This window comes from Alexandromys fortis, unplaced genomic scaffold, assembly GCF_014885135.2.
Source record: "Alexandromys fortis isolate MF-2015 unplaced genomic scaffold, M_Fortis_MF-2015_v1.1 scaffold_23, whole genome shotgun sequence".
Lineage (NCBI taxonomy): Eukaryota > Metazoa > Chordata > Mammalia > Rodentia > Cricetidae > Alexandromys > Alexandromys fortis.
This window is the reverse complement of record NW_026067907.1, coordinates 3,896,218-4,040,396: the sequence shown is the minus strand read 5'-3', so window position 1 is coordinate 4,040,396 and position 144,179 is coordinate 3,896,218. Positions and strand designations below refer to the sequence as shown.

Below are 144,179 nucleotides of genomic sequence, written 5' to 3'. Positions count from 1 at the left end.
TGATATGGCTCTATTTTTTTCAGTAGAATCCTTAAGATGAGAAACATCCCTTTAATGATGAGAAGAAACACAAGATAAAAAAAACAAAGATTGAATTACTTACAGGTTCTGGGTTACACAGCATGCCTGAGAATCAAACACAGTAGTCAGGGACAAATGGGTAGAGAGGAAGAGGGACCCTTAGGCCAATGGTGTCATTGCATCTAGCAAGTTTGAGAGCATTTTAGTGACTTAAACTGAGCAGTCACAAGTTCCAGGAGGTCACTGAGTTACTATGTGTCTATGAAAGACACATAGAATCACAAACATCTGCTCCAGAATCACACATCAAATCTACACATGTGGGCCTCCCAGTTCTCTAGGCTCTATCAATAGCTGCTCCGTGAAAGCTAAGAATCCCCACTGCGTATGCCCAGCTCCAACCTAGCCATGCCTTTTCCCTCCAGGTGGATCCTGTTGTGAGCAACACCAAGCTTCATGCTCTCCTCCTCCATCTTCAAGTCGTCTGTGGGCAAGGACGTAGTTGTGCAATTCAGGAAGGACCCTGGCATCTACAGAGCCTCCCATCTGATAGACTAATAGCTCAGTGTCAAAGTCTCTGATGACACCAATATCACAGACCCTGAGAAGCACATTCATGTGTTGTCAGTGAAGAACTGCCAAGCCTGGAGCTCAGGGGTTGCTATGTGTAACTGTCCACAATCAAGGTGGACATAGTTGCCACAGTAAAGACACCATATGTATGAACCCTGTACCTTTTTCTCTCCCTGTTGACAGGTTTCTGTCCCACCCAGTCCCGCAGCTATTCAGTCCCAAAGAAACGCACAGAGGCCTGCATTAATTATAAATGTTTTATGATTATGGTTGGCCTGTTAGCTCAGGATTCTTATTAACTAACTCCTACATCTTAAATTAATCCTTAATTCTTGTCTGTGTTAGCCGCATGACTTGGTACATTTTATCAGTGAGACATTCTCATCTTGCTTCCTCTGTATCTGGGTGACGACTGCAGACTGAGGTTTTCCTCTTCCCAGAATTCTCCTAGTCTAAACCCTGCCTAAACTTCCTGCCTGGCTACTGGCCAATCAACGTTTTATTAAACCAATAGAAGTGACAAATCTTTACAGGGTACAAGACCATTGTCCCAGATTACCTCCCTTTTCCATTGATGACCCATAGCTGTACATCCATTCTGCCCCACACTCTAAGTAAGTGTTTTTTTTTGTTTGCTTGCTGTATTATTAAAATAGGGGTTGAGTGAATGAGAAGAAGCTACCATTTGTTAAGAATAGGAGATAAGAAAACCAAGAAGTTCCAAGCCTTCGCATCCACTCCACCTGATGTTCCTCTCCATTGGAAACTGTGGGCATGTTCTAGGTTGCTCCAGAAAAGCTTATGACACTTTTAGGGGATGGGAGGAATAATTCAATCCTCTCATATGGATTAAAACATATTGTACAAATATCAAGAAAGGCAAAATAAGCTTGTTTATAATACACAGTTAAATGACTTTGATCCATTCATGAGTTGTACAGCAATGGTCCCCAATCTGGTTGGTATGATCATCAGCACACATTGGTCAATTATCAGTCACTTCTCCATCCTCCCCAGCTTCAGATCCTGGGGATGCATAATTCTCTTTCTCTATCAGTTAATTCTTAGTTATGTGTGAATATATATATACTATCTTTTGTTATTGAATTATTTTCTCAGCAACATGTTCTTGAGACCCACTCATGCTGCAGTATGCACCAGAATTTCATTCTTTTCACAGTCTATGGGCACACCACGTTTTATTTGTCCATTCATCAACTTACAGGCATTTGGGTTGTTTATACTTTCTGTTTTTTACTAATAATATTTTTGCAATCATTTATGTATAGATGCAGGATTTTATTTCTCTTGAATATATATCATACTTGCCGGTGTAATGATAAACTGTACAGTTTTTTTTAATGTTTTGAGGGGCTCCCAAATATGTTCTAAAGTGGTTGTACAAGTATACACTCTCACTAGCAGTATCCTAGAATACATATTTGTACCAACACTTAAATATTATTTTTCTTTCTTTATTTCTTTTGGGGTTCAGTCCTGGAGATGGATCCTAAGGCCTTGTGAATGCTTGGCAGCATTCTGCCACTGAGCTACACTCCCAGGTCTTCATTCATTTTATTTTGAGATGTGTCTTACTAAATTGCCCAGGATGGCCATGAACTCACTCTGTAGCTCAGGTAAGCCTTGAACTGGACTTGTAATTCTCCTGCCTCAGCTTCCCAAATATCTTGGGATTATAGGAGGCCTATCCCCTAGGTCTGGATTGTCTGCCTTTTCTGTCTCTTCTTCTACCCCCCTTTCTCTCCATAGGCATCCTAGTTGGATCAATATCTCATTGAATTATAAATTCAGTTTTCTCAGTGGCCAGTCATGTTTATCACTGAATGTGTGCTTTGTAGTCATCTATTTATCTTTGTTAGAGAAGTTTCAGTTTACATTTGAATGTTTTGTCCATTTTTAATCAGTTTACTTTTTAAGTTGCCACGGTTCTATGTGCTAGATACAAATACCATATCATATACATAATTATAAAATATTTCCCCATTCCATGTATTATATTTTTATTTTCTTAATAATATTATTTATAGTAATATAAGTTTCTTATAGTAATATAAGTAATATAAGTTTGGTGAAGTGTAGTTTATCTTTATTTTTTCTATTTAAGTTTTTGATGTATTTACTAAGAAACAGCCTAACCCAGGTCATACATATTCAATCCTAAGTCTTTTCTAAGAGCTTTGCTATTTATATTTAAATCCCAAATGTATTTTGAGTGTACATTTGTGTATAAGAAAATAATCTATCTTACTTCATTTCAATATGGATTTCTACTTTTCTCAGCACAATTTATTGAAGACTATTCTTTTCATATTGAATGATGTCTGCAACTTCCTACAAAATCAGTTAAATGTATAAGCTGATATCTGAGATTCTGTTGCTATGGCCATACATTCGCCTTTCCACCAGTGCCATGCTGCTGTGACTATTTCAACCTTGCAGCACATTTTGAGATTATGACCACAAACACTTTGAAAGTGTGTGTCCTCAAACACTGCTTTTTGTTATGAAGAAAGTTTTGACACTTTCCAATTCCTTAATATTTGATATAAATCTTAAGATTACCTTGTAAGTTTCTATCAAAAATAAATACATAAACAATTATCACTTCATTTAATAATCACCTAAAAAAGTGGCCAGTACCAAGTTCCCTACTTGACCAACGATTGTGAATTTGTAGCTAGGAAAACTATTTAAAGACAAACATCTTGATTTTTTTTTTTTATGAACCTTGTTCCCCAACTATGTATAGATAAATTGTAAGGTACTTGGTAGAAAATAATCTGATTAATTTTGAATGACTGGGTTTTTTTGCTGATAGCTTGTTTATTGCCGTGGTATTAGATGGTTAATGTGGACATTAAGACAACATGCTAAGAGACCATGGTGTTAACCATTCCAGGGTTACTTGGTGAAGACAAAATACATAGTCTATGACTTACAAATAGCCTTTGGCTAGATAGCTGATTTTATACTTTATGAATTTTTTTATCCCTTTCTGAAAACATTCAGCCATGATGGTCAAAAACTTAGGCCAAAGAATCCATTTTACTTGAAATAGGGACAAGTAAGCTTATCCTGTGAATAAGAGCTGGCATACTGTATCATACTCTTTACCATTCATCTGGCTTCTGTTACATCCACTCAACTCTTCCACTGTAGCATGGAAGCAACCATTGCCTAACATCAATCTGTAATGACTGTGTTCTAGTCTTTAAAGTCTCTAAAGACATAACCTCTTGGGTTTCTTCTATCTCTTAAACCTGTAAATTCCGTGCTCTTTGGGATAGAGGTCACTAGGAAAAGACAAGATGTTTATGTCTTTAAAGACTTTTCTTGTGAATCAGGTAAGCATATAGATTTGACCACTACAGAGTAGTTAATAACTTCTGTTCTTCTATACTGTATCTAGAGCACAGAGCTGCCCTCATTGACATGTATATGTAATGTAAACACTGTGGGCAGGATGTTTCCAAGACTAATCTCCCTCCTACTATAATCTAGAGTCTCGGGTACATCTCTAGACATTAAGCCAATCTGAAAGATGATGGGGCCTTCCAAATACTTGACAGCAACCGTTTTGAAGTTGGAGAATCACAGGAGAAGAGTGGAATTTTGCAGTCAGAGCTAGCAGCCATAACAATGCAAGATTTTGTGCTAGTATTCTCCAGTTGCTGTAACAAATCATCTTTGACCAAGTGGCTTAAACAACAAAAATTTATTTTCTTGTAGTTATGTGGTCTACAGGGATAATATAACTGTTACCGAGACATCTCTTCTTGGCTTGTGAGTGATCTCTTCTCCTGCATCTTCAAAGGGGATTTCCTCTGTACTTCTCTGAGCCTGTTTTCAGTTCTTCTAAGTAAGGAGTCACAGGTCACCTGACTTTAACTATACCTTTAAAGTTGGTTTACAAATGAAATCTCACATGCTAGGACCTCAATGTACGCATTTGGGAGAACAGACACACTATAGCTCCCAATAGCTTCTCTCGGAGGAAACCCAGCAAAACCAACCACTCGAAAACCGACCCCTAAAACCTCCCTTCCTTTATATCATCAGTCCCCCTAAGCTTTATTCTCCTCTTCCTTCCCCATCGAAGTTCACCCAAAACTGGTAAATCTCCCATCTTTTCCCTTATTCTTCTGTCACAGAAAGCAGTGGATTTACAGATTTAAAAGGTAAAAGAAAATACTCCTTCCCTCTTTTAGAACCTAGACCTTATCCAGAAAGACATAGTTACTCTCAGAGAAGCCATAGATGATTGACCAAAGACAGATTTGTCTATTTTCTTAACAACGGGTGCAAACATTTGCATGGAACTTTACTACCAAGAAACACATATACAGACATACATACGCCTATAATATACCATTGCTTTGCCACTATGATTTACGTGAGGTAAACAGGAATTCTTTAAATTGAACACAGAATCTGAGCTTTAGAAAGTTTCATGGATCTACCTTCAGCTGGGCTTCTCAACTCAAATAGCCAGCATTCTCATTAACTAAGGCATTATTGATCCCAGGTATTACACAGAAAATTCTAGCTGCTGCCTTTTTGTTTTGAATAAAAGATGCTATACAATATCATCTTGGCTCATGGTTTCAAACATCTCAGGAGGAGGGCATTGTCTCCCATGACCTTGAGCCTGGTGCAAAGCTGAATATCATAGGACTGTAGGAAGAAGAATATGGCTGCCTCCTGAGAAGCAGGGGGTGAGGGAGAGACTAAGGCCCAGAACCACCTTCAGAGACCACCAAACTGATTCTCCTTCATTCAGGAACTACCTCCAAAGGTTTCCCCAACCTCTCAAAATAATCTACTATCTAGAAACCAAGAACCTGGAGCAAGACCATTTTATATCGAAAATTTAACTTCCCCAAGGTATGAAAAGCAGATCTGAGCCAAGGATAAGGGAAAGAAGATAAGCCCAATGGGATAAATACATAGGAAGAGTTAAACTCCAATCAAGTTGAGAAAGGCCTGTTTTTCCTGAGTGGTAGTGTGAACGTAATTGGCCCCCATAAAGCTTGAAGTGAGTGGTACTAGGTGTGGCTCTGTTGGAGTAGGCATAGCCTTGTTGGAGCAAATGTGTCAGTGTGTAGGCAGACTTTGAGGTCTTATACATGCTCACGCCATTCCTAGTATCTCAGAATACTTCCTATTGCCCATCAATCAAGATGTAGGATTCTCAGCTCTAGTACCACGTCTGCCTGCACACCGCCATGTACCACCATGATGATAGTGGATTAAACCTCTGAAACTGTAAATGAGTCACTCCATTAAATGTTTTGCTTTATAAGAGTTACTGAGGTCATAGTGTCTCTTCATAGCAATAGGCAGGGTGTAACTAAGGCATCTTGCCTATTCTTGCTTCTGCTGGTTTGATGAACAGCAGACAAAAGTTCAAAGTACCTACTTATAGGAATAGGTGATGAAAATAATATAGAGGTACCCACACTTTCCCAAAAGCAGTTTCCAAAAGGAAGACAGACTGGATATGATACCAAGACATGGCTGGAGTCATTCCCACAGGAAACAGGCTTTGGGAGCCATTCTAGACCTACCCAGTAGACTTTACTTAATATACTGCCTATGTGTGACAGACACAGGTTAAGTTGGATCTGCCTGCAGCCTGTTTGTAAACACAGTGGTCTGCAGGGGATAAAGCTTAGGAAAAATCCTCCCATCAAAATATTTTGTGTTGAAAAAAATTGTCTAATCCTTCTTCTGCTGTCCTCTAGAAAGGCCTTTAATATACTATAGGGCATGTTGCTTAAATCATTTCAACCAGGGCTGTGCAAAGCTCTTCAAAGGCCTCCTCCAGCTGCCCTTGGGAGAGAATGCCAAAACACATTAGGTTCTGAAGCCCCGAACTGAAAAAATGTTTCTAATTCAGATCCCACCGTTTCCTTGACTAAATTCTATGGCATTACTTCTCATTCTATTTCCTCTTGGCAAAATCTATACATCCCTACCCTTCTTCTTACCCTTTCGGAAAGCAGTCAAGAGTTATTGTAGCTCTCCAATTCATCACTTAGCTAAGACATATACAGCATATTAGATTATTTCAGCCTCTTTCTTCGGGCTCAAGTCCTTAATGTGATCTCTTTATCGTTGCCAGCATTCTTCTGGGTAAAGATCTCAAAGTTAGGAGGCGTTTTTAAAAAGTCACTTTAATCCAGCCACACAAGTAGCATCCAAATTGTGTCTACCCAGGAGACCCACAGACAGAGCTCCAAATGGTCCCTCGGCCTTCAAGAGATTCAACACCTTGTATGTTAGCTCTTTTAATTTGATGAGCAAAACTATTTTCTTATTATTTGAGGAGTTTTGTCTGTTTGTTTGTGCTTCTGTAGTGAAAAAAATGTGACTTGCAACTCTTTTCCTACACTTTGAAGGTCAAATGGAAACTCTGCCTATTGCATATACTTCCAATCAAATATTGAGAACGACTTATAAAGTCACTGAGGATCTCTAGGACCCAACTGATGTCAGGACGTAAAAGCATTTATTAACAGAGTGAGAAACTAGCTTAAGTGTCTGGATCAGGTATTGGGGAGGGGAGACAGAGAAATGGGGGTGTTAAAAGATCCAGGAGTCTAGTGGGATAAGATGAACAACTTTCAGTATTTTATAGTACAGTAGGGTAATTATTGTTGACAACAATTAATTATACATTTCAAAATGGCTAGTGGAGAGGATTTTGAATGTTCCCAATATAAAGAACCAAAAAAATTCTTGAGGTGATGGATATATCAATTAACATGACCTAGTTGTTATACCTGTCCACCCATGTTGAAATGTCACATTGTGCTCCGTAAATACACATGATTATTACCAGTTGAAATGGTAAGTCTATAGTTAGAGCGCACACTGTGTCTAACATTGAGAATAGCAGCAATAAGTCTAAGATTCTAAAATAAGCCTACATTTCAAGAATTACTTCTACTGTTTGTTCTCGGAAGATGACTCAGCGTGTTTGGCTAGCTCTGCAATCAGCTCCACGAAACCGCATTGGTTTCTGGGAAGTAAAAGCCTGCCCCGTCCTTAAGTCCTCGCATGCTCAAGGACAAGAAACTTTTGGCTAATTCTTCATACTTGTTTATAGAAAACCTTTTATTGTGTGGATGGAGAAGGACCCTTCCTCCTTCTTAACTGGTGGAAAACTAAAGTTCTCCCAGAAAGGAAATAACATTGCCTCCTGTGTTTACCTCTGTCAGCACAACCTTTCAGACATAGCCAGTAGATTAGGGAGCTAGTTCCAGAACTTTTGCCTGGCAGGTGCAAAGCCATGGGTTGGATTCACTCCAAGCATTGAAAAAAAAAAAACTAAATTAATGTGTGTGTCCCCTGCCCATCTTGCACTGATTCCAATCACTCCAAATATCCCTACATTTTCCTATTCTCCCAATAATAATGTATGAGGTTACTTTTGTCACCATGACAATTTAAGAGAGGGAGGGAGGGGTCTATTTTGGCTAGTGAGTGCTTCCTGCACTAGAACCTACCATGACAGGGAAAGTGTGACAGAGGTCTCAGCCTGAGGTGACAGGAACATGTGTCAGTTACTGGTTACTGGATACCAACCAGGAAACAGAACAGCTGGGGCCACACCCTATTTCCTGTAGCCTTCACCCATCAACTGAAGTTTCTCTAACTTCTCAAACACAAGTCACCCTCTGGGTACCAAGGGTTCAAAGACATGAGGTTGTGGGGGACATTTCACACGTAAACCCTACCGAATGGCATATTTGTCCTCCTGCCAGGATGGATCCTTGGCATGCTCTGACCACACAAAGAAATTCCAACAGCTACATTCTCGTCCAGAATAAAAGTTAGACTCTCACCTGGTAAGTCAAATTATACATGAGCCAAAATTATTTATAAGCCATCTGAGCTGCCTTAAGCCCACCTCTTTCCATTGGCCTCCTGTAGTCTCCTAGTAGATCTCTAACCTAACATAAAGAGGACCAAGGCACCTGGTCCCACACGGGCAGACACTCACACAGTTGCTGATGTACTCGCTGCGGGGACTGCCCTTCATCACTCGCTCCCAAATGAGTTAGCTCTGCCTGTTCTCCAGAGTCTGAGCAGGCTCCTCTCAAGGCTGTCTGCTACTGCTCACAAAGACTCCAAAACTCTCATGGAACTGGCTTTTGTTTTCACCGCATTTCTTGAAGTATTTCCATGGCTCAGTTTGCACTGTCCTATAACCTTCGCTGTAATACTGATCTCCTACATGAGAGACTAGCTCTAGACCCTGAATCGTGCAATGCTCAATAAATGTTTATCAAGTAACATCAAACACAGCCAGTAATGGGAGGTTATGCAGGAATTTAAGTACCAAGAGAAAGGCAAATATATGTATATCTCTATATATGTATATAATATATATAGAGAGAAGTGAAATTTCATATTTATGTATTTGTTCATGCACACACATATAGTATATTCACATGCATAATATAAACATATATGCATACATATATATGCATGCATATAAACTACATATACATCTGTATATATTTTATATATATATAAGCGTTTTAGGATTTTGGTTCTAGGTGCTTGATCCAAAGATTTCTGTGGTGATGTGACTAAGTCTGCCATTACACAGACATTTTGCTATGGGGAGGAAAAGAAAAGAACTCATAACATGCTGCCATTGTGCTTTCCAGCTGAAAAGCCATGCCCGACATTGCTTTACATTGGTCACGGCCACCTCCCTTGGTGGCATTCCGTCCCTCTTATATTTCTATACTGTCCTCTTAACAGTTTGGGAATTGCTGCAAAAATATCATTATGCTTTACGGCTGGAGAGAAAAACGGAGCAATTCAATTTCCAACAAGGATAACACTGGGCAACTTTGCTTTCTAATTCTATAAAAGAGCCTGGAAAAAAAATGGCAAAGAACCACCAATGTGCTATTTCCTGAAACAATTCCACCCCTCCCCGGTGCCCTCACAACAGTGACGGTCACGGCAGAAGAGGGAAGTGAGCTTCCAGGGGCTAATGACAGAGCTGTGATCCAGGATAGCAATAATTGAGTTTTAATGTCCTGAGCTGTTGCTTGCCATAAATCCTCGCTATGTAAAACTTGAGCTTCCACTAGCCGAGATTAATGGTTAGCAGTGTATATAATATTTATTAAACTTCCTTTTATGTTGCTTGGCAATCTGTGCTACCATCAAACAAGTTGAAGTAATTGACATTTAGCACACCAAGCTGCTTTTGACTGAGAAGCATGACATTCATGTAGATAGTAAACATTTGGCAATTGCTGTAAATGTCTCCAAATTTAACGTCATGACCTTTTCCCAGGTAAATGTTTTTGGATAAAATGTAAATAATGATTCACCGGATGTCAAATACCACAGGATGTCAGATCCTGGGCAATGTCAAGTTTACTGTCTTGTTCCCCTCCAGAGGTTCACAGATTGCTCAGCCTGTTGCATCGCTCCATGAGTCTCAGATCAAAACTCACTCGCTACTACTCATTATAATTCCCTAAACCCCCACAACACAATATTTCTGATTAAGAAATGTGGCTTAGTTTCCTTGTGTAATTAGATGGAACTTGGCGTTTTAAAAATCCATACTCTGTGATAGAGGTCTCTGAGATCCAGGACAAAAAAATATCCCTCAGAACCTCTGGAAGTACAAGCCTCCAATTGGAAAGTAGGACAAGCAGATTCAAAGGGTCCATCCTTCTGTCTTCCAGCATCTCTAAGTCTTTTCCAACAGAGCATGCTAATGTTATCAAAAGCGTAAGCTAAGGGCATCTAACCACACCACTCTGCAGAAGTCTACCTCACCCATGAACAGGAAAAGGATCTCCCTGGTAACACACACTCAATCCCTTCACCTCACACTGTGTTTAACTACGTCAGCCTAAGAAGAGCTACCTGTCCACAAATATTCCCTCAGTACACACCGGGCACGGGGAGTTTTGCCATGTACCTTCCACTCATTTCGTTTTTACAACAATGCTGTAATTGTTGCTGTTTGGGCTCCAGGGAAAAAGGACTGATGGATGGGCAGTGGGTTTTGTTTTGTTTTGAATCAGGATTTCACAATATAACTCAGGTTAACTTTGAACCCCAAATCTGAACTCTGATTTCTGGGTGCTGACAGTGCAGGTGTGCATGCCTGGCTCGTCCTTTTAGGTTTGATTTGTTTTTGTTGTTGTTGTTGTTTTGGTTTGGTTTTGGTGGTTTTGGAGGTTTGGGGTATTTTTTGTTTTGTTTTGTTTTTTGTTTTTTTTTTTTGTTTGTTTGTTTGTTTTTTTGAGTAGCTTTGGTGTCTGTCCTGGAACTCGCTTTGTAGACCAGGCTGGCCTCAAACTCACAGACATCCACCTGCCTCTGCCTCCTGAGTGCTGGGATTAAAGGTGTGATCCACCACCACCTCGCCATCCTTTTAGTTTTAAAAACATCCTAAAACTGCTATCAGATTTAGTAAGAGTATTATCATATTGCAACAAAAATAGAAACATGCTGACATGCGAAACAGTAAGTTTAAAAAACTATCTAAAATGTTTTTGAGATTCAAAGGCAACCAGCATCTCGGTCAGATTCCTAAAGAGGCTTTCAGTACAGAAGCCAGATGATCAGCTACAGACCTGTGATGAGCCTGCTATCCAGTCTTCCCTTTGCGTCAGCCTGGGAGTGTGACTTAACTCTGAGGGAGGCATTGAGACCCTTCCCACACAGCACTTGCCCTCTGAGGAAACAGTATCCTGTGCACTTTCACTAGTGACCATGCTACCAGATCAGCGATGAGGCTATTGGAGGTGACATTTCCCAGCACCTTCCCTGTAGATGTGGAGAACCTTGTTTGCAGAATATGTCTATGACCTATTCAAAGTCACATTCCCCTGTGACCTTATATAGTCAGAGCTTCTCCACTTTCTAGGAGACTTTTCCACACTCAACCTCACCCAGTCCCCTGTCCACTTCAGTTGTAAAATGCTAAAGGTCTCAAAAATTATCTGATCCTCACCCAGTCATCAGGACCCGCAGATACCAGACAGTCTGAACGCATTCTTTATTATCCCTCAGAAGGGCCATTGGATTTTGTTCAAAATACTAAGAATGATAATCATTCAGCCTCCTTTATAAAGCCAGTTACCTTCCAGACACATTACTGAGCTCTTTGCATATATTAGCACACTTAATTCTCACAACAACCCAGAGTTATTATCCACACTTAGAAGATTAAAAAAAAAAAAGCAAGGCCTAGAGAAGAGGACGAAGATAAGTCTTAAATAAAATGTTCTTCGAGTTAACGAGTCAGGACAACCATCAGGGAAATCAGCTCATATGCTTTGATGCTTTGAAATTTCCATGGTGTAAAAATCATGCTTTCAGACATGTATAAAAATAAGAACACATATGTGTGCATATGCACCTGTTGTTTTTGTTTGCTTTCTTTTATAAAACACAATGTGCAGGGTCTTAGCCCTGACCTATCAAGTCAGACTACCCTTGATCAGCATCTGTCCCTCTTTATTCATGAATAGATCATTCTGATGGGTATGGTACTGTCAGCTAAGGTTGCCTGTTTTCTACTGATAAATTCTGGGATAGAGGGGAAAATCATTGCCTTTAGCTGTGTTCTCACTTCTGAGCCCACCGGGCTCCCACAGATAGCTCCAAACCCATCATCATCCAGATGGCCTTGGTTAATCTTGGTAGATCACAAACCACAACTAACAGAGATGAATGTAAACGTGAGAGATCTGTGGGGGAGGGGAAGTGGGACAGGAACAATAGGAAGGTGGTAGGTGACACTGTTCCACATGCAAGACATCCATATGTGAAATTGTAAAAATAATGCAATACTAACATTTAAAATAAAAAATTATTGACTCTCCTTATGTAACTAGATTTGGCAAGAAACATGTCCTCAATAGCTTACAAGATCGGAGCCTACAGTTATAAAGTGATAATTTTTAAATCCCCAAGGCATATTTAGATGATTTAAAAAGGAACAGAAACATTTTGTACCAAATGCAAGGAAAAAATACACCTGACTCTCAGAAACAGCAGGAGTTTGGAGACCTCGCCAACACTGGGCGTCCAGACACTCCCTCATTTCAACATCTACTAGGAGTAAAAACAGAGTTGAGAACTATAATTGTTAATCCCTGATTTAGACCATTGAACCCCAGTGCCCTTTCAGGCTAAAGTAGATTTTAAATTCAATTCACTTGAAGGAGTTCATTGGTGACCTTTGAGAAATCAATTGCATGGTATATCAGGGTAAAAGATTATCTAACTTCCCTATAAATTGACAATTTGAAAAAAAAAAATGTGCGTTACCCCTATAAAGCACACTGAAGAGCACTTCGCTGTTCAAAGTTCAATGGTGGCCTATGATATCCTAATGGGAAACTCGGAATCTCTTCTGTGAAATGCAGCTGAAGAGATGAACATTGAGAACCAGGTCTCTGCACAACATACAGTCGTCATTTTTATAAGCTTTCTTTGCAGCTTATTTTTTGTTTTGACTACTTGAATAAAAATTGCAGTAATTGTTAAATTGCAATACTCATATTTTTAAAGCAGCACACTTACTTTCCTATAAAGGCAAAAAGAGTTTATACATAAACAAATCTTTAAATTTTCTCATGCAGAATCCTACGGTATACATGGGGATTGTCACAACTGACCAATGAATCGGACTTTCGGAACTCAAAGGCTATCTCTACTAGCAACCCACAGACCCTAAACAGCAAGATTCAAGGGCCAATGGCTGAACTTGGCTTCCTTATTTCTTATCAATTCTAATAGACATATCCAGATAACCTTCAGCTCTTTGCTTTCAAGACTGCATCCCAAGCAGAACTCATCCTCAAAGGAAGTACATCACATACCTGTGAGTCCAGTACATCATGTACCTGTGCCTCCTCCAGTACACCATGCACCTGTAACTCCAGTACAACATGCACCCGTGACTCCAGGACATCACATACCTGTGTCTCTAGAACATCACGCACGTGTGACTCCAGTACATAATGCACCTGTGTCTCCAGGACATCACGCACCTGTGACTCCAGGACATCACGCACCTGTGACTCCAGGACATCATGCACCTGTGACTCCAGGACATCATGCACCTGTGACTCCAGGACATCATGCACCTGTGTCTCCAGGACATCATGCACCTGTGTCTCCAGGACATGTCAGTTAACAAAACAGCAGTAGCTCTCTTAAATCACTTGTTGGCCCTCACTAACAGTTTCCAGTTTTGGTGACATTTACTAATTGTCTTAGTTACTAAGGCAACTTATAAAAGAAAGCATTTAATTTGTGACTTGCTTTTCCAGAGGGTTGGCATTCATTACCATCAGGGCCAAGAGCAAGGCCACAAGCACACAGTCATGGCACTAGTGCAGTAGCTGGGAATTTACATCTTAAGACATCCCCACAAGGCAGAGAGTACTGAGAATAAGAGGGTTTGGGAAACCTCAAAGTCCACCAATGGAATAATCAATCAAATTCAGAGATTAGACCAAAAGATATCAACAGCCCTTGTTTGGTAAGATTAGCATAAACTTGGGGGGGAAACTGAGAAGTGAGGGGGGGACTGAGAGAGGGTCTGTCAGTTAATGACAGAGAGGTTAAAGTGTCCCTAGTTTCTTGTCTTTGGGGGAAGCACTTGCACTTGTCCGTGGATTACCCTCAGACTTGGTAAACAACCACTCAAGCCCCATCTCCTGTCTGCCGAGCCAGCAGTTAAACACTGCTTCTCAGGGCAGTTTATATAAATAAGTTATGGACAATATATTGCGAGCTTCCACCACCTAATAACATCATGTATTTTTTATGGATTGTTGGAATTTGCAGGTTGGAGGCATATCCATTGAGATGGATAATAGTTGTGTGCTTTTATTTTATGCACTTAGCCTTCTCATTGAGGACTGCATTAATCTTGTGTTTTACAATGGTGAATGCCAAAGAAGCATCTATTCCTCTCTGGAAAGAAAATCCTGTTTTGGCTTATAATGTACTAGCTCCTTCCGCTTATCTTCTGCTTAGACATTTTTATTAGGATAATTGTTTTTTGGACGCATAAACCAAGCTCTAGAATCTAAGAAACAGAAGTTCCTACAGAGAAGATTTATGACCCAATATGAAATTTTCTTGCACTTTGAAACTCAGCCTCCAAAGTCAAGAAGAATTTGATGTCAGAATGTTTTAAATCATTTTCTAGAAGAGGTCTCATGCAAGTGCCTAGAGACACTAAGCTTCCTATAAATGGAGTTAAATTTCAGATTAATATGCATGGGTATCAAGCAGTATTAGGTGATTTAACCATCATTAGCTTCCAATTGTTACGCAGATTAAATAGCTATTTTATTCTAAATACAAACACAAGAGCACAACACAGACCTATCATTTAATTGATTTAAATATACTATAGTTTTGAATATTTCTAGTGAGACGGTTTTTTTTCTAACCCCGCTGCAAACAAAACAAAATAAACAAAAAACCATGCTGCTGGTGTATGAATAAGAACTAGTCCATGACAGACACCATGACACGATAGACAAATGATCCAACACACAAGAGGTTTGGAGTTTTACATGTTTTAATCTCTGTGTTGACATTCTAGCAATTTCCCTGCTTATAGAATATGGGAGATAGAGGAGACCTGAGAAGTAATATAGTACAGCACGTGTATTTTACATGGGACAACCTAAATAGGTAAGAGACGAAATGACGAGGAGAGAAAGCAAAATGTTTGCTTTTGTTATGATGCTCTTTCCTCCCACAACCAAGGAAGCCAAGGAAGTAGTGCACACAGCAGGAACTTACTTCTGTAGCTATACTCCAAGAAGCTCTGTTGAGTTTGCAACCACAGACAGTACCAAATCCCATATATGCAATGTATTCATTTTCCTCTGTACTCTATAGCTTTGCTGTGTGGTAATAGACTTAATATCTTATGATCTGGTACCCACTTTGCATTAGTTTTTGTATATTGGGACCATGTGCAAAAAGCATGGGTTATTTGAACACAGGTAAAGTGATTGCTAGATACTCAAAATGGTAAGTGTTGGGCAGATGGATAGCATATATAGTATGGATATCTGGCCAAACGGCTTATTTACTCACCTGGTAGGACAAAGTAGGACAGTGTTTTAATTATGATATACAGAACAGCATATATAGTTGGATACTTATAAGCTATATATCTTTTAAATTTTCTATTTAGTATTTTTGAACTACCATTGACTTTAGGTAATTGAGACCTCAAAAAGCAAAGCCATGGGGAGTAGACAGTTTTACATAGAACTATTTTATATTCTTCAGTGATAACTTTAATGATTCCATGATCATCATAAGATAATAATACATCCTGAATATTTTTTTCAATGAAACCAACCGAGATTCAGACTACATTGGATAAAAACATTAGCCACTTTCTTTTCCTTGTTTATCTATTTTTTTTCTTTCTTTTTTTTATTTCTTTTGTTGTTGTTTTTCGAGACATGGTTTCTCTGTAGCTTTGGAGCCTCTCCTGGAACTAGCTCTTGTTGACCAGGCTGGCCTCAAACTCACAGAGATCCACCTGTCTCTATCCCCCAAGTGCTGGGATTAATGGTGTGCACCACCATCGCCTGGCTTATTTTTTCTTTTCTTTTGTATCGCTCATGAAACTTATTTCTATAGCTTCTCCTTTCTCAACATCATCTTTTTGAAAGTTCTGTTTTGGGGTGCTTATCTGTTGTTTTCACTGCAGGTAAAAATGTGAATGCTTCGCTGACGTTGCGTGAGAACTGCTCTGTCTTCAACTCTGCGTATGACAACTCTGAGACTCGAAGGCTATTGTTCGAATACCCTGAACCAACTGATTTCTATGTCTTATGTAAATGAATCTACCGTTATCTAAATGCCAACTCACCGCAGAGAGGGAAACCTGATAAATCCTTAATGAACGCAACCCTTATTAACAGTCTATGGTCCCAATGAGAACGCCTCTTGTAATTTAAAGCCGCGTTATAATTACCCAGCTCCCATAAGCAGCTACTGTAACGACACCAGGCTCGCAGTCCATCAGACGAGCAGCAGCACAAGTACATCTATAGCTGTTGGCTTTTAATAAGTCAAACACAGTAATGGGTGTTCTCTGGTAATAACAATACAGCCTGTATTTATGAATGCGCGGGAATGTTTACTTATAATGGCACACATTAAAACATTAAATAAGAAGTAAATATGGTAGACAATGAAGTACTGCGTCTAGTAAACAAAAAAATGCTCTTAGACAGTTTGTAGTTCTTTCCCTGCCACCCCAATCATCATGCACTGTGCCCTGGTTTTGTCGGGATGACAAATGATACCACCATCTGCACTGGGAGTAGACTCACTCCTATTCATATATAAGAAATCTCCTATTATAAAAGTAAGACTGGCAAATCCAAAATTGACCAGAATGTGTGCACCTAGAAATGCTGTAGACTTCTATCTAGGAACAGGACGACATGCCAAAAGTGGCTTAATTTTGCAATGCCATCACTTAGAGCTTCCAATGCTTGACGTCAGAGCCTGAAGTGTTGATAATGAGGTGATCTGTAGAGAGTGATGGCCATAACCTTTTACCTTTGCTTCAAAGGTCACTTGGCTTTATGGACTTTTATAGGCACTCATTTGAAGTAATTGTATAATATATTTCAGCAAAATCAGAAGTGTAAGGTCAGAAGAAGAAAAGATGCCCCAGCCAAACATCTTCTTGACGCTCTACATCTTCAAGACTGAAGGTCACCACCATGCACTGAGCAGTACACTCAAAGAATTACGTCTTGATACATGGTGAGTGGCAGAAAACTGTCATAACTCTGGCTAGTGGTCTTCGTGGTGGCCCTATATATAACACAATGCGTTTCTCATATCAAACAGCTCTGCAAATGCCTATTTCCTGGCCTGAGTCTCCTCTATAATGAGCGGCTTGAGACCGTGACGGTGACTTATGCCTTAAGATTCCTTCAACTCCCTATTTAGATTTCCAATCAGACATAGTACTGCAAAGCCAAAGCATGCATGTCTGGATAACACGATGAGAACAGGAGAGGAAGAGAGACACTCTGGAATGACGGTAATGCTACCCACCATCTGATCGGTGCTTCCTAGAGGTCAGACAAGGTATAAGCATTGTACTTGTGCTGTTATTTAATGTTCACCACTCTGTACTTACTGAGTTCCCCACATTACAGTTGGAAAAAAAAAGCTTACCTCAAAAGACTTCATTAGCAAACTGTCTCCATCCAATCACGCTGCTATAACAAAAGATGGTGGCTCAAGAGTTTATAGGCAATAGTAGAATATTTCTTTCTGTTCTGGAGGCCCAGGTCGTCAGTGAATGACTCTAGCCAATGTCCTTCATAGCCCTGAAGTCCATGCACATCAACCTATGTTCCAATGTTTCTGGTTACTTACCTGTGTTTTTAGAGATTTTAGACAGGACGTTCTTGAAAATAAGGGCTCCATATCTCCTAAACCTACAAGAGAAATTTCATGGACGAGAGAATGATCTAGACCTTAGAATGTTGACCTGATTTTCATGGTTTGAAAAGATGAATGCAGCAATATCAAAGTGGAACCAGAGACTTTTTAAAATAGCCATGAAACAGTCCACAAAATGACAAGTTCTGTCTGAGATCGGATAATTTAATAGAATGGTCAATAAATCTGAGAGGGCTAATGGATAGAAGCTGAATGGCAACCTGAAGCTCGTAACCTCCCATGCTAGCTCCTTCCTCTTCCACCTCCACTTATTTTATGATATTAAATTCCATTACTTTGGCATTTGAATTGGTTTTCACTCCCCCTACCAACACACCATACACACACACACACACACACACACACACACACACACGCCCCTCTACTATTCAAACCTCAAATTAAGGACTTACAATTTCTTCCTGGGATTTATACCTGAGGACCCACTTGCTATAACCTCACGGCAAATTCATCTCTCACTCTCTCCTCTCTGTCTTGACATCAGTTTTCCTAAACAACAAAGTAAGCGTTATAATAAGACAGTTCTTTTTTTTTTTTTAGATGGGAGAAAGGGTTTATTTTAGTTCATAATTCCAGGGTACAGTTCAGCTCTCCAGGAAAGGCTCAGCAGCAGGAACCTGAGACAGCTAGTCACACCACACCCACAGATAGGAGTCTGAGAAAGCTAATCACACCACATCCACAGTCAGAAGACTGATACAGCTAGTCATACCAGGTCAGGAGTCTGAGACAGCTAGTCACACCACATCAAAAGTCAGGCACCTGAGACAGCTGGTAACATTACATCCAATCAGGAGACTGAGGCAGCTAGTCACACCACATCCCCAGTCAGGATCCTGTGGCAACTAGTCACACCACATCCATAGTCAAGAGTCAAAAGAATGAGTGCATGCACAGTTACTGCTCAGCTTGCTTTCTCTGCTCAACTGCCCAGAGCCCCAAACCAGGCAATGGTGTCGCCCACTTTCAGGGCTAGGTCTGCCCATATCAAGTAAGACAATCAAAGCAACCCCATCACGTTCTCACAAGGCAGTCTGATCTAGACGATTCTTTGCTGCAGTTCTCCTCCTGGGTGATTCTAGCTTGAGTCAAGTTGACAGCTGGAACCAATCACCACAGACCCTGACCAAGAAATTAAGGGCCATGCCAGCTCTTGACTGTGGTTGCCTTTCTGTTTATTCTTCATGAAGTATCTTCATCTTCTTTCCTGCCCCTGCACCATAATAAGACAGTTCTAATAGGCTACTGTGTGCAAAATTGATGAAATACATGCAAAATGGCGGCCTCAGTGCCTGGGAAATAAAATGGACTTGCAGGAGAGGGGAATATTTCTCTTCTATCTTCTTAAGTGTCTGGGAATTAAACTGACATTTCATAGATTAACTGATAGAGAAAATAGACAATGTTTTATATATATATATATATATATACATATATATTTTTTTCAGAACTTTTCTCTGTCTACATTCTCCATTTCCTTCAGTTCAAAATAAGCTACATACCATAAGCAAATTTGAAACCGTATCTAGTCCCCTTCAAACTGAGTGCTTGCATCGCCTTGGTCTTAACCATCCCTTTATGATCTGTCTCTTCTATTATCCATATGCTGAGCTAAGATCAATGCCCATTTACAAAATATACCCTGACCATTTAGGTCTGCTGAGTCAAATTTTCACAATGGTCTCTTTGCCTACAGAACGGAAGCCAAACAACCTTGTCTGAATGCTTTTGTTTGCCATTAGTAGATTCATTCTATTTGCAAAATAGGTAAAGCCCCCTCTGTGTGTCAGGAATTAATTTACACATATAATGAGGGCAACATCAAAATGAATGTCTCAAAATCTAGAGCTCATGATGACATCATGGATCTCATAGAGAAAGCACTGGGGTCCCCAGCATGTTCAGGAACCCATAGATGTGACTGGGAACGCCAGCAGAGAGCATAAAGCCTGAGAAGAAAAAGGATCCCAGGTGCTCATGGCCCCAGCATTTGCAGAATAAACAAAAGAATACATGAAGGAACCTGGGGAGAACATTCAACAGAAATGAAATGTTTGGACTCCAAAGGAAGCTGTAACTTAGTCATGAGCCAAGAAGCACATGAGTGATTAACATGGGGCAGGAGTTGTGTGCCTCAGTGCCAACAGTGGGGTGAGCCATGGCGTGGGTGGAAACCCAATGGCTGTGGCTTTAAAGACCATGGCAGATGAAAACACAGGCTACAGGCTGCACTTGAGATATTTTCAGCAGTTGGAAGTTCCCGTCCACTCAAGAGATGAGATTTCTTCTATGTAAAGCTCTTCGTGAGAGATTTTCAACTATGACCACTTTTAGAGTTATTTTAACATGTTTGAAGAAGTAATAATGGCCAGAGAAAATGACAATTAGATCAGAAAGGAAAAAACTCTGATCTAAATGATTTTAAGATTCAGTTACCTTTTGCTGTTGCTGTTTTAATTTTGCACATGATTCAGGCTTGCAGTCATGCTTAAGGACCTGTCCACTGCTGCAGACAGGAGATTAAAGAGACCTTCTGGCTATCTTGTAGAAGAAACACGGGATCCCTCCCAAGCAACACCCACAGGAAGAAAACAAAAACAGCAATCTTTCCCTCTCAGTTCTCAGCTGTTGTCCTCTGACAAAGAGATTAACAAGAGAAAAACAAACAATTTTTAATAGCCTGTAAATTTCATATGTACCTGAGGGAAGCTCGGAGAATAAACAACTCAAAAGCACAGCTTTAAACTCTGGTTTATGGGGCACTTTGAACAAAGAACAATGCACGGGTGAGCAAGATGATGCAAGTAGGTAAACTGCTTGCCAAGAAAGTGGAAGGACCTGAGTTCAAATCCCCAGACCCCACTAAAACCCTAGCATAGTAGCTCATGTCTGTAATCCTAAGGCTTCCATGAGAAGCCAGGTGGTAGAGACAGGAGAGGCTCCAGAAGCTCATGAGCCAGTTAACATAAAACATGCGTCAGGAAAACAGCAGAGACCGTGCCCAAAACACGGTAGACGATATTGATGCCCAAGGTTGTCCTCTGACCTTCACATGTGTGCCTGTGTGTGCCCTTAGGCTCCTGAACTCACTCACACAAGTTTTTAAAAGGGAATACAATTGCAGAATAATGGTAGGACAGAGGAAGTGGTTTGAGATTCCAAGAATAGCAAATTGTGGGAAAGTGCATAAATAGGAAAAAAATCAGTTGATAAAGCAAGATACTGGAGTTTTTTATGCAGTTTCCTTGGGTGCCATCTTCAAGTTAGAAGTTAAAGTGGTTTTACTGTGGATCTCTGCATCTGTGCTTTGGGAAAGGAAGGATTGTAGGAACCACAAGAAAAGCCACAGAATCAACTAACCTGGGCTCATAGGGGCTCACCAAGCCCGAGTCAACAATCAGGGAACCTGCATGGGTCTGACCTAGGTTCTCTGTATATATGCCACAGTTGTGTTGCTTGGTGTTCTTGTGGGACTCCTAACAGTGGGAACAGGGGCTGTCTCTGACTCTTTTGCCTGCGTTTGGGACCCTTTTCCTCCTACTAGGTTGTCTTGTCCAGTTTAAAATGAAACAATGTGCCTAGTTTAATTGTAATTTGATATGCCATGTTGGGTTGATATCCCTGGGAGGCCTGCCCTGTTCTGAAGGGAATTGGAGGAGTGGATCTGTGGGGGAAGGGAGATGAAGGGAAGAGATTGGGAGGTGAGAAGGGAAGATGTAATATATGAAAGAAGAATATTTTCAAAGTTAAAGTTGTCTCCTTGACTAACTGTCGATACTCCTGGGAAAGACAAGGGGGAAGAGTAACAACACAGGAGTTTTTATAAATCATGATATATGCTTTTGGTACATGAGCTTCACTTTGCCCTCGATTGATGTAAATGATCTTAATAAATATAATCAGCCTAATAAGATAAGTATTGGACAACCTCCTATAGGTTACTGGCTACCTTTATAAGGTGAATGCTTTAGTTAAGGTAAAATTCAGGTTAGCCAGTATGAGCCAAGAGGTAAAGGTAGTGCCCACCTTCACAAGACATTATGTTATTGGCTCCATTGACTGTGTACCTAACTCTACTGCCATCCACTTGCAAATGATCAATTGTCTACCACCCACATACCCCATAGAAGTACCATGACTGGAAATGCTGAATAATCCCCACGGTTCTAAAACAAAAGGAAAAAAAAACATAAATAAAATTTAGGAGTAAATAATAAGTCTGCATGGACATGCAAGCCCAACACTAGAGAGGCCAAAGTTGTGTGAGATCATGTGTTCAAAGAAAGCCAGGGTTACATACTGAGACCCCAAGACTCTGTCACAAAACGTAAATAAGAAACTAGACTCTACTTCCATGGGTACAATAGAGACCATCCACGGGTACCATGCTGTGAACTTCCAAAATTGATGTACATCATTGATTTGGTTAACTGAACAGTGAAAAGCTTTAACTCCAAGATTCAGCATCGTCCAGGTAAAGCATTTGACAGATAATTCATTTTGCTTAAGCTAACCCTGAACCCGAGTGACACTTCTGCCCTACCTTCCAAAATGACCCCAAACCGAATAGATACAATGACATAAACCCAAATAATGATTTAGTAGGGCAATTACCAGAAGTTTACATTTTTCTCCTAAACTGGATACACAATAAAGAGTTTTAAATTGCTGATAAATGAAAGTTTACTAATTGTTCAAGATAGGTGAGTCATAGAACATCACCCAATGCAGTGAACTGTGACTCATTGTCAGTCAAATTCAGTTATGTAGGCGCTTGCACACACGACATACTTCCAAGCACACATGCACATATGTACACACACACACACACACACACACACACACACACTGATTGTCTTTAAGGAGTAGACACACATATGCCACCATGGTGTGCACATTTACAACAAATGCTTGCACATACCATAGCATTGAAGAGCTGAGATCCATCACAGCATCAGAGGGTGCACTGATGGTCACAGCGGGAGAGGATGAAAATAAACAAATGGGTACTTTTTTAATTTGTAAGTGACAAGATGAAGAATATTGTGGATTTTCCCCACCAGACTGTAACAATATTAAGGTAAATCAAATTTTGCACCTCATTTATTTAACAATGTCGTTTTTTAGTTGCTGAAGGGTTTTTTTTTTTGACTCTCAGAATATAAGGCTGCACAAATTTCCCAGAATTTATTTTTGTAAAGGAAAAAAATAACAGTTAGCTCTTGAACACTTAACTGTAATTGGCTACGCTTCTTTTCTTTCATTAAGTGATCATTTATGAAAGACTACTTCATGATCATCTAAAATGTCGCTTTGGAAAGACTGAAGCAAGCAAGGGAAGATGTAATCACAATGTAATGTAATCAGAATACTTAATTAACATGCAATCATAAAAGAAGAAAACAGTCTCATAGCATTTGCACCCAAAGCCAACAATGGGACTCTATCTAAAAAGAGATATAAGCTTTATAAATACTTCAATGGTTACAGCACTTTTAAAAATCATTTCCCTGATCATTCTTCTATTTTAAATAGAAAAACTAAAAACCTGGGAAAGAATTGGGCATTGTAAGACTATTGCCTATTGTTGCCACGCCAGTTCAGCCACACTGGAGTTGAGACGGAGAGGCAAAGACACTCCTCACACGTCTCCATGACAAAGGCTCCCTTCACATCCTTCACCTACTCACAGATCTCCCCTTTCTATGGAGCTTGGGATTAGTAGGGAAGTTATTGTCAAAACAAAAAGCTCTTTCCCTTGGATCTTTTGTTTTCTGCTATTCAAGCAATCATAAGAACACGTCTGTCACAGTTTAGATCACTAATCTACCAAAAAGGCTCGTGTTTTCAAAGATTGGTCCCTGGAACAGCAGTATTGAGTGTGGATTTCAAGAAATAACTTGGTCATGAGGGATCTGATATTATAATCTCATAAATCCACTTACAAATTCCTGGCTTAATGGGCTGTTGGGAGGTGCTGGACACTTCAGCAAGTAGGGCTAGTTCAAAGAAAGGAGGTCACAAGGGATATGATCCAATGATAGAGATAGAAATATATTTATTTATTTTATAGTTCTATCTCTCCCAATCTTATATCTCTCCAAATCTCTATCTTTATTCTCTCCCACCTTCCATGATGTGCTTTCCTTTCCACTGGCTCAGAAATAATGGAACAAAATATGATTGTGTCCCAAACCTCTGAAATCATGATTGAAAATAAATGTTGTCTCCTTCAAGTTGATTTTCTTAAATATTCAATCATTATAACAGAAGACTGACTAACACAAAATCAAAATACTGTTGCCACATCCACTGAACTTCTGAGAGAAAGCATCATTTGGTCCACTACATCCACCGCATCCCTTGGTCCACCACATCATTTGGTCCACCACATCATTTGGTCCACCACAACATTTGGTCCACTGCATCAATAGCAAGATCAAGGTCAAGAGAGGAATTTGGTAAGAAGTCAGAACATAACCACAAAGAATGGAAACAGTCATCAGAGCTCCAAGTGAAAGACTTTTAGGCATGATTCTAGTCATGGAATGTGAAGTGGTTTAAAATCTATTACTTTCTTATGAACTGCAATACCCTGATGCATAGCTCTTTGGATGTACTTATGGCAGTTTCTTTATGGTAGGTACCCATCAGAATTGCTAGTCTTTAGAGTGTACTTGTAATTTTAATAAACTATACAATACTGAGTGGACTTCCAAAGTGACAAATGACGTCCCCTAGAAAGTTATGAGTTCCTGCTCTAGTCACCATTGAGTCTGAAAATAAAATAAAGAGAGGGGCACGCTGTTCCCCCTTCAACTTGGATTTTTCTCCTCCTGGATTCCATTAATCTTTCATCCCTGGGCAATGTGGATGCTTTTTTTTTTTCCACAGTTGCCAGTTTTGTTGGTCTAGTTTTCTAAAGTACTTTTGTATCTGTCTTGTGGAGTTATAGAGCTTTTTGTTGTTCACCTGACAAAGAAGATGCTTAGCCTATAAACTTGCAGCTATAGAGGACAACAAAATTGCATGCTCACCAAGCTGAAGAGCTGCCCAGAAAGCAATTAGCAGTCACTAATGTTCCATCTGTTTAAATCTGATCAGGGACCACGAAAAGGAACTGGTGCTTCACTGAAGAAAAATACTTAATCATCAAAAAATTTAAATAATCTATATAAATCAGAAAATATAAGAAAGAAAACATTTTTTTATGTGTTCTACCTTTTCTTTTTTTTAAACAGGTAATCTAGAGCTAACAATATTTTTAGACATGGCATTTTCTCAGTAAATAGGGTTTAAAGCTTTCTTTCCCATATTCGGCTGTTCCAAAGGTGACCGTATAATTGATCATACAGTCACAGTCTCTTGTTGGAGCAGTGTGTCCAAGTTTGAGCTTCAAAGCAACAATGAGAGCTAAAATGTTTTCTCACATCTAAATGCAAGCGTAATACTGAACTGATAAAGACAGCTGAACAGAGGGAGCTGAAAGTCCAAATGCATGCTTTTTTCTCTTATTTATTCACTTGTAAAAGGATGAGTTAGTGCCACCACAGTTTTGAAATGTCCTCACCAAGTGTTCCTTTTTAGTATCTTCATAAGTCAGTAACTTCCCCATATCTGCTATGGTGGTAGTTAAGCCTCACATTGTCACCTCTGACAAGTGACAACCTTCCCATGTTGGTCCTAAGGGCCCTTCCCATGGGACTGGGAGTCAATAACAGCTATCTTAATTTCTGGTGTGACCAGAAAGTATTCATTACTTTAATCTTAAATTATAAACCTATTTATAACCATTTAGATTAGTTATAAATCACCTGCTCCAAAGCTAGACTCAGCCCCTCCTCCATGGACTCATGGTGTTTGTAGATAAATGACATTTAGAAACACAGACCGAGCCAAGGGAGGTTCATGACCCATATACACTTGGATGTCATATTTTTTAGAACTTTTCCATGAACATAACTAGAAAATAACCTTTTAGATAAAATATGCCAGCTTTTTACTGATAATTCTAATTAAATCCATAATTACAGAGTTTCTGCTAAGCCTCATTAATCTCACACTTTTATCCTTTCTCCCAACACTGAAAACCTTTGTGTTCAATGACAGTAATACAAATACTCATTTTCTTTATCCTTCAACATGCAACACTTAAAATACAATTACCATTAAAATTGTTTTACTTCGTTTTGCCCTATAAAAATATATCTAATGTAAATAAATTACTTTTAAAAAAAAACTTCATGGGATCAGTAAAATGGCACAGCAGGAAAGGGACTAACCACCAGGTCTAATGTGATTGACTCTGACCCCCAGAACCATGTGGTGAGAACTGACCCCAGCAAGCTGTCACCTGACCTCTGCATGCTATGATGCACATGTACATGCAAGTACACACACAAACACACACTAGTAAAAAGGTTAAAATAATTTGGAATTAGTAACTCCTATCTGTGTAGTTATTGCTCCACCATTTCTAAGCATTCTAAACATGACACTTCATTGTCTACAGACTATCTTGATTTATCCAAAGTCTAGTTATCAAAATAATATATTAAGCTCATCCTACAGTCTTCATGGAAAACCAAAAGTGGAGACTTTCCTAATTTGGGACATTTCCTAGTGCCTCCACCTAGAAAATTTCACAATTTCTAAGTCATTTTTGCACTAATTTGAAGCTCCATGTTTCATCACTTTCCAGTATAAGTTCATAGTCCCAATCCACAAATGGCTCTATTTCTCTTGTCAAGAAGCAGTGAGCCATTCTTCCCAGATTTACAAGCAGTTGGAAGCATGGTTTAGCTTAGAGTAAGCATTGGAGAAACCAGAATTGCCAATCATGCAGGCCTATTTTCTTCAACAGAAGAAAATGTATGATACATGGTCACCTGAATGGTGGCAAGAAAGTGGTCAGGCCACCTGGTGACCCTTTGATATTCTCTGAGGAGCCAGCCTCCACATGAATTTCCCCCAAATCCTGAGAATTGTTTAGCATCTAATCCTGGGATTTGTGTCTCAGTGAAGAGAACTCTTCCTTAGGAACCCCACATGCTTTGGATCCTCCATCAACAGAATCCATCCTTATGCTTATTACAAACTCTTCCTTGTGGTTCTAGCCCTGAGTAGTGTATCAGCCAATAAAACTCATTCTTATTGTAAAGGTCACAAGGGCTTGGGTATTTTGCATGGGAATCTCAATGTCACCATCCTTGAAATTTTGTTATGAGAATTGTCATGTGGAGACTCCCCTTCTCCCCAAAGTTTGGCTGTGTTTAAATGTGTAAGAGAATTGAACCATGGTATCAGAGTTCCTAGAAGTTTTGATACAGTCTGACTGACCAAGTCCAGTTGGAGTGAGTTTTCATTCTCACGTCTTCTCAGTCCATTTTCTTGTCAAGCAGTGATGCCTACAGGGACCCCACAACAACCAGTAGAGATTTTTCTATTCCTATTAAGAAACAGAGCCTGTGAGTGGGGAGGGAGAACTTGACAGATGGCTCAGGGGATAAAACCTTGCCATGTAAGCATAAGGATCAAAGTTTGTATCCCCGGGACGCACATAAATGATCCTGGTAGCCCACCTGATAGCTCAGTACTCATTCAGAACATAGTAACTAGGAGCCCCAGAGCAAGCTGATTAGCCGAATCAGCAAGCTCGTGGTTCAAGTGAGGACTCTGCCTCAGTATGTAAGTTGGAGAGAGATTTTGGCAGATACTCAAGGCCAACCACTAGCATCCAAATGTGGACACACACACATACACATTAAACTCCACACACATATGCCCACATACATGAGAATAGGCATACACTCCTGAACACACCACACAAAATAAGTATAAACAAAGAAAAAGAACATGGATTTCAGAGCTTCTTCCATTAGTCAGTGTCGTGTTTCAGATGTGGCTTCAGGTTATCCACCAAGGCCTGTGAAATATAGCCCCAATTGTGAGGTAGAAGAGAGCAGAGACATCATGCAGATTTTATCAACCTTCTTTCCTGATCATCCTGTTACCTCAACCACAGCTCCAGCAAGTGTTACCAAAGACAAAGAAAGAGAATTACAGACCAATTTCCTCATAAACAGAGTTGCAAAAGTGCTCAATAAAATTCTTGGAAAAAAATGAATCAAAGAATACAGCAAAAAGATCATCCACCATGATCAAGTAAGTGTCATCCCAGAGATGCAGGGATATTTCAACATACATAAATCAATAAACAAAGCCCACCATAAAAACAAATTGTAAGACACAGACTGCAAGATCATCTCATAGATACAGAAGCAGCCTTTGACAAAATCTAAAACCCTTCATCATAAATGTCCTGGAGAGATTAGAGATACAAGGGACATACCTCATAACAAAGGCAGTTTACAACAATCCTGTACCTTAGCTTAAATGGAGAGAAACTCAAAGCAATTCCACTGAAATCAGGAAGAACACAAAGTTGTCCACTCTCCATCTACCTATTCAGTATAGTACTTGAAGTCAACTGGAGCAATAAACAATTAAAGGAGATCAAGAGGATAAAATTGGAAAAGAAGATATCAAAATGTCTTTATTTACAGATAATATGATAGTATACATAAGTGACCCTAAATACTTTTCAGGGAAACTCCTACAGGTGATGAACATTTTCAGCAAAGATTCTGGGTACAAAATTAACTTACAAAAGTCAGTAGCCTTTCTATATACAATGACAAATGTGAACATCAACCCAGCCACAACCATTGTGATCTACATTGGTGTCTTGCCTGCAAGATTACCAAAGATAAAGAAATAAAATTACAGTAGAACGCTGGCACAAAGCTTTTGGGAGTGATCTATCAATATCTAATTTGACTGAAGTCCCACTCAAGATGGAGCCCAAACCCAACACTGCTTGTGTAACCAAGAACCTAAAACAAGAAAGCCCAGGGGCCTAGGGGAAAACCAAATACTACAATTGTTTTTTTTTTAAAGTAGCAATAAAATGATTCCTCATGGCATACTTACTCATAAATCAATGCCTTGCTCAGGCGTGATCAAGAGAAGCTTCCTCCTGTAGCAGGTGGGAACACAGACCCACAATCAGACATTATGCAGAGATGAGAGGCCTTGGAACACCAGGCCCTAAATTGGATGTCTCCATCAAATCTGTCCCCTCAGGGTTCAGGGAACCCTAGAGAAGAGGAGGCAGAATGAGTGTAAGAATCAGAGGAAAATGGGGTACATCCAGGAAACAAGGCCTTCTAAATCCACTGTGTCCTCACACGTATGACTCAGAGAGACCAAGGCAACATGCACGGGGCCTGCACACGTCTGCACCAGATGGACCCTAGATCTGCGAAGAGAAGTGGGCAGTCAACCATACCCAATCCCTAATCCAGAAGCAATCTCCAAGTGATAACCACTTTCAAATGAAAATTTACTTTCCTGCAAGGGAGTCTCCCTGGGAAACAAACTCCTCTTAAGGGCAAGCTGCATACCCAGCAGTGGATAATCAATAAAAAACAAAGGCTATATAGCATCTTTGGAAGATTCTTGTCTCACAGTGTCCTGTCAGGCCTTTTTTCCTTACTTTCTTTTTTCAAAATTTTATCTTCTTTTCTTAAATTTTATTTTACTTACATATTTTTCCTTGTTTTAGCCTAAAGGCTTTTTGCTTATATATTATGGCTTCCATAATATATGGAATTTTATGGGATTCTTGAGTGTGTAAATGAGTAGGTCTCTGTATCTAAATCTGTTTCTTGTTCCTTTCTTGGGTTCTTTCCCTTGTGTGTTTTTTTTTTGTATCTTATTATATCTTATTATTATTCTTTTTTTTTCCTAATGAGACACAAGGGGGGTGACTCTGGATGGGAGAGAATGTGGAAAGGAACTGGGATGGGAAATTAGAATACATTGTGAGAAAAAAATCTATTTTCAATAGAAGGGAAAAAAGAATGGAGACTTAACCTAAGTATACTGTGTAGAAGTTAAATCTTTGGAATATGAAATTACATAAAGTCACTGTGGTGAAGGCACTGGGACTGAATCTCTCAATCCTTGAAGCTCATATAGAACAACAGAGAGACCAGAAGAAACACACACACACATACATACATACACATGCACGCATGCATGCACACACTCCTTAGCTCTCAACAGGTGGTACCATAATACCACCTCAAGATTTCATATGCAACCCCCTTGACCTTGGTGAGTTAAAGAAAATTCACTTTCATCAAACTTTTCAGTCTGTGATGCCATGCTAGCAGCCGCAGGAAAGAGACAGCTGTAGCAGGAAATCTGCTGCTCTCTCTTGAGTGTGCCCGGGCAGATGGGCATTCCACACAGGCTATAGGTCCTACAGAGTTCTATTTTCAAAGCCACACCCACTACTGCTATTTTCTGTTCCCTCTCCCTTTGGGCAACAGGAGTTCTTTCTTGAATTTGGCTATATCTTCCTCAGTATTTGAATCTAAGTCTATTTTTGCATTGCTATACATTTTAAGTTGTAGTGAGGCTCCCTGAGTCTATTAAGGCCACCACTATGGCTACAAGCCTCAAAAGGTAAACTTCCACAGTTAAGTTCACACCATCCAGAACAAAACCAATCTGGAAGATCCCCTCAGAGAGAAACGACAGTGGTTACACACATCTGAGCAGCTGACCGCATTTGTTTCCTAGAAGCCTGAACTCACACAGCTTTCCTGAACCACCTGGGCTCACCCAATTCAATTGCCAGCAACAAATTCAAAGGATGCATAATTTCTGTTTCATCATGTTTTTACCTTGAGTGTAATATTTAAGCTTTCACCAGCCCAATGGCTATTGAAGGCCAGATAGGTGGTTTTGTGTGGTGTGGAATGCAACCTTCCAAGTATTTATCCCATAGGTTTGAAAAGGTTCGTCTGGGGTTCAGAACTCTAGATGTTTTATTTTAATTAGGGGAGTGTGTGGGTAGATGAGTATGAATGGGTGGTTGGGTGTATAAGTGGGTATGGAAGGGCAAGTAAGTGTGTAAGTGGATGTGTATGGGTGGGTGGATGGGTAAGTGGGTATGGAGGGTTGAGTAAGTGTGTAAGTGGATGTGTATGGGTGGGTGGGTGTGTAAGTGGGTATGGAGGGTTGAGTGAGTGTGTAAGCGGATGTGATGGGTGGGTGGGTGGGTATATAAGTGGGTATGGAGGGGTGAGTAAGTGTGTAAGTGGATGTGATGGGTGGGTGGGTGTGTAAGTGGGGTGAAAAAGGTCAGAGAACAGCTTCGGACCACGAACAGACTGTCTGGTTTGCCCAGCATTTAACAACTCTGAATCAGCTGTGACCCCATCAGTTTATGCTCTAATAGTTTGTTCTGAAGGTGACTTCAGAGCTTCTTACTTGCCTTTGTGTTTAAGCTGTGTGGTTCCACAAACTGAACTCTCAGCTTCTTTTAAAGATATAAATTTTTAAAGAAGAAAAAAATATATTTTTTTAAAACAATTTTTGTCTTATATATAAATCTTGCCACAATTTAAAGAAGATATTTGAAAATTAAGTTCATACCTGGGCAATGATATTCATAGGCTGAGTAGAGCAAAGTTTTATAAATGGAAGTTTTAAATAAATTATAATTAATTAACTATGCAAATATATCAAATAAATTTGGATACATAGTTAGATGACTAATTACAGTTCGGAAAGGTTAGAAATTTTAATACTATTTTTTAGCTTAGTTAATATAATATTATAATTGAGGTTGCTTTGATCACTGGGAATGTCAGAGACAATAATTTTTCAAGCTTGGCTGATTTTGAAATCATATAGTTATGAGTATTAACAGCTTAATATGAAATGTGGTTCTGTCTGCAAAGTTAAAAGAAATTATTTTTGTCATAATATGCTATATTAATTTAATTAGTTATGTATAGGGTTACATTTTTCATTTGAAAATGGATGTAGAATAGTAGCTGTTAGATCTGCTTCTTGAAAGAAAAAAATAAGTCTTTGATGTTTCAAATAATTCCATAAGAAAAAATCTTGCATGCGTAAACTTTATTATCTCATCCTATAGTATGTTACATGTCTCATAATTCATATTTTCATTAAGTAAGCATTCCCATGGGCCCAGCAATGTCCTAGAGACTGACACTCTTGGAGTTAACTTTCATAGATTCTTCCCTGGTCCCTTACAATAGCTTCCTACTCTGTCTCTAACTTCTGAGCTCATTCATTTCAACTCAACCTCCTCCCTGGGCCCCACAGTCTTTAACTATAGCGCTCTACAGCCAATGTTGCCTGTTCTTACAGGGTTTATTATGGTAGTTGTCCAAAACTGGAGGTCTATGGGTCATTTCTAGTTCTAAGAGATATGTTTCTTGGGGTCACATTGTGATATCAATCTTGTACATGTTTTCATTCAATCCCCCCCCCCCAAATAAACAGTAAGGTGATTAGGTATCAAATTCTAGATCTCTGACTTTCAAAGCTGGAGATTGAGCATAAAGTTGTTTCACATCCCTAGAGCTGGTTTGGGTTGCGAAAGTCCTGCAAAGGCCCAGATACTAAGAGCTTAGTCACAGGCCTGTGGCACAAGTGGAGATGGCAGAGGCTTTGGAAGGCGGAGCCTTAATAGAAGCAAGTTAGTTCAATGAGCATGTGCTCTTGGAAGGGAGAACAAAAGTCTGGTATTTCTTCTCCATGTATGCGTCTGTGTGTCTGTATGTGTCTGTGTGCCTGTCTGTGAGCCTTTCTCACTTTGTCTCTCTCAGCAGCAATGAAGCAAAAAGGCCTCTCCTCCCCACATCCTCACTGCCACGACCTCACTGCCACGACCATGTAAAATGCCACCACAAGCCCAGAGTGGCATGGCCAAATGACCATATGCTGAAATAAACTTTTGCCCCGTGTAAGTGGTTTGTCACAGCAACACAAAGTTAGCTAACACACAAGAAACACCAAAGACTGTCGGTAACCAATGAAAGCTCCCAGAGACACAGGGAAGAGATTCCCCATTAGAGCCCAGAGACAGAGACAGAACTAATCCTGCTGAAGCCTTCCTGTTGGACTTTAAATCTCCAAAACAGGTTTAAACAAACAAACACACACACACGGGGGGGGGGGGGGGGAGGGAGAGGGGGAAGGAGAGAAAGAGAGAAGAAACACCTTTAGTTTGGAGCTGTCACCTTTGTGGTAATTTGCTAGGCAATCCCAAGAAAACTCCTAAGCGCGTGCCCTCGAGAGCCGAGAGCCGGGCCCCAGCTCCCTCTCCAGGGCCGTCTCCTACACTCCCTGTCAGCACCTTGCCTGTGTTTGTGACAGTTACCCCGCTCCTGCTGCTCCCAGGCCTGGGAGACCCTTCCACAGTGCTTCTTTCTGACTTAATTTAAAGGAGTGCTTAATGGTGTTTAATGTGGGAGCCCTCTCACTGCTGCCCTCTGTGGCACCCGCCATCCCTTGAGCTACAGCGGGAGTTCCTTTAGCACCTTTCAGTGCGGGCTGAAAGGAGTTCAGGGCTGGAATCTCACAGAGGAGCTTATGTTCAGACAGATCCAGGGAGGGGATTAAGGTTCCGGGAGCATTAGTAACACCTGCCAGCTTGACTAAGCCGTGGTGCCCCGTTGTTTGGCCACCGGCATCATGTGTTGCCCTGACAGTAGTATTTTTTTATATATAAATAAGTATGTGCAGCTTTTATTTTCTATTTTATTTTCATTTATCCTAGAAATGTACCGATTTTCGTATTGACATTTTTATAAATACTTTTGAAAATACCACTGTAATTTTTTTATTTAAAAAATTTTAATTTCACACAAGTACCCCCTCCCTCCCTTTCTTTTACCCTCTTATTTCTCTCCACACACCCGCCCCCCGGCATCTACTCTTCAAAGGAGGTAAGGCCTCACTTAGGAAGTCTACAAAGTCTGATATACCAAGTTGAGGCAAGGACCAAGCCCCTTCCCCCATATCAAGGCTGAACAAGGTATCCCATCATAGGAATGGGCTCCAAAATGCCAGTTCATGCATTCAGGATAAGTCGTGGTCCCACTGCCAGATCCCCCCCAAACTCAAGCAACATAACTGTCACCCACATTCAGAGGGCTTAGTTTGGGCCCATGCAGGATCCACAGCCATCAGTCCAGAGTCTGTGAGCTCCCACTAGCTCGAGTCAGCTGTCTGTGGTTTCCCTGTCATGATCTTGACCCCCTTGCTCATATGATTGATCCCTGCTGCATCTCTTCAGCTCTCCAGGAGCTCAGCCCAGTGCTTGGCTGTAGTCACTGCATCTGCTTCCATCAGTTACTGGATGTAGGTTCTATGATGACAATTAGGGCAGTCACTAATCTGATTATAGGGGAAGGCCAGTTCAGGCAACCTCTCCACTATTACTAGGAGCCTTAGCTGGAGTCATCCTTGTGGATTCCTGGGAATTTCCCTAGCTCCTGTTGCTCCCTAACCCAAACAGTAGTATTTTAAGATGGCTGCCCTCTAAACCCATAAACTTTGGCAGAAGCAGATTGCTCTCTATAGTGTGGTTGGTCTTCCAGTTGAAAGCCTTATGAACAAAACTGAGGTCTTCCATGTAGAAGGAGACCTCCTGGATTCTGCAGCCTAGCAACCCTAACTGAGGTTCCAGTATGCTTCCCAGCAGAATTTGCAGGCTGTACTTTGCTGTTCTTGTTTTCATTCCCACTTTTTTCTGAGTTTATTTTTTAAATGTTTTTAATTGAAATAAATTTTATCAGTTTCTCTCCTCCCTTTCCTGCATCCTGTCCCTCCCCATTTGCTCTTTGTCAAATTCCTCCCATGATCCCTTGCTCTCAAGTTGATAGCCTCTTTTTCTTTGAATATTATTGTTACCTCTGTGTGTGTGCATATGTGTGTGTAAATGCAAATATATATAAATACAACCTATCAAAACTATTTTTGTTGGAAGTACATATATGGTTTCAGGACTGACCAGTCCACTCTGTATTGGACAAACAGTAAGGAGGCTCATCCCAGGGAGAAGCTAATTCTCGGACTTTCCAGACTGTCCAATGGCTTCTAAAGTTTGGGGGATTACAATAAGCATGAATGAATTACATCATGTGCATGAAGCTCTACCTATGTCTCATTGTCTGCGAGGGTCTCTGGAGTGAACAATGCATGGCCTGCAGCTAGGAGTTGTAGGTTTGGCAGCTGCTGTGATCCAGTGCTTAAACTGCCTGGGACAGCTGAGACACCTGGGAAAAGAGGCAGAGGGAGGACCAGATGTCAGAAGTGACTAACACACCCAGGTGTCAGCATACTTACGGGAGTCCATTGCCCTATTGAAGATTCATCCTAAAATATACTGCATTTTGGTCTTGCACAGTGTTGATAAACGAATTGTTAAAAATATAGACGTGTAAAAAATAAAATTTAGTTTTAAATTGTCTATCAGGGAGGCAACGTTTCTTTGGGTCAGTTGACCTACAGCATCATATTCCTCCCTTGGGAAAATTCACATTTTAGATAGAACCTTTCAAAATTTGACCTTAAACTTCCACTCTCTCTGAAGCGCTATGCTGTCATGGAAGGGGAGCAGAGCAGCCGACAACTGATCCTGTCTTTCCAGGAGACCGAAATGCAGCTAATAACCCTGTCATTCTGAATACAGCTGTTCTTTATTGGCTTATATTAATCAGCCCGGCCATCATAAAACCACGGAATGCCAGTCAAAGCAGAAAGGACGTGAGGTGTCATCAGGTGGTTGTCACCAGGTTCCTGTGCATCTGTTTTTAAAACAGCAGTGCCAGGCAGCACACCTGGGACTAGGGGTCAGGCACAATGGGCACACCACTCAGCTCTGACCTATTTTTACAGTTGCAGATCTGGAATACTCAACACCTAAAAGATCTTCCAAAATATCTCTTCTCCAGGATTTTGGAAAAAATAATATCATCTTTCCTATGATTACTAGTCGGGCTCCATTGCCTGGGACACGGATCACATTTTTTTGCCCATTGTCTCATCAATGTACACTCTAGATTGCAAAGACATGAATGTGAGTGTTGGGAATAATACAACAGAAAAAAAGAAAACAGAAAACGCAGAATGGAATACCGGGCTCTAGTCCTGCTTCTTCACCAATCAGCAAGACAACTTAACCTAGGGCTTCGACCTCCCTGGCACTATATAATCCAGGAGGCTTCCCTTAGTTCTTCTGAATGATGATTCTGAGCAGTTTTCATTCAAACTATGTGTTCTATTTAAAAAAAACCATAGTAATGTGTATTTCCTGTATGCATATCCTGTGTCATGGGATGACAGCTCTAAAGATAACTGTATGCTTTTCTCCTATTCTTAAAAAGTGAATGACTTTCACACAGCCTGCTAGGGGAGCTTTGTCAACAGGAGGAGCCTTTAAATTCTAATAGTGCAAATACAGAGAGTCAGGTGGAATAATAACAAAGTGTACGTGTGATGACAAAGGAGAAATGAACACATTCATCCTGGAAGACGGGTCCCAGCCAGCCTGGTGAGTGATACCGGTCGGCATCCTGCAGTACAAATGCACAATATTTGCTGCAGCTGGTATTTTCATACTTGATGATTTTTTTTTTTTAAAAAAATAGCCTTTGTTCGAATCCCATGTTCTTTTCTAAGCCCCTGATCAAACAGTTTGGCACACTCACTTACAAAGCACTAGGATTAGAAGTAAACTTTCTGGCTTGTCTAAATGAATGGTGAAAACAGAATATTTCAATAGATGTTCATTTGCTTTCTTTATTTGCCACCAGAAAATTCATGGCTGTTATAAGAAATATGTCTGGGGGCGGGGTACTGCTTTGTGTTACCTCTCTCTTCTCCATCTATTAAATCAACAGGATGTAATTCATTGTTGGACCCAAAGGAGTTTCCCTGATGGCAGCACACTGTGGAGGGAGGCTGGGGGATGAGTGAGCACGCGGCAGGAAAGAGCAGCAGGAAGGAATGGTTGGAAGTGCCTTCTTCATCACAAATATGTGTCTTCAATATTTAGTTGTTGTGGCAGAAAACGCCAACAAATACATGAACTGTAAACCATCTGGCTTGAAATATGTTCAAATATGAATGTTCATCTTGACAAATGAAATCTATGGAATTCTGGCATCCACTTTGACTTTTGAAAGATTAACAGCTTGGGTGTGCAAAGGAGGGATTTCTAGACTAGCCTTCTAACTTTGCATTTTCCCTGAGCTCAGAAGTCAAATAATTCGCTGCCTAGAGAGGGAGACTTCCCTTTCATTTTGGGGCTTTAATGAAAGCCACTGGCTGCCAGAAACTCCCTGTCACTGTGCCTGTGTGGGGATTTATGCAGAACCCTCTCGTGTGCTAAGAAGCAGAGAAACAAATATGGCTCTGTATGTATTATTTAGCATTAAGTGGTGTCTGATGTGTGCTGGGCGTGGTAAGACTAAAGAGGTGAGTCCTATCTTTAACCAGATTTCTAAGCCAAGCAGCTCAAATGGGGACACTTAGTTTAGAGCAAGAAATGATAAATTAGTCACTCTGCAGTCCTATGCACTGGGAGCTTCAGGAAACCCAACATTAAGGCTCTCCCAAGCAACTTCAGGAACGGCTTTGGAGATGAAACTGGTTACAAGTGTGGGCAGACAATGACGATGAGAGAGGGGGATTCCACTAAAGCGGAGATGCTCTGAGCCCAGAAACCCAGACAGGGAGGCCTAGAGAGTTCGCCTGTAGGCCCCGGGTGTGATCTTTGACTACCCAGGATGCTTCAACTTGAATCTTTAGTTCTTGCACAGGCGCCTGCCACCTCCCCATCTATATTGCAAGAAAACCAGACCACACACCCACGCTGTTTACATATGCACCTTTCCATTGGGAATTGTGACCATGAGAGAGGAAGGAAAGAATTTTGACACAGATGAGGGAAGAAACCTTGAACTTGGAATCATGAACTAAACTGGTGCTATATGCCACTTAAAAATTATAGCAAGAGAATTTTATGTTTCCTGAAGTTAAAACGCAATATGCTCAATTCAGCCGAAGTTGGGTTATTGTGAGTCAATTACCTTTCCTTTTTAAAAACAGTTTTATGTTAATACATTTTCTTTTTAAGCGTTTCTTTATATTCTACTTTTCCTTTAAAAGTAGAATTTATCCAAAACATGATTTATGCAAAAGAATTACATAATTATCACAATAAATTCTCCTTGAAATAATTGTGTAAGGACTGGGGAGTGGATGTGTTTGCTTTTGTTTGTTTTAGCTTCCCATCTCTTTCCACCTCAATATTTAGATGTTGACATGAGCATTTAGAAAAAGGCTAGAAGACGTTTAACTCTTAGAAGATAATCTGGCAATGTTATTTTTAGGCTGTATCTGCAGGGAACCTGGATTTTAGCAAGCAATCGAAAACTACTAGGTGATCAATCCTGCCCTTGAGGATCAAAGTGTTTCTTTGCTGTGTTAACTGACCAGCTAAATAACTGAAAAGAACTAAAATACAATGGATTAGATTAATCCTGAGAGCAGAGCACGGATAATACAGAGTTTGCATTCAGATATAAAAGCAGTTGGTCTACCTTTGTAAATAATGTTCTTTTACTGCTTTTTCCATTTTCAAAGAATTGTTGGAACTGAAGATACAGCTCAGGCAACAGAACACTTGCCTAGTATACACAAGGCCCTGGGTTCAAAGCCTAGCACAGCACAAAGTGTGCATAATGAATATCACATACTCCTCATCTCAGCTCATAGGAGTTGGAGGCAGGATGACTAGAAGTTCGAGGCCAGCTTGTGCAACATACGTATACGTCAAGGAAGAGCTGTTATTGGTGGGTTTTTCAAAAGAGCTATACTCCAACACTCCAAGTCATCTTTTGTGGTGGGCTAGAAGGGCCAGTCAGCCTGAGGGAAGACCTTAGAACTAACTAATCGAAATCGGAGTTTACCTGCTCTGCTTTGAGACACTTCTGAGAAACAAGCCGGTACTAACTATTGGCAATGGAAACAGTTCTCTAAGTAGATCCAGTTCTGAGCATATACACTGTATCTCTACATTCTGTGCAAGCTGCTTCCTCTTAATTTTCTTCCAAATTCTTTGAAAATGAGTCAGTCTTGAAAATCTGAATTGTACAGATGTCTTCTCTGAAGTAATATCTAAAGGCACATTTAGGGGTGCATATGCATCCTCATGTTTTCAGCAGGTTAACTGGGAAACAATGGTTTTACCCCCGAGTGTCAATCATAAAAACTGTTTCTGTGGAAGTCTTCACAGATCACACCAACTTGGACTTGAAGTGTGATATAAGGAATGATGTCTGATATTATATAAGGTTTAATTCTAAGTCATTGGTGTAATCAGCTTGTTCTTAAATATGAAAAAAATTGGAAAATGTGTTTCCATCAATTCCATAAAATTGTTGAGTTCTGAATAAATTTGAATATAATTTAGAATTAAATATAAATAGAATATAATTCAGTCTTTGAAATAAGTGAACTAAAATCATCATAAATTCTAACAAAAAAATGATTGTGAAGATAATCCTTAAGTTAAACCATGAATTAACGCCTTCATAATATGAACACTAACCATTTTTCTATGCCTTCGGGATAATAGCTGTATTTTAAGACAATGTCCATTCCATATAAGGAAATATTTGCATGCGATCACAGTTTCAGCTTATTCGGTCAGTGGCCATTTATGCCTCAAGCCTGAGCCAAGACAGATGATCATGGGGGGAGCACACGACAGAAGTGGTCAGTCTGCCTCACAGCCTTTGCCTTTAGGACAAATGCAAGTGGCTAGGGTCACCGTTCCCATTTCAAGGGATCCCTTCAGTGACTGAACTTCTAAGACCCAGATCCTGAAGATTGTCTCAGCCCCTAGTAGTGCAACAGGCACACAAACTTTTCATTTGAGATCCAAAACATATATAACAAATGATACACACACACTATATACACACACACACACATATATATATACAAACACACATATATACATACACACATATATACATACAAACATACACATACACACACATATATATATAATATATAATATATATAATATAATATATATATATAATTTTCAAAGGTAACTGTGTTCCTACCATCCGTGCTATTATGTATCTTAATTGTAACATTGTATAAAGAGCCCGGGAAGCTGAAAAGCTCCAACTCTTTTACTCACTGAATATGAACTGAAGATAATATAAAATCCTGTATGTGTTCCTTCTGAATTAGCATTCATAGTCTAACTGAATAAAATATGGAAATTTTAAACATTTCAAAAATAACAAATCATTTAATCATGGAAGATTATTGACTTAAAATGAATATGAAGATTGTATAGGTTTTTAAGTTTTTAAAAATGCTTTTTAAATGTTGTTGTTGCTGATGGTGTTGCTGTTGGTATGTGTGTTTTTCTGCGTGACATTTTATGCACCATGTCCAAGTAGGAACCGAAAGAGACCAGAAGATATTTCAGATATCCTGAAACTGGAGTTGCAGGTGGCTATGAATCGCTGTGTAGATGGTAGGACCTGAACCTGGGTCCTTTACAAGAACAGCAAAGTACCCTTAACCACTGAGCCATCCCTCCAAGCCCAAGATGGTACATCTTTATGTTGTTCATCACTGAAGAAGCAACTGAAGATCCTAACTTACATGCTGACCTCAAGCAATGTTGCCCCCAAACACCAGCGCCTCTATGTATCTCTACACAGAAAAATGCTTTTACAATTGTCTTTTTCTAAGAAGTAAAGTTGATAATTTTTTACTGCCACATCCAAAAAAGAAAGAGAAAGAGATAGATTTTTGTGTGCCGTCCCCCGATACAAGGAGGTACACCTTGTCACTTGGGGTTACTTGGAGAAACAAGTGACAAAGAGCATGCTCAGAAAGCAAAAGGAACAATGAATAAAATGTAGACCAGGGCCTTTATGGCAGATTTTACACAGGCAAGATCCCATGAGCAGCCAAGCCAGCCTAAGAGCTGATGGTTTAGAGAGCTTCATCAGGCCCTGGGCCATGGATAGTTCTGGCTGGATACCTGGCCCTGGGCTGACTTAGTACAGAGAAGTTGTTTTGGCATATGAAAGATTAATGGCAGAGATGGCTGGGTTTATGCATGAAGAAGTCCCAACGGGCGAGCTGTTAACGAAGCTGTTAGCTCTACCTGTTAGAAATTAGCTTACTACCCTATCCTGAGACGACTCTCTTCTCACCAAAGCCTGTAAGACCTCTGTTCATGCTGCGGAAATCGATTCCCTCACAATTTTAGAGGCTAGGATCTTGCCTCATCAGTCCATAGTAGCTAAGTCGAGAGAGTGAAAGAATGAAATGGGACTGGATTTGTCCCGTCAGGAGCATGACACTGGCTTACAGCGTTTATTCAGTCCTTGATTACTGACTTGGTCCTTACTGTCGTGTTTGCCTCGCCTTTCAACTCCGGGTCACTGAAAAAAATTTCCAAAGAGTATGGGGGACTCATTAAAATCACAGCACGCCTCAGTATATCAAGGCATCACAAAGTTTATAAAATAAAATGATAATGAATAGCACAGCAGAAGTATTTGCTCGGTTTTCAGTTACTCACTGGCATATGCCTAATAACATGTAACAGTGATGTGGGATTCCCCTCTGTATGCTGTGAATATTATTGGTTAATAAAGGAACAGTTTGGGGCCTATAGCAGAGCTATACGGAAACAGAGCTAGGTGGGAAAAACTAAACTGAATGCTGGAAGGAAGGAGGTGGAGTCAGAGAGAAGCCATATAGTCCCGCCAGAAACAGACACCAGAACTTTAGCCAGTAAGCCACAGTCACGTGGCCATACACAGATTAATAGAAATGGGTTAAATTAATATGTGAGAGTTAGCCAATAAGAAGCTAGAGCTAATGAGCCTGGCAGTGACTTAATACAGTTTCTGTGTGATATTTCAGAGCTAAGAAGCCAGGAATGAAACAAGCAGCCTTCTTGCAACATAACAGTTTATTTGTTTGTAACTGATAAGTTAAATAAGTGGATTCCTGCAACTTAAACAGGTCCATTTTATAGGAATGCTGTTTGTATCTCTATAGTAATGTTTTGATATACAAATCCATATATTAACATTTCATATGGTGATGGTTAAAAGTAAAAAATGCTAAAAATCAAATCTAGAGTTGAGTTTCAATCATTCCTTCACCAACTTCCTTCATTTGACCTTCATCCCACAGTTGTGTAACAATGCTTATGATATCCCCTTAGACTCAATGTATAAGTTAATTGAGCAATAGATATCAGTATGGCGATTTCTCAGAAAATTAGGAAACAACCTTCCTCAAGACCCAGCAATACCACGTTGGGGCATATACCCAAAGGATACTCAATCATACCACAAGGACATGTGCTCAACTATGTTTATAGCAGCATTGTCTATCATAGCCAGAATCTGGAAACAACCTAAACGCCCCTCGACCAAAGAATGGATAAAAAAAAAATGTGGTACATTTACACAATGGAGTACTACCTAGCAGAAAAAGATAGTGACATCTTAAAATTTGCAGGCAAATGAATGGAGCTAGAAAACATCATACTGAGTGAGGTAACCCAGACCCAGAAAGACAATTAACATATGTAACTCACTCATAAGTGTTTTTTAAACATAAAGAAAAAAAACAGCCTACAAATCACAATCCCAGAGAACCTAGACAACAATGAGGACCCTAAGAGAGACATACATGGATCTAATCTACATGGGAAGTAAAAAAAAGACAAGATCTCCTGAGTAAATTGGGAGCATGGGGACCATGGGAGAGGGTTGAAGTACAGAGGGGAGCAGAGGAAAATGTATAGCTCAATAAAACAAATTAAAAAAAATACTCAAAAGGTCTTAACTAAGGGCCCAGGTAAATGCAAGACAACAGAAGTCCCCAGCTATTACTCTTATTGGGTTTTTAATTTTTAAAAGTTCTTTTCAGCACAGCTAAACAAATCAACCCTATGAAAATACACACGGGCAATTCTCCAAAAGATTCGAAGCTCCCATATTTAATTATTTAAAAGGTTTTTTGATTTAATCTTAATTTATCTGTATGGGTTTTTAACCTGAGTATATGTCTGTGTACCAGTTGTGTGTCTGGTGCCCTCAGAAGCCAGAAGAGGGTATCTGACTCCCTGTAAATGGAGTTATAGACTCTTGTGAGCCACCATATTTGTTCTGAGAATTGAACCTGGGTCCTCTGGAAGAGCAGCAACTGCTCTTAATTGCTGGACCATCTCTCCAGCACCCTATCTAAAAAAAATTTTAATGAAAATGTCTGGGCCAAAACAAGCCAGAAAATTGTGTCACTTGAGAAAGCTTTGTCTTAGAATCACAGTCACTGTATTTAATAACTAAGACTAACATTAAAATCAGAGAATGAGCCAGGCGGTGGTGGCACACGCCTCTAAACCCAACACGCAGTAGGCTGAGGCAGGTGAATATCTGTGAGTTCAAGGCCAGCTTGATCTACAGAGCAAGTTCCAGAACAATCTCCAAAGCTACAGAGAAACCCTGTCTCAAAAAAACAAAAGTCAAAAAATCAGAGAATGACCAGCCCTTACTGGAAACACCAAAATGTGTGTGCTCCTGGTGGGAGTGGGGCCTTTAGCGCATCAGTGTAAAACACACATACACGTACGCACACTCATACACACTCACTCACACCCACACACACCACAAGTATTCACACACACAAAAAAAAAGAAGCGTACTTTATGTTTTATCAACAAACTTTTTGTTTTTGTTTTTGGGATAGAGTTTCTCTGTGTATCCCTGGCTGTCCTGGAACTCACTCTGTAGACCAGGCTGACCTCAAACTCACAAATCCACCTCACCTGCCTCTGCCTTCTGAGTGCTGGGATTAAAGGAGTTCACCATCATTCCCTAGCTATTTATTAAGTTTACAAGAGTTTTCCTATCTGGGAATTTTAGAATCTTTTGCACAATATTCTAGAAATTGGTTCAGTCCCTATTTTCTCAGCTCTCTCTCTCTCTCTCTCTCTCTCTCTCTCTCTCTCTCTCTCTCTCTCTCTCTCTCTCTCTCTCTCTGCCTTCTATTGAGACTTTTGGAGAGGAGAAAAGACTCAGTAATGTGGGGAACATTGGGTGGAAATTCTTGACTATTCCCAGCAGTCTTCATAAATAAGATTCTCTCTCAGATTTGCACACAGACGTATTAGCATCATGACTGTAATCATGGAGAAGATGAATGGCACATGGGCATGAAGACAATTTAACGAAATGAGTTTCTTCCCCTTTGAATTCTTTGAAGAGGACAATCACTGGAGGACAGAGACTTGTATTTAACCAGGTTATGAAGCGCTTCAGCTTGATGATATGCTCTTGGCACTAAGTCCTTAATTAGAAATTCCATGAGAGCTGCTCCCAACAGGTGCCCCAAGACAAAATGATGAAATGATCTAGAAGGGAACCCCTTGCTAAGCACACAGCACACAGGCTCAGACGAACGGGAGGGGATAACGTGTCGGTTGTACGAGAAGCGTCATGACGGTGTGCTGGATTTTGAACGAGAGTGTGTCCGTTGTGGTGGTGGTGAGTACCACTCCCCTTAGTTGTCTCTAAGAGTCACTCATTCTCAGGATGGCGACATTTCAAAAACAATTAAGTCTGGAAATACAAAGTTAAGTGTGAGACTGAAAACTTCTTAGCAAACGTTCATTGAATCTATTTAATTTACCCTTGTAGAATCGTGCTAAGTTGTTTTCCTATTCAGTTCATTCTTAAGTATTCAAGTCAAGTAGTTTGTTTTGCATGATGTAGAAGTACAGCTCTCTAACAAATGAAGCTTTTAGTTAGCCTGTGAATTTGTCATTTTTCTAGAGTTCTTTAAAGATGTCCCACCTCTTCTCACCACGGCCAATCCCTGTTGACTAAGGAGAGTCCAGGCTTGTCAGGAAATACTTTGAAGTTGACCCCACGCATTTAAAACAACATTAGCAAAATTAGGCATTTCTTCCTATTTGTAATCACTGCTAAAATCTAATCTGTAAGAAATAAATGGATGAACAATTCTGATGAATACTGACAAGCTCTCCATAGCATCTGAAAAGACGAAGAAGCCCAGGTGATTCTGAATGGGGGAATTAGGGGTGGACAATGGCATTGACCATGTCTCCTTTTGCTCTATCCTAGCTCTCATGGCTGGCAGTAAATTTCTATCTGTTTATTGACACGTTCTGTTGGTATGCCAAAGAGGAGGCTTTCTTTTACACGCGAGTTATTCTGGGTGTAAGTAGCTTTAATGACAATCTGTTATTGTTTCAGAAAAGCCTTCTATTTTTCCGAGCTTCCATGTTTTCATTCTCCCTTCTTTTCATGTCTCTAACTTGTGGACAGTCTACCCTAGCATGGGCCCGAGCATCTGCAGCGTGCCTCAATTTTAACTGCATGCTAATTCTGTTACCTGTCAGCCGGAACTTCATTGCGCTGGTGAGAGGAACGAGTGTAGTAAGTACAAAAATATTTTAAGTAAGCTCAGTTGTTTATTCCTAATATACTGCAACTGAAGGCTGGAGAGACAGCCCAGCAGGTACGAATGCTTTGTATGCAAACCTTAGGATATGAGTTCAAATCCCCAGAGTTCATGTAAAAAGCAAGGTGTATTTGTGTGTGTGTGTGTGTGTATGTGTAACACCAGCACTGCTGTAAGTCAGAGGCAGAAGGCTCACCAGAAACTAACTGGCCAGCAACTTGACTAACTCCAGGCTCAATAAGGGCCCTAATCTCAAGGGAATAAAGCAAAGTCTGAAAGAGTAGGCAGCTTGATATTCTCTGACTTTGGATTGTGTACATACACACACACACACACACACACACACACACACACACGTACCTACACTTGATATGCAAACCCCATCTCACAACTCTACACACACACACACACACACACACACACACACAAACTGTTTCTACAAGTGTGACTGAAAAACATGTAATTTCCTATAAAACTCCCAGTAATTTGTGTTTACACTAATTAAAACCGAAGGTCAGTACCTCTGATTTGACTTTGGTGTTTGTTATGGACATTGGACTTGTCACTCCACTGTTTCCCTTGTGGAGATGAAAGGATTATGGCGGTTTGAACTGCAGATATTTCTGACTGAAGAGAGAGAAATATGATGTTGAGACAGGCTCCACTTAGGGAGCATCCGAGTTCCTACCGTAACCACCATCCCGGGGCCTGGATGGAATCTGATGATTCTGACTTATCAGGGCGTGGTAGCCATATTTATTTTGCCAAGCTAACCACCTGCTTTCCTCTCTGCATGAAAACAACATGCAGAAAATAAGATTGCCAGGCACCTTTATCAGAAGAAATATTTCATTGTGGAATCAGCCCAGCTTAATGCATATTAGTCATAGATGCAGAGCAGCTTTCTTTACCTAATAAGAAATAGTGTCTGAGTCACTAAAAACACATGGGGGTGGCAGTTATGCTTCTGTGTCCTTTAAGCTGACAGAGGCATGGCTATAAGGTTTATTTAAGGGCTTTGAGTTATAGCCAGAGATCTAAGAATTCCCACACTTGGATTGAGCTGAAATTCCAAACGGGTAAAAAATTTTAGTTTTGCTATGATCAGTTGCCACTGGCTTGTACATCCTGTGTCCTGACCTGAAGCAACACAGAGGTCGGTGGAGCCCAAGTCTTGACCTCTGAGGTCTCAGGGGGATGTTAGCTCTGCGTCCACCCCTTACTCATCTGTTCTTTTGTTCTAACGCTTCAGTGCTGCAGGGGACCATGGGGAAGGCTACTGGACAAAAACCTCAAGTTCCACAAACTTGTTGCCTACGGGATAGCTGTTAATGCGGGTAAGAGCTTGCTAGTGGTCTAATGGGCTTGTTCGGTACTATCTAACTTCATAGTTTGTTCCCATCTCTCCAAGTCTCACCTCTAGAGAAAAGAAACTTTGACCTTTTATCTGACCACATGAAACCTTGCCTTTACATTATTTTTCAGTTTCTAATCTATACTCAAATGAGTTTTTCCATAATCATCCCTCAATTATCAAAGGAAAGTTATTGAAATTTCCTTTTGTTTGTGAATAAGAGGCTCATTTGTAATACAACAATAGATGCCTATTTAAATGAGCATTTTGCTATTCACAGAATCCAAAACTAAAATCAACTTATATCCAAAATCTCACTCATATAATCAAAAATGGCTACTGCCGTTTAGGGAATGTTAGACACAGATAGTATAATGTTTGTCTTAGTGTGGTAAGGATACCTTACCCTTAGCTCTGCAATTAGAGGCAGAATAAGGACAGAAGAGTGGTCATGTGAACTGGATTCTGAAGAGTATTGAGTTAGTGAACATAAAGGAAGCATAAAAATATACATTATATAGTCAGAGGAGCTGTTACTCTCCCTGTTACACTGTCATTTAAGAAGAAATTAGTATCTGTGTTCAAAGTTAGACACCTAGGAGGAAGAAAAGATGAAAGGGGAGGCTGACTTGTGGTTTTGCTGGGAAACAAAGACATTGAAGTAAAGGCCACCGGAACCATAAAGAGTTACGATTCGGGACTCTTCCTCTCAAACTAATTTAACTATAAAATGTTTTCCTCATTTGTTTTTATTCTCTCATGCATAAAAAATAGCAGAGTAAAAGGAACACTCAAAACAAATGTGAATTTAATTAAGCAACAAGACATGACAGACGGTGCCCGAGTGCCAATTAACACAAGTTTGGGTGTGCAGTGAGACGTGGGGAGAGGAGTCTCCCCACCGATTGTCTTAACCGCCAGATCAAACCAACTCAGGATCCGCTTTACAGAAGGGCTTGGTGGTTTGTGAGGAATTTGATGTAAACAAAGTCAAGCCCTAGAGGAAACAGTTGGCGGATAGAGGGTTAGAGACAAGAGTGGTCTAGCTGCACCTCTCAGGGCCAGGAAGGAATGCCGCAGAATACACCTGTGTGCTTAGAGCCCTTGGAAGTGAGTAGCAATGCCTGTATATACAGACATCAGCTTGGAAATGGAAGTCATTGCCACACTCTGAAACTATCAAAACTCAGAATTAATTTCCCCTGAGGGCACTGAGCTCCCTGCAGTGGGCTGGTTCCAGGCACAGACCAGGAAGCCAGAAGGAATTCTAGGAATCTCTGGCTTGCTTTAAAAATCTTCAAAATTCCTTATTTTTAGCTGGGCAGTGGTGGCACGTGCCTTTACTCCCAGTACTTGGGATGCAGAGGCAGGCAGATCTCTGTGAGTTTGAGGCCAGCCTGGTCTTCAAGAGCTAGTTCCAGCCGGGCGATGGTGGCGCACGCCTTTAATCCCAGCACTCAGGAGGCAGAGGCAGGCAGATCTCTGTGAGTTCGAGAACAGCCTGGTCTACAGAACAGAGCTAGTTCCAGGACAGGCTCCAAAGCCACGGAGAAACCCTGTCTCTAAAAACTAAAAAAAAAAAAAAAGAAAAGAAAAGAAAAAAAAAAGAGCTAGTTCCAGGACAGGCACCAAAGTTACAGAGAAACCTTGTTTTTTATTTTTTTATTTTTTTTAAAAAAAGCAAAAATAAAATCAAAATTCCTTATTTTTGCATTAGGAATTGAGATTGAACACAGTAAAGGGGCAAAAGGGATCTTATCACTATACATAGCTTAAAGGCAGAAAGTTATAAAGATATAAGGGGAGGGTCATTAAAATCTATCAGAAAGGGACATAAATGCTACATAAAAATGTGAGCTGTGGAAAGGCTTTCTTCTTAAACCTCTGGGTTTATATTCTTTGTATGTATTCGTAAATCAATAGTATAAAAGCATAGGTAATATACGTTGAATGTCTCTTATGAGCAGAGGGCCCTGATAAGACCGAGGCCCCTGTGATCTGCATTGTTTCCAGATGGTGTGAAATTTAGTGTGAGCAGTATTTGCCCAGGATCACGTGTCAAGATTCTTTTATTGTTCCTCTGGGGTTGGCTATGTGAGCTCAGAGTGGGTCTCTTCAGCATTCTGTGGAATTAAAAGAGCATCAATAGCAATATAATTGCTCTGCCTCAGTAAGATATATGGATTAAATCTACTTGGGGAATCTGAAGAATATGGGGTTGTTCGTTCACTGTGTAATTGCAAATAAGGTCAATCAAACCCCAGGGCATGGCAGATGGACTCCTCAGCTAACTTGCCACACCCTCATTGCCTTTTCCCCTTGGGTACTCTCCAGAGTCCTGGATGCCTTGGCTTAGATGTTCCCTCTGCCAAAATTCCCTCTCCTTCATGGTCCTCCTTGAGTAAGGCACTACCATATCAAGGACCCACTGTCTGACCACTTGTCCTAGATCCCTGCTTCCTCTACATGCCACACTCCTAAACAAGAGTGACAGTCCTGTCTCTGAGAGCCCCGGAGGCATGGGGTATCTCTCGAATCTTAGCAGCCCTGGTCACTAACATACGAAGACTGCAACAGATGTGATCAAAGCTGGGCGGGTGGCATCTACTCACATTGGAGAGAGGCTGGAGAGATTGATAGGAAAGGGTACAAGACACAAATGCCCGAGCTCTGGGTGGATGGAGCAGGGTTGGAGGATGAATGGATTCAAAACCATGCTAATCATTCAAGATCATAAATTCACATTCTGCTGCAAGGAGAAAAAGCAGGATGTTCTTTCTCCCTCTTCCCCTCAAAAATCTCCGAAGGGCATTAGTATTCTTTCCAGCCCCCTCCTCTTGAACTCCTGCTGCTCGACTCTGCTCCTGGACATCTCCTGGGGCTCACCCTGCCAGGGTCAGAGCTGTATCTCCCAGCAATGTACCCTCATCCGGTCTTCCATGGCAACCAGCCCCGCTGCTGTGGTTTCCAGCCCAACCACGGCAGGCGGGGTGGTGGAAGGGAAATGCTCTCCCTCGTCCAATCCTTGACAAAGCAATTACTGCATTTCACATTAACTAAGAAATGTGGCTAGCAACTGTGCTTTTTTGGGGGGGGGGGCAAAGCCCCAGTTTCATAGCTACACCTTGCTTTCCTCGTTCGTCCTTCTGCCGTATTCACTGGGGAGCAGCTGCAGTGTCCCTGAGCTTATTTTATTAGCCTCGCCCATTATGCTGCTTCTCAAACGGCCAACTGGCTTAATAGAGGTGTGTAACCTTGGAAGAAATGCATCCGCGGAGAAGTTTGCATGCCAACCTCTAATTTCTCATCCGTTCCCCTAGAAGTTGAACCGCAGGCTCTAATTGGTGGGATCACTAAAGGATGTAATTAGAGACTGGTGGATGTAGGCTCGGGAGGGGAGGGAAGAGGTAAAACAATGCTCTCTAATCAAGGGCATCACGGAAAAGGCAGTGACAGGAGCCATTTCTTCCTGCCTTCCTGCTTGCCTGCCTACGATCAGCACAAACCCCCTCCGACCGCGAATAAATCGTGTTCAGGGACCTGGAAGCCCACTAGTATAAAAATCGTAGTTTCACGGCCTTTACGTTCTTATTAACGTGGATCTTTCTGGATTCCCTGGTCCATGGCAGACCTTGAGGACCCCTCCAATTGAAAAGCAGTACTTGGAGCCTGGGTTTCCATCAACGCAAGTTGTAAATTGTGACCCACACAGCTCTTTCTGCAAATTCTGCAGCTTGAGTCTGCCAGGTTTCAGGGGTGTAAAATTACCCTGAGTGCAACTCCTGATGAGTTGCTAAAATTAGTTCGCAAACATCAATAAACAGAGCAGGGGCAGGTTGAGATGAGAGGCTACCGAATAAAGGGACTGAGAAAATAATGATTTGGACCTCCCTAGGTAGAGACTGCCCCAAAGGCACAAACTCCTCCAGATCTGACCTCTAACAAATTGCTACCAACCGGTTCACCACTTCCACTGGAGGTACGCAGAGAGTCAACAAGGCTCCACCCGGAGTCCTGCCTCTTAGGTTTTAATGTGACTTACAAACACATGGCTCACAGCGTGCGGGAATGCATCAGTTCTCTACCAGGTCCCGCATTGGAAAGGCAGCCAGATTCTGACTTCAGAAGCATGGGGGGAGATCCTCTCCTAGATCCTCGCTTCCATGCTACCTTAATTAAGGCGTGCCTAACTCCAGACCCTCTGCCGTATCTGACAGGCAGCCAGAAGGGTACCAGAATTGACCCCTTTCCAAGATCCTCTCAATTATTCCCCCTTTGATCTCCAGGGGGAAAACCAAGAAGGAAAAGAAAGACATAAATGGTACTTTCTTGGGGCAACTAGCTCTAATTGTAGCCTTTATGATTTTTTTTTGTCCGCCCTTCAATAAAACTTCCTTATTTGAATTCAGAGGTTCACAGACCAATTAAATGCGCATGCACAGCATTGCCAAGATAGCTGGTCTCTCGAAAAGTATTTGGGTGAGAAAATAAAATTGTAGGAAGACCCGCTGGCAGCGCGGTACGTCGGGATGGGTTACAGAAAGAGGTATCTTGAGCTTTTGCCAGGCACAACGGAGTATACCGTGGAAAGTCGGCAAGGGCACAGAAGAAACTCATTTTCAGTCGGGGCATTGAATTCAGTGCAAGAGGGAAGCTCTCCCATTTAAATCACTCACTGTGGAGTTCTGGAAACAAATTAACATATGAATTTCACATCTGTAGATTCTTTTTGAATGATAAGCATTTTCAGTGAGCTTCAGAGAAAGCATCAGGTGGCATCACGTGATAGGAGGGATCTAAGATGCCATGTGGGGGTGGCATGGGTATTTTTTTGCCCAATCTACCCATTTGACAGATAAGAAAATAGAGGCAGAAATAAGCTAGGTAACTGAAAAGCATCCACTTCGGTGTTATTTCTGCTAAACACTAACACCCAACCTAATCTAATCTCAATGATGATGAGGCTAGAAACTAATGCATCAGCATCTTACACCCACTTCAGAAATAACTACTGCCACACCACAATGTTTTGATTGTTCATATTAAAAAGAATAAGACATATGTTTTAGAAAAAGGGAGAAAATTCAGTGTCTGAAAGGGAAAAGAGCAATACCTATCCTGTGACCTCCAGGTCCCAGAAATCCTGAGTTTAACATCTCACAGATCTATTTTTAGTTTTCAACTTAGGTCAACTCTAAGAGGAAAATAAAGCATTTACACGATCAAAATGGGATTGGGTTTTTTTTTTATCCTGGGGGTCTCTGAGATAACTAAAAGAGTATGTATTTAATCTGCTCTGTTAAGCCAAACCAAGGTGGAGAAGGCAGAAGCAAAGAAACATTTAATATATAAGCTTTAAAGTACTTGAAAAATATGGGTACCATAGTTCTGGCAAAGTCCTTAGAGGTCACCTCTTGAGAGGTGTCTTGGGTTTCCTTCTCCACCTGGTTAGCGTCTTCAGCTCAAAGAGAAGAGACCTGGCAACAGAAGAGAATCAGGAGCTCCATGCCCTAAGTCATCCATCCCACACATTTTAATTTAATACTGTTAGATTCTCTTGTGGACATCAACTAATCGGAAGCAGATTGTGATCAACAGCTCATTACAAGGGAGAGGAGTGTCAGAAAAAAAAAATTTCTTCCTGACAGTTGGCGTTAGACGGTCCATCGGTAAACGAGTCCCTTAATATGATATGAACATCAGTTTCCATTCCCGGGAAATGGGAATGCCCCGGTACCTGTCTCCCTGGAGGGGGAATGAAAGAAAGCAATGAGAAAGAAGCGAGTGGGGGGAGGGGTCTAATGGAAACAAACACTTAGGATAACTGCGGTGATGACCTCAGACACCAGGGCAGAGCCTTAGCTATAGAGCCAGGGTGCTGCCACACCAAAGGACCCCAGGAAGACAATCCGAGTGTGAGCTAAGTTCCCAGCAGGAGCTATTTAGAATAAATAGCAAAGTTAGTCAAAATAAACAATATGGCCCGGGTGTACAAAGACTGTACACATGTGTCTTGTGTGTGCATTCAGAACTGCATACATGTGTCTTGTGTGCATGCATTCATGCCTGTGCACATGTATATATGGGGACCGGAAGTTGGCATTAAGTGTCTTCCTCTCTTGTTTTTGACCGTATTTTTTGAGACAGGGTCTCTCCATGAGGTGGGAACTCACCATATTTCTTGGATAGACTGGCTGTCCAGCGATTCCAGGCTTCAACCTCTCTCCCTATCTCTGCCCCACCCAGTATTGAGGTCATAAACCTGAACTGCTGTGCCCAGTTCTTATACAGGTGCTAGGGACAGACCAGAAGCTGCTTGGGTTTTTTTCCCTTCATTCTGCCCCACCTCCAATCACAGCGGACAACCATGGAAAATATTGTAACACACCCACAATGTGTACAGACTAGAACAGTAGCTGGCACAGCTACTTCCTGTTGAGGATGCAGAAGAAGCTATGAAAGTGGGAAAATAACTATGTCCTGAATAATGAATCCTGCATTCACACTGGAGTCTGATCACAATGGTGTGTGTCAACTGGCCACCCACCTAGGTCTCCATGGAGATAAGGTGACGGCTGACTTCCCAACAGAGTTCCCGAGCTAGGAGAAAGCAGCATGGATGCAGAATCTTCAGACCAAATCATACTGTATCCTTGAATTTATCCTCTTTGCCTCGCACTTAAACATCAACTCTCAGAATTAAATAGCACAATTCACTTAACAGTACAGAGAGAATATGTTTGGTTCCACAAATACTGGAACTGGCTCATTTCAATTCTGTAAGAATCATCTGTGTGTGTGAATGTGTGTGTGTGCTTAAGCATATATATATACATATATAAATATATATGTATGTACCTATACACACATACATGTATAATATATGAGAAGTACAGAAAATATGTCTGAAAACAATGTAAAGACACTCTCTCCCTAGCATTAACCTATATGCCAAATAAACATACACTGCAGTGAATGATGCATCATATCCTGGAATAATTCTTTCTTATTTCTTCAGGAAGCTTTGTATTTCCATCCCTATCACTCTATCATCTTTCCTTATGAATTATCTTGTCTACATAACTGCCTTGCTAGGTCTACTGTTGTGCTATGATGAAACACCAAGGACAAAAAAGCAAGTTGGGGAGAAAAGGATTGATTTGTCTCAACCACTGAAAGAAGTCGGGGCAGGAACTCATACAGGGTAGGAGTCTTGAGGCAGGGGCTGATGCAGAGACCATGGAGGGGGAGCTGCCTACTGCCCTGCTCCCCGTGGCTTGCTCAGCCTGCTTTCTTACAGATTCCAGGACCACCAACACAGAGGTGGCTCCACTCACATCAATCAATAATTAAGAAAATGCTCTACAGACTGGCTCACAGCCCAGTCTGATGGAGGCATTTTCTCACTTGAGACTCCACCTCTCAGATGACTGTGGTTTGTGTCAAGCTGACATAAAACTAGCCAGCACAATAACTATGTTCTGATATCAGGACTTACATCACTTCCAAAATGATTATATATTTAAAATTAAATCACAGTAAATTGAGATGGCTTTATTTTTTTAATATAATTAAAATGCATGTGATAAACTATTCACCATATGTCCCACTCCACTCGAGACACTGGGAAAGCTGCATAGATAAATCACTTATTCTTGTCGGTTGCCAAAACCAGAACAGAGAAACTTAAGGTAGCAGCATGGCGTTTCGAAAGAGCTAGAAGGGGCGAGTTTGATACAGCCTATGCTTGATGTCTCTTCACCCTCAGCGATCCACACTGTGGCACACTTGTTCAACATGGAGCGCTACCACCGGAGTCAGGCCAAGGATGCTGAGGGGCTGCTGGCTGCACTTTCCAGACTTGGCAATGCTCCAAATGAGAGCTACCTCAATCCTGTCCGCACCTTGAATACGGTGAGCTCTTGCCTGGTCTTGCTTCTGCAGAATCCTTCTCCTCCCATCCCGATACCGAGAACAATAGATTTCAAAAGCTTTACATAAAAGAGCTGGATAAAAGAGGTTTCTGCCAAATGCTAATATCAATTTCACCTTTCTTTTTTAAAAGCTAGTTTTGCAACCATTAGCATGGCTGGAATGATATGGGCAAGGAGAAAACACACTCTGCTTAATTAAATTATAGTGAAAGTACGTACGTGATATCTTAGGAATGCAGAAACCTGATAAAGCCCTAATACTATGAATTTTGAAAGTGGCTCCTGATTAGATTTCCTTCACTGATGTTAGATTCATAAAGCATTCACCCTCCAAATCCAGAAGTGATGGGTTGGATGCTCCATTTTCAACCTGCAGATTGTTTTCTGGGTCTGTTCTCTGCACCTCCTATTCTGGCACATGTGTGAACAGCTAGTTTGCAAAACCAAACATTGACCAAAGAAGGTCATTTCAGAATGATAACTGCATGGTTAGTGACTCCATTCATGGTAATATCTAAAGGTACAGAATAGCAGTGCCTCTGGGAAGAAAAAAAATAAAATCAGCCATAGAATCCTATGGTAATGATAAAGTCACAGCATCCTATGGTAAAGGTAATAAAAACAGCCACAGCATCCTATGGGTAAAGACTTTCCTCTCCCTTACCCCACCCTTACATCTTCTCTTAATGGTTCATCCAAACATTTTTCTAAGGGACTACCATATTGGAACAAAGACCAGGGTTTTTTTCTTTTTTCTTTTTGTCTAGAAAAAAATAATCTGTTTTCCAAGAAAAGTCTTAAGGCCATACACCCCATAGATAGGAATCTTTCTGTCTGGGCCCTCTCTATAAGCCGTGCTTTTGCTCAGGTTCTTTTATTTGAGAAAGAAAATTCAGATTCTAGTTAGGAGGAGATTCTTCCAAGTCAAATACTTGATTCTCTCATGAAGACTTCCAACATCAGGCCTTTAATAAACCAAATTCCCTTTTCTTAACTGACAGCAATTAGAAGCACAAATTTCCTAGCTACAAATCAGAGCCGCAGATGCCCTAAGCATGCAGAAATGTCTTTAATGCCATTTTGTTGGATCTCAGAATTTATCTGGCCACCTGTGTGGGTCTACATTTTCCCCCTACTAAGGCTTCACAAAATTCACTGCTCACAAGAGACTCAAGAATAAATCTCAACATCTTGAAGAGACTATGAAATAAATAGTGTTTATTATAAATAACCTTTAAAGCAATTTAACAAGCTAATTAAGCTACTTCAAACACAGTTGTTTCAAAATTTTAGAAGCAACATACTAGGTAAGTACTAATTAAGCTCAGAAGCCCCTTAATTTGGGTATTTGGAGAGATGATTATCAATAACTCAAAACATACATTGAAGCAACTCATAGGTGATGCAGCGGGATTATTTTAGACTATTCTTGGCAACTCAGACCAGTCCAGAAATGTATCACAGGGAAACAAGGAGAAATCTGTTTTAATAATAATAAATGAATGATTTGAAATTAGTTCATTAAATGTTGTACATTGACTTCTGAAGTTCTGAGTACACTTTAAAAAATATTTAAAATGTTTTACGTATACCCTCTTCCAGTTTATTCCACTCTCCTACTCTGCGACGAGAAGAAAGTAAACGATGGAGAAATCCCTGTCCAAATTACTTCCAGATCTCAAAGCAGCCTAAATTAATGAGGTTTTACTGACAAAAGATACAGTGTGAGTTTACTGAGCTGTATTTGGTTCAGTGATGGGAACACGGGGCGTGAATACTAATGACTAAGCAAGAATATGGGAACGCACGATAGAAACAGAACACCTTGCGATTAATATCCTCAACGGCTATTTCACTGTCCCTCACACTCACGAGTCAGAATCCTGCCCTTTGGGGAGTCCTCACCAGATAAGAATAGCTGTACCCTTATTGATCACAGAGGATTTACCCAGCCCCATTCCAAGGCCCCCTGAGGGAATATGAAGGAAATGCAAGTCATGGTCCTTCCAATTAAAAAGCTAGAGCAAGGCAGATCCACCAGGGGAGCAGAGCGTGCAACTGCTTTATTAGGAGCGTCCCTAAGGAGCCTCTCCCCAAAAAAAGTGTTTATTAATGTTAAGATGCAATTAAGCGTGGCGAGCCATATTTTTAATCTTAAAAATTGAAAACTTGAAATTCAAGCTCATTCTGCAGCATTGTTCTCCAAATGCTTTTTTAGTACCGATTCAAAATAGTAGTTTTGACAAGAAAATTAATTCGTGGAAATGGAAAATATGTACTTAATGGCGGAGTGTTTTTTAAAAAACTTGAGCAAAGTAAATATCCATGGTAAGACAGGGGAAGAGGGAAAAATTTGCCCAGCTGGTTTCTTCAAGTGAACCTGCGACTTGTTGAGGTCCAGTGCACTGGAGGCAACACTCTAAACTGCTCTTTGCTTGGTTCCTCTAGTACTGATCCTGATCCAAGTGCAAAAGTCCAAATATTAATTTGGTGGCCTTTGCATCTCCTAGAGCACAACCACTGAGCTCCTAATGACAGTCTCGGGGATCACTGGCCTGGTCATCTCTCTGGCTTTGATCTTGATCATGACCTCTTCAACCGAGTGCATCAGACAGTCCTCTTATGAGCTATTCTGGTATACACACCATGTTTTCATCATCTTCTTCATCAGTCTGGCCATCCATGGAGGAGGGTAAGTCCATGCTGTACTCCAGATGCTCAGATCTGAGTGTCTGTGTACACATATTCCCTGAGTATGGTGAAATTGTGACCAGAGCATCAGTGAACATGGTTGGGCAAGTATTTGCCAAGACCTTTGAGTACATGCCAAGGAGTGGTATAGCTGGGTGGGATGGCTGGTCTATTTTGAGGTTTTCAAGAATGTTCCACACTTGTTTCCATAATGGCTGCTCCAGTTTCCAGCCCCACCAACAGTGAATGAAGGTTCCCTGCAGCCTCACCTTGTTTCCATAATGGCTGCCCCAGTTTCCAGCCCCACCAACAGTGAATGAAGGTTCCCTGCAGCCTCACCAGCTTTTCTCCTCAGTTGTTTTCTCAGTCTCATCCATTCTGACAGGCTGAAGAGGAAATCAAATCGCGGAGTAGCTTTAATTTGCATCTCTATAATTGCTAAGGATGTTCAACGCTTTGAGATATTTCTTAACTGTTTTTATTTCTTCTTTTGAGGTCACTCTGTTCCGATCCATATCTCATTTTTTAAAAACTGGGTTGTTTGTTTTAACTCTGGTTTTTGACTTCTTTGTATGCTGTGGACATTAATCCCCTATCAGATGTGTAGATAACAGACATTTGCTCCTACTCGGTAGCTTCCTCCTGGCTTTACTGTTTCCTTTGCTGTACTTAGCTGTCTTAGTTGCTTGAAGTCACCTTTGTCAACTATTAGCCCTAATTCTTGAGTGAAAGGAGAGTTCAGAAAGTCCTGTCCTGCATCCAAATCCTGTAGGATTCTGCCTGGTTTTTCTAACAGTTTTGGTGTTTTCAGGTTTCACACTGAGGTCTTTGATCAATTTGAAGGTGATATTTGTGTAAGACATATGGGTCTAATTTCATTCTTCTACATATAGACACCCAGTTCTCCTAGCATCTGTGATTGAAGATGCTGTTTTTCCTCCCATGTTCATTTTTGTCAACTTTATCCAGTACAAGATGGCTGTACTTATATGTAGTTGTCTTGTGTCATGGATCTACATGTCTGTATTTGTGCCAGTACCATGCTGGTTTTGTTACTATGGCTCTCAATGTATCTTGATATATGGCATGGTAATCCCCCAACATTGTTCTTTTTGCTCAGGATTGCTTTGGCTAGCTGGGGTCTTTGGTGGTTCCATATTAATTTTAGGATTTTTTTCCTATTTATGTGAATGATGTCATGGGAATTCTGATTAGGGTTGTGCTGAGTCTGTAATGTAAAAATGGCTATTTTTCATAGCATCAGTTCTCTCAATCCATGAGCAGTCTTGCCATTTTCTAGTGTCTTCTTCCTTTTCTTTCTTTAGACATTTAAATTTTTCACAGTAGAGGTCTTTTATCTCTTGGAAAGTTTATTCCTAGGTATTTTTGATGCTACCATTAATAGGAATGGTTTTATAGTCTCCTTTTCAACGTGTTTGTTGTTAGTCCATAGAAAGGCTACTGATTTTTGTATTAATTTTAGGAAGAAAACTCTTAACATAGAAAATCTTCCTGCAACCTTTGAAACCTACATCCCCTGCAGGTTTCAATACAGGGGATGTATTGAAACACGAGTGGATCCCAATGGTCAGTCACTTGCTGAAGATGTTTTTGTACATAAAAAAATATTTCATAAGGAGAATGCTGGAGTTATTGCAATCTTGCTGAAAGGCTTATTTGGGGATAAGGATCATATTTAATCTCCTCTTGACACAGTCTGCAGCTACTGTTTACATCAAAAGTGATTTGCAAATTCTATACAAAATGCCAAGTAGAAGGAGGATTGCTGAAGGCGTTAAAGCTCCTTAGTCTGTCTACCTATTATGCAATGGTATAGATAGAGAAATCTTAAATTTTTTACATTTTTAATTAATATACAGATGGAATGATCTAGAACCTCTTATAGATACCATGGGGAAAATTGCCTAACATCTAAGAATGAATGTACCAAAATGCATAATGTCCACAATCTGGTTCCCACTCATTATACACCTACCTCAGGTGACCATTATCTGTGCCCTGGAGATTCACCTGACTCAAACAAGTGCTATCAAGCTTCAAGAAGCAGTAAACAAGAAGCAGAGTCAGAGGCTAACGTGTTGTTTTTAACTGACACCTGACTAGTTCCAGGAGCATTATGGTTACTTTCCCCCATACCCTACAATGCCAAAGAACACCACCACTCCACAGCCAAACCAGAACATGTATCTCTGGGATGCTGATGTTTCTTGGTCTATGAGAAACTAGTTTCTCAAAATAAACCAATGCATTTTCTTCATAAGCACCTAGGAATTGGGCAGCTCCCAATTCTAATACTTCAATGCCTGGCCCTTTACAAGTCAGGAAAGTCATCCTGAGAGTTGATGCCAAAGCAATTTGCAAAGGTCAGTTAGTCATGCATCTGTAACAAGTGCAATATAGTAGGATTACAGGACTATTTATCCAGCGCTCCATTCATTCAGGGTTCTCTCTCTACTTTTAAATTTATCAATACAGCCTCAAAGACACATTTCAAAGTGACCCGTTTTGACCTTGTCAAATGCTAAGCCCACTAGAGGTCACTGGGGGAAACAAATACCATTATTCCGGGCACTTCTTTGGACTTATTCTCTTGAAACTTCTAAGCACTCAGATACAAGCTAAGAAGGGTAGAAGTTAAATCAATCTGCAAAAGGAACCAGTCGTACGAAGTTAGCCAATTAGCCCAAATCAGCAATCAGAGCGAGATGAAACCTAATTAAATTCAACAGTCTACAAAAGGATGTGTTCAAACAATTTCCTTCATTATGAATTCTCTAATATAGACACTTTCAATGTGACACAGGGTACCACAGAGAGGGTACTTCTTTTCTGGGATCTTCAAAGTTACCCAAAGCTTTTTAAATGCCTATTTTTAAAGATGCCGAGGGAAGTGAATGACAGCCCAAGTTTCAAGAGCTGGGAGTGTTTTTCTGGAAGCCACTGCAGAGTATAAATCTGTATAAAGACACCGCACAAAATCAGCCTGACATTTTCATGCTTTTTTTTGTTTTGTTTTGGTGGTGGTGGTGGTGGTGGTGGTGGTGGTGGTGGTGGTGGTGGTGGTGGTGGTGGTGTGTGTGTGTGTGTGTGTCTAAGTCGGATTGTTCGAGGCCAAACTCCAGAGAGTCTCCGGCTGCACAATGTCACCTTCTGCAGAGACCGCTACGCTGAATGGCAGGCAGCTGCCTTTTGCCCTGTGCCTCAGTTTTCTGGCAAAGAACCTTCGGTAAGAGTGAACCCAGGAGCTGATTTTAAAAATAACTGTCCCCACAGTTAAAATAACGAGAGCTTTTATAGGCTTGGAAAAAAGAACCGCCCATGTCACCACTAGATGAAGCCAACTCTTTATTAAGAGGGCTAATGGAGAAATCGAGTTATGGATAATTTTAAAAGCGATTTACTGCCAAAGGCACTTTATTCAGCTTTGAAATGTGTTCTACTCCGGCTTAAATATGGATGTCTGATATTGCAGGACTTCATAACAGCGGAGTAATGGCTCTGAGGGAGTTAGCCTGGTGGCTCGCCCTCCATCCTCTGCACCCCCACTCTCCCTCTGCCTGCCTCCTGAGGATCTGAGAGGACCCAGCCTCTTCACGAGCCTACTCTTCTTCCTTTCTACAACTTTTTGCAGTCCAAAGAATTAGGGATGTCCAATTACTTTTGTTCTACTTAAACTCAATGCTAGCCAAGAATAGATTTAATTCATTTGAGTATTAATCTAATGATAGTGTCCACAGATTTTTGAGAGTGGTGTTTTCTGGGTATGTGGCAGCCACTGCAGTTGGAGACATCAGCAAACAGGAATAATCCTCCCGTTTGATCGCCAGTGTATTCGGAAAGCACACACTGTTGGTTTAACTGGGCAATTGACATGTGGCCGAAAATAAATGAAAAGACTACATTAAAAAGGGGAGGAGGCCAAGGCTGCAGCGAGTTGGTAGAGTACTTGCCTAGCACGCACAAAGCACTGAGTTTGAAGCTCATAACCACATAAACCCGGCATAGTAGCATAGTCTGTAATTGCAGCACGCAGACCATGGGAGCAAGAGAGTCATCATAGGCGGTGCCCAAAAAACTAACCATCCTGGAAGACATAAAACCTTGTCTCAAAACAAATGAAAACTAGGGGGCAATGAGTGCGCAAAATATGTATCATTTAAAATGGGATAATAGGATATAATAGCATATAACCTATTTAGGATTTAGGAAGTTAAACAATGACATCAGAAAAATACAAATAATTGCTTTTTAAAAAATTCTCAAATACACTAAATCCAGTGCCATATTTTTGGGATGAAACTGCTGGGAGAAATGTTTAAAACCCAGAGATGGGAGCTACGTGCCCATTGGACTGTGGTTCTTTTAATGGCCGCTATAGATTGTCTCTGTCTTAGACTCAACTCTCCGTGGATAGATTGTCTCTGTCTTAAACTCGGCTCTTGGCAGCCACTATCTGGCCTGCATATTAATGAAGAGCGTGAGTACCTCTCTAAAATCTTTAGCCCCAACATCTCCATTAAAAAATCAATACTCTCCCACACTTCATGAATACAGACCAGGGGCTGCTCCCAGCCGTGAATGCTGGCATTAGTTACGATGAAGAGGGGAAACTTCCCCATCTCCTGCTAGCTCCCCAGCTACACCTCTGTGCACTGAAACGCACAGCGTCACCCTTTCCCATTATTTTTAATGGGTCCTGATCCAAAGCGTCTGTAGGCTGTGCAATTACCGCTTGGCTGGGCTGGACAATATTCCCTCTGATGTCTTATAGACACTGAACCAGAAAGGCATTCCAAGGACACTGAGGGGTCCCCTGCTTCACTGCACCAGACCTAACACCGCTTAACAAGACTCAATTTAGTCCTCTTTGCCTCTCTTTCCTGGGGCATTTTTAACGAAGATTTTTGTCTGTAGAAATAGCCATCAGTGACACATGTGGAATCAGAGAACCTTTTCTCCATCACCTTGTAGAAACTGTCCAGAGAAATCCCCTGCCCTCTTTTCTCTCCCTATCTCACAGGCACCCAAGCCTGCAGATTTGAGAGTTGTTCATGCAATAAGTCTACCTTGGTCCTCCTTCACCAAGGAATTAGCTCATTTCCCCGTGCATCAGAATCATACGGCTCTGATTTTTCCCACTTTCTAGGAACAAGGTTAAAGGGTAAGAGGGAACGTTTGGGCCAGGGAAGAGCCAATCAGTAAACAACCATCAAGTGGTATGTCACCACGCTTGCACAGGACTTACTCAAGGGAAACTTACACAAAGAGAGATTATTGCCTATAAAAATAGCGTATTCATAGCCACACACATAAAATAAAATCAAAGCCAGTCTGCCCCTATTTTCTGGCAGGAATAAAAGTGGAGGTATCAAGTTTTGTTGTTGCTGCTGTCAAATCGACGTTCTCGCTTCTGTTGTAATGCATTCGTTATACTGTGATTTTCTGAACAATTTTGGAGTAGGAAACAGGAAAGCTAAGCGTCCATATTGGTTTTCAGTACTAGGTAAGCTAACATACTAAACAGTTCTGGCCTTTTAAGAAATTGAGAAAGTGAGGTTGAGAGTATTTCAAAGTGTCGCCTCAGCTACAAAGGGCTCACAATCCAAGCAAAGCCACGCCTTGAAAAAAAACCACAAATAACAACAACAACAAAAAAAAAAACTCTTGACCTTGCACCTGGCTCTGTCATTTCTTCCCCACAGCCTATGATATTCCTTCCAAATCTCTGACCTTCTTTCAAGACTTCCTTTATGTGTTCCCAGCATCATTTTTATCTCTGTGAATAAACCCAAAACATTCAAAAGCTTGGCAGGAACTTAAGAATTTTCTCCAATCATTTTGCAGTTTGAAAAATACAAAATTAAAATATACAAAAGCCAAAGATATGAGTTGAGGAGAGAACTCAGTCAGTCAAGAGCTTTGCATGAAGGCGTGAGAACTTAGGTTCAATCCCTGGCACCTACATAAAGCCTGGCACATTAGAGTGGGCTTCTAATCTGAACCCTGGCAGGTGGAGGCAGGCAGCTCTGTTGGGCTCACTGGCCAACCACCTCAGCCTAATCAGTGAGCTTCAGTTCTCGGTCAGGGATCCTATTTCAAAAACCAATGTGGAAGACTCCTGAGGAACAATACCCAAAGTTGACCTTGGAGGCAGGCAGGCAGACAGGCACGAAAGCATACATGCACATATGCGTGTACACACACGCACGCGCGCACGCACACACACACACACACACACACACACACACACACACACTTCATGGTGTATCTGAAAATACAGGCTAAGAGATGGGAGCGTGATCTCTCCATCTCTAGACTCCTGTCTATGCTGATGCCCACAGTTGGGCCACTTTCCTAACATCACTTACTAGCTGTATCTCACCCTCACTCCTGAACTCCCAAAGGAATTCTGGGAGTATCACAGTATAAATAAGCCTCCCTATCTCCTCCTGGAGCAATTTATATAGTAGAAAAGAGATAGAGCCAAGGATTAATGGCTTACATGCTCCTTCCCGACTAACCATGAAAAGAAAAATAACCCATTCCATTTCATCAATGTGGAAAAATCAGAGGCCATGGCTGATTGGACACCACTAAAATGAACTGTGTGATGTCTAAAACGTGGGTTTCGAATGGATATGGAAGATTATTTGTGAAAATACACAAAGACTACGTGAATGTCTTTGCAAATCTTTCTCTCCTGTAGAAATTGCTGCTGTCATTTCTCTAAATACCTAAACTACTTCTTAAAATACTTTCTGGTCTATTCGAGCATAAGGAAGCATGGCTTCGTTTTCTTGGTCCAGCTCCATCCTCCTGCCATTTCCCTTATTCTTCCTTCTCTAATCAACTTCACTGCCTCACCCTAGCACGAGTGGACAAAAGGTTTTATCCTCCCTGCTATTCTGAACACGTTGCTGAATCCCACTGAGGCAGAAAAGAGTAAATGGGTCAAATTGCTTTGTGTTGCCTGAATAAATTCTAGCATTTGTCAAGCAAGCAAGAGGCCCCCAGGAAAGAAGAAGAGAGGGCTGATAGATGAAGACAAGTACCATGCCAAAAAAAAAAAAAAGAATACAGGACTAACAAATAAGGAAGGAAGGAAGGAAGGAAGGGAGGGAGGGAGGGAGGGAGGGAGGGAGGAAGGGAGGAAAAGAAAGAAAGAAGGAAAGGAAGGAAGGAAGGAAGAAAGAGGGGAGGGAGAAATTAAAAATAAGAAAGATAATTTAAAAGAAATAAAAATCATATCAAAAAGCTTGTGGTCTTGGAGGTGGAGCCAGACAGCCAGTAAGGAAATGAGTAGTGAGTGTAAAAAGAACACACAGACTCAAAAGAAGGATGGTCCTTCCCTGCTCCCAAGGTTATTGGAGAGCTTAGGTCATTGTAGACTTAGAATAATGAGATTTAAGAACATTTTCCAACCTTGAGGTCCAATGAGGCTCTCTGAGATCCAGCCAAACATTCCTAGGCAACTCAGACACATTCCTAGAAAATCGGAGTTTGTTTATGTTTTCTTTTTCTCTATAAGATTAAGGCAAGATTTCAAAAACAAAAACCCTTGACATGCTAAAAATTCAATAAGCTCAGGAATCTCTTGCTGTTTTATAAAGCAAGCCTCGGGATCTATTCTGGTGTCAGACAGGAAGTAATGGAACTCTGTTCCTGCTGTCTAGTTAGTACTTGAGCGAGGCAGCTGAGATCCTACAAGAACAGACTGTATGCCAGCTCCAGCCAAGCCTGTATCTTCACCAGATATCTTATCATACTGAAGGAGTGGCTTGATCAGACTGAGCCTTGGTTTCTTCCATGAAATAAAGAGGTTATCATATATCGATACCTTAAATATACGATATCAGGAATGTTTGACATTGAACCACAAAAAAAATTATGTTTCCATTCCTTTCCATCCACTAGAGAAAGATCTCTTATGGTATACACAACACCTGAGACAATAGGCTGCCAAAAAATGGGTCATCTATAATGAAGATTATACTCAAAAAAGTATACATCATAAGCAAGTATTTAGTAACAGTAATTTTTTCAGTATGGAAATTTTCCTTCTCATAGGTCTCCAGACAATTGTGGATGCCTTTGTTCTGATCCTCTGAGACTCGAGGTGTTAAAGAATCTAGCTTGATTTTTTTTCATTCTAGATAACAAAATGTGTGTGTTCACACGCGCGTGTGTGTATACGTGGGGCTGTGGGTGTCTGTGTTCCAACAGATCCCCTAATTGTGAGGCTCTATTTGCTCCCAAAATTACTATTTGAAACTTCTTACATCAGCTGAAAAATGCTTTTTGTAGCCTTTGACTTTGAGTGGGTTTGGGAGCATTTACGACCCTATCATACATAATGTAAACACCAATCTGCCTTTCTTATTTCTTTGAAAATTCAATTATTTCTAATTACATAAAGGCACCATTGATCAAGCAAGCATAAAAACCCATAGAGGAGAATTTAATCTCTTAAATAAGATTGTAGACTTTAAGAAATAATTAAATGTTATCATATTTAGTACACAGAGACATCTTGTTGTTGATAGCTGGGCCAATATTAAGGGAAATATCTTAGTCTCGTTGTACTATAAATGGATATGGTTCAAATCAGAAATTTTTGGATTTTCATCTCTCTCTCTCTCTCTCTTTTCCTCCCTTCCTCTCTCCCCCCAGGCCTGGAAATGGGCTTTGGGCCCCGTGGTCTTGTATGCATGGGAAAGAATAATTAGGTTCTGGAGATTCCAACAAGAAGTTGTCATTACCAAGGTATGCGTGTAGCTTTATGTCTGAATAAAAGCCTGAGTGTAGATGAAAATTTTTTATTAGCCCAAGTTTTTAATTTGCCATTTTTATTGCAGAACTGCCTGTAATTTAGAGGCTCATCTTCTGTTCTAATAATTGCTTGTATCGGAGCATCTTTCAGTGTGACCAGTTTTACTGGAGCCAGGGATCAAGGCTCCATGCTGGCACATAGAATTCTGCTAAAGGCTTACGGCGCAGTGCTGGAGTTAGCTATATTTCTCTTTATTATTGCTTCTCTCTAGTGAGGAAGAGACAGGGAACCACAAAGAATGCTTTACACTGACCATAGTAACTTCAGGTACCGTATCAAGGTGGAATTTTGCAAACATTCCAGAATCATCCATACAGCTTCAGGCAGGCACATGCTTACCTGGGGGTACTGAGCACAGGCTTGGAATGAAGCCACGGGTTCAGGATATGAAAAGGTGCTGGAGGTTTATGATGGAGAGAGCAGACATAGCCTGTACTCTATTCTGTGTAGTGGTGTGCTCTCTGGTGGGGCTTCCCCATCTTGCTATTGGTCCTCATGGCTGATTAATTTCTACATTATGCTGGAGGAAGATAGGAACGGATAGGCAGAAAAAGAATTACCCGTGGGTTGACAGAAGTAAAAATTACTCTACTGTTCTAGTTGGGGTTTCTATTGCTGTGACGAAACACCATGACCAAAAAGCAAGTTGGGGGAGAAAAGGGTTCTTTTGGCTTACACTTCCAGGTCATAGTGCATCATTGCAGGAAATTAGCACAGGAACTCAAGCAGGGCTGGAAGGAACCTGGAGGCAGGAGTTGATGCAGAGGTCAAAGAGGGGTGCTATTTACTGGCTTGCTCTCTGTGGCTTGCTCAGCCTGCTTTTTTTTAGAAACCAGGGCCATCAGTCCAGGGGTGGAATCACCTGCCATGGGTTGGGCCCTTCCCCATTGGTCACTAATTGAGAAAATGCATTACAGCTGGATCTCATGGGGGCATTTCCTCAACTGAGGCTCTTTCCTCTCTGATGACGCTAGCTCGTGTCAAGTTGACACAAAACCAGCCAGTCCATCTACCCACTCTCCAGTATTAGTACAATTTGAAGAGAGCCCCACAATCCTTTGCTGTCTCACTGAAAGAAGATGAACAGGAGAATGCTTCATCTGAGGCAGTGTCAGAAGGGAGAGCAGAATCCTGGAACTAAAGATTGAAACGCTGTCAGGGGCTCCTCACATGGAAACGTGCCGTCCCAGTATTCCCATGCAGGCTTATGTTCTTGTGTCTGTTTGCTATACAGAACGTGGAGGTGTGCAGAGACTTTTTTCATGAAAGAATGGCTGTCTAGGGAGGGCAACTCCTTCTGTCCTCGGACAAACCATTAGTGTAAAGTCCTTGTACAAGTGTCACAGGGATTCCCGATATCAAAAACTCAGAAACAAGACAATGCAAAAAAAAAAAAAAAAAACCCTCAACAAATAAAACATTTTAGAAAGAAGTGGAAGATTGGTATTTTTCCCTTTAAGAAGAAAATTGCAGGGTTAATTCTCAAGAGATTGAGAAAACACTCAAGTAACTGCCAAAGGTAACACATCACTGCTAGGTTTTTTGTTGTTGTTTGTTTGTTTTGTTTTTGTTTTTGAGTTGAAGATGATGTGGTAACTATTTTTAATACACTCTAGTAAAATTATGGGCTATCCATTCATCTCCACTTATTCTCAGTTAGAAATGATTTACTGGGCTCAGGGAAGTTTGATCACGTGGGGGCGTGGAGTCACATGCCTGCTCTGTTGCCTCCTTGTGCAGTTACTAAGAGTCAAGCACAGTGCCCTGCACAATGAACTCTATTATCGCTTAAGTTGCAAGTCCAGGCATGAAAGCAGCGACAAATATAAATGTTCTAAGGAAATATAAACCAGTTAACGATTTTCAAGCCTTTGACAGAATGACGACTGTGCCCTTGTTTTACCTGAGTGAGAATCCCCACAGCTCTCTGCTCTGTCGTAGGTGGTGAGTCACCCGTCTGCAGTCCTGGAACTTCACATGAAGAAGCGTGATTTCAAGATGGCGCCTGGACAGTACATCTTCATCCAATGCCCATCCATTTCCCCGCTGGAATGGCACCCCTTCACTCTGACCTCCGCTCCCCAGGAGGACTTCTTCAGTGTGCACATCCGCGCGTCTGGAGACTGGACAGAGGCATTATTGAAAGCCTTTGGGGCAGAGGGGCAGGCCCCCAGTGAGCTCTGCAGCATGCCAAGGTGAGACCCCGGAGTCACTGTTTTATTCCAGTCTCAGTACTTCAGACAGGAAAATATCTAAATGTAGCAACAAATTGTCAGACTTGGAGGTGGCTTTAGAACAGGCTGCAAGCTTGAGTTTGTTAAAAAAAAAAAAAAAAGAAAAAAAAGAAAAGAAAAAACAGAAAGCCTCCATAAAATGTATAATTTAAAAGAAGCAAGTACATTTCTGTAAAAATAAATAAATGTTCAACAAAAGTAGGCGATGATCCAGGAAGAAAGAACGGTTTCCTTTCCAGACCCAAAAGTAGCTCTTGTCTAATTATGTACGGCTTGCCATGAGTCAGACAACCCTGTGAGCTCTCTCCCATCACAGACGGGGCTTTCAGGCTGTCTTTGCAAAGCTTGGTCTCCTGAAGAAGGATGCTCTATTCTGGTCAATGGGACTTAACCTGTACTGTTCCTATGCAACCACACGGTAACATATAGGAGATGTACATAGAGACTACTCATCTCTGCAGCCCTGTTTTCAAAAACACAGCACAAGGCACTGGAGCTGGGGCTTCTTCTCATGTCGGTCATGATTCTACCCCTAACACGCCCTATTCAGAAAAGCCCAAGTGTTTGACCCGAAACCCTGTCTGCATGATCTTACCTTGGCTCCTGTAAGTGAACAAGAAGGTCGATTCCCATCCCTATAGGATCATCCAACAAACAGTACATGAAGTCCATGGATAGGGCCCCAGAAAATCAAGAAAACAGAAAAATATGAGACAAAACTAAATATTTCAATAAAGCATTAAAAAAATAAGTCTACTGGTACCATTCTTGGGGGACAGCGGCCACTACATGTTGGCTTTAGTTTAAAAACACAGTGGCGCATACTTATGTTGAAGTCCCTGCAGGGGCAATGTTGTCACCCTTCTCCTGTATCTCCAGGACCAAGAACCATGTCAGACTCCTAAAGATAACATAACCTAACACCTTCAGTCCAGCATATATCCTTTAGCTCACTTAATTTGACAACTATTTATTGATGACTAGGTAGGCACCCTTACAAGGCTAAGGCACAAAATGAAATGAGCTTGTCACCCTCCTCCCCACTCTCCCCGTAAGATGGAACCATTAGCATGCCACACTGGTTGTGTCTAGTGGATGGAAGGGATGCAGGCCTTCCTGTTAAAGATGAGTCATATAGGATGAGAATGAAACTGAATTCTAATGTTAAAATGAACTGAAAATCAGGGGCAAGTGTAGAAGGAAGTGACACACAGACACACAACACACAGTGCAACACAGTTACAGTGTCCGCAAGTTTCCCTCATGCCTGCCCATCCTCTCCACTGCTAAGTTTCAAACCTTTACTTTTTTTTCCATCCTTGTTCCTGCTCTGTGTGGATCCAGCTACTCAGTCGGTCAAACATCCTTCCCTTCGCCAACCAACAAGCTTTCCATCAACCCACAGAAGCGCTGCGGGCAGCTTCTTGTCCACGGAGTGACACTGGGAGGTCTCATGTGATCTGATCTCTGGGGCCTCTCTGGGTACATCTGCTCCACCCCTTTGTCCTTCGTGGATAGAACCCTCCCAGCCTTCTTAGTCTTTGCTAACTGATAGATAAAATTACATGTGCTTACTGTGTAGAGCATGATTTTGGAAGTACATGTGCATTGCATTTAGGTATCTGCATTATGTTTACATATGCACACTGTGGTTATATGTGTACATTATGTTGTCTAGTGAACAGTTGCTAGTTAGCAGTTAGCATTTCCACAATGAGAACATTAACATGTACTCGCTTTGAAGTACATGTGCATTGCATTTGTATATCTGCCCTGTTTATACACATTATGTTTATATGTGTACATTATTTCATCTAGTGAACAGTTCCTAGTTAGCACTTCCACAATGAGAACATTAATGTGTGCTCCCTTTGCATTTTTGAAGATTATTAAATTGTCACTGAATACAATCACCTTGCTATACACTGTGGTCCCTGCAGTGTCCTTCCTGTACACTGTGCTTAGCTCTCCTTTCACTGACACCTCCCACCCCCCTGTCCCCACTCCCAGCACTACCCAGCTAACCATCACTCTACTGTCTAATTCTGTGAGAACTACGTTTTTAGATTACACTTAGTGTGAGATCACAGTAATGCTTAATATTTGATGTAGGGTTAGCTATCATATTCCATATATTTTGGTATAATGTATTAGTGCCCAGAAAGACTTACTACAATTGGCTGCAAAGTAAGAAAAGCCAAGTACCCTCGATATACCAATAGTAGTGTTAGCTCCTAATGGCTCTGAGCTCAGAAAAATGAGGCAGGAGGCTGATGGTGTGAGCATCAAGGAGCCAGGAAGACTCAGCTGCTGTGAGACAGTAACTTCCTGCTTTACATTAAACCTTGAATCCAGACCAAAGGGATGACAGGTGAATAAACACGAAAGCATGAATTCATCCAGCCCTCAGGAGATGGCTCTGCAGATGGGGAGTTCACTGTGATGTTCAAGTTCACTTCTCCAGGATCCACTGAAACCCTGGGTTAGCATGGCATCCTGCTTGTAATCCCAGTGCTTGAGGGGTAAAGACAGGTGATCCTGCAGTCAGCTTGCTAACCAGACTAGTCAAATCAGTAAGCTTCTGGTTCAAATAAAAGATCCTTCCTACATCAATATATAAAATGGAGTGATCAAGGAAGACACTTGATGTCAAGTGTATCCTTTACAAGCATATACAAACACATATGTGAGCAGACACGGGTACACATATCAACACATCAGCACATATTGAGACACATAGTTACAGAAGCACACACAGTCACAGCACACAGAAAAAAAGGAAGGAAGAAGGAAGGAAGGAAGGAAGGAAGGAAGGAAGGAAGGAAGGAAGGAAGGAAGGAAGGAAGGAAGGGGAGATATGTGTCCTGTGTCCAAAGGCTATCTATTCCAACTGTAAGGGATAGAGAAATGTAGCCCGCCCACCCACCTACCCCCCAAAAGGCAAATTTTAAAACATCAAGACTTGATATATAGGAAATGATATATAGGAAAAGACTATATATATATATATATATAGGAAATATATATACTAGCGTTCTCATTTTATATATATTTATATATATATATATATATTCTAAAAGAGGCAAAGGTGAGAGCCTTACAGATTTCAGTAAGACATGAAAAAGAACTGTCTCAAACTTAGACATCATAGTGCCTTTCAGGTGGATGGAAGAGAATGGTCAGTTCTCACACAGGGCAAGGAAGGGCTCTCAATTATAAACAATTAGAAAGTAATGTATATTTCTGTGGACTCTGGGACACAGGTGTCCTCTGAATTTAATTGATATCTTTTTTTAATTGGTGTCAAATAAATTACTGATTACTAATTATAAAAATAACTAACAATCTTAATTCATGGGTAAGGTCTCTATCTATCTACCTTTCTATCTATCATCTATCTAATTATTTAAAAATAATCTACGGCGGACTAAGATAACCAGCACCTGCTGGTTAATCCCTTTTAGTTTCATTCTTTTATTTCCATATATCAATATGTAATTAAGCCTTATTAATTAAGCTTAACTCAAGGAGAGTTCATTTGAATTATTAGGAAGTCTGGGATATAGAATATATTTAAATAAATCCATTTGAACTTTCATGAACACATATTTAAAGCCCAAATGGGCTAACCCCCACCCTCACCATTCAGGTGACAGGCTCTCCTGAGGGGTGGTGGTTAGGAATGACTTAGAAACCTTTTAATTAGCATATCTTTGTTCATATGTAAATGTGTACTTTTGGAATAGTTGGAGTTATTTAATATATTCTGCCTACTGAAATGCTCTAAATATTCCCTTTACAATTGATTCAACACATTGTTACTGAGCAGCTCCAGGCTGGGTAGCCAGTCGGGCACCAGATAAGCTATGAGTAAAGACAAACCAGCTCCCCACATCCAGAGACTTAGGAACTTAGAGGTCAAGATGGACATAACTAAATCATGAGCACACACACAGTATTTAACAAATGGCGCTGGCAGAACTATCACCATGCTCAAAACTCAAGTCCAAATGAATCAAAGACCTCAACATAGAGCCAGCCACACTGAACCTTATAGAAGAGAAAGTGGGAAGTACACTTGAATGCATTGGCGCAGGAGACCACTTCCTAAATACAATCCCAGCAGCACAGACACTAAGAGAAACAATTAATAAATGGGACCTTTTGAAACTAAAAAGCTTTTGTAAACAAAGGACACGGTCAACAAGACAAAACGGCAGCCTACAGAATGGAGAAGATCTTCACTAACCCCACATCAGACAGAGGTCTGATCTCCAAAATATACAAAGAGCTCAATAAATTGGTCATCAAAAGAACACATAATCCAATAAAAAAAAATGGAGCACAGATCTAAACAGAGAACTCTCAACAGAGGAATCTAAAATGGCTGAAAGACACTTAAGGGAATGTTCAGCATCCTTAGTCGTCAGAGAAATGCAAGTCAAAACAACTCTGAGATTCTATCTTACACCTGTAAAAATGGCCAAGATCAAAAACACTGATGACAACTTATGCTGGAGAGGTTGTGGGGAAAAGGGAACACTCCTGCATTGCTGGTGAGATTGCAAGCTGGTACAGCCCCCTTTGGAGTCAGTGTGGCGATTTCTCAGAAAATTAGGAAATAACCTTCCTCAAGACCCAGTAAAATCACTTTTGGGTATATATCCAAAGGATGCTCAATCATGTCATAAGGACATGTGCTCAACTTTGTTCATAGCAGCATTGTTTGTCATAGCCAGAACGTGGAAACAACCTAGATGCCCCTCTGCCGAAGAATGAATAAGGAAAATGTGGTCCATTTACACAAATGGAGTACTATACAGCAGGGAAAAATAACAGCATCTTGAATTTTCAGGAAAATGGACAGAGCTAGAAAACATCATTTTGAGTGAGGTAACCCAGACACAGAAAGACAATTATCACATGTACTCACTCTTAAGTGGTTTTTAAATATAAAGCAAAGAAAACCAGCCTACAAATCATAATCCAGAGAATTTAGACAACAATGAAGACACTAAGAGAGACATAGATCTAATCTGCATGGGAAGTAGAAAAAGACAAGATCTCCTGAGTAAATTGGGAGCATGGGGACCTTGGGGGGAGTGTTGAAGAGGAGGGGAAAGCTAGGGAGGGGAGCAGTGAAAACTGAAGAGTTCAATAAAAATCAATAAAAAAATTCACATAAATAAAAAATGCTAATATTACAGCAACAGTGAGGAAGGATGGGTGAGGGAATTTTACCTAGTCAAAGGGGTCCAGGAGGATTTCCCTGGAGAAATGGGGTTTGGGCAGACCCCAGAGGAAGGGTGTCATCTAAGCAAGTAAAGGGAGAGGATAAATTGCATCTATGTAGTCCATGTGAAAGGGTGCTGTATGGCATAAGACTGTGCATTTAGGAAACAAACGAAAAGCCAACTTGGAGAACTGGGGAGAAGAGATGGGGAAGAATTCAGTGGCCAGTTCATGTCAAAACGGCTTATTTATTCAAAGAATGTGCTTTACCATTACAAGGAAAAATTGCTAAGCAAAGGCAAACCATTTTTCCTGCCCCTGGACTGCTGATCATAAAGAACTTTTTTTAAACAAATATAATCTGAAACAGTGAGTTTTATAAGTTGTATAAAACTGACAGATTATTTCAAAATTATATTTATTCCAAATAAGTCGCTTCTATTAGACTAAAAATGAGGATATGTATGAAAACAAATATAAATGGGGGATTTCACCCTGAAAAGGAAATGCCAATCTTCTAAGTCACCGTGGAGTGTCTCCTTTGCTTTTGGCTGGCAGCAGAGGGAAGGAAGTCAGACAGGCAGCTAGCGAAGACCCCAGAGCTCTACAAAGAGCAAGCCGCGTTGATGAGATAAGCCGCAAGCAGGAAAAGGCAGGCTTTGCCTTCCATGACCAACACCTAGCCAGGGTGTCCAGGTAGTGTTTCTCCAGTGGGGCGGACCCCTGATTTCTAGTGCTTACTCCAAGCTCTACAGATAGAGCTTGTGTGTGTGTGCGTGCGTGTGTGTGTCTGTGTGTGTATACTCATGTGTGTGTACTCATGTGTGAGTATGTGTGTGAATATATGTGTACTTGTATGTATATGCTTGTGTGTGTACTCTTGTGAGTGGGATGAGTGTGTTACTCACATGTGAGCATGCATGTGTACATAAGCGCACATGCACATGCTCATGAGAAGACCAGGAGTTGATGTTATAGGCTGCTTCTCTGATTTTTGCTTCTCCACATTATTTTTTTTCTTTTAGAGATTGAGTCCTTCATTTGCCTGAAACTTGATGTTAGGATTGACTGGCTGGCCAGAGAGCCCCAATGACCTGTCTCTGCCTTCCCAGCACTGGGATTTCAAGCTTGTTACCACCCTCAGCTTTTTATGTACGTCCCAGGAATTGAATGAACTGAGGCTCTCACCCTCACGTAGTAAGCACTGATCCAACCAATTAGTTCATTTCCCCTCCCCAGACAGAGAATCTTTATATACCCAACCAACCTTTCTGCCGGTGGTTGCTGACCCATCCTATAAAAACCACAGGCTTCAGATGTCTTTGTGTTCAAGAGTAAGACATTCTAACGCGTGGCTTTCTCTGATTCCAGGCTGGCAGTGGACGGACCCTTCGGAGGCTCCCTGGCAGATGTGTTTCACTACCCTGTAAGTGTGTGCATTGCGACAGGAATTGGAGTTACACCCTTCGCCTCTCTTCTCAAGTCCATGTGGTATCAGTGTTGGGAGCCACAGAGCCTGCCTGAGCTGAGCAAGGTATGGGGAAATCATTAGTTCACCCTTCCATGGAGGGAAGGGGTCAACGCCCTTTTATCTATCTTCTGCCGATTCCTGGGGAGGATTTTAATTAACTATGAGGGATAAACTTAAGGATCCTTAACTATACTTATGTTCTTCAAAATCTCCATTCAGGATTACATTTATGAGCAGGGTTATGTCTAATCTTGTTAAAAAATGACAAGACATAAATTTTATTGCTTCATTGCCATTACAGGACATGTAATTGCTCATTTCAATAAAATGTGGACAGGCTGCAAATGGCTATGTGACTGGGTGGCCATTAGTCATATTAACAGGCAGCCTTCCCCATCATCTCTTTAGATCCATTCTGTGCTTGCAAACGCCCAGTTCCATCTTCCTTCCAGGGCCTGTACTAGTAGGACTTGCCATTCCTCTTGCAATGGTCTTGCCACCCAGCACCAAATCCCCCTTTGTGATTCCTTGTATATTCTTAGACTAGGTGTCTCCATTCCCTTGTACTATCTGGTATGAGACATTTTCTCAAGCTTTGGCCCAGTCAAGGCAAAAGGAGCCTTCCTTTATACCCCCTGAAGCTTTCATCATTAAGTCTATAAGCCAAACAACAGAAGACAGATTAACAAAAGAAGAGATGCTGAAATTTATTGATGATGGGAGTCACACAGAGAACAAAGCTCAGAGGCCAAATGTTGAAGCTTCCATTGCAAGACACAGGCAATTTTATAGTAAATTATTTTTAGGGGAGATGAATGAGCCTGAACAAGAAATACATGGAACAAAACTCACCCGTGTTCTGCCTACAGTGCCATGTTAGTGTTCTTCATGAGACTGTATTGTGGAGAACCCAGCCTCTAGGTCAACTGGGGAGTTACAGAAATAAACCTCTGAAGGAAAAAGTGGGGCAGTTGATGAAGGTCAGGGAGGACTTGGTTCCTCAGCTCAGAGAACTCATCATCCTAAGGTGTCATGCTCTAGACTTTCCTTCTCTAAGCCCAACCCCAGTTAGGATCAGCATCAGGTACCACAACAGCTGTGATAAAACACGGCACCTGACAACAACCTGGGGAAAAGATTTATTCATCTTACACTTCCACATCATAATCCATAAGGTGAGGAAGAAGTCAGGGCAGGAACTCAAGGGAACCCGGAGTCGGGAACCAAAGCAGAAGCCACCTAGTTCTGCTTACTGGCTTGCTCAGCCTGTTTTTTTTTTTTTTTTTTTTTTTTTGTACGCCCGGGAGCATCTGCACTGGACTCTCCCGGGTCTACCACTAATTAAGAAAATACACAACAATCTTGCCCATGGACCAGTCTAGTAGGAACACTTTCTCAATTGCGATGTCTTCTTCCAAATTAACCCTGGCTTTGAATCAAGTTGACATGAAACTAGTCAGCACACCGTGTTGACTATGGAGCATTGAAGGCCATGAAGGAGGAGGACACTTGGCAAGGCTAGCTCTGATCCTTTCCTGCACATGTCTGATCAGCATGGCCTTTGGTTACAGTTTCCTCCTGGACCAAAGGAAGACACTATAATCAGTAAATGGATCCCAGTGTAGAGCCATTACATTTTCTTATTGCTCTAACCAAATACCTGGCAAGAAACAAGGGAGAGGGGATTTATTTTGGATTATGATTTGAGGATTTAGCCCTCCCATGGTAAGAATGGCCCTGTGGCAGTAGGAGCATGCAAGAGCTGTTTTCCATATCTTAACAGGCCAAGAAGCAGAGGCTGTACAGGAAGCAGGACACAGCAATAAACCTTAAGCTCCTCCCCCAATCCAATGCTTGTAGGTAGGGCCAACCTCCCAAGGTTGCAACCTCCTCCAACAGCTAAGGTCCAAATGTTGAAGCACACGAGCCTGCGGGAACATTTTACAGCTACGCTGAAGCACAGTTTGTGTTCTGTGGACCGTTTGTTGTTCCTTCTTTCTTCTGCTCGGGAACTGTGTTCTATGACACAATGACAAAATGTGAGCCAGGGGCTCAAAACCTGCTATCTTTGCCACTAAGAAAGAAGAGTAGAATCAGCTGCTTGAGTGACAGGTGCTTGGCATACATTTTTCATTTTCTCTTGAAGCTAACTGATCTTACAGCTGGGGCTCAAGTGTTCGAACACATGAGCCTGTGAGTAACATGTCACACCCAAGACCACAACACAATATAACAATTTACATTCCTTTTCCTGGATACGGACACTGATGCTTAGAAAGAGTAAGGTGACCTGACTAAATGATGCACAGACCATCAAAGACAGACTCCAGATCCAGGTCACCCAGTTCTTTCTATGACACAGTCAAGACGTAGTAGACATGATACAGCATGCACCTGCAACCAAGTGCACAGGATCTCTCTCTCACTCCCTCTTTCTGTCTCTCTGTCTCTGTCTGTGTGTGTGTGTGTGCGTGCGTGCATGTGCACACTCATGTAAGTGCACCCACAGATTCAAGTTCTAAGCACAGATACCTGTGAACACATGTGTATCAGGATCAAAGTAAAAACCCAAATATCAGCCCTCGGGCACCTCTGCCTTTTCTTAGGGACAGGACTTCTCCTGAAAGGGTTATCTGTTCTGTGAGCTTCTAGGGGCCTGTTTGTCTTACTGGGATCACAGGTGAACACTATCATGACTGGCTTTTTATGTGGGTTCTGGGGATCTGACCACAGATCCTCAGACCTGAAAGGCGAGCGCTTGACTGATGAAGCCACCTCCTCATCTCCACCATTTCTGATCCAAACATCTCTGTATCCAAATCCTGTTCTCCAGGAGGCTCTGCCTGATTCAGCTATCATGAAGAAGCACAACCTTCTGAGCTTCCATACACCTCTCTGAACTGGGATTCCTAGTCCATCCAATGGAGAAATAAGAATCCATATCAAACAGGGAGTACTTTTTAAAGGCAAATAATGTGAAATACAGAACCACAGTGCACATGTTCATAAAACAATATAAATATGAATCAGATCCACAAAGATATAAACAGATTGCTAGTACTGCCAGAACCAACAAAGATTTATCAAGAATTTTCTATCCAGCCAGTATAGAACTGGGCATTTTACATATCTGATATCATACAATCTCTTGTAAATAATTGCTATTTATTTCTGTTCTACAAAAAAAGAAAACACATGCCAATCCCAAAGCTAAAAAGAATGATACAATTATCATATTAGATTGCCTTCATTAAAACGATTTAATACCCTCACTTTACCAATGAGGGACACAAAGCAGAGAGGCAAATGAACAAACGAACTAGAACTTGAATTTAGGTCCTTCTGGTACTCAATACGGACTCAAGCAACCTAGGGTGTGATATTCTCGTGTTCACCTCCATGCTCCCTGTTAGAAGAAGTGGCGTCCCCAGGATATTCCGAGTTTAGGCTGAAAACTGTGCCTAAGTCATGACGGTTTGTAATTTGCATGCCTATTCACAGGGTTAGGAAGTTTCTGTTCCATAAAGCAGGTAGGTGAGTGTGTGTGTGTGTGTGTGTGTGTGTGTGCATGTGTGTGTGCGCATGTGTACGGCTCTCACCAGTCTTATGTAACTAATATTCGTCAGTGCCGCCTACACGTTTGTGAGATATAAATACGACTTCCTCCACTAAACTGTCAGCGTCTCTATAATTTGGAAAGTGGAGCAGAGCAAAGTGGTGTGTGTCTAGCTAACAGCATCTTCACAATTCTAGGTCTAGGCTATAACTTCCAAATCGTTCTCTTTTGTAACAAGAGGAGAGGAACAGGAACATAGAAATGCAGAGCTGAAATTTTTGGTGTAAATTGTTAACTGCAATTGGATAGGATTTTTTTTTCTCGTCTCAATGCAAAATACCCCTTGGCATAAAAGTACGCATTTTAATGTTTAAGCCTAAGTTGTAACTCCACATAAAAAGAAATTGCTGAACCTTTCTCCATGTGACCATTGTATACAATCTCTCCTCCTGCTGCTCCTGTTCTTCCTCTTCTTCCTCATCCTCTTCCTCCACCTCCTTTTCTTCCTTCTTCTCTTGGCTTTTTGAGAAAGGACTTTCACTGTAGCCCAAGTTAGCCTGGAACCCTATGACCCATGCTGCCCTCAAATACTTAGAATCATCCTGCTTCTGCCTCTTACATGCTAAGATGACAGAGTTAGGTCGCTATGTCTAACTACATGGTACCTTCTTCCCCCTTCTCCTTTGCCATGTAATTCTAAAATCCTCTTAGGTAAAGGCAGCCCCATAACCAGTAAGGTACAGGTTTATTCTTGGGAGGATAAAGGAGCACTGTCTGTTTGAAGCAAACACTTTAGAGTGTCTTTGTTTCTGTCTCTATATTTAGTTATAAAGCAGGTTGGGGAGATGATTCTCTCGATAAAATACTTGCCACACAAACGTGAGGACTTGAATCTGAGTCCCCAGAAGCTCCAGAAATCCAAGCCTGAAAGTTGTGTCTGTAAACCCATTGTTCCTACTGTGAGATGGGAGGCAGAGACAGGACAATCCTTGGAACTTCAAGGGCCAGCTAGCCTGATATATGTAGCGACATACAAGAGACCCCCATGTCAAACAAAGTGGAAGATTAAGACACAGACTGAAGGTCGTTCTCTCAACTCCACACACACACCCATGCATCTGCGCTCCTATACACAAACACCCAAGCACATACATACACACGTGCACGTGCACATCATTCAAGTAATAATAATTTAATATAAAATAGATGGAGGGCAAAGAGGAAGGAACCAATTACCCAGGAAGGAAAATTAACCACAAACATAAGGATGGGTCGATTGAAGGAAGTGAAAATACAAGTCGCGTTGCATTAAAGAGGTATTTCCCGCACAGAAGTAAGCATAAGCGTTGCTAAGATAGAGACAAGAGTGGGGGTGGCCCTGTGGGTGAGGGAGGAGAGGAAGGTGGGTGAGAAGTCTCTGGTGCAACATGGAGGAAGCCGTGTGCTGAGTGTGTAAACGCCCTGTGGTGATAAAAGTCCTCCATGTCCCGCCTAAAGGCTATGATTCATTTGGCATCACACTCAATTTGTGGAAAGAACTCTTGAAAGAAGTTGGGACAGTTTGCTTGTGCAAACCGTCAGCATGATGAATGAAACAGGTGTGTGTGAGTGGGGGGAGGGGGAGGACTGCTGACATAAATGTATTGGCTTACACATTTTAGCTCTCCTTAATATCACAGCCGCGTAGACGACGCCGAGGGAAGTGCCAGCTGGGAGATTCGGTTCATTTTCTTAACTGCATAGGTAATCTTCAGAATACAATAAAACAGATTACAGAAAAGCTGAGATAATCTAATTCCTTCATAATTGTCTCTCTTCATCAATTCAATAATAGATAACGGTGATAATGGGTATTTATAGTGTGTCCCGGAAAAATGGCCTTTGGGTTCCTAACCTAATATAATAAACAGATAATTCAAATAAAAAGACAGTACAGGCCAGTGGGAACAAGGGGAAGAGGCCAAGAAAGGCAAAAAAAAATCCATACTCTACTTAAAGATATTAATAAAACAAAGAGGGGCCTGCTCCCTTTCCTAATGAATGAAAAATGCATTTAATTTAATCCGTTTAGTTTGAGAAATTATTTACTTGTGCTTTCCTTCACACTGGAGCTCTGGCCACTCCTGGAATTGATCATCTCTGCAAGTCACAGAAATCAGCAATCAGTTGATCAAGGTGGCTCAGACCACATTTGCCTCTCCCAAGCACGCGTAGGCTCCCCACTTTCATTAGGTGGCCTCAGAAAACTCTGGTACCCCATTAGGAATTATCCTTGTCCTATGGGAAGGGGACAGTCCTAGCATGTACAGCGCCTGGGTTTATTAACTCTACTAGCTTTGGCAATAATTCTGATACAAGAAAGGATTTAAATAAAACATATAATAAAAAACTTCCCGTTATTGATGCCATCAGCATTTGGTTTGCTTTGGGCCTCCGTTGTAACATGGCTTGAAGCTCTGTGTCACTATCTAATAATGCATTTCTTTTTATTTTTTGTTTCTATTTTTTCTTTGAGACAGGGTCTCACTATGTAGACCAGGCTGGCCTCACGCTCACAGAGACCAACCTGCCTCTGCCTGTCAAGTGCCAGCATAGCCAGCTTTATGGTTATTTTGGTACCTGAGAGTATTCCATAGAATATCATCTAGAGAATCGTTCTACCGCTGGGGAATGTTTCAATAAGGATTACTAACTATAATTAGAGCAATCACAAAGACATCTAGTCATGGGCCAGATGGCAAGATAGTAATAAAGTTCTGAGATGGTTAACGTGCAGAATAATGGCTTAAAGAAAAAGAATCGTATGGATGAAAAGCATTTTACAATAGCTGATCTAGTCTTAATGGTGTTCCAGAAAAATAATTGTATGATTGTATTGCTTTAAAGCTGCACATTTTACATACTGGAGAGTCTCATATGGAAGAACAAATTCATTCTTCTATTTTTTTGGTCTCTTTTACACTGTTATATTCATTCAGGATTATTTTGAAAATAACAACGGCAAAATAGAACCTGCAAAATAATAGCAGCTATTTATTGGGGAGATGGTACATTCTCTAAATGGCATTTGCAGTCTCTATCTTTCCAGGGATAAACGTTCTTATTTTCGCAATTGTCCACTATGCAGGGTCTCCTTCCCGAAGTGGCATGGCTGTTCTTTGTTCTGTCCTGTGCACAGTGTGGAGATGGAGGTGTGCTGCCTGGATGGAGGCAGCAGACTACCCACTTCCCTGCTCCTTGGGAAGAGACAGTGTCACGGTAGCAAGATCGAGCCACACACACACATGCACGCATGCGCGCGTGCATACACAGACATACACAAACACACACGTGTGCACAAACACACACACACACACACATCAAATGCTGCCACACGAATTTAGTACACATGGAGTCTAGGGTGTACTTTCCATAGTGAAGAAATCCACTTGAGAAACTAGGTCATTTGATTCGTACTGACGTTTCAATTCTAAGATTGGTCTTCAAAATTAAGGCTTCACCTCCTCTCAATGGCCATCTCTAAAATTCTTTAGTGGCCAATGAGAAAACGACCAAGGAAGGCCAGTGTTCCTGTTTGCTCTAAGGTAGAAATACATGGCACCCATTCTGTTCATGTCTCCAAATGACATGAAGCACCTACCCATAGCAGCAAACATCCTAACACTACAGTATCCTTCCGACGTGGGCCAGATGCTTCAAAAGGCCTTGTTCTTTATTCTCACAGAAAGCTCATGAGCGGTGCTGTGTGTATGGATGGTTTATCCATATAGTAAGAGAAGCTTGAACTAAACAACCTACCCAAGTTCCACAGTGCCTCCATAGTGAAGCCAGGATTCAGGACAGGTCACAGAACCCGGGTATTTAGTGGCTGTGTTCTCCTCATTTTTACATCTGTGCCTGCCTGGACACTTCCCTTCTTTGCCATGGATTATAAATACTTTTTTAAATCATTCTTGGGAAACCAGTCTGGGGCTTAAGGAACTGCGTGTTGTATAATGTAACTGAGCCATTGCATAGGCTTCTGAGATGGTCTAGCCTGAAAACAGGACACTCTCCTTGGAGAATCCACGAGACCAAGTAGAAAAATTAATTAGCAGCTCTACCTTTTATATTTTCTGGAATTGTTCACAAAAAAAATTTGCAAAGATCTATCTCCTGCTGATTCTAGATCATTCTGACCTGTTACACATGGGCTACTGATCTTTATGGAAGGGCTCGGGTCTTGGAACATGGAAATGAGCTGAGACAGGACACAGTGCACTGTTAGGAATGAGCTCAGATCAGACTTCCATGATGGGCACAGCCGAGCTGTGTCCGCCCAAAGGACACAGAGAATCTTATGATCCCAGAATGGATTCCTAAAGCCCCTGAGCCTACACTGTCTCCACAGTAATGTGGGGTAGCTTCTGTCACTGTGGAAGCCCAGAATGTTATTTTACTGACTTTCTGCTTGATACAATCTTTTAACCTTGGGTATTTTAGACTCCTGTATCCACTGCGGAATTCTCAAAGCCGCGCTTTGCACGGGGAGCTGATTTGGGGTTTGTTTTATTTTTGGAGACTGAGGTGGGGAAGGCCCAGATCAGAGAGCCGCAGCTGATTGTTTGGGGTACTTGTTCTCCTGTTGACCACATCCTTTCTCCTGGGCCAAACGCAGGGGTGGGACTCTGATGTCCCTTCACAGTAAGTGTCCCCGCCATTAGAGACATGAAAGAGAAGTCAAAGTAAATACGCTCTCTCCTGTTCAAAGTCTCCCCTTCCCTTTGTCCCTCTGAAGCACGTCTACAGGGGCCAGTGCACTTTCCCTCCATTGTCTCTCTCACCAAAGAGGCCGATGTCCCCATAAGTCGATTGTGGAGGGGGAAAAGCTCGCAAGGCAAAGACAGCGAAGCAAAAGCATGAAAGGCCTCGCAAACTCTAAGAACACTGACACACTGCTATGCCAGAAAGCAAGGCTGGGAACAATTGCTATTTGAAAAGACAAAGGTTGCAGTGGGGAGAATGCTAAGATGTGGGCATTTTTCAGGTAAGAAAGGTCAGAATGGGCTCAGAAACCAGTTTTTTATTGTTCGCTTTGTTTTTTTTTTAATTATTATTTTTGGAACACTGGGCTAGAAAAGCCATTGAGTGCTTGGAGCTTACTTAATGCACTCTTATGGGAACTTGGAAGATTACTCTGAGGGAGATGTGGACTGTAGAGGTGTTACTCATGAGGTCTCAGAAAGCAGCAAGGATATAATTAATAATTGGACTATGGACCATTTGTGTTCTATTTTTGGCTAAGAATTGTGGTCGTCGGTGATGTGGAATTGAAGAAGCAGCTGTGGTTGTCAAAAAGGTGTAATTCCTCTGAGGAGAACACTGGGCTTCACTAGTGGAGGCTGGTCATCGGGGGCTAAAGAATCAGTCACAATTAATAAGAGGTCAGCATCATTCCTGAAGTCTTCTGGGAAGTGTTTCCTCAGGGTCAGCCCACAGAGCTGTGATCCAGCGGGGCAGGGCTGCCTCTCAAGCTGGTAGCTGAACACGGCAGTATACAAAGGTCACTTATCCAGTACTGATTTGAAAGGCGTCAGAGTTGCATGATGGAGGGAGGGTGTGTGTGTGTGTGTGTGTGTGTGTGTGTGTGTGTGTGTGTGGTGTCTGGCTGTGAGTCTTTGTGTATATTTTAGGAAGTTTCTACTGTAATATGTGTTTCTATAATATCCCTCAAATGGCCCTTAATTTTAGCTGTCTCCTTGTATTCTCCTCAACAATCTCCTACCCCGTCTCCTTTTCCACTTGATCATCCAACTCCCGCCCACCCATCCATCCATAATTACCTGTTCTATCTCTCTTTTCTAATGAGATCTATCTGTACTCTCCAGTCCCTTACTCTATGCCTGCCTTTTTAGGTTCGGTGGATTGTAGCTTTGTTATCAATAACTTAAAGGCTAATATGCACATATAAGTTAATACATACCATATTTGTCTTTCTGGATCTGAGATATCTTACTCAGGGTGATTTTTTTTCTAGTTCCACCTATTTGCCTGAAAATTCCATGACTTTATTTCTTTAATGGCTAAGTAATACTCCACTGTATAAACACACCATATTTTCTTTAGCCATTCTTCTGTTGAGGGACATCTAGGTTGTTTACAATTTCTGGATATTATGAATAAAATAGCAATGAATACGTATGAGCAAGTGTCTTGTAGTAGGATGAAATGTCCTTTGGGTACATGCCCAAAAGTGGTATAAGTGAATTTTGAGGTAGATGGTTCCCGTCCTCCTTGGGAACCTCCACACTGACTGTACAAGTTTGCATTCCCACCAGCAGTGGGTAAGTATTCCCCTTATTCCATATCCTGGTCTGGTTATTTTTAGCCCAAGTCTTCCTTTTTGCAATTGCAGGATATATAACTTGTTTTTATTTTTATAAAAGGTTTTAGACTTTTAAAGAGACGTTAAACTTTTAAAGCATTGGAATTTTTAAATGCTATGGAACTTTTAACTGCAGGCTGTGTTTATAGTATGATATTAACATAAGGGATAAGAAAGAAAAGGTTATTGTTTAACAGTGATGTGTTGGTTTTGACAAGGGATGAAGTGTCTTGGTTTGGTTAGGCTTAATTGTCAACTTGACACAGCCTAAATCATATGAAAGGAGAAGCCTCAATTGCGGAACTGTCTAGATCAGGCTGTGACCATATCTGTGAGGAATTGTATTGTGTGATGTTTTACTCTTTTGACTTTTTGAGGGGTCCACAACCCAGCATCCAAATAAATGACACATAGAGGCCTATTATTAGTTATGAATGCCCAACCCTAGCTTGGCTTGTTTCTTCCCAGCTTTTCTTAGCTTAACCTGACCAGTTTTTGCCTCTGTGTAGTAGGAGGCTGCTTGCTTGTTCCTGGATGCCCATCTTTCTCTATTTCTGTATATCTTTCTTTCCTTCTTACTCTGTGACTTATTGGGTGGCTGGCTCGATATCCTCCCCTCCCTGTTCTCTTGCTGCTAGTTCTTTTCTCCCAGATTTCTCCTTCTATTTATTCTCTCTGCCTGCCAGCTCCACCTGCCCTTGCTCCTGCCTTGCTATTGGCCATTTATCTCTTTATTAGGACCATCAGGTGTTTTAGACAGGCAAAGTAACACAGCTTCACAGAGTTAAACAAAGGCAGCGTAAACAAAAGTCACACACCTAAAAATAATATTCCCCAGCAGAATTGTCTTGATTGTTTATTGATGCAAGATGGGCCAGCCCACCATGGGCAGATGGTCCTGGACTTTATTGAAAAAGAGAAAGAAAGAAAGAAAAATCTAGGTAAGCATGAGTCCATGAGAGAGTCAGAGAGCAAGCCAACAAGTAGTATTCCTCCATGGTTTCTTCTCCATGGTCCGGCTTGGGTTCTTGCCTTGACTTACATCAGTGATGGACTGGGACCATGTTTCTTTTGATTCGAGTGCTTTATCACAGCAACAGAATGAAACTAGAACACCACCTGATGCCTTCTTCCCTCCACGGCTGTGTTCAAGTATCTCCTCTGTAGGGTCTCCCTTTGCCATTGGAGTCAATATTGTGACCTTTCCCAGACTGCCTTGTTTCTGCACTGCCTAATTACCATCTGACATCTCTACTTCATGCATTTATACACCACCCTCGTTCTCCAAGATACAAATTCCATGAAGATGGGCATTTTCTTTGTATGTCTGTCTTCCTGGCTTCTTCACTATCATTGTTCCGGAGTGTAAACTGGTTTCTACCCGTAGTAATCATTGTGTAAGCATTTGTGAACCAGTGAATGAGTAGATGGGCACCGCCCTCTGCTCATGAGGACTCTTGGGATATTCAGCAGGAAGAGCTAGCTCTCAGTTCTGTTATGCTTTGAAGCTACCTGGTGGGTCTATGGATTACACACTCCAGGGAGGGATGACAGCCAGGTAAAACGAGAACAGTCTTTTAGAGGTAGTAATTGTGCCTAAGGTCTAAGACAGTGGTTCTCAACCTTCCTAATGCTGCAACCCTTTGACACAGTTCCTCACATAGCCGCTAAAATTATATCATTGCAGCTGGGTGATGTTGGCACACACTTTTAATCTCAGCACTCAGGAGGCAGAGGCAGATGAATCCCTGTCCAGGACAGGCTCCAAAGCTACACAGAGAATCCCTGTCTCAAAAAAAAAAAAATTCATTGGTACTTCTTAACTGTAATTGTGCTACTGTTATGAATCATAATGTAAATATTTCATATGCAAAATATCTGATATACAACCTACACACACAAAGGGATAGTGACCCACAGGTTGAAAACTACTGGTCTAAGGGATCATTTCACCTTGGATTAATATTATAAATTTTCATTTGAGCAGGAGCCATCCAGAAAATATGCAACCTCTGCTTCTGAGAGGAAGGTCTTTAGAGTCTCACCTCCTACTCTTCCTGACTGCTAACATCACAAATATCTGCAGAAATCTGAAGAGAATAGGCAAGATATTCAGCCATGAAATACATTCTGCCATTTTCTTTTCCTTGTGATACTAATTAAATCTCATTTATAAATCTAATGATATGATGGTGAGCTTGCAAGCTGACTGAGAGAGGAGGGAGGGAAACAAACCCTGGCCATTGGAGGGCATGTTTCAGGTGCTAACACATCAGACCATACCTGGAGTGGGGAGCAGGCCCTACAGACACTGCTGAGGCCCAGAGATGTCCCTTTGGGTGAACAGCAGGGGGTAGAAGTGTGGGAGTGGAACCCAGAGGACAAAGAGATTCGTCTCATGTGGTTTCTTCTAGATACATTTATCTGAGACTCAAAGCACAGAGCTAAGCCTTTCTTTTAGCAAACCCAAACTGCTTCTTGTCACCTGCCATTTGCTCAACACTGAGAGACTGTTTTAAAAATCAGTAAACAAAAACAAAACCTTCCCAGAAACAATTGTTACTGCATCAGTTGACACGTGGGCAGGCACAGCCTCTACCCACCAGCTTTCGAGGGCATTGATATGTCTCACTGAGAGGAAATTTCTGTCTTATGAGACTTCATTCTGCAATTACCATAATCTCCATTCTCCAGAGGCTGTGGCTGGTGAAGTGGATTAGTGCCCGAGCCTTTGCGGGGTCTCCAGAGAGGAGAGTTGAAATCTTGAGCTTAGGTCATAAGTAAAGATGAAGGGGGCCGGTCTAGCAGCTTATCCCCTTTGGGGAGCAATGAAAGACACCGTGAGTTATGATTATTAATCTTGTTCAGAAGAAGCCCAGTCAGAAGTGTGGAAAGTTGATCCTCATCCAAAGAGGCTGGCACAGCCCACGGAAACCCTGACTCCTTGAATTCAGTCTGGGCCTTTTCAGACACAATGGGAGTTTTCTTTTCTTTTTCTTTTGTTCTTTTCTTTCTTTCTTTCTTTTTTCCCAAAAAGAAATCATGGTATGATGGTTTGTTCACTGGTAAGAAAAATGTGTGATTTAGCAGAATGGCCCATTTGGGCTCAAGTCATTTAACAGCTACAAAGTAGCCTGTGACTCTCAGCACACCTGCCTTCTCTCCCGACAGGTGTACTTCTATTGGATCTGCCGGGATGCCGGAGCATTTGAGTGGTTTGCAGATCTGTTACTTTCACTGGAAACACGGATGAGTGAGCGAGGGAAAGCTCACTTGCTGAGTTACCATATATTCCTTACTAGCTGGGACGAAAACCAGGTATCAGTAAAATCCAGGCTCTCCAATACTGCCGCCCTTCTCAAAAAGAACCCATTTTGACAATGAATTGCTGGCTTATCAGGCAGAACCAAGAAAAAAAAAAAAAAAAAAAAAAAAAAAAAAAAAAACTCTTCGAAAGTTCCTCAAAACGGAGAGAAGAACAGAATCAAACTAGACTGGAAAAAACTAGTTAAGATGTAGCAATAAAAAGACCTCTAGCTATCTTACTGTGGAACAGAAAAGATAAACACCGTGGGCAATAAACAACAAACCCAGATATTAGGAATCTTAAAGTTCGAATTTATCATTTTAAGAGTGGCATTGGTGACTGTCACTAATTGGCTACATCATCTGTTGAATTCCTAATTGGTTCTGATTCTATGCTGCTCAGAGTAAAACAGAAAAGATTCCCGGTTGCTTCTATCTGGCCTTTCATACTGAAAAGCATGTGAGCCGGAAAATTACTATGGACTCATGATTTGCATAGAGAATTCTCTCTGTTAAGGGATTCTCAAGAAGCAGGTACCTGAAGTTGAGATGACCTTCTGCTTGGGCAGAGTTCTGAAAGTCGTTATAGTAATATAGTATAAAGATTGAGCTTGGCCAAGATGGTGTGTCAACCCCCTGACAATTCTAATAGTGATTTAAAAAAAAAAAAACTATCACAGTCAGTGTTTAAATGACGACTGCACCAGAATTCAGTTGGACTCCTGGTGTAGGAGCTCCTTCTGTCTGTGTGTTGCTTTCATCAGTTAATGAATAGAGAAATTGCCTTGGCCTAGTTGATAGGGCAAAACTTAGGTAGACAGGGAAGACAGAACTGAACTCTGGGAGGAAGAAAGGCAGAGTAGGAGAGAGATACCATGGAGCCACCAGAGACAGACGTGCCGCATCTTTCCCGGTAAGCCACTGTTACGTGGTAATATACAGATTAATAGAAATGGGTTAAATCAAGATGTGAGAGTTAGCCAATAAGAGGCTAGAGATAATGGGCCAAGCAGTGTTTTAGTTAATACAGTTCCTGTGTAGTTATTTCGGGGCTTAAGCTAGCTGGGCAGCCAGTACGAACAATAAGGCCCTCTCTCCAGCAACAGACTCCCCAAACATTGGGGCTAACAAAGCTGTTATTCTAGGTTATGAAATACGTAATTTAAATGGTGCTTTCTCTAGATGATATGTAGGTGGTATCATTGATATATATATCTTTAAGGAAAATATGTTTAAGCGAAGGAGCTATGTACCAGTCCCAAATTTACAAATGGTTGCTCTATGTGTTTTGTGAATGCTCGCTCGCTCTCTCTCTCTCTCTCTCTCTCTCTCCTTCTCTCTCTCTCTCAACTTCACTGTAACTTGGCTCTATGCTTCTATAAGTGAGCAAGACTCTGGTTTAAATTCAAAAAGTGTTATGAATTTTTATGGTCTTAATTCCAGTTTTCCTCAAATATTCAACCCTCTGAGATAATTTGAATTGTACGTTTCTTGGGAACCAGGCTTGACAGATCTTAATGGATTAAATAGTGTTAATTATGTCTTCCAAAGAAACGTTTTTGCTACTCAAGTGGGATTCTTGACTGATGACCCATTTGGTAAAGCACAGACATGGCTTTTGTCTCCAACTTCCCAGACCCTTGCTTGCTCTTCCACTTGTAAGGCAAATTGATCCAAAGTGTCCACTTAGCCAATCCCTGTCTCTTGGGATTTATGAGACTCGGGTTCTCTAAACAGAACTCCTAAGTGGATTTTGGGACAGCACAACCCTGCCCTGCCATATCTTTGCCCCTTTCAGGACTAAGATATAAAATACACCTTTTTTTTCCTAAAAGAAAGTAAAATTGACAGTTTCTTAAATTTTCCCATGGCATGTCAGAAATCCTTCACACTTCCAGATTTCGAGCAGGAAATCAGTGATCTCCACATAGGAAAAGAAACCGTTGGTGTATTCTGTCAGCGACTCAGGCACCCAGAGGCTGTCTTAGAAAGAGCCGAGATTCTTACACTGAATCCAACAACCTCAAAGTGGCAAATTGACAAGAACAGAAGGGACAGATGGGAGCGGTATTATGAAGGGCAACTCTAAAGAGTTTGAGATTAATTGAACAGTGGGTTGAGAAATATGGAACAGTTATAATTCCAAATGTTTGAACACCAGAGATTGGGCGTTCCCACAGAAGTAAGGAAGGAAGGCCTTTCTCTCCCCATGAGAGAAAGCTGTAATGTCTTAACAAGTACTTTAAGGACCTCCTTAGCCTGACCTGTTTCTAGGCAAGCCTCATTCTTTTCCTATTGCCCCAGAGCTGTTGACTGATGGATGCTCATGCATCCTGCTGTGTTCAAGGCCTTTGCTCCTGGTGGTTCCTCTCTCTGACACCTCAGTCCAAATCCCCTTCCATTTCCCCATCTTCATGCCGCATGAAGTCCTATTCCCAAACCCTTTTGCAACTTGAGCACTGTTCCCTAAGGTCAGACTTGCTGGCTGCAAATCCCTATAGTCTGGCATTCCGAAGGCCAGTCTGCCCCTGTCCACTGGTCTTGCAGGGCAGCCACTCTGGCATGAATGTGAACCTCTGGGGCGCACGCTGCCTTTTTAGACTAGGAAAAGAACCCTTCATGCAAGTCATCTTCAAAGCGGGAAGCCGCGGCATGAGGAGAGTGCAGCAGGGCTGTAATCCAAACTGCCGTGGCTCTCAAGAGTTAGAGGGTGAGAGAAACGTTAGTATGGGAGCTCCGGGGGTGGCAATGGTACCCAGGAATGGTGCAGAGCAAACATACCTGAATTGGGAAAAACAAGGTAACGTCTAGGATTCACAAGGGCTAAAGCCGATGATCGTACTTTTGTTCGGCTATAAGGATTAGTGTGCCCCAGGCTCTTAATTACAGGCCTCTAACTATACAAGGACTGGGTGAATTCACTGGATCTGAAGCCAGTCACTTACACAGTTCCATCCGGACCCCTTACTCTTCCGTCATAAGCATCCTATCATCAAGTATATCCCCTCAGCACTCGAGACCTACTAATATATATAGTTGGCTCTCCATATCTTTGAGCTCTACCTATGTATAGCCAACCAACTGAGGACTGATAATATTTGAAAATAAATATATCTGTACTGAATATATATATGTATATATATATATCCTTCTTATTTCTTTACATTATTCCCTAAACAATAATACAGGACAGAGAATATTTACCAAGTTGTTGTTATGGCTTTATAGGCCAAAAATATTATTTGAAATATATGACAGGATATGTGTAGGTTATACACAAGTATAACCTCTGCAGGTTTGAGCCTCTGCAGACTTTGGTATCTAGGGCATGGGGGAAGCAGCCCTAAAAAACTGGAATGGCTTTCAACCATATCACGACAGTAGGCATATCCTATTATAAGACCCAAACTCCTCCTGGGCATTTCATGGCACTTTTGCCTGGAAATGCCCTCTCAAGTCCCCTGGATTTAATATTAAATGAATGGGGACAGTGGGAGGAGATTGAGTTTTAGGACGTTTGGCAGAAATAAAGCTAACTTGTTCAGCGTTTGTTCCCTTAACCACATTGACCATATGACTCCCATCCTTCCCAGGCTGTCTTTGTACAGGGCAGCATCTTGTCCCAACAAGAATAAATACACAGACAGATGAGACATGACACTTGCCCTAAAGCACAACATTCGAGGCATCTGCTAATAAAGCATTCCAAGCCCTGTTTAAAATATTTTAAACATACAAATGATGATAGTGAGTTCATCATTTGTTTATAGATGGTTCTTATGGTTGTTTTTTAATGTCAACTGATACTATATATATATATATTTTTTTTTAATTTAGGCTTTTCACATAGCTTTACACTGGGATGAAAGCCTGGATGTGATTACAGGCTTAAGGCAGAAGACCTTCTATGGGAGACCCAACTGGAAGGATGAATTCAAGCAGATTGCTTACAATCACCCCAGGTGAGCAAAAAACCCTGCCTTTGCCTGCCAGGATCCCCCCAGAAAGTCCAGACAAGTTGTCCCTGGGAAGAAAAGTTAATTTGCAATCAAAGCTGATAATCTTGGTCCAAGTTAAAATATCTACCTTAGAAAATGTGGCCGTGACTGCCTCATATTTCTGTAACCACAAACCTCTGTTTAACTGCCTGAAAAGACTCAGACAATTATCGATTATGATGAAAGATCTTCACACTTAACCTCAATTTAAAGATGGTATTTCTTAAACAGCATATGCCTTCAAAAAAAAATCTCTTGAGCACAGTTAGTCTCTAATTACCCAACTAGAGAATTCAACTCTATCCAGCTCTACAGAGTGTCTAGCACGTCTAACAGAAAAGCAAAAGGTTTTCTCAGACAAAGCAGGGATTTGGCATGATGCTAAAGGACTCAGGTCTAGAGCGGCTGTCCTGGCTCTCCCATCCCTGCTGGTGTGCCTGGTTCATCTACAAACCCAGCACTGAGTCAGTCTCCTCTAAAATGTGTAAATGACAGTGCTTGCCCCCAAGGCTTCTGCAACAGAAAAACAAGCGGACCATCTGAAGCGCCTGAAACAGCAACCTTTCTTGACTGCCATTGCATGGTCTTCACCAATTTAATTGTTTTTACTATTATCATAGCTATATAGCAAACTTTAATGCATGGAGGGCCTTGCCTTGGGGCCCCAAGACTGGAGTACTATGACTCCTGATTACAGAAGCCTCTATCTTTGTGACCTTGGACAAGGTAGTTTATTTTAGCTTTGTTTTTAGAGCAAATGTTAAGCTCAAGGAACAAATTCATGCTCAGTATTGTATTCTTAAGTTCACACATGTAATGTTGGAGAGCTTGGTAAGGTATAATTCACTGAGACAGAGAATTATCCATCCTCGCCACTAGGCCATTCTCTGTCCTGACCTTTGTCACCTACTCCATGCATTCATACTGTCTTCCTATTTGAGGAAAGACTACAGGGGAGTAGTGAAGTGTGCCATATGTGCAACTAGAAACAAGAAAGGGCCAAGGCCTTGAGTCAAGGGACATTGTTCCTGTCATGATTCGGGGACCAGTGAGTGGGACAGAAGGATAAAAGAGGAAGAACACCAAAAGGTGGCATTTAGGTCAGGTGACAGGGGACAGCATAAGACTTTGAATATGATGCCCAGAGGAAAACCACTTAGAGGTATAAGCCCAAGACTGACATGGGATCACCCTTGTTGCTTAAGAAAACAGACTGTAGCGGGCCTAGGATGGAGGTAGAGAGTGCTGGAGGCGGTTGTGAAAAGCAGTTTGATTCTGAACATTTTCTGGAGGCGTGAATTGTTGATGGACTGAGCCATGACCCAAGGTAGAAGGAACCCCCGCTCATTAGCATGGAGATGACTGCGAAAATTACTGTGTAAAGACAAGGGCTATGGGAAGTTTCATTTTTGATGTCTTGCTTAAGATATTTCTTAAGCATTCAAATGACTAGAAGGTGCAGCATGAGGCAGGATTTCAGGTAAGAACTTTAGCTGAGGGTATCAGCGTGTAAACTGTGTGTGGAGGCACAATAGTAGAAGAGGTGACCAGAGGAGAATAGCAAGAGCCCCAAGATACATTATAGCCAGGGGGTGAGAAACCATAATCTCTATGTGTGCATTACAAAGTTTGATAAACATTGCTCTTATCTACCTTAGCAATCAAGCCACTTAGGGTTCCCTTTATCTGTAAATTAAACCCGTGTTTCTGACCACTTCTCCATCCTCCATGACTGCCTGTGCATTTTCTCACTGGTCTTCCTTCATAGGAGCCCTGCTTCATTAAGCTCTCTCTAGTTTCCTAGCGCCTTATTCTGCTCTGTGGAATTCTTTTATGGTAAATGCAAATGGTCTTTTGGTCAATTCATCTCCTTTTCATATTTTTTCTTATATTCTCTTTGTACCAGAACCTTGCCATTCTATCTTTATTGGCCACCTCTGTGTCTGCCTAACTTTGTTGAGCCTGTTTGTTGAGCCTGCCTCAACTTTGTTGAGCCTAACAATGTTGACAGGCATTGAGTGAGGAGAGGAAGTGAGGAAGGAGTGATCAGGTCGCATTCAAGGCTCATGAGCATCCAACCACAGTATCTTTGGTCCATGTGAAATCACTCTGGCTTCTGCTGCTCCATGTGCTGTGAGATGGAACCCTGCAAACTGAGAGTACAGCTTGTGCTCTGACATCTGCCAGGGAAGCTTTGGGAGACACAATTAATAAAAACTCAGGGTTAGAAATTGGGGTTCAAACTGAAGCCCTGAAAAGCAAAACAGCCAGCCACTGACTCTTACCTCAACCTCAATCCTAAAATGGCGATCCTGCCTCCAGGAATCTCAGAATGATACTGAGCCTGAGAGCTGTCTCCTCCTGTTTTATAATCTTCCCTAGAGCTGGGATTAAAGGCACGCACTGCCCAGTTTCTATGGCAACTAGTGTGGTACTGGCATTAAAGGTGTGTGTTACCACTGCCTAATCTGTAAGACTGACCAGTAGGATTGTTTTTCTCTTCAATATTCGGGCAAGCTTTATTTATTAAAATACAAACAAAATGCCGCTATAGGCACCCAATACAAGAACGTTCTGTGAGTGGCTCAAAACTGCTGAGCATGTGGCAGAGGGGAGAAATTAGTAGAAAAACTGCCTCGGTCTAAAAGGGGCAGATTTCTGACAAGGAAGTCAGGAGACAGCTTCACTTCTAACTGCAAAGTCAAGGGGAGGAGGACCCGTTGCTCAATGTGGCGACCTAGCTTGTCCTCCACGGGCTCAGCTTCAGGTGCCTCGTTTGAGCTGCCAACAAGTGGCGCTGGGAACCGTTCCGTGTCATCTCATCCTGGCACTCACTTGTTTACTGTGCTTCCTGTCTTGGCTCTTGTTGGTAGCCAGCTTTAAACCTGGTGCCTGAGCACCACCTTGTCTCCAAACATGGGCCTGCATCCCAGCAACCCTGGCTCAGGAGGCTCAGAACTCAGGTCCTCTCAGCCCCAACCCAACAATGGGCGCTGGGTCTCAAACTCTCAAACCTCTCTCAGCCCTGAGAGAAATGCACCTTACCTTATACCTACCTATCCAGTTCTTATCCAGAGAAAATAGAATAATTTCATTTGCAATTCTCTTAAAAAGCTTATGTGTAGAAACCATCTTGTTATATGCTCATAGGTAAAAGCCTAGATGGTCTTGTTTCTATTTCTTCATTTGGGAGGGGAAATAACATTTTGGACAAATCCATCCCTTTAGTTTTTATTGATCACAAAATGAATTTTCCACTCCCTGGCTCCAGGTTTGTGAGAGAAATGAGGGGAAATGCCCTGCACACAGATGTGTAGAGGCCAGAGGACAACCATGAGTGCCATGCCTTAGGCACACACCCCTAGGTTGTTTTGGGCAGGGTCTCTTCTTACTAGCCTAGAGCCCCGTTTTTTCATGTATATCAGGGTGGCTGGCTGACCAATGGGCCCCAAAGATTCATCTATCTTCACCTTCTCAGCAACTGGGATAAACAAGCACTGGTTCTTTCCATTTGGACTCTGGCAAGTATGAGATATCTCCATGGTCTATCCTCACATTGCAGGCTTTTGAAACATATCCCTTTAAATTCACGGAGATAGTAACCTCAGGCTTTAGTATGATTGGCGTGCATTGATATTACATTGTGTTTCTCATTGTTATGATATAAAGTTTTCAGCCCAATGGAGAAGGACTTTCGATTCAGTTCATTAAATTATCTCTCTTCACTTGGAGGTTGTGAGCCAGAAACACAGAATGTCAAGAAGTCAAAGGCAACACCAGCCTTATATAATCCCTGTTTAGAAAATGCTGTTCTGTAGAGCCAAGAAGTGACCTTGTCCGATGTTTGTAGTGATTGGGGAGTTGAGGACAGTTCTATATAAGCTGGGAAAACTGTGACCACTTTCGTTTTCCCTGTCACAGTTGTAAGGGACATGTTCCCCCTATGCCAAAAACCACCCACCCCACCATTAGAGCACACGGTTCCCCTTACTGGCTAGCAGCATTTCTCAGCATGGTAGCTGTGCAAACTCTCTTTCTCTGGTGCATGATGTTGTGTCTTCCAGGGCAGACAAGACCCCAGGAGTTAAGTCACTTCAGAACCAAGACATTACTGCCTATCTCCTACCTTAAAATAATAATAAAAAAAAGATTTAATATCAGATTTGTAAAGTTTGAGACTCTGGAACACATTGGCTTATTAAATAGCTTCAAGCATAAATATAATTAATATTAGATAAATCCATGCAAAATCAATCATTGTATCATCTCTGGAATACCAGGTCCCTGAGACATGGCAAATCTCCAGTGTGAAGCTTAACAGCACCCTTCTAGAAGACTTTTAAAATGACCTCCTGAAAATAATTTTTTTGTTTTTCTTCTTTGTAAAAGGAGATTTATGCTTAATGAAGCTTTTAATGAAGAAATCACAGAAGGAGAATGCCAATAAAATCTAATTTTTAAATAAGAAAATCTAATATTGAGAAGTATTGCAATGTGCTGGCCTTTGTCCAGATAGAAATGAATACACAATTCAATCACTGCTCTGCACAAAGGACAAAGTAGCATTAATTTTCTTCAAGACGGTTATTAGAGAGATAAACAGTATGTTCTCCCCTGATTATGTCATGGAGATGTTTGTTCCCAAGCCCACTTGGCTACCTTCACAAGACAGGCTTGTCCTGCCATTAGTTGGTATCTTTTGGCAAGATGGGTCAGGAAGAATTGCTGGATTTGTTAGTGGCCTCAGAAAAGATTCTTTGTTCTCAAGAGCCTTTGAAGTAGGCTTGCAGCCATTACTATTCACCAGCACAAAGGTAGGCATTCTTAGCGCAAACCCCTGTAATCACATTTACCTGTTCACGCAAAGCTAGAGTTTGCTCCTGTCCTAAGAAAGAGTTGAATCAAAAGAACTGAGGGGAGAGGAGGCAAAAAAAAATTTACAGAACATGAAAAACAGCACCAAAAATAAAGCTCGAAGGGAAGCAGATCAAAGCGGATCGAGCGAGTTCCAAAGGAGCCAGAAAATTGTGAAAATAACGGTAATAGAGAAACAAATTGATGGCATCAAAATGAATACAAATGAGGAACAGGAGAGGCCATTTTAAAATAGATCAAAGACTAGAAGCAGAAAGCAGCAAAGTATATTCTGCTGTTTTTATCTGTAATTAATTTTGGTAATTATATCAGTTGATTTACAAAAAAAAAACATGAGTATAGTTCTAAAAGACAATCACAAATAGCAAACGAGTATGTATTTAAAGAGGTCATTTCTTGCTATGCCCAAACTCTCCGGCATGTGATAATTGCCAATTACTTCAATTATACAAGTGTAGAAAAGTATTCCACGCACACAAAGCAAGTCGCCCTCCCGTTGAAGTACAGCGGGCTAATGATGCCTGCATTGACATCTAGGACTTGTTCACCTATAGAAATGTGTTTCGGACAAAAATGGAAGCTGTGTTTCATTTTCTGTAAGCAACCTCAATAAGCTGCCAACCTCTAGACACGTGTTCAGAAATCAGTAAATCATTTTCCAGAAGACAGGCAGAGTGAAAATAAATATAGCTTTGTCATATCTTGCTATTTTTTGACAAACACACATTGTACATCTCCTCGCCCTTGTGGGTCTGTGGCTCAGCTGTTGCTAGTTAATTGACTAAGAGGTTTTTCCACGGGGCTTCAGTCTTTGATCCTATGCTTCAGAAAATATTTATAGTTTGTTGCTCTTGACTTATCTGCTAATATCTTCGCCATACCTTATAGGTGTGAACTTTATGTAATTAATTACCATACAAACTTCCAAGATTTTCCCAGTTTTCAAAAGTTCAATAGGAATGATTCTTTAATAACAACGGGAGAAGAACAAAGAAGATTGTCATCTTGTGTTAGAACAGAGGCAACAACCCAGACATGGCAAAGGTATCAATGATGGGGAGTTCTAAGCCACATAACATGAATATATTTTAGACCCCCATTCGTTTCAGAAATGTAAAAAATACCTTTTTACTAAATTGAGTAAATGTGTCCATCTGGAATCACATTTGCTTGTGTGCACACCCTTCAATTCTCATTTGTACATGCATATGTGCAAAAATGTTGTTCCGTGGTATTTTTAGGAAATTAGCATTCTGATTATAGCATACAAGGTCCTTTATCTAACAGGGCATCCTAAACATTCATTATATGGCAAAAATGCTCGGAACACTCAAAGAAATAAATTCAAATATAAATCTAGCACACAATAAATTATGGCTTTATAAGAACAGTAAAGCCACCAATCATGGATGATAGAAAATCACCCCCATACCTAAATGTTTCCTTTTCCACCAGAGGGCATCTAGCTCGCTGGTTATAGCCTAGTAAAAATTCAATGAAAATTACTAGACTTGTTTGTTGTATGAGGACTAAGTATATAAGTAAATAGTCTAGGTTTATTACTCTGCAAACTTACTTTGATGACTTTATTCCAGCAAACTAACAGTTATGGGAACATTTTTGGTTATTTCTATCTTTACATGCCTTAGTGGAAGAGGTATAAAGAAAAAGACAGGATGAAGAAAAATTGTTCTCTGGAATCCAATACTATGAGTCAATTATCCTCCTCCTCTTCCTCCTCTCTTCCACCTCCTTTCTACCTCCTCCCCACTAAGCTTTAATCTCTCATATCTACTGGTAAGAATGAACAAGCAAAAGGATGATGAGGTAGAGGAAACAGAGATGAGACTCTCCTAGGCACACCGCCCTACGCGTCAAAAGAGACAGCTGCTGGAAAGTGGGACAGAGAACAGGCACAAGGTGTTTTGTTAGTGATTTCTACAGCTCCAGATGAACAATTCAGTAATGAGAACGCTGTGTTCATCGCTTTTCTTATCCCATGACCAAATACCTAACAAGAAGCAACTCAAAGAGGAAGGGCTTAATCAGGTTGCTAGTTTGCGGATGCGGTCCGTCATGGCGGCAGGAACAGGAGGTGCTTGCTCACATTGCACCCACGGTCAGGAAGCGGAAGATGATGAATGTCTCCGCTAGCTTTCTCCTTTGCATTCAGACTGAAACCCCAGCCCATTCAGGGAGTCATCCCTCCTGCTCAGTTAACTTTCTCTGAAAATTCTCTCAGACCTCCCCTGGAGGTGTATCTTCTAGGTGATTCTAAATCAAGTTGACAGTCAAGATTGACCACTGTACACTCTGAGAGAGTCAGTGCAGATGGCTGCTGGGCATTGCCTGGGTCGCAAAGGGAGAGAGCTGGCCGGCACAACTATCATCTGTAGTTATGAGAAAGATGGTGTTGTATAAAGTATAATTATGTGATAAATCATTTGGAGGCATTTCTAATGAAAAACATTCACTGGGAAAGATTACCCAGAACTTGTGTGTCCACCGTCTGAAGCAGTTTGTAGCTCTTGGTCCTAAGCCCTCATAAATCTGAAGGGAGCTTCTGTTTATCGATTTTATTTGCAGAACACACTCAGGGTATAAAGTAATTTGATTTTTTTTTAAACAGGGTTTAGGGTCTGCCCCAACAGGGTTATAACTTACTAAGCATAAAAGCCAACACATAAAAACAAACATACAATTTAAAGAGAAAGGGGCTCGTGCCAGCCGAATCTGCGAATCTGGAGAGGTAGTGGGAAAGCTCCCAGGCACACCCACACTCCGTCTCTCTGCTGGGCTGAAATCTCCTGGTGGGTGATATTTTGGATGCCTCTCATGCATGGCGTTGCTCAACTGTTTTGAGAGGGGGGAAAACACATATAAATCCCACAGAGAAGAACATGGTGGTTGTTTAACAAGTACAAGGGGTGGGCAGAGGGGAAAGAGCCTTCTATGCAGTTTGCCAGAGCTCAGAATAATTATGGGAATGCGAACCATTTTTCTCAGCCTCTGTGAAATCTGTGCTTTTCCCATCAAAAACAGCCACTCAGCCTGGTCGATGCTGCTAATGTTATCCTTGATCCAGCCCCACACGTGTGTACAAGCTTTGCAGCTTGCAGGCTGTAAACTGGAGGAGAAACGGTGTCTAGTGTTTTTATGTTTCTTTTGCACAGATTCTTCTTTTTTAACGCTAAGCAATTGTGGATAATTAAATTTTTATTGAAGAATTTTTTTCTTTAGCAATCCCATTAGGGCTTTGCTGAATTTGTCCATTGCCTCATAAAAGGGAAAAAAAAAAAAAAACCCTGCCACATCTGTGCCTTAACCATTCTGTGCATATTTTCTCAGCTCCATGGTTTATGGGATGCATTCATGACCAGGAAACCCCATACTTGGTGTCATAAATGCCAAGGTTGGTAAAATCAAGGTGAAGACTATGCCTTGCTTGGGGACAGCAATGAGAAAAAAGAAATGGTGAAGGACTGACCTCTAGGTCACAGCCACAGGGTAGATAATGAATGGCCTTTGTCAGACTTTCTGGTGTTTGCATAACCACCACAGCTAAGGACCCCGAGTATACAGGAACTTCTGGACTCTGCTGTGCAGTGCAATTGCCACCACTTCAAAGAGGCGCGAGGGCTGGGAGTCACTGGGAAGACCAGTGGTACACCTGGCAGGCCACAATCAGAACGCTTTGAAATGGGGTCCTAAAGCCAAAGCGTCAAAGAACACCACAGGCTTCTTGAATAGCAGCTGTGGCTACAAACGAAAGGGCAGTCACAACCTGTTGGGAATAAGCCAGTGGCAACCTCTGGTACATTCGTGTTAACGGGAGAAATATCACCACCCATGACAGCACCTTTGAAAAGGAATGCAAGGCTTCCTCTGGGCATCATGCCCAAAGCAGAGCTGGGACTCCTCATTGAGAAGGACCGTGCCTGACCTTTTTACTCAGCTGTTTCTGTCCACAGCTCTAAAGACCAACCCACTTCATTCTCTATGAGCCTCCATGTTCACACCCCACTTCCCATCTTCTGTTCATCTCTGTGGAATGGGGGAAACTCTGCAGACATGCATACTACTGATATCTGAGGACTAACAGCTACAGAGACCACCCTGGACCAAGCACAGGGCCAAGGCAGGGCCTGCCATGCGTCATTTCATCCTTAGAGAGAATCTGGGAGTGCAGAGGAGACCCTGAGAGGAAAAGGTCTCAAATGCTCCAGATTACATACATGATGCAATAGGGCTTTGGGGAGATAATGAAAATATCCAACACTTGCGACAGTCGAAGGATGAAAACATCAACCTCCTTAAATGATCCCCTTTCTAGTTCCATAAACACCTGAAAATCGTCTCAAGTCAAATTATTCAGTACAAAACATTTTTTGAAAAAAATATTTTCACAAATTAAGTCATGGGAAGGATACCTTTGAAAGTGGCACTTGGACATTTTAAATATATTTTCTTTTGTAAATGAAAGCATTTGGTAAATTTCTTTGAAGCTAGCTGGAAAGGTGATTAAACCGTCACCTTCTAACACGGGCAGCATGGTCCGGGAGCATGCTGTTCAAACAGGGCTCTGATATATGGCCGAGAATCGTGCTACTGTATAAGCGAGGAGGAGCAGAGCTACACAAACACCAACAAAAGCCAGGTGGAAGGAACAGAGGCAGAAGAAACGGGCTGGCCCTGAATCTGAAGAATTTCTCTGAGGCAGTATGGCTCATGGAACCATCTGCCTCAATATTACCTGGCTTCTTACCAAACATACTCTTCGTGGATCCCAGCCAAAGAATCTGCAATTTAACAATCTGCCTAATGATTTTATACACAGTAATATGGGTACTATCGATCTAAACTTGAGTAACTACTTCAGCGTACGCTGGAGACTAAGGAAAGAAGATGCCACAGAGCAGAAGAATCTGGAAGACAAGGGAGGAAAACTGTGTCCTTTGTACTTTCCAATAGGGGTTGGCATGTCCCGAATTCAAGAGACAATATGAACCCCTGAACCAGTGCCTGTTTATACAGGGGCAGGGTCACAAGGGACAGGGGCACTCTCGTGATACAAAGCACTGCTGTGTCTTCCGCACTAGTTTCTGAAAGGCAAGGGTCAGAGATGGCAATGTTTGGGAAACTTCATCTTCAACAGTGCTTTGTCCCTTCCCTGTCTTCATTTAAACCTTCTTTGCAAATTGAATTCTAGTAGGAGAAATAAATCAAGCTGTTATGACTTTAATATAAATTTTATTATCTATAAAAATGGCAAGGTTGGACAAGACATTAGTCATAAATGACCCTTTTGAAAGACTTTTTTGAATATACTGTCTTATTTTTCTTTCATTAAAACACACAATGTAATTGTTGCCTTTTTTTTTACATATGCCAGACCTCCAGCCCTGTCCAAGACCATGTAGGCAATAATCAACATGACCGTTTATTCATTCCTTCAGCAAAGGTATAGTCTTTTTCTACTTACACCCGGACCTAGGATGAGAAAACGGAGTCAACAGTCCTGATCCTTCTGTGAGGGAAATTTACACTCTATCCACAGATCCAAGAAGATGCTGATGAAGTTCATCTGACCAAAGCCCACTGTATCATAAACCCCTCTGCTAATTTGCACAGTTTCCTCCGGCCTCTCTCCTCTTGGGTCCCTGGCTCCTGTGATTCTGGGAATCACGGGGCTCTGGGAATCTTGGCGGGAGCAATGTGCCGGAAGCAGGAAGGATGCAGGAAGTGGACACAGACAAGAAGATAAACAAATAACCTTGCCACCATGTCTGCTTCCTAATTGCTAGGCCTGTCATGGCTTCCTGCTGGTCTTGCCTGGGTAACACTCTCCTTCTCTTACCGTACCTGCAGCAGCAGCATTGGCGTGTTCTTCTGTGGACCCAAGGCCATGTCGAAGACTCTTCAAAAGATGTGCCGCTTGTATTCCTCAGCGGACCCTCGGGGTGTTCACTTCTACTACAACAATGAAAGCTTCTAGATGCTGGAGGTAAACAGAAGACACTGTGCAAGCGGCTGCAATCAAAGAGGTCACGAGTCGGGAGATTTTATCCCCAAAGGGCCAAACAGCAATCATTTTAGCTTTATGAATAGTATGGGTTTAGCCTAATCTACTCAACACTGTGGTTCCAAGATGCTAAAGTAGCCACAAATGAGAACACATCACAACTCAGGCTAGCTGAGTTCTTTTATCATCAGAATTTACTTAAGGCCACTGAAGGTGAATGTCATATAATATTTTCTCCCATGGAATTTGTATTTTTGATCATTTAAAAATGTAAAAGTCGGGATGGGGCATATAGGTGAGTGGCCAAGCACTGAACTAAAATGTGGAAATCATGGGTGTTTAAATGTAAAACGTGGGCCAGATCGGGCCTGTGAAAGGTAGACATAATGTTAATCAAACCATGGTTATAACTGGGTAGAACCTCTGACGTTTTTCTACCTTGTATGACAGACACATTAAAACTAAATTTCGTGTTTGCTTTTCTCTTTTTCCTTCCTTCCTTCCTGATTTCCTTCTCCCTCTCTTTTAACAAACAGTTATAGCTCAACTAAACTTCTGTCCCATAAAACAGCTAAGACTGTTATTGAATTTTCACTGATTTAGCCTTTCCACGCCATGGTGCTGGTTGCAAAGCTCACATCTTAGAGTTTCTCCACACCAGTGTTAATGTTTTATAATCATCTCATCAAATATATCTACTGATTTGAAAATTACTGAGCCCCAGACAGCAACAAGTAAATGCATTAGTGGCATATTAAGCCTTTTATTCTGGCTTTATATAGAAATTATTGACTTCAGAGGATGCCTTTGACATCCCTACACCTGTTAATATCAGTGTCCAGCTAAAACTGCGTAACGGCCAGCATTGGGGACTGTACACCACACCCTTAGCTTCTAGGTAATACATCATAGGCAATGGAAGAAAAGCATTTGCTACAACTAAGACCAGATTATGCTTTTGAATGTTTCTTATCACCGTGGGGCGTCATAAAAGAAGTGAATTGGCCTGACATGCTTTGATTTTACAAAATCATTTAGCTACTTAAATTTTTTCATGTATTTCTAAAGTACAAATTGATTATTTACTTTCTATTATCAATTTTTTTAAAATTTTGACTATAAATTCAGTCATATTGGGTAGGGTGTACTTATACAGTTGGGTATATTCAGTAATATCTCACATATAATTTCTACTTCCTCTGGTAATTTCTCAGTATCTAGATAGATAGATAGATAGATAGATAGATAGATAGATAATTATTTAAACACTAGTTGAACACATTCAGGCATGCTATGCAATTGTTTTCCCATTTAATCTTGATTCAACCATTACTGTTAGAAATTTTTAGAGTCAAATCTAACCTTTTGCCAGAAAATCAAGTACATTATTATTTTTTCCTCTTAAACATAGTCAGTACTTTTCTTTCTTTGTCTATTAAAAAATAAATTGTACTATTTGGTCATCCAATTTTGTCTAATAAAATAAAACTTTCTGGCAGAATATATAAAATCCAATTGTTTGTTATTTCTGGAAATACTGTTCAACTTTTTAAATATATATGTGCATATATATATATAATGAGATTCTTGCCTATTCAAACATAGAAATATAAAAATCTGATTTCTGTAATGTTGCAATAACCAAATTAAAAGGAAAATAATTTATTCAAAATAAAAACATTCCACAAAAATTATTCAAGGTAATTAGATACATCAATAAACATAAATAGAAAGACGTGCAAATGGGCACAGGTAGTATTAACTAAATTTGAATATTAAACATTCTGAAAACATCAATTTATTCCAAATTAATTTCTATGCCAAATTAAAGGCCAATTAAATTAAAATTTTCTTGATTTTGATTTTAAATGATATATACGCTAAAGTTTATTTGAGACAGTATATAGGAAAAAAAGAAAAGCAAAAAGCTTACGTGGGGAAGAAAGCTAGAAACTGGGAAGGAAAAGGAAAACAAAACTGGACAAGATAAAGGAAGGAGAAGGAATGAGAGGAGAGGAGTGGGAGAGACAGGAGGGGAGAGAAAGAACAGACAAGGAAGGTGGGCAAGGAGGAAACTTCCTGTGTATGGAGCAAACCATCCCAAAGGGGGAGTCCCCTAAAGCCACCAAAGAGGAAAACTGTATTATTACCTGCCTGTGAACAACAATCAGTGTGGCCACAGCCTCCTCAACAGCTTCCCATGTTAAGAATATTCTGTCTTGCCGGGCAGTGGTGGCGCATGCCTTTAATCCCAGCACTCAGGAGGCAGAGGCAGGCGGATCTCTGTGAGTTCGAGGCCAGCCTGGTCTACAAGAGCTAGTTCCAGGCCAGCCTGGTCTACAAGAGCTAGTTCCAGGACAGGCACCAAAGCTACAGAGAAACCCTGTCTCTAAAAAACAAACAAACAAACAAAAAAGAATATTCTGTCTTAAAAGTACCTTCGGGCCCTGGGAAATTCACTTCCCAAAATGAAGGCAAAAGACAGACTTTCCGGACAGAACCCTCCCTCTCCAGAGCAACTGCCAAAGGAGATACTCACTTCAGGAGGGAGGAAGTTCAGTGTGCAAAGATAAGCCAAGGTAAAAAGCAAAAAATATGTTTCCTCAGAATCTCAAAATAGCGACTGCAAAGAACAATAAAAGATCAGTCATAAATAATTGTGTGGGGGTAGGGAAGGGGTAGAGGTATGTGGGGGCTCCCCGCCATGTCTTTTGAGACAGAAGTTAAAATCACACACCCCAGTACTTAGCTTTTTCCCATGGGTGCCAGAATCCAGAAAGAATACTTTTAAAATATAGAAGTGAAATACTGGATATCCTCGGCTTGTAAGGTAGGAGGACACTGGAATCCAGCATCCTGTGGTCCTTTCGTTGTTTGCGAAGGTAAAACTACTGTGTGTAGCCTCTGCTATATTCTGTAAGGAAATGATGAGGGGACCTGGAATGGCCCACTGCGCGCACTACAGCGACGCGATCCATGAGTTTTGGTTGAGACTAAGCTTTTCAATAATTTCTGGGGTGACCAAGGAAAGTGTGAAGACTGTCTCTACTTCAGCTTACGCTTGAGACTACTGGTAGTTTCCATTTCCACTCAACTGATCTTCGCCGCTCTGCTGTTCTTGGACCACGTTCAGTCCCCCTAAGGCTTCTGCATACACCGCTGGCGTTTTCTTTCATTTGTATGGCTGTGGTGAAGTATGGAGCTATCTCTTTCTCCCGCTGAGCCAATCTCTCCAGCCCCTCTTTCTCTCCACTTTATAACTTACATTTTTATTTTTGGCCTGGGTGGCTAAGTGATTCTTTTATCTTAAAAACTCAGAACATTTGACGAACATTTCATATAGCTATTTTGTTATACTATGTTGTGTGAGAGGTTTCCTTCACCTGAAGCAATTTTCTTATATTAGATCTGTGAATACGTTGGTATGTCCTTTGTTTCTTCCTTTTAGAACGGTCAATTATTTTAATAATGGATTCTTTTCCATTCTGTTCATTGTTCTAGTGATTACAATCTCTTTGTATCTTTTATTTACATAATTTCCCCCAAACTTTAACTGGCCCAAATTATTACTGTTGGATCTCAAACTGGTTCCTGTTTTAGAAAACAGCAAATAAATAGATGGTGTGCTATATGATATTGCCAGTAGAATCTGGGCACTATTCAAAGGTGGTTTTTTTCCCAATGAAAACTATAAATCTTAGTATTCAAGTTCAGTTGAATAAACAAAAATTATAAACAATCTCTTCTCTATTTAGGACACATTATGCCATGAAACGTAAATAGATGACAAACACAGTCTCTATTTTCATCGTTTTTTACATTTTGAGTGTTCAAATTTGGGCTTGTAATTAATCTTGCAATGTGCAATGCTGTCTATTGTCTCTGAAGTTTGCAAATGTTAAAATCAGCTACATAAAGACGTCACCTTCAGCCTTGATTTGCTACCTTGGGCCTCAGTGTCCCATTGGCTTTCAACCTGGTCTGTTCACTTTGCTTCTTTCAAAACTTGGTCCTTGGTGAAGACTGCTCGTTGGTTTCTCAGATGCCCAGATTCAGATAATAACTTAGAGACTATATTAATTACAACACTGTTTGCCGATAGCTTATGCATATTTCTAGCAAACTCTTACATCTTAAATTAACCCATTTCTATTAACTGTGAATCACCACGCGCAGTTGTGGCCTACCTGGTAAGGTTCTAGCTGACTGCTCACGTCTTTCTCCTTTGTCAGCTATGTGGCATCTCTTTGATTCCACCTACTCTCTATGTATCTCTGTTCGGATTTTCTGCCTGACTTTATTAATCCATTAGCCAAAACAGCTTCTTTAATAACCAATGGTAATAAACATATTTGTAGCATACAGAGGGGAATCCCACATACCTCTACCCCTGCCCTACCCCCACACAATTATTTATGACTAATCTTTTATTGTCCTTTGCCCTCTCCTCGGCCCTTGCCTTTCTTGTATTAGTAGTTTTTCTCAACTCTGCCCCAAATCCCTGACAGAACCAACCCAAGGGGTGAAGGCTTACTTTGGCACATGCATCCTGAGACTCCATCCATCAGAGTGGTGGCGACGTGGTGGTAGAGCCTGCTCCTCCATGGCAGAAGTAGCTTCTGGCAGCAAGTCTTCCCACGGAGCAGTGCAGAAGGCAGAGAGGGCATAATGACCCCAGAAGCCAACAGAACCTTCAAGCTCCCTTCCCCACCATGGGCTACTTTCACTAGCCAGGCCCTTCCTTCTGAATGCCCCACCACCCTCAAAATAGCCCCACAGGCTGGGAAACAAGGGTTCACAACATGAGCCTGTAGGTGAGGTTTCAGAGTCAAACTATCACGCTTCTTCCCGGCACGAGTTGTCGAGCTGTATTAGATTACATTGTCCTTCATCTTCTTTATGGGCCACCGCGTGCAGCTCTCAGAGGGGGAATGCCCACAGCCTTCTCTTTATCGCACACTAACTGGATTAGCATCTCCACAACTGTGGCTATTCTCAAGCCCCACGATGGCCTCCATCCAAGACGTAAAATGCAGCTGCTGGAATCAGCTCCATCCCAGAAGTAAAACCAGCTGCTGAAATCGTGGCCAGTTTACTTTCAGGCGTAATTCATGGACGTCTGTGACATAGGCCTCTCTCCGCTACCATCTCTCATACCTCTGCCCAGGTTCAAAGTATCACTGTGTCTCCAGACTTGGTCCTCTCCTCCTTCTCTGTCTATTCTCTTGACTTGAAGATCTCAGACACCATCTGTCTAGGGATGAAACCCAAAAATAAAGCTCCAACATAGACATCCCCCTCGATTCTCCATGACATCCCAGCTATGGTTTCAGCACTGAGGCGAATAAGTATCTCATGTTCTTACACGAAGAAGTAAACTCCTTTTCTTTTTCAACTTACAATTCTGTTCTTCCTCCAGTCTCTATTATTTCAATTACAGCCACCATCATCTGCCAGCAAGCATAAGCTAAACACATTAAGAACTGCTAAGTCCTCTTTGTCTCCCCTAGATCCCTCAGCGGTGACTCTGAGCCTTGTTCAAGGTCATCATCTTAACGTGTTATTTATTTCTGATTTCTGATAACTATTTCAGAAAAGCATAGGTTGTGTGTTCTTGGCTTGCAATAAGCAGGATCAATACTTCTACATTAATACTATTAATCTGTCTCATCCAAACGTAAGCAACGCCATTAACACATTGCTATTTTTTAATTCTTTTAAGATTATTTTTAATTCTTTTAAGATTCATTTATTTTAGCCACAGAGAAACCCTGTCTCGAAAAACCAAAAAAAAAAAAAAAAAAAAAGATTCATTTATTTTGTCTATGGTGCTCCAGTAGCATGTACACCTGCTCACCAGAAGAGGGCATCAAATCCCATTACAGATGCCTGTGAGCCACCCCACCAGTAGTTGCTGGGAATTGAACTCAGGAGCTCTGGAAGAGCAGGTTCTTAACTGCTGAACCCTCTCTTCAGTCCCTAACACATTACTATTGTATCTCCTTTTCTTCCCATTCTTTCCTGTCAATTCTGTTGTTTTCCTAGTGATTTTTATGAGAAAATCCACAGCCCTCCAAGTTTTTTCCTTCCCGTTTTCTTCCCAAACGAACAGAAAAGAGATTGCTATAAAAGGGGTTTTTTGTTGTTCTTTATTTGGTTTAGTTTTGTTGGTCTCTTTTTTTTTTCATTAAGTTTCAAACACTTTCAAAAAAGCTGTTAAACATCTCCCCATTGTTTTCCAAGGCAGCAGTGTATTAATGATACAGGATCAGTCTAGTTATTAAAATGCCTCAACCTCCAACTATGGAAATGTCGGTCATTGCATATTTTATAAGTATTTTCTGCCATCCTCTCCAAATCGCCAATCAAATTTCCTCAGAAGGCAAATTTACTTTTAAAGAAAATGCTTAGATGTGTAAGAACAATTCTTACAATCAATACACATAGCAGAATAAATTAAACTTTTACAACAAAAAGGATGAAACTGTTCCTCCACCCTGTCTGTGCATACTACTTTGAATGGAGGTGTTACTCAGTTACTGTCCCAAACTCTGCCTCTACCCTGCCAACAGCGTCTGTCCTACACTTAAAAGCTGTGTACAAAACGGGGTCAAAACCATGATGGGGAAACCCACAGAGACAACTGACCTGAGCTAGTGGGAGCTCACTGACTCTGAACTGACAGCTAGGGAACCTGCACAGGACCAAACTAGGCCTTCTGAATGTGGGGGACAGTTGTGTAGCTGGGGCAGTCTGTGAGTCCACTGGCATGAACTGGCTTTTTGGAGCTCATTTCCCTTGGAGGGATACCTTGCTCAGCCTAGATACAGGGGAAAGGGGCGTGGTCCTGCCTCAACTTGATATTCCAGACTTTGTTGGCTTACCCTTTCTGAGGAGTAGATGCAGGTTGGGGGAGTGGGGCATTGAGGGTGGGAGTGGGAGGAGAGGAGGGAGGGAGAACTGCGGTTGGTATGTAAAATGACAAAAAAACTTTTAAATTAAAAAAAAAAGGTTTGCAGAGGCTAGAGAGTGAAACTTTTGGGGTTGGGTTTGTGTAAAGAAAAAGGAAAATAGAGGAAAGGAATCTTGAGTCTATTTGTGAGGTCTGGGCGTGTTCCCAGGAGAGCAGTGTAATACATCAGTTCAAGACAGCACAACCAAAGATTTGAGAATTGAACGCTAGTTAGCATCACTGCTTGAATTTTAGATCAGCATATGGTTGACAAACAGTGGAGCATATCAAAATGACATTGTAATGCCCTTGAAAATTAAGTTGACATTTTGTCCTGAAAGCCTCCAAGTGAGCAGGGCTGTGTATTCTTAACCTACTGATAACGACCATCTCTAACAGAAGGTCTAAATCAGAGTGTCATAACACTGTTCTCAAACTGTCTGGAGAACAGTCCAACAGTTCTGTCATACAAAGACGTGGGGAGCTCAAGTCAGGAAAAAAATCAGATATCAACACCAAGGTAGCACAAATATGAGGAAAAGAATTACAGGACAGTTATCATTAAAACATTCTAACCAGCAATTAAAATCCCTGGGAAACAAGTGGAAAATAGTCTCAGCAAAGAAGGGACGGAAAGAACCTAATGTAGGTGTTAGAATTTATACCAATGGAAAGACTCACAGACAGGTGTAACAGTAAGAAGAATGTCTCCAAAAGATGTCCCCATCCCAATCCCTCAAACCAACGGTATGTGATATCCCACTGCAAAAGTGAATTAAGATTCTAGACACAATTATGACTGCTTTGAGATTGTTCCCCAGGGATGAATGATTAGCCTTGATTAACTAGACTAGCCAAATGTCACTGGACAGTTACAAACGACAGGGGGAGACAGAACTTTCAGAGCCCAAGAAGGAGACGCAAGAAGAAAGGTGGAGGTTGGCTATGGAAACAAAGGGCACTAAAGAATGCAGAGAGCCTCTGGAAGTCATAATGCATTGTAGGAGATCGCTTGTTTGTTCCCGGCTGCCCAGACCCTAAATAACCACACAGAAACTGTATTAATTAAATCACTGTTTGGTCAATCACTTAAGTGTATTGCTAGCTAGCTCTTACATCTAGAATTAACCCATTTCTATTGTTTTATATTTTACCTCGACGCTCGTGGCCTACCGGCAAGGTTCTTGGGCAACTGTCTCTGGCAGCAGTTCCGTGGCTTCTCCCCGACTCTGCCTTCTTTCTCCCAGAATTCAGTTTGGTTTTCCCTGCCTAGTTCTGTTCTGTTCTTCTTTATTCATTAACCAATAGTATACAGAGGGGAATCCCACATCAATAAAGGAATGCATTTTTTTTCCTCTAAAAGATATAGAAATGAACAAAGACTGTGATTTTGGTCCAGTTAGGTATTCTTGGTTGACCTAAAGAAAAAAGTAATATTAAAAAAAAAACGTATTATTACAAGCTACAAGAAAATATTTTTGTTATAATAAAATGGATAGCATATAGATCAAAAGTAAGATATCACAAATGCATTAATTCTCTTCCAAACAACCAATAAATTTCAGAGTCATAAAAAGGGTTTTCATGAAACTTGACAGGCTTTTTACACATATGTGGAACAAAGGGAGAAGAATGGCAAACAAACTCAAGAAAGGTTTCCTCCAGCTTTTCTAGGGAAGGTCACATATTCTAAGCTGTGTTGGCCACATATGGCCTTTGTCACATCTATTCCTTTGACTTTGTTTATTATTCAATTCTTTAAGAATGTAAATCATCCTCGGCTTCAAGGCTATATATAACTAGCAGATGAATTGAGCCCACAGGCCATACTTTTCCTATCCCAGAATTAGAACAACATGGATACATGTCACAATCCTGAAAAGGGGGGAAAGCATTGTAGAGGAATATATTTATAAAGGAAGAATTCTATTAGATTATGTAGCAAGTAAAACAATGTCATTTATAAACATGTGCACACACATAACCAAAAGCAGATAGTAAATATCAGGAGTGATGTATAAACTAAATCACAAACCCTAATTTCATAACGTTAATGATTTCCGGTGAGATGAGTGTATAGGAACAAATGAAATAACAGAGGAGGTTTCAATAGTGTAGGTAATATTTATTTCCTAGTTTTGCTTTACAATTTGTTACATTAGCTATAACTCTGTATGAACATGATATATTTCATAGTTTTTCAATAGTCTTAAATTCTTCAGAAACAAGAAAATTATTCCCAAAACAAGTCTAGCAAATTTAAGAAAACCGAGATGAGGCTAAACATCTTTTCTGACCACAGTGAAAGTGTAAGTTAGCAAAAGAACAATCCTAGGGGATTTAGAAACCGTGGAGAGTAAACAGCAGGGTTTGTGATGTTGCACGGGTCAGAAAGGACATTTGAATGTTTTGAGACCAACGGAAAAGCAAAAAGGAAAGACGGACACACATCACACTCCAGTTGTGAGCAACAGCAGAAGCAGCGGAGAGGACAGTCTAGTGAAGTGAACAGCTGCATCAAAAGGGAAGAGCGTTTCCAAATAAGCAAGTCTCGGAGTGGCGTGCCAATGAAGAACAAAGTGAGCCTAACATGAGAAGGAAGGAAATACAAACTATTAGAACAGATGGGGTAAGGAGGGGAGGAGAGAGGAGAAAGGAAGGAGCTAGAAAACACCAGTAGAGATCAAGGACACTAAAAGCTGTTCCGGGAGGAAAACAAAATAAACAGAATCATCAAACCTTTAGTCAGACTGAGGAAGAAATAAAAGCCTCAAACAAACAAAATCAGAGGGTTGGAGAGATGGCTTGGCGGTTAAAGGCCCTTGCTACTCTCGCAGACGACCTAGGTTCATTTCCCAACGCCTGCATTGCAGCTCACAGCTGCCTGTAACATCAGTTTCCAGGGGAAGGGATGCTGTCTTCTGGCCTCCGTGGGTGCCAGGCATGCGTGTGATACCCGTACACACATGCAGGCATCACACATACACACATACACACACACACAAATAAAAATAAAAATAAACAATTCTTTAAGCAGTTAGGACTGGGAAAATGGTCATTGCAACTGACACTGTAAAAATGCAAAGGGTCATAAGAAATTGCTGTGGACGCCTGCATGACTAAATTAGATAAACTGAAGAAACAGACAGATTCCTAGAACATGCTACCAAATCAGTAGGAAGTGGAAAATCCAAGCAGTGCAATAATGAATCTTCAATAACAAAGATGATCTCTTGCTAACGTAAAACTCAGGACCTGATGGCCTTACTGTCAAATTCTATCAAACATCTCTTCTCCAAACAATAAAGATGACTAGACACTCCCAAGCTCGTTAAAAGACCAGCATTACCTTGATGATAAAAAAAAAAAAACTAGGCAAGGATGTTACAAAAATACTACAGATCAGATAGATAGATAGATAGATAGATAGATAGATAGATAGATAGATAGATATTCATAGAGTGTGTTACATAAAATATATATGGTAGTCTACTATAGAAGTTTGTGTGTGTGTGTGTCATTTAAATGGAGTTACCATACAATTAGTGAGATATTATCCCAGCCAGACATCATATGCTACCAAATAAAACCCCAGTAACAGGCATGGGTTACATATTTTTGAGTTGTTGGCCTAAGCAATCCTATAGACACCTCCCTTCACAAAAAATTACAGGTTATTGCCACTGTTGCTGGTTACCCTCCATGATCCTATCTTACCACGTGACAAAAATAACCCTCAAAGTTGACAAAAGATTTACATGTAAAACCTGAACCTGAAAGATGCCCAGAATAAAATAATGTGGAAAGTTGTAGGTTGAGTCTAAGACATTGGCCTGATAAATTATTTCAGGCAGGACTCTGTTACACAGACAACAAAAATAGACAAATAGGATTACGACACATTCAAAATAAGATCTGAGCGGCAATCCAGAGATTGGGAGACATATTTGAAAACCCTATATCCAATAAGGCACTGACATCAAAATACAGAAGGAATTGCAACAACATACTAGAAAGAATACGAATAACTTGTCTTTAAAACGGGCAAAGAATCTGAATGTGCATTTCTCAAAAGAGAAAAATCTGGTTGACTAATAGAGATACCATTTGGCCAGAAAAAAGCTGCTAGAACTGCGGGCCAAGCAGAGCCCCTGAAGAGCTGCGCTCAGCACATAAGCATTAGTGTTTCTAGAGGACACGGCCACTCCCATGAGGTAAGCAGCCCAGCAAGCAATGCGCTGGGCTGGAGATTGCAAAGGTAAGACCAGGAAGGCCAGCACAGGCGTCAGGGCACTTCCACAAGGCTGGAAGGTTCTCTAACTCCTGTAAAACTGGTCAGGGAACAAAATCCCTCAAAAAAAACTCAGTTCTTAAAAGCAGAGCACACAGGAGCCCTGGGACACAGCTGGGCTCTCGGGTCTAAGAGACTGGCACCTTCAATCCATGGGATGAAATGGCAGGGTTGTTTAAACACAGTCTGTCTTCCACGGAAGCCACGCGAGCTGGGATAAAACTAAGGCATCCAGTGGCTGGCTTAGGCTTCCTAGGCTGACTGGGTCCCTCTCCGTGATCTCTGGAAGGTCACTGAATGCCAGGGATGGAGCACCAGTTGGCAACACTGGGTCTTTCCTCTTGCCTCCCCCCCACGAGCATCAGTTGACTTCACATTGGCCGCACATTCTCCGGATTCAGAGCTGGAACGCAGAAAGACTCACAAGCTAGAGCGCCGTCGCTGTGGTTTTTAAACGGTGCATCTTTGTTTTCCAATTGCTTAAGTTTTTGAAATGCCTCCCCATCCTCATGATTAATGCTCTCCACACAGCGCAACAGCAGAGTGAGGCGAGAATTACAGCCGGTGCCAGCTCACCCAGAGGCATTCATCTTTTTTTTTCCCCCTTGGTGCCTGCACGGAGCCTGAGGGCAAGCTGACACTTTATTTTTTTTTAATAAATTAAGCTTCATTTATTTTTTTTGCCTGTGTATTAAGAACCCTGAAAGGAATGAGCAATGTCTGCAGCCTCTGATACCAGCTGCCGTGGCAGGAAGGAAGGAGGTGACAATCTCCCACAGACTCAGAATGATTGTTTCAGTGGGGCTGTGGCTAAGGGAACAAGCACAAAGATATTGTGCTGCCAGGAAAAGCAGCCTCTCTCTTCCCCCAGCCTTGCGCGACATGCTGTAACATTCAGCTTCTGGCTTAACGTGGCATCTCTGCCCAGTTTTGATTTATTCCTGCTTTTGTAAGTCACAGAGGTATGTTGCAGGGCATGCGTTTAGAGCCATTGTTATAGTTCATTGAGGAGAGAGGCTGTTATCCTCACCAGAGGACAATCTCGTGTGTATCAGGGTGAGTGACCCAGAATAAAAGAAAGGAAATTTTTTTTTTAAATGAGAGCAGGAATATAGATGTTATGCCAGAATGAAATTGTATTTACCTTGATTGAAAACTCTTTTATTATGAACATAATTTAGATCAGAATGGAAACGAGAACCTCTGGGCTCCCTGTCTGGCTGGGGGTGTTGCTGAGCGCACGGTCGCTACAATAATGTAAGTGCATATGTAATGACTGTGTTATTGTGTTTATATTCGAAAGCATTATGTTCCATCAAAGGAAATGAAAAATATCTTCAAGGGTTTGCTCAGTCAGCTTCTTTAGCAGAAAATGCTTGGAGGTGTGGAATAGTACCGTGTGACCAAAATACAGAGCACAAAGGAACCCTGCTGGCTTTTCTGATGTGGGAACCGTGAAATGCTGACCAGACCCTGGCCCTAAGATCAGTCGATATCTGGGCCTCTACTGTGATGCTGACATGAGTGCCCCCTGAGAAAAACTTGTGACCTTGTCACTCTGTGGGGGGAAGTGCTGCAGAAAACAGGAGCGCTGCCTCCAAGGAGCTTACAACACAAAGTGGGCAGGCAAAGCAGATACAGACAGATGGTTAGAAACACAAAGGGTACTGAGGAGTCAGGTAAGAAAAGTTGCTGTGCAAGCAAGTATTAGGACCTAAGCAAGTATTAGGACCTGAGTTCAAATCCTCCTACATAAAAAGCTGGGTGTGGCTACCCAGACTTGGGACTTCAGCATCATGAAAGGTGGAGAGACGGCCAGATCCTGGGAGCTCGCTGGTCAGTCAGACTAGCCAAAATGGCAGACTTCAGGTTCAGTGAGACTGTCTCACAACACAAGGTGAGGACAATAGAGGAAAGACCCTCAGCATCTTCTTCTGTATGCAAGTAGGTACTTGCACATATATACTTATGTCACACATACAGCACACACACCAAACACCAGTAGATAGATAGATGATAGATAGAGAGATAGATATAGATAGATAGATAATAGATAGATGGATAGATAGATAGACAGGCAGATAGATGATAGATAGAAGATAGATAGATAGATAGATAGATAGATAGATAGATAGATAGATAGACAGACAGATAATGGATAGATAGATAGATAGATAGATAGATAATAAATAAATAATGGATGGATGGATAGATAGATAGATAGATAGATAGATAGATAGATAGATAGATAGATAATAAATAGATAATGGATGGATAGATAGATAGATAGATAATAGATAGATAGATGGATAGATAGATGGATAGATAGATAGATAGATAGATAGAATAGATAGATATTACACATAGCTTCTCTTAGACTGATAAAATAGCAACAAAATTTGCTTAAGCTTAAGCATATAAGATCTTAAGTATTACTCTGGTTCCAAGAGGTAATCCTGAAATTCTCTCAGATTCTCACAAGCAAAACTATACATTTTGGTTTACAGCAAAAACACATTGGCTTCTGTGCAGCATCTGTGACTGATGTGGGGTTTTGCCTTCTCAGCCTTCATCCTGTCTAGAGCCCTCAGTAGTCACCAGCATCTTAAGTTCTAGCAACACTTTCCAACATCACTTTAGGACCCACCAATTTGTACATATGGCCTCTGTGGCAACACTTAAGGGCAACTGTTTGAGATGTCTATATTCAAGCTCGTGAACATGTGTCCTCCTTTCCCTAAGCATCACTATTCTAACCATTTGCTTAAGCCTATGCTAATACTCTTAATTAATCCTATTTAAATCCATTTTTAAAAAAGGTCAATGTCATGAGTATTTTTTTAAAAAAAATACAAGTTTAACAAAAGAATATTTTTCTGTGTTAAAAGATATTTATGAAACTCTGTAATGAAATATTTAATTTGATTCTGGCTTAAGAAAAGGAGTTATAGCTGGGCGGTGGTGGCACACTCCTTTAATCCCAGCACTCGGGAGGCAGAGACAGGTGGATCTTTGTGAGTTCGAGGCCAGCCTGGTCTACAAGAGCTAGTTCCAGGACAGGCTCCATAGCTACAGAGAAACCCTGTCTCGAAAAAAAAAAAAAAAAGAAAAGAAAAGGAGTTATAAAAGATGTTTGGGGAGGGGGGATTGGAAGGTTTGAGTGTAGTTGAATCTTAGGTGATATTGAAAACTGTTGATTTTGTCCAGAAGGGCAATAGCAGTGTGGTTATGCAGTGAGTTTACTTGTTTCTCACAGAGAGGTGTGGGCTGAAATATGTAGGAGTAGAATATCATGGCTTACATACATAACAGGATTAACAATTCTTCTACCAAAAAGAAAAGGAGACACAGTCACAACAGAACATGAACAGCAGCAGGTACAGATTGGGAGACTTTCCAGTCTGAGAAAGACCTTAGAGGATGAGATATGCGTAGGAACTGTTTCTCAAAATTCCTGGCACTCCGTAAATTATTACTAATATTGACTTTTACATTTATTGTTGTTTTATTATTGCTAAGTCGTCATCACTGCTTCTCTTGCTGGTTGGCATTGCCGTGTAGGCTGCTACCAACCACAGAGTAAAGAGGTAGACATGGCATGTCCTCTCCGGTTCCTGCCTAAGCTGAAAAGACTATGTCTCGGTGACTGATGCTCTTGACGATATAGGGGTTTTGTTTTTTCTTATTGTTTGTTTATTTGTTGTTATGACTTGGCATTTTATTTGTTTGTTTGTTTGTCTGAACGCAGACTCTTCTACAGTAACCCAGGCCAGAGTGGCAAACGCTATGCTCATCCAGAGCCCAGGAGCCGACCCATGAGGTGTCTTCCTGGGAAGGAGGCCTGTCTGACCTAATCGGGTGACTTGGAAGTAAACATGAAGCCTAGCAGTACAGAGTTTACCTCTGGTTCCCATGAACTATGGTATAAGGAATTCTCTTTATCTGTGGCAAGAGCCTGTGATGTGCCTACAATTGGTGGGTCGATTTATTCAATTCCGAAATTCAAAGTAGAAATCCACATTGTCACCTCTAAGTCATATACTCTAGCATCATAATAAAAATAAAGATATTATTTTTTTCATCTACTTTATGCTACTTTATCATTTGGCTTAGAGAAGAAGACACAATGTATCCAGTTCCTCCCCAACGTCTAATTTTGCCTCTTTGGTGAGACTTTTCCCGGGTCCTTCCAGTGACAGGCACGTGCTCTGTCCTATGAACCATGAGAATAAGCTCCTGGACAGGGCTGCATTCTAAAGCAAAAATTGATCTGTGATTTCTACTCTATGTGTTTTTTTAAAAAGTTCAATAAATTGGATATCGCTAAAAGGCGAACTGGACTTTACAGGAGTCTTGCTGTTAAGGAATATTCAAGTTGGAGAACATTCTAAGTAAAACTGACAAGAAAGGTAAAATTGCCACCAGGTCTCCTGGGCATTCTCATTTCTCAACTCTTAGTACAAAAAAATAAGAATTAAATTAAAACTCACCTCTGTGTGCAATCAGCAGGTCCTGTTAGTGAGCTCTTTTTGTTTGTTGTTTTGTTTTGGGAAAATGCTAAAGTAGATTTTTTAAAATTGAAATATGACATAAATAAATACTGTTGAAAAAATCCGCCCAGCAGCCATGGCCAACTCTTCCTTGCCTGAGAATTCCAACTCTCACTATGTACCTTCAAGATACAGGCATTACTAAATACATAAGGCAAACGTGTGGTTTCTGTGGGGTTTTATGAGAACAGAAAATACCTACACATAAGCCAGTTAAAAATCACATGTTGTTAATGTGGTGACAAGCTTAATAAGAAAATGTATTGTTTTGACCATTCTTCTAATGGTTTATACCATTATACAAAATATATGCATTATATGAATGCATACAAACTACATGCAGTGTAATATTAACTATCCTGATCATTTTAAGGTTACATTTCAATGACACAAAAGTAGAAGCAACTAGTGCACAACCAGCAACACCTCCATCTCCTGGAGACTTCATCCTGCACAGCTAAAACCCTGAACCCAATACACAACCATTTCCAGTCTTTTCTCCTGCCTGCCCCTGCTGCCGTCACTCTATGCTTTGATTTATAAATTTGAATAACTCCCAGCACTTCCTACAAACGGGACCATGCCGTATTAGTCACTGGAGGATTAAAGACGAGCATTTTAAGTGGCTTCTTTGACATCTTCTACTCATCAGTTGCAATTGTCATACTTCCCTGATAATTCACCCAGGAACAGCACCAAACCCACAAGAGCCAGACTTTCACAATCAGAAAACCACACCTTTCAGCTTGATTTTTTTTTTAATCAAACTAACAGTTTCCATGCTAAGTTAGATCCCTCTGGCATGGTCATTTCCTACTGAAATTAAAATCACAATGTCAGAACATTTCCAGTCTTCCATGGAACGGGTATTGTGTGAACATTCCCCTCTGTAACATCCTACATTGGAGCATTGGCTTAATATAAGCAGACACCAAAAAGAGAGGGACCAAATTCTAGACCTAAAGAGTGAAAATAGCTGCCAGGAGTCTAGGGGCCAGGCCCCTGAAATGAATGGCGAGAACCAGCTTCAAAAACCCGTCAACAGTGGAGTCTTCGGAAAGGGTCAGCGGAGCACAGTAATCCACCACACGTGACAGAGGTGGGCCTCTACTTAGGGGCTGAAGAAACAACTCATTGGCTGAAAGTGCTTACTACTTGTTCAGAGGATATGAGTTTTATTCTTATCCTATATGGTAGCTCTCAACTGCCTGTGGGCTCCAGTTCCTGGAGATCTGACAGCATCTTCTGGCCTCCATAGATATCAGGCACACATGTGGAACATGTAAACTCATGCAGTCACACTTACCCATTAAACGTAATACATAATTTTATTTAAAAAAGTAAGTAACTCTTGTTTTAAAGTTTGCTAGCTCAGGAAACATAGAAAAATATTCTATGTACTCCACACTTACTATTCAATAGTAAAATAAGCATTTTAAATCATATATCTCAGTTCAACGATCTTTCTTTACCAGTAGAGATATCAATTCAAACTCTGAATGAAATCTCAAGCAATATGTTATTCTTGTATATAACCAATTCACTTTATTTTAGAAAGGAAGACAGAGAGACACGGAGATGGAGACAGAGACAGAGAAAATGAAGGTGAGTGTGTGAGCGAATGACATTGAAAGTCAAAGTGTGTGCTTGCTCATGAGAACCCAAAGAAAAGGGATCTTTATCAGGATCAGCTGTAGCTCTTATATGACACTGCTTTGAGAATCAGAAGCCAGCCCATTTCGAACTCTAGACCTGAAACAATCCATGGTGGATGTCATAAAACAGCAATAAAAAGTCATGTTCAGGAATTTGTGATGGGTTGCTCAAACCAATAATACCACATACATATCTGGTCACTGATTTTTGGACCAGGAACTTTATAGCCTCATTTTGAAAAGTTAGTCTTTTCAATGCCTCTGATTCTACAAATTTATAATCAAGGTAGGAGTTTTCTAAGTTTCTTGAGGCACTGACAGATATAATAGTTTTCATTATCACTTAAATAATTAATTTTTCTTAATTAAAGAAAGATGGCTCAGTTCATTAATTTCTTGCTACATGAGCAAGCATCTGAGTTTCCTAGGACCCTCACAAAATCTGGACATCATGGTAGTGCTGGCAAGCCCAATGTTGGAATGGGCAGAGAAAGGAGGATCCCTGGAACTCCGTGGTGAGGTAGAGCATCCTCATCAGTGAGTCCCAGGCCAAGGAAACCTGCCTTTAGAAGCAAAGTCGAAGACAACTATGCACTGACATCTCAGATTGCCCTCTGGCCTCTACAAAACACCTGCGCATACACACATATGAATGCACACACACAAAGAATTAAAATTTGAGTCTCATCATAATACACTCCATTCTGTGATTGTAAATATTACAGGCTCAGTAGCATATAATGAATAAAAATTCATTTTCTCCTGGTTCTAAAAGCTTGGAATTCCAAGATCAAGGGACTAACACCTCTCAAGAGCTTTCTTGCTGTGTCATCCCAGGACAGAAGACAAGAAAGTAAAAGGGCAATAAACTCCTTTTTTGTTGTCACCAATCTCATCCAAGAGGACAGAGCCTTTGTGACCTAATCAACTTCTTAAAGGTTCACCTCTTAGTACTCTTAAAATGCCAGCGAAATTTCAAAAGAATTTTTGAAGCGATAACATTCTAACGGCAGGGGACTTGACTTTACATGAAAGGGTCATGGTGTCCGAAATAGCTTTGCTTCAAATATATAGTCCCACTACTGACTCAAAATGTTAGCAACAGAGCCTTGAAGCACAGCTCCAGAAAATTCACACCCTTTGTAGTTAATTTCAATGTCATTTTTATCTCAGCAAGTTAAAAACACCCAAACAGTGAGAGCAGGAAGTAGTCTCTGTCTGGAATCCAACCCCTAAGAGGTTCTCAGAGCCATCTTGCCCCAACCAAATTTCTGCAAGGTGAGTTACGATAGTGTGCAGAGGAAAACCGGGTCTCTAGATTAGATAAACTTCCCCAGCATGGTGAGCACGCTCTATCTGTGTGCTGAACTGTCTGTCATAACACCTATGGTAACCTTCATCCAAGAGATAGCCAATTCCATGGGTGATATATCATTGACAACTATAGAGACTCATTTTAAATTAGGCTTGAAATTTGTGTGATAAGGCAAGTGACATCCATCTAAACTCTAAAATAAATTCTCTGGAGGATTTTTAAAGATAAGAGGATTCCCAGTATCTGACTATGTAGACAAGAGGATATAAGGAAGAGATTTGCAGGTTCACCAAGCGCCAGGATATGTTTGAGGGTAAACAGAATTCTGTAGGAAAAGTAGGCTGCCATCTGAGGTAAAACAGCAGCAAGCTGTTACAGATAGCTTTTGCTTTTCAGAAAGTGTAACATTAAGGAAAGGGGAGGAAACCTGGATGAACACAATATCCAAACAATTCAAGATTTAAATAAGGCAATCAGGAAAGACATTGAGGTCCTAATATGAAAACAGTAAGAATAATAAAGTGAGCATGCCTTAATGGAAGAACTAATGGATTCACAGAATGGTGAGAGAAAAAACTGATCCATTATGCAAAACTGCTTCCAGTACACACTGAAGACTCACCAGACCAAATGGCCATATGGGAACACTTGGCAACAGCTGAGGGCTATGACAGAATTAGCATGAATGGAACCAGCTAGTCTCTTGCTGCCAGACAAAAATTCTATATAGGAAGGACACGTTGCAGGCATGCAAGAGGGGCTGTGGCTTTGTACTGTAGAATTTCATAAGTAAAAACTTGTGGGGAAAGGGAATAGGACAGAGTCACTTGTGGTTGGAAATGTCATTCTTAAATTATCTAGGTCAGGGGTTAGCAAACTATATCTGGTTCTCTGTCTGGTTTTGTATAATCTCTAAGGGAAGAATAATATGTACACTTCTTAATAGTTAAAAAGTATATTATTTCATAATGTCTTAGTTACTTCTCACATGGCTATGATCAAGCAAATGACAAAACAAAATTGAAAGAAAGCAGAGTTTTGGCCACCAGTTTGAGCAAATGAGGAAGTGAGGAGTTGTTGTGAGGAATCTGTCATATTACGTTCACAATCAGGAAGCAGAGAGCAGACAGGAAGTGGAGTGGGGTCACAATATTCATGAGTGTCCACACTGGACAATGAATGCCCCACCTCCAGTGTCCACTTCCTCCATCAAGGCTCTACCTCCAGTCAGCTGGCAACTTTTTAAAATCTTCTAAGTCTATTCCACACTCCAACCACAGCAAATGATTCTTGAAAGTCACAGGAAACGAACTTTCGTGTTATTAACACAGCATGTTTTACATGGACACACATGGCTCACATGTTGACTGACCGCTTCCACACTTCAACAGAGCTGAGCTGTGGTAGAAACATAACAGTCTGCAAACTTTAAATTTTATGATCTGGTCTTTCATAAAAGACCTGTGCCAAGCAAGAGCTGGAGGAGTGGCTCATTGGTTAAGAGCATTGGCTGCTCTTGCAAGAGGACCAAGAGGACCCAGGATTGGTTCCCAGCACCCACCCTCATGGTGGCTCATAACTGTTGAAATAGGAGCGGGGGAGGGGCTGCGTCCCCAACACCCCGGCCGCTTGGCTAGCTTATGCCCGAAATAACAACACACAAACTGTATTCATTTAAGAACTGCTTGGCCCATGAACTCTAGCCCTTACAGGCTAATTCTCGCACCTGGACTAGCCCATTCCTAATAATGCGTGTAAGCACCCCAAGGTGCGCTTACCGGGAAGATTCTAGCCTTCGTCCATCCTGGGAGAGTGTAGCATGGCAAGCATGGCGTCTCTGCTCCAGAGCAGAGCTGTCGAGTCTCTCCGGGAGCAGAGCAGAGTCTGACCTCACTTCCTCTTCCGCCCAGAATTCCATTCTGCCTACGCCTCCCATCTATGTTCTAACCTATCAGGGCCAGCCAAGCAGTTTCTTTTATTGCTCAGCCAATGTAATCAACCGATTGATATGACACTCCCACATCACATAACCACGAACAACTCCAGTTCCAGAAGATCTCACTTCTCCCTGCTGCAGGCACCAGGCATGCACATGGTGTACACACATCCACTTATACAAGACAAGCAGATACTTAAGTGGACCTAATTTTTCAGAGAAATAAAGATTCAAAGGAAGAAATGATACACCCATCTCAACCTAGATAATATAACAAAACCTGATCTAGGGTGCTAACATTGCCTTAGGCTGTTTCTTGGGGTAGTTTTGATAAACTATTTCCAATGACAAGGCAGTTTAGAACTTAGGGCCCTCCTGAATCCAAACAAGGAGCTGCGCATGATGTGGCTGTGAAGGACCCCCCTGTAAACAGTGATTCAGACTGGATGCGGAAAAGATGGAATGACATGAATGATAGAGAGCTTTGCTTTGGAAAAGGAAGCAACAGGGAACATAACATCAATAAAAACAAAACCGAAGGGAAAGCTCTAAGAAAATGACAAAGCTGTGATATATGCTCAGAGTCCAGGGCCTTGGAGAGTGCAGGCCATGAAGAAAAAGACAAGGAATACCTTCAGCGAATACAAGAACACTCCACGTTGTTCATCGGTGAAGTTTAGGAAGAATGTGTCTAAGTGATGAAATAATAAGAGGAGAATGCTGTACGTTGCAGAACATTTGCAAATGGAGAACATTAATAAGCTGAAAAAGAATTGGCATGTGTTTCTGAAGATCCGAGCTCAGCAATAAATCTTCAGCAGAAATATGGGAGACAAAAGACGGTGAGGGAGGAGTCCGCGAAATCAATTGACCAATAGCCACAGTGTAAAAGGTTCCTGCAGGTCTGAAAAGGAGAGAGCAGAATGAGGCCATTTATAGAGCGGAGACTTCACGGTACTCTTCCCTTTGAATTCACTTCTGAAGCAGATCAGTCGCAGGTACAAGAGCATAACAATAAATATGCCCAGAAATAAACTAGATGTTCCGAGCTGAGTTGAGAATGTGCTCCATCACATACGTTTTTCCAAAAATAGAGAAATCGCTAGAAATAAATGAGCTCCACCCTGGAGTTTAGAAGAAACTCAGGAGTGCAATTTCAGATCCATTAAAACATCTGTGAACAGATCAGTTTAACAGAGAACCGGTAAGCTGTTTGCAGAACAGAAATTCATGAGTAGGAACCAAGAATATGATGCTCTCTGCATTTATAGAGAGGATAATGTGTATTAAGACAGAGAAACTTCAGAAAGGTAGAATAGACTCCATAATGCTTTTTTAAACTTTTCATTAATATATTTGTTGCTACCTAATATCCTAAAAAAAATACAAAGGGTAAAAGCAGAATTGAAAGACATCTTCTATTTAAATGCCTACTAACTGGGGCTGGAGATGGCTCAGTGGTTAAAAGTAGTTCATGTTCTTGAAGAGAATCCAGCTTCAGTTCCCAGCACAAACATGGTAGATTATAGCCCTCAGTAACTTGAGTTCCAGAGAATCTACAGCCCTCTTCTGGCCTCCATCATCATAATCATGCATATTATGTACAGATATAATTACAGGCAAAATGTTTATTCATGTAAAATAAAAGGTATTTTTAATTCTTAAACAAATAGATAAATAACCATGAAGACTTTTATTAGATTCCATTAAAAAACTATGAACTGATGTATTTGTTACCAAAGCAACAAATGTTCGCTTTGGAAAACAGAGAAGCAAAAAGAACCAAACCAAAGCCATTCCAAATCCATCTAACCAGGGGAGTTAGCCTTGTCCAACACATATCTTGGGACCAAACATGAAATTCAATTTATTATCTTATTTCAGAAGAGAACTGGCTTCGAAAGAGAAGAGAAGGGCAAGGAGGGGCAAAACTTTTTAAACCGTTCCAGCTCACACATGGATGCTAAGACATAACAAGAGACTGTTTATAATAACATCCCCAGGTTTGCACATGACACTAAGTTCTTTTTAATAATGAAATATTGTGCCATTTACACAGAGGAAACTGTGAACATTTCGCAAGGTGGCATATGGGAGCAGGAAACTGGCAGATGAAATTCCTTATAGGCAACCGTAGGAGAGTACATGGTAGAGGGAGTCGTGTATAATACCAATTACGCTGGAAGATGATGGATTCCCAGGCTTCAAGCATATCTAGAACACCCAGCAAGCTGTCATTACAGACTCCCAACTGAAGGCAGCACACCGATTTCACTGAAAGATAAAAACTGGTGAAGAAAGCAATAGATCTACAGCTAGAATATGCAACCCATCTAAAGCCCTATTTTGACAAAAAAAAAGCCATTAAAGTCACCAAAGAAAAGGAAGACATGTACCTACAAAAAAAATCAGTCCTAATAACTAGCATGCTTCAATATATAACTGAAATATAAATAAGAAAAGGTGTTTAGAATGATGAGAACTTGAATAACCCTTCAATGAGGGTCCATGGACTTTAGAAGATTTATGAATTCCTTCTAATGGTATGCATATTTCTCATACATGTGTGTTCATATATCCATGTATATAAATATAGAAGTACATTTCAACTATAGTAAAATGAAGATATGCATTATATGTATTGTTGTGTTGATTGGATGTATAATTCTCATCATACTATTAACTAGAACCATAACCCAGAAATCAAGAGCTAGTGGTCCAGATGGTATGAATATATCTTGTCACTAACTTTGGGGACAGACCTTGAGGTGTAAATGAAAAGGCTTTATCACAAATGCACGAAACAAAACAAGCTGTAGAATGTCTTTCCCTAAGGAACGCTACAGGACAAATAATGTGGGGTTTGCAGAGAGTGTTTGAGGTAGCACCCTGAGTTCCTGGTACTGGGTCTCCATGAGGAAAAAAAAAAGAGAGAGCTTTGTGTTATTCTCAAACTGTAACCTACTGCCGCATTGTGTGGGCTTATACATGGTAGGTATTCAATTAAGGCTTATTGAGAAGAGCATGTTGATGAACAGTCGTGTCGGAGAAAGAGAAAGGACTCAGAGTAAGAAAGGAACACACTAGAGTAGAAGGGGCAGGCATGGCTGTCCTTCTGCATACTGCTCCACCCATCCAACAAGCATTGGTTGACTGCCTACTGTGTCCCAGACTTAAGCTAAGGCAGTATTTGTAAACACTCAGTGTTGGTGCTGCTGTCAGAGGAAGTGGCTGCATGAACTTTGGATGTATCCCTGGGTGCATTCTCATGTCTGATATCCACAGAAGCCAGGGTGGGTCGGTCCTTGCTTGGCATTCTTCACTGTGAAGACTCCCAGATGTGGTGGCACTGCCCTGTGTCACCAAAGAACTTTGCTTAACTTGGCCATGGCAGAACATGGGGGGGGGGGAACCCTAGAAATTAAATATCAAAGTAATAAAAAGGGTATAAAGTTTATGGATGTAAATTGTGTACGACTGTTAATGGTACACTGTCAAGCAGATTAATTAGTTAACATTTAGAAAGAGCAATGAAGATGAAAATTGCCAAATAAGGGCTTCGTATACTGGACCAATACTTCATTTGTTATAACTTCAAGACATAAGGAGTTCACTAATTGCTGAGACAAAGATGGCGTCCAAGTTGGAATACACAGTTTGCCCTGACAGTGATCCCAGGATAGCAGTCTGCTAAAACTTTTGAGTCAAACCTTGCTTTCCTAAGTGTCTGGGAACTCATGAGTGTGAACCGGTTCTGTCCCAAAGCCCTATGTGTTTGTTGGCCAGTTCTGCTACCAGCCTCAAAGACAACTGAAGACCCACGCTGTGAGGGGATGCTTAGGGCCAAGTTATGCCTTTATAAACAAATCTTGTTGGATTCTCTCAGCCCTAGCAGGGATGTTGTTGAAATGGGATTTGGTTAACATTCCTCCCATACGTGGTATTCTACTCTTGAGCAACACTGCATATTAAACCACCTGCATAATCTTGAATCACAGTATGGCCTGAGCCAGGACTCAGTACAAAGCCACCTCTAACCCAGCAAGGTACAAATGATCCACTGGATGTAGAGTCAACGGAGGGAGAATGCCAAGTCAGAAACCACCTAGCTTGGTATCTGTAGATGACTCACAGCCTTTTGGCACAAGTCATCTCTACAGACAAGGGATTTCTGTTTATTTGGTGTGGTTATGCTCTAGCTATACTGAGTTTTGGTAGCTATACAGCATTGTTTCATGTCTCCCAACATTTGTTTCTATTTATGTAAGTTTTATAACCTCTCTTTCTTCCAGAAGAAACAGAGATAGTTTACAGATTAAAACAACATGAAAGGCTAAGGTATACAGGAATAAAATAGGAGAAACAATACATTCCTGTGGGTGAACTCATCAGGTACATTATCCTCAGTCAAAAAGAACTGGAAGTTAAAGTTACAAAAGCCCTGGGTTCTAGCCCTAACTAGCTGTGTGGTTTTGTTCAGTCTTTATTCCACTGCCAACAAAAGTTCCCTAAAACCTTTTTTTTTTTTTTTGAAGTGTTTGGAAAATGTCCTGGCATTTGTGTGTCAGGCAGTGTGGGGTGGGGAATGTAGCAACTCCATAGCTGAAGGCTAAGGTATAAGAGAGGAATGGGAGGATTGACCATAAAAATGCAAAAAAAGAAAAAAAAACACACACACACAAAAAAAAAAAAAACTGGGGAGCATAAGGAATTGGAAGGCTTGTATGAGCCAGGTGAGCCAACGGTGACTGACCCTTCCTGACTGGAAATATGTCATCACTATGGAGAGAAGGTAGCAGACAGGGCCAAGCTGGTTCATGGGCAACAGGCTGGCCTGCCCTGCGGAGTTTGTGATGATGGGAAAACATCCAAGGAAAAGGATGGTGTAATCGTGTCTGGTATGAACTGGACCTGAGACAAGAAAATAAACCAGGAGATAAATGTGCTGAGGTCATGGGTGTTTCTGCAAATGAGCAACTGAGGACACACAGGGAGTACAAGGGGGAGAGACTGAGAGCTTAGTCCTGAACTAACCAGAATCAGCCAGCAAACAAAGTAACCCCTGCAGCTCAGTCAGCACACAAGCGTTTGTTCTTGCAATTAAATGACCTGAATTGTTTCTCTTCCTCCTTGACTCTAGCCTCCTTGGAGTTTTCCCAGAGAGAAAGCCTGCTCCTACAGAGTGTCTGCACAAAAACCCAGAAACACTGTTTCTGGTGGGGCACTGTTGAGCAAAATGGGCTCCTGTGTGTTTTTCAAGGCTTCATTCTGCTTCTGTGAAGGGGCTCCACCTAGCTGTATCATCTCCTCTCCAAATGCACTCAGCCTGGTACCCACCATCACCTAGGCTGGACTCAGCATGTTTTCAGCAAGCGAATGTTATTTACGTCTTCCCAAGCCTGCCTCTATCTTTCACCTCTTAGAGCCATCCTTGCGGTGTGCTCAGTGTCATCATATCAAGCACACTGGTCGTGAGTTTGTGAAGTTGTGTTCCTATAGGTCACAAATTTAACTCTATGAATCTTTGTGATTCTTTTCCTAACCAGGCATACAGTTCTGGAGGTTTCTATTATATAATGATTACTTCTAGCCACATAGTAAATTCCAGACCAATGAACTAAACCAGCTAAACACACATTAAAAAACTGCATTTTCATTTTTCATTCCCCTCTTATTCTCAGCAACAAACCTTAACCAGTTGTTTAAACAGAGACAGATGTTGCACGTGAGAGAATAATTAGTTTCAATGAAATAAAAATTGAATGCTATTTTATATAGAACATAAATAACATTATACTTTTAAACTATAATGTGTTATAATATATAACACATAGTAATAATTACTAATAAGTTCTATATATTTTATCTATTAGAAGATACAGTTAATGCACTAACTTATACTTGGTATATAATGCATGAATTGTGATTGAGTAGTTTCCTCTGGGGTGTGTGAAGATATGCATAGCTTCACAATCGCAAAACAATGTCACTCAAAGATGAAACATCTTTTCAAAAACAGCTATTGATAGTATTATCAATGTAATTTATGCCAGGCCAATATATCTGGTGATATCGATAACATAAATGTGGCAATAATTTTGCAGAGGAAAAGAGGTATAAATGTAAAACAAAGGAAAAAATCAACTGAGGCTACAAATTCTACGAGGCGTTGGCTTCACAGAGACTCAACAATCTGCCAACTCAGTGGCTTAGATGAAGCTGACCCTTCTGATGTTTCCTCTTCTCAACTCTCAGCTCTTTGTAAACTGAAATGGATCTCAGGTTGGAATGAGATGCTCTCTGCATGAGCTGGAGTACAGAAATGCTGCCCACCCATCCCCCATACCCCCAAGCCTTCAAGAGAAACAAACTGTGTGTGTGTGTCAAGCGTGGGACAGAAGGGGAAGGATGAAACTGCATGGGTAAGAAAGGAAAGATGGAAGGGATGGAAAAAGAAAACATGAGCTTCCCTATGTGTTGAAGGGAAAAGAACAGATTTGAAGAGGTCCTCGGTGAGGGAAATGCATAAGCTAACCCAGGAAAAGAGCAAACTGTATAATTCAAAGGGCAATTTCTGCTGAATTCACATCATTTTTGTACCATCATGAAGCTGAAAACTTATCTGGAATGCCTCATGGAGCCTCACGCTCTAAGCACTCCATGCTGTCATGCTGTCTTGGAAGGGTATGCATCCTTTGGCACACGAATCCTAGAAAGCATACATAGGCCACTAGTGGGCCTGCAGCTGCTCACACCAACCTTGAGTTCTGGTTTGGCTTTGTTTCCTGGTCCAGCCTTCATGTCATATGCTCCAATTACCATAAACACTGCTCTGCCTTCCTGGCTGTGGTGGCCTAAAACTCTTCCTCCATGAAGTTGTTCCTGCCTGGTATTTTATCTCAGCAATGAGAAACGACACCAGTTATCATAAATTGGCAACCACCTGTATATGGGAACACCTGAGAACCTACAGCCCAGCTCCTGAGGGTTCTCACATGTCAAGGTTAGATCGCTAGCGCAAACACACAGGAACAAACGCAGGCTAATGCCTGAGAAAAGGGCCTCTGTTCAAGATAAAGGACAGGCCACGGAGGAAGACAAGAAATGAGCTGGCTGCACAGCTGGAATGAATGAGACAGCAGAAGTGGTGAGAAGCTTGCAATCATGCCGTAAGACTTCAAGGACCGAGGGGTTTTAAGTTCAAATCCATCATATCACCATGCTTGCGGGCCAGAAATCAGACTGGTTCGAGTGGCTCTTAGCAGCACCTGATGGAACACTGAGGGACAGGGACTTAGGAGAGTCACTTTCAGGGTCTTCTGACAGGACCAGTAATATAGGCACCCTAGGGCATCTCTGTTCCTCCTCTGTTGGCATCGACTGCTTATTTACCTCCCGGAGTTGTTGTACTGTGCCCCTTTAGAGCAAGAGGCAGACTCACCGTGTAGTTACTGTGTTGATAGATAATCTACCTAAGCTCACACAGTAAAACGCTCACCTTCTCTCATCTCCACGTCTCATTAGGCATCTCGTAGTGTCATTTCTCATGATCTCTTCCTTCTTTCTCCCAGTCTCTCAGCTTTAGTTCCTCCTACTGGTCATGCTCTGAGCAGACACACTATTTAACCATTCAAATTCAGCTGCTATGCAACGGTTATGTCGGGGCTCTTAGCTTAAATAATCACATGAAATACAATCTCACCGTCTCATAAACTGAGCTAAACATTAATATATTCCTAACAATGAGTTTTAAACAATTAGCAATAACCTTATTTTCCACCTTTGACTTTGGAAGCATTTGAGAGTGACCCTTTAGATGAGGCTAGCCTCTTTACAGGCCATCTCATAAGCAGAGACTGGTGGCTGGCCATGGACTGAGCTCTATCGGACATTTTTATTAGTTGTTTAAATAAATTCACCAAGAACATCCTTAAACATTGGAAGGGAGGCTCTGAGGCTGGATACGATCGTGGATAGAATGAGCAAGGATCATGACCTAGAGAAGTGGACAGAACTAACAGAATAAAATGCTCTGTAGATTTATGGTGAGAACTTCATCTCAATAGAAGAATACACTGTGGGGTAGTGTTCATATTTCTAAAGCTTACCGAATACCTGCCAGACCTGAGCTTTACCTGTGTTTTGAAGCCTGGTTATAGGGAGAGACTAACTAAATTTACTCTAGATTAAAGTCAGACAGGACTTGATCTAAGCAGACATAAAATAGCTGCGTTCTGTAGGTATACCAGGTACACATAAAACGAATAGTCAATGGAAGAGAAACTATGAAGTCTTTGAGTTTTCATGATCCCTCTGTCTACTCTAGGAGGGACCTCACACATGTGACATCATTCTCTGCTGAGCGACACTGCTGTCTTCCTACCCCAGCAGATGCTCCCTGGGACTACTCACTTCCCAGTCCCCTGACCCCTTTTGGATACGCAGAAAGCGGCGGGTGGATGAGAGAACAGATGAAGGCTGTGCTTTCTAATGGGAACATCTGAGTAGAAAGGAAACTTCCTGAGCGCCCGTTCCCAACCATTCGGTGCATTTGGATCTGGAACATGTTTTCAAGGCCAGGCCCTCCCCTTCTGAACATAAAGGACCACATGTATTGCTTCTCCCCTATGTGGGCATTGTATCTGGAATATTCTACACAGCAAAACCACTTTCACTAGGCAGTCTTTCTTCTTCCTCTTTCTCTAGAGACAACCAGGATTGACATGACTTACATCATTGCCAAGAATTGGCATCTTACATTTTTCTATCTGTTCAATTTCTCACTCATGCATTCCCCTCTTTAAAACTGAAACTAGGCCACTGCTTCCCTTAGGCTGTTATATGTCATCTTCCTGCTTCCAAGTTCAAAGCAGGTCTTGAACCTTCTAGAACCCTTTAAGTTTGTATTATTCTATTCCAATTCGTACATATTTAAAATCTATGCTGTTTCAGGATAAAACCTAGAGAAGAAATCCCTCTTGTTTGCAATACTCTGTTTCCAAAAATGTGATTACAGAAAATTATTTATCAAATAAGAAAAAGAAAAATAAGGATGGAAAATAGAAAAGAATCCCCTATTTAAAAGCAGTAAGAGTGATGCATTTCTTTTTTTTAATTTCAACAATAAACATTTCCATGTTCAATATAGAAACAATGGATCGCGCCATGTCCTAGGAGGATTTTTAGAGTTAATGATCTTAATTTAACAGCCAAAGAATCAAGAACTGAATTAAGTGAGCAAGCTAGTCTAAGTGATGCCTCCCAAACCACATGATGCACAAACAGATGAACACCCTCACTCACAGATCTGTTCATGTTTTCCTAGAAAAGGAAGAAAAAAAGAAGAGAAAAGAGACACCTTAGAGCAGGGACCACTGCCAGTCAGACTCCAGAGGCAGAGAGGCCAGTGGCCTCCACATGCAGGTCTTATCCAGGCATCAGTTGGCTGTGGAGTTGGGAGGTCTTAGGAAACCCTGGTGCTCACCCTACCATGGGAGTACCGTTCACCCATTGGAGAGCATCACACTTCCTCATTCAACTTGCAAGAAGAAAAGTAAGGCCTTAGAACTTTGAAAAATTTAAAAAAAAAAAGGGTTACTAAAACGGTTGTCACTTTGTTTTTGAGATGAGGATAGACACCTGCGAGTCTCTCTGATGGAAGGGTGCGACTACAATGGGGGTGGAGGGCGGGACATGGCATTCCAGCCTTACTGCTCATTCCAGGCTGGCAGATTAGGGGCTGAAAGCCAACAGGCCCTCACTGTTGCTCAGGGAGGCTGGGTAAGAAGGTATATTCCTTTTTCAGCAACGCTTTAAACACTGCGAGTCTTTCTTCTACTTACAGTAGCTAGAATAAAAGACCTGAGGAAAGGATGAAAGAATTCACTAAAGAAGGAAAAAGCAGGGTGTGTTGGAAACCATGGAAGAAAACAGGAGAGGGAGCAGGGAATAGATCAGAGAGGGGAAGGATATTGAGATGAAGAGAGAAAAACTGAGAGGAGAGAGAAGAGACGCTGGGCAACTTGAAAAGAAGTAGTGTCATCTGCAAAATAGTGATGTCACTGAGCACAGAAGAGCAAATGTGAGGCAAAAGGAAAAAGGCCCAAAAAAGCTGCCAGAGAGGAAGCATGAAATACCATGAAGACATGGAAGAGATTTTCAGAACTGGCGGGTGGGGATCCTCCAAGCATTTATATTTAGTTTACTGGGGAAATAATGCAAATCCAAGAAGTGACACGGGCAAAGGAGTGATAAGTCGCACACAAAAAGGAGTGTCACTAAAGAGAAGAACAAGGAAACAAGGAAGAAAAGAGACAAGGGGCTTTTGCCAATGGAAACATTCTTAGATCTCAAAATTTCAACACACACACACACAATAATGGCCTTGTTTTAAACATCATTCTCAATTTAAAGAGAAAGAGAAAAGAGAGAGAGAGAGAGAGAGAGAGAGAGAGAGCAACGCAGTTATTATTTTTATTGAAATCTGAACCTGGGAATGCAGGTAAGGAGAAGAAAGCATCACCAGATAGATAGATAGATAGATAGATAGATAGATAGATAGATAGATAGATAGATAGATAGATAGATAGATAGATCCCTAAAAACAGAGCTAGCTAACCTGGAATCAAAGTTCCAGGGCTCATAAGTCAGCCATTCAAACTCCAACCAACACCATCAAGACCTAAAAACACCTGTGGAATGAGTCAATCAACAAACACTTAATAGCGAAGACATGCATAAATCTGTAGAGTTTCAACATTCACTTGTGCATTTCGAGGTCCCAGTGCCATAAGAACATTCCCTGACCCCCAACACCTGCACCCGCTCTATATAGACTCCCCCTTTTCTCCTTTTGCTGTGCCCTCTGGCAGAATCTCTGAGATCCTTGGTGTACTCTCAAGGGTTTCACCCTAGCCCTGCCCCCATTAGGAGGTGATAGAGAAATAGGGAAAGTTTTAACCTCTCAAAGCGTTAGAAAAAAAGAAAAAATTCCCCTGCCATGTGGCATGTAGAGTGAAGCCACATAATTACCTTCAGTTACAATCAACACGGAGAAGTGTAATGATTGGCCGATCCTAATGCGTCCAAAACAGTGAGGTCTCCTGACTCCAACTAAGGGAGAGTCTGTGACTATTGTGAGGGAGACCACTTACATTCCTTCATTCGGAAGGTCCCTGGAGACATGAGATGCTTGCGGGGTTTGAAATTTTGGAGAAAAAAAATAACCCTTGAAAATATTAGACTAGGATGGAAGATCACACATACACATGCACACACACACACACACACAAACCATACTACCCTTAAAATATTCAACTTCTAGAACCCTGGTGGTCACCTAAATCCATGAAAGGCTCCAATATTTCTCATATTTGGATTATTTTTTCATAATAGATTCCAATCTATCACTGAATTCAACATATTTTTTCTCCAGTGAGTACTTGTTTTAAGGTAAACACTGTGGCAGACTTATGGGGACACTAGACAACACTCTGAAAAGATGAAATGTCCATCAGCGTCAGGTCTGAAAGGACACAACTGCAAACGAGACTCTCCGAATAGAGTCTGAGTTACAGAAAGCGATCCCGAGACCTGGGGAGTTTTTCATCAGCTCCCTGAGAGCCAGAGAAGCACGACTAAGAAGCATGGCCAGGCTTCAGAAGAGCATATCAGAGCCAGATAAATCTGTTTTCATGTGCGCCCAGAGACTTTCAAGTTGCATATTAAGTATGGCACATTTGAATAAATGCATCTAAAATTATGGCACAGCAAACCGAGCTTCCTTTTAAATTGTCAAGAAGCCCATTAGATAAGTAACATAGGCTTGTCCTTTAAATATATATGTATATGTGTATACATATATTTTTAACTGGGAAATACATTTTATTTGAGATTTGAAGAGCTCCTCGAATTAATGGAACCCTTCTTTCTTTTAAGTAACTGCATTTTCTCTCATGTCTGTTTCTTTCAGATCTGAAATAATCTGGGCATTCGGAACTCACAAGGTCTTAACACTACTTTTAACTTAAAAATTCAAAATATTAGTGTCTCCATCGCAAATCTGGTTCATTTACCTAGCGTGGCTTACTGTTTTCTTAGCTTGTGTTCCTAGGAGTGGAGGATCTTATTATTCTCTCCAATTGAGCAGAGCTTAAACTCAGACTCAAACACAAATCAGGGTCACAGAAGCACAAATTAAGGTGGTGGGTCTAAACAGAAAATAATGGAATTTCCTCAGAGTTAAGAGGAACCTTGGCAGTGATCAAGGGCACTTAAAAAAAAATACACGCCAGACTGGAAATCTTGGCGATAATTTAGAAATCTATCTTGGACATTAGTGTCGGTTACATCTGAATGCACTCCAGTCACCGTCTCCAGCAGGTGCTGTTTGTTTGCATCTGCCATGCGCGGAAAGGAGGGACCGAGGGGTGATGTGCACGCGGAGCAGGAAAACCGCTTTACTGTTGGGTGTCCTTTTTTATTAAAGGCCATGCTCTCAAAATCATTTCTTAGATCTCTCTCTCTCTCTCTCTCTCTCTCTCTCTCTCTCTCTCTGCCTTTACAAATGTGTTCACAAGAAGGCAGGCATGTGTTTACATGCATGAAGGTATATGTTGATATGTATGCATCTATATGCTCACATGCATAGGTATGTGTTTACATATGTTGGTGTATGTACATGTTTATGCATGTATGTGTGAAAGCCAGAGAACAACATCCAGTATCCTTCCTTGGCCATCGTCCCTCTCCATCCCTTATTTTTTTTTAAGACAGCCTTTCTCATTGGCCTGGAGTGGGCTAGGCTGCCAGACCAGAGAGCCCCAGGGATCCTCCTGTCTCTACCTCCCTAGCACTGGGATTACAAGTGTACATCCCCACCACACCCAGGTTTGGAGTTTTAACAGGTCCTCAGCGGTTGAAATCAGTTCCTCCTGCTTGTAAGTCAAGCACTTTACTGCTGAGCCTTCTCCCCAGCTGGAGCTGCTTGTTCTTAATGACGCGCAGGAAAAACCACCCGAAGGTGACCATGAAAAATGACACCTCAAATGGAAGGCGGGTCGGCATACACGGATCCAAACACCGCTCCAGTATCTGTGGGAAATGGAAAATGTCCCGTGCAGTCACACGAATACTTTCTTACCAGCTTTCTCAGAGTCTTATGTGGAGCCTTGGATGGCACCGAAGAAGCATATGACAAGGGAACCCTGGTGAGCTAAGAGGTCCTAGAAGAAGGGCTTATTCTCCAAAGATATGGCTGTTTTAGCTCACTACAGGTGACTATAAGGACCAATGAGCAGAAGTGAATGGTTCTTTCTCTGTAAATGGAACACATTGCTCATTCACTCAGCAAACGTAGCAGATTTATGGAGCCTGCAATGTACTTATTGTGCTGCACAGATGCCTTTCTGAATATCCTACTATTTGTGATGGAAAGAGAAACTAAAAACTCCTAACATTTACTTATTCACCAATTCCAGAATTCAGAGCAGCCAAACTATTTTTACTTTACTTATTATTTCTTATTTACTCCTTTATTTATTTATTGGTTGCCTAAGAGACAATGCCTGATTCTCGTTTGGGCTGGGGATCGAGCACACCCACAGATGAGAAGTAGGACTCCAACTCATCCAGGGTACCTCCTCCGAGAAAAGGATTGAAGGCTACATTTGAGTCATGCGCAGACGTCGACACCTGTTCTATCTGCATAGCCTATGCTTCCAGGGAACTTTAATCAATCACTTTCTGTGCATAGAATTACCCAACCAGAAAACCATTATTTATTTCACCAAGAAAAAAATCTATTTTTCATTGCTGCCAGATTGGTTACATCCCATCTCTCTACCGACTTCCCTCCATCTGCAAAGTTTATACCAAAACATATAGATCAGTGTCACAGTCCAATAACAATTTTGATTCATTTTAGAGTCCCCATCCAAAGGTTTATTCTTGCTGGTTTGATCAGTGAGCCAAGGTCTCTTCGCTTATTCTTACTGAGAGGTCTTCACTGGGCATCAGCTGGAGAATTCGTAAACAAGGGAGGAAAATACTGACTAGTCATTGTAATAACTCTATGAAATCATGAGTCATGATGAATGGTAGAAGAAAAGCAGAAAGAACAAACAAACCATGGTCTGATAGAGGTGGGGTGTGGCAGAGCAAGGCAGGAGCATCATTTGAGTGAAGATGTGCCTAAGCAAGTATTAACTTAGGAGAAAGTAGGAAAAAGAAATAGAGAAAGGGCCTAGAAAAGAGGAGAAAGGTGCAGGCAAGGAGAGCATGTGTAAAGGCCCTGTGGCAGGAAAGATGGCTCTCTGAATAACAAAAGGAGACTTTAAAAGGCACACAAACAGGAGAAGAGCCAGGTGGTGGTGGTGCAGGCCTTTAATCCCAGCACTCAGGAGGCAGAGACAGGTGGATCTCAGTGAGTTTGAGGCCAGCCTGGTCTACAAGAGCTAGTTCCAGGATAGGAACCAAAAGCTACGAAGAAGCCCTGTCTCAGGGGAAAAAAAAAAACAGGGGAAGAGGGCAGAATGACCATGAAGCAGAGAAGAGCCTAGGCTCCGAGATCACATGACAGTTTATAGGTATCACAAGAAGAATGATCTTCACAAGCAAATACAACCGTAAAACGAGTTCAAGAAAATTACCAGATTTTCACTTTTAAATGGTCATCTAGATGGTGAGGGCATTTTTCATCAGGGTGGCCATTCAGTGTCCCTAAGACTGATGGCAGCCGTGCCTGCTAGAGGTGCCAGGGAGTTGGAGTCCAAAAGATGACACTTTCCAGGGGACTCTAGAAGATGCACACAATGCTTGGCTTTGTTAAGTGAAGGCAGGGGTCACTAAGCAAATCAGCGTTTCAAACATTCCACACTTGTTTAGTTTCGTACTTCTTATACTGAATGTATTTCAGAAAAATTCTCCCAGCAAACTAGTTTTTATAGAAAATAAAGTGTTTTTACGGAAGAGGCATATGACCCCTTGCATCTTACAGCCTTCAAGTTATGGGCATCTTTATTCCAATTGTTTGCTTCTTATGCATGTACTTATAAGACTCCTAATTTCTCAAATATTTCCATTATTTATTTATTAACATGTAAATGTCAGTAGTGACCTTCATTTTAGAGCTAAGCTAAAGAGCGCCGTTTCTCTAAGTCTGTTCATGTAAAACTATTTTCTAAAGAGAAGTTTAAAGCATTAATGTTTCTTACTGGAGCCTTTAATATGCTGACATTCTTTGTGAATTTCCAAGGACAGACTACATAGCTCACCCTACCTCCTATGTCCATAGAATATTCTTCTAAAACTCAGCGAAATTCATTAGGATAATGGGGCCCTGCACACATTTGCTCAGGCCCATTTTACAGGTTTTGTAATTTTGTCTAGATTAAGCATTGCAAATCCCAGCACTCAGGTCTCAGCTGTGTGGTGTGAGAGACAGGAAGACCCCAATGCCACTATGGGGGTCACCATTAAATCCACACTCACTCACTAGCCCACCTGACGACCTGTGAAATATATAATACTTTTAAAAAGAGTCAGAAGTCTGTATTTCTATTATAAGTAAAATTTCACAACAATCTATTTTTTAATACCCAGAACATAGAGGCTACCAGTTTTTACCTTTGGAGGCCTTCTAACACTGTTATAATCCACCACCTTACCCTGACTAACCAGGGAAAATCACCACACCGGTGCCAACCACAAATCCTCCCACGAAATCCCTGACAGCCTTCCTCCTTTAAGCAGAATACACACCTTTAATTTTCCATTATGGAAATTTCCATTTCAGCTTCTTCATTTTCTGATAGAAATTAACTCCTTCATGCCGTGGAGTCATCATGAGAAACGCTAACGGAAGTAGCTTGCCAAATACTATTGTCAAACCTTAAAAACAACAACAACAAGAGCCTATTCTCTTTACGGCTCAGGGAAGGTCGGGTGTTCAGCAATGTCCTCATTTCTGCAACAGAAAAGCAATCCTATTTGAGAACACGCGTTATTACACTAGAGGCAAACGCCGAGACAGAACAGCACAATTGGACATTTTAATTACAAATGGGATCTTTCGTCGATTTTGTTAAGAAGGAGTCTCCCTGATCAAACAACAGCAAACTCTCGATTATTAAGGTTGTCGCTCATCATCTGATTGGTCGCTCAATCTCAACTTCCCCTCCTACTAAAAACATCTTTTCTGCTATAAAACCCATAGACACCAGACATATATGTTTGCTGTGTTTATATTTCTGAAGCCTATTAGACCTATACACCCACATACCCCACACGGGGTTGGGGCCCCAGTGCTTTGTTCCTTATTTACTGCATTGCTTTCATTAGAACTATATCGCTTATCCTTTGCCTTAAAATCTATTAGTCTATCTTTCCCTCTGTTATCATTGAGAAGTCCGGCAAGAACAGCGAGGGGAAATTATGGTAGTAGCCTGGTTCTATTTTTTAAAAATCAATTGTATTTTTTAATGAAGTGTTAACTTGAAAAAATGAGATTTTTTTTACTGCTAATGGAACTGTGTTTATAATAACACCTCTCTAACCTGAAGATAACTTGTTTCATGACCTCAACAGTCTAAAACATATCCAAGAAAATAGAATTGAACTAATCATTCTCCGAGAGCCAAAACATAATAACAACAAAAGTAGTGCCTTCACCTCATATAGCCAAGGCAGGCTGTCTTTAAATCCTTTTAAAGGGCTTTCATAAACATAATTTCATTTGCTCTTCCTAAAGGCAATGGGAGGATTGGCATTATTATTTCTATTTTTTAAGATAAAGAATGCAGAGTAAGTATATCATCTGAAACAGAGCAATGGTTGCAACACTGTTAATTATGACAAAATAGAAGCATAAATGTGGGGGAGGTGACTGGCAAAACCAGGCAAGAAGTTTCCCGTCAACCCCAAACTTAGGCCAACTCCTTGGGCTTTGACTGAGATCGATTTGACGCTTATAATCAACGACGCACCTCTTCCATGTGACTTGAGGCCACCCGTCATGGACAAGTGAGGAGATCAAAGTCAGCATCCATCCTTGAAGGGCAAAGCTGACCAGGAGTCCAGCACGGATGAATTAGGTCAGTGGACCAGATCACAACAACTGTGGTATTTGATAAACTGATAGCTAATGTCCCATTTAAACAGCACATCGGTCCCAAGCATTTCCACAGACAGTTAGAACAAAAGGGCTCCTACATATTCAGCGGATTAGTCCCTTGGTGAATCATGACATAATGACATGAGTGAGAGGTGGGTAAAGATAGCAGATGGGACAAAGATGGAGGAAGTCAACGGGTGCATTTCCTTAGGGACTACACGTTGCCATGGCTCTTTCCTGTATTTCTTCTGTCTGCTTCCTGGCTGTAGTACAGAGAACTGCTTCACACACCCTCCACGCTATGATGGGCTGCAATTGTGAGGTGGTACAGACATTTCTTCCCCTTAAAAGCAAACAAAGTCAATCCTGAGGACAAGTTTACTGTCCTTACTCTGAATTTGGTGATAGACGACCATGGTCTCGTAGCATTTTGGTAAAAGGAGACCATGGTCTCATCCCCCAGCATTTCCAGAAAATAAGTTCTCAAAGGGCTTGATTGGAGAGGTCAGAAATAAATACAGAGGAAACACCTGCAAAGACGAAGACAGGAAAGAAAAGGCCATCGGTGTTTGCAGACGACTGCTAGACATGTGGGCTGGGCATCTCAAGCAGGAACTTAAGGGAAGGTGCAAGCTCAGGGGATTCAAATTCGGGGGGCACTTGAGCTCACAGTAACAGATTGGGGGCAACAATATCAAATCAGAAATGAAGCTCTGCTATACTTGGGGGCTAAAGAGAGCAGATCGTCAGAGGCTGCAGCTGAGCAGGGTGAGGAAGGAATGAAAGGGCATCTCGTGAATTGTCAGGAATTGTCATCTGGGCGTGGTTATACCTGTGATAGGGAAGGGATGATGCTAAACTCGGGTACTCTGGCGGCATGAGAACTGTTGACTGGACCATCTATCTAAGAGAGGCAAACGCCCCAGAATGAGTAAACAGGGAGCCCTGCAAGCTAAGCAGGACGGTGGGACCCTTGCTTAGATGAACTCTGATGAGTTTCTTGACTTCAAACCTTGTTTGTTCAAATGATGAGGGGTGGAATGATGCTGTTTAAAAGAGATAGCGTGTACACAGTAAATCTAAGGAGCGTGATCTGTCTAAAACAGCGAGCCCGCAAAGACGCTGTCTCCCCAAAGGCCCTTTGTGAACCACATACTGCAGCGCGGGTTGGCATGCTCAGCTACTACGTGAGGGACGGAAGCAGGAGGATCACTTCCGCCCAGGGATGAGACTCACATGAACAACAAGGCAAGGCTCCATCACAGAAGACGAAAGAGAAGCATTGGAAGCTGCTCAGAAACCCTGCCCTGCTCACATTGAAGGGGCATCTGAGAGCCCTAATTTCAAGGAGGAAGGGAGGGGGAAAGAGGGGGAGAGAAAATGAGGACTGTGCTTCCAAGTCCATGCCCCACCCACCAAGCTGGATGAAAAGGTCACAGTTGTGTTCGGCAGCTGAGGTTTCTCTCTGGGTCTCATTCCGACGTCATTGTCCCTAAATTTCAACTGTAGCTTTCGGCTCTCTCTGCCACAGCCTTATATGCCCCCCACTTCCGACTGGTACCTTTTGAACACATTTTCACACTTTTTTTTTTCAAGACAAGGTCTCCTGTGCCACAAGCTGACCTCAAACTCACCGCTTAGCTGAGGCTGACCTTGAACTCCCACCTCCACCTTCCAAGTCTTAGGGGTGTTTGCCACCACGCTCAGCCAGGCCTCCACCTTCCTCTAACATCCTGCCAGCGTTTTGACTAAATACCTGCCTCTGAGTCTCAGAATATCTCCCAGATTTTTTTTCTTTTTTTTTTTTCAGATTCTTTATCCTTCCACATCATTTTCAATCACATGGCAGAGGTCTATTTTTATCTTTGCTTGAAATATACTTACCCCTGAGCATTAAATGATTCTCATTTCCTTCCCCTGAATATCCAGGTAAAGGATGCCCACTGGGCAACCGGCGCTTTACATTTTAGCAATCAGCCTCGGGGCCGCTTTCCCAGCCTGTTGCCATTAGCGGGACTAAAGTGAGCTTCGAAACAAACTGTAATGTGTACTTTTCTCAGCATCGAACCTGAGGACGATCAATCAACCTCAGCTGACAACAACACACCGCACATCCCGCAATTACAGCCGCACCTGCTGCACGTAGCTCAGCGCTGCGGAAGGAAGGCGACGGAGTTTACCGAGGAAGTTCCTCCGCAGTTTAATTGCACACCTCTCTCTAAATGACTTCATCCACACTGGCCGTTCATATTCAGTACTCCATGAGATGGAAACCAGGATGTGGCCCCAGGCGCTTCCATCTTAAAACACCTCAATTATGGTATAAACTTAATAATTTAAGATAAAAGCCAGCGTTCCGTGACCTCTGGGTGTATGATAATCTGTATATGGGCTCTATTCTCTTCATATGGGGGCAGAGGAGACCAGGTCTACCCGGACTGCCACATCATGGCTCTCTCTATTATCGTGAAGATTTTTTTTTTGTCAGAAGGTTATGAATTTCAAGAACACATGAGCTGTTTATCATTTATTAGGGTAGTTTTCCAGCAGGAGGTAGCAAAGTGCCTAATTTAATAGGATTTATCTGTAGCACCTTCCAGTTAGACTCACAAGGAAACACTATGTTTATAAGATTTTGATGCTCTAACCACATTCAAAATAACCAGCAAACTATATATATATATATATATATATATAATCTACATGTTATATACAAAAGGTATATGTATTATGTGTATATAATACAATAATATAATATAATAAAACGATGAACCATAAGCTGCATGTAGTCTGCCACCTGTTTTGTTAATAAAGTTTTATTGAAACATGGCCAAGGTCATTCATTTGTGTGCTGTGTAGGGCTGCTTCAGTCCACAGTGGCGTGCTTCAAT

General features: G+C 41.3%; 1 protein-coding gene and 1 long non-coding RNA gene across 2 annotated transcripts; one reads left to right on the top strand and one right to left on the bottom strand.

Annotated features, from left to right (window-relative positions):
• The first annotated feature begins 44,588 nt into the window (after nucleotides 1–44,588).
• On the top strand, nucleotides 44,589–103,472 carry Nox3 (NADPH oxidase 3). Its single transcript, XM_050135828.1, has 13 exons — nucleotides 44,589–44,651; nucleotides 45,252–45,347; nucleotides 45,456–45,566; nucleotides 46,844–46,928; nucleotides 54,714–54,859; nucleotides 57,390–57,571; nucleotides 60,688–60,817; nucleotides 66,262–66,354; nucleotides 68,363–68,616; nucleotides 75,259–75,421; nucleotides 88,450–88,596; nucleotides 92,422–92,546; nucleotides 103,326–103,472. The coding sequence occupies exons 1-13, from the start codon at nucleotides 44,604–44,606 to the stop codon at nucleotides 103,450–103,452; spliced, it is 1,707 nt and encodes a 568-aa protein (XP_049991785.1). The 5' UTR covers nucleotides 44,589–44,603; the 3' UTR covers nucleotides 103,453–103,472.
• LOC126497661 (uncharacterized) lies at nucleotides 102,767–111,657 on the bottom strand. Its single transcript, XR_007590660.1, has 4 exons — nucleotides 111,586–111,657; nucleotides 108,014–108,733; nucleotides 103,320–103,487; nucleotides 102,767–102,947 (listed from the first exon to the last, which is right to left on the bottom strand). It is a non-coding gene; the product is annotated as an uncharacterized lncRNA (long non-coding RNA).
• Nucleotides 111,658–144,179: the final 32,522 nt, after the last annotated feature.

What these genes read in the sequence shown, in the direction of transcription:
- Nox3 (XM_050135828.1), top strand. Translation starts at nt 44,604, where the DNA reads ATGACGGTGTGCTGGATTTTGAACGAGAGTGTGTCCGTTGTGGTGGTG. An exon ending in GAGCTCTGCAGCATGCCAAG is followed by an intron (nt 68,617 to 75,258) that starts GTGAGACCCCGG and finishes CTCTGATTCCAG; the next exon opens with GCTGGCAGTGGACGGACCCT. An exon ending in ATTGCTTACAATCACCCCAG is followed by an intron (nt 92,547 to 103,325) that starts GTGAGCAAAAAA and finishes CCGTACCTGCAG; the next exon opens with CAGCAGCATTGGCGTGTTCT.